Here is a 144,179-nt window from a genome sequence, read left to right as displayed (position 1 = left end):
CACAGAGCTAGCCCAAGATCTGAGCGGGTAGATTGTTCTGAAACACTCAAAGACTAGTCTGACCGAAGATCCCTACTTTACTGACCCTGGGCTAAAAAGTAACATCCGCCTCAGGCCCTCTCCGCATTTGCCTGGCCCCCTGCCGCCGCCGCCGCCGCCGCCGCCGCCGCCGCAGGGGCACCCTACTCGCAGCCGGCCCAGAGAAATCGTGGGCGGCTGGGTTCAGAGGAGCCCCGCCTGCCTGAGACCTAAACCTGAGCTGGGGACAGAGGCCATGCAGACAAAGGCCTAGGCAGGGAGGGCAGGTGGGGAGAGGGAGGCCAGAATGACTGGCGGGCCCTGAGCTAGGACTCCCTAGCAGACGGCTCTACTCCGAGTCGCCGAGTTGGCCTGCTGGGATGCTGGCCTCGCTTCGTTATTAAGAGGAGGGCCGTCTCTCTGGGGGGAGACTGGCGCCCCCTGCAGTTGTGTTTGTGTAACTTGCACTGTCAGCGGTGCTCCCCCATCCCGCAACCACCCACCTCGCACTCCAGCTTGACTCATTCCAGGAGTTCCCAGGGCCTGGCCTCTTGGAGAAAGGCCACCACTCGGCCTGTGAGCCAGCTACACAGAATCCCAAGTTCTCCAGAACGCCTCCCTCTGGCCGTCACCCCAGAGCAAACTCTTTCCCCAATGCGTCTCTTCCTATTCAGACTCTTCTACCATACCATCAGTAATAAATAAACGCCTGGAAATAACTCCATCCCCGAAGCCCCACCCACCCAGTCCTTCACTTTCCTATTCTGTTTCAGGTGCTGAGCAACATTTCCCCAAATCCCAGATCCACCCAACCCGGCCTAAAGGTCGGATTCGGAGAATAATCGCGTTCTTTCCTATGCTTGCATCCTGGTAGGATTTTCAGGCTAACGCTAAAGGCTGCAGGAGCGAAAGGAGTCTTCCAAATGTGTCGCGGCCCCTTTAAAAAGCTCAGAGGGATTTTTTTTTTTTTTTTTTTTGAGCCGTATGACTATATTAGGTGACACGAAAGTGCTCATCGCTCTTGTCAACGAGGCCCCCGGCCCAATGGCAGGCTGAGTCCCCCTCCTCCGGCCTGGTCCCGCCTCTCCTGCCCCTTGCGCCCCGCACTACCTGCCGCCTGGCCACATCCCGAGTTGGAAGGCGGGTGCGCGGGCGCGCGGCGGGCACCATGCAGGAGGCTGCCAGGGGCCGTGGGCAGCGCCGCTCTCTGCCGCCCACCTGGCGCTGTGATTCGCGCGCTGCCACCATGTTCCCCAGCCCCGCGCTCACGCCCACACCGTTCTCGGTCAAAGACATCCTGAACCTGGAGCAGCAGCAGCGCAGCCTGGCCGCCGGGGAGCTCTCGGCGCGCCTGGAGGCCACTCTGGCGCCTGCCTCCTGCATGCTGGCCGCCTTCAAGCCCGAGGCCTACGCGGGGCCGGAGGCCGCGGCGCCCGGCTTCCCTGAGCTGCGCGCAGAGCTGGGCCCCGCGCCCTCGCCCGCCAAGTGCGCGCCTGCCTTCTCAGCCGCCCCCGCCTTCTATCCGCGTGCCTATGGCGACCCCGACCCTGCCAAGGACCATCGAGCCGATAAGAAAGGTGAGGAGAAAACCCAAGCTCCTTCACTTCTCTGGGATAGCTTTCGTCCCCAAACCTCGCGGCCCAGAAACTCTGGCGTGAGTATAGAAGAGGCGAGTGCCTGGGCGGATGGTGGAGCAAAGGGGTCTCCGAATGTGAGAAGTGAGGTTGTTGCCAGGGCCCCTGGGCGTCCAGTCGGAGGTTTAGAGGAAATGCTGGATCGTGGTTATCAGAAACAGGAGAGGAAAGAAAGGGAAAATATTTATATATTTTTTCCGGCCTAACAAAGCCCCAGGCGCCGCAGCCCTGCTCCTGGATCTGTTATGAAGTTGAAGTTGAGCGATCTGTTTGTGGTGGACACAGCAAGAAAGATTCTATTTTTTTAAAGGTCTTCTTGAGGATCTGACCAAAACCGCTGCAATTAAATTGCTGCACACCAGAAGTACTTTTACGCACAATTGGAGGAGGTCCAAGACCTTCTCTAGCCCACCCGTTTACCCGGGGTTTCTGGGGTCTTTCCTCCTTTGTGCCAGGAGAGTGGCGTCATTGAAAACAAGGATCTTGAATTTAAAAAAATGGGATACCTCGGACTCAAGAATGATTTTAGCAGCTTTCTTTTTCCATAACAATTTCCTCACGCGGCCAGAGCCTAGGGGGTCTTTCCCGGAAATAGAAAGTGTCTCGAGACGAAAGGCTTGTAGCAATGGAAGAGATGACTGAGGGAGGTGGTCGTATCCCCGCGCACACCCCGAGGTCGGGGGGAAGGCTGGCCGGGCAGTAGAGAATGCGCGGCGGGAAAACCGTAGCCCAACGCGGGGTTGGCAAGAACCCGGGGAGGCCGGGGGCGCGGGTGTAGGGCCGCTGTGAGCCCAGGAAGGGTCTTGTGAGCCTAGAAAGATTTGTCTAGTAGCAGAGGGAAAGTCCCGGAACAGCTGCCGGCGGGCACTGCGGCTTCAATTGGTCCATTCGGATTCGAATCCAATTCGATTTCAAGGCAGGTTCCAAGGCCGCCTGCCCACCCTCTGCTTTTTGGGCGCTGCACAGTTCTCACAGCATTTGAACGGGAGCCTTCGATAGATCACCGAACCAACTGCCTATTGACGTTCTATTTCTTCGGTTGCCCTAATTTTGAGACAGTGTGACCAATCCTAGGGTGAGGCCTAGGTCTCCTTCCTTTAACTTCGCAAACCAAAGTCTTCCTAATCTCATTCACTCCAGCGCATCACTGAGCTTTATTTTCTTTGCTGCCTATCTTAAGTCACTGTCCATCTGTCTCACCAGAATGTGACCTACCCGAGAACAGAGACCTCTCTTGTTCTCCAGTGCCAACAGCCGTGCCTGGCACATAGTAGGCAATCAACAAAAGCTGGCTGTCGAGCGGAAGCCCAGTGTACCGTACAGTCTGCCGCAGCCAAGCTAGGGGCTTCAGGCTGGACAGGGGTGGCACCCACTGGAGCCCATCAGCCGGCTAGAGCTCCGGGGGGTTGGGTGGCCGTGACACAGCGTCTCTCTGCTTTTCTGTTCCCCACTCAGAGCTGTGCGCACTGCAGAAGGCGGTGGAACTGGAGAAGCCAGAGTCGGACAGCGCCGAGCGACCCCGCGCACGACGGCGGAGGAAGCCGCGCGTGCTCTTCTCGCAGGCGCAGGTCTACGAGCTGGAGCGGCGCTTCAAGCAGCAGCGGTACCTGTCGGCTCCCGAGCGCGACCAGCTGGCCAGCGTGCTGAAGCTCACGTCCACGCAGGTCAAGATCTGGTTCCAGAACCGGCGCTACAAGTGCAAGCGACAACGACAAGACCAGACTCTGGAGCTGGTGGGGCTGCCCCCGCCGCCGCCGCCGCCGGCCCGCAGGATCGCGGTGCCAGTGCTGGTGCGCGATGGCAAGCCTTGCCTGGGGGACTCGGCGCCCTACGCGCCAGCCTACGGCGTGGGCCTCAACGCCTACGGCTACAACGCCTACCCTGCCTACCCCGGGTACGGGGGCGCGGCTTGCAGCCCCGGCTACAGCTGTACCGCTGCTTACCCGGCCGGGCCGCCACCGACGCAGACGGCCACGGCCGCCGCCAACAACAACTTCGTGAACTTCGGCGTCGGGGACTTGAACGCGGTACAGAGCCCCGGGATTCCGCAGGGCAACTCGGGAGTGTCCACGCTGCACGGCATCCGAGCCTGGTAGAGAAGGGACCGGTCTGGGAGGCCTCCGACCGATCCCACCTCTCAAGAGAGACACTGACTAAAGAGGGGAGAGGGAGGGCTCCGGACACGATCCTGCGATCCCTCGGATGTCACATGCACTCCCACGGAGGCTTCGGAGCTTTTCCCGCCCCGTGCGCCTTTGTTCCCCGAGAGGGAGAGTTTGTGGCCAGGTTTACGAAGCTTGTGGTGAGTGAAAAGGCAGCCTGGTGCCTAGCGGTGGCCCCAGGAGTGCCCTCCGAGCGCCCAGGAGCATCCCTAACCGGCCGAACACCAGCCCATTGGGACTGGGAGCCCGGGCGCAGCAGCCTCGTAACGGCCGCCTTTCCCCAAGCCTGGGCCGGGCGCCCGGGCCCTTGCTGCCTTGCGGCTGCCCCCGCCCCCACCCGTATTTATGTTTTTACCTGTTTCTGTAAGAAATGAGAATCTCCTTTCCATTAAAGAGAGTGCGCTGATCCGGCCGTGTGCTTCTTTCAGCTTGCCCATTTTTCAGAAACTGAATTTGGAGGGCAGAGAGCCGACCTTGAGTTGTAGGAATAGGTATTCACTGAGCACATTGATGTTGATATAAATAAAGGCTCTCCTGTGCTGGGTCCCATGTTAGGTACTTTCTGGGGTTGTTCATGTCATCCTCAGTAACTCGGGAGAGGGAAGTTCTGTTTTAAAGGTTAGCAGACAGGACTGGAGAGATTTAGTGACTTGTCTGGGAACAAATAGCCAGTGCTGGGAGAACTGAGGTTTGATTCTGGGTCTCACTGCAAAGACTGAGGACACAGCCCAGAGGTTCCAACCTCACTTCCTTAAACTCTACTGTTCCTGGCACTGTTTCAGGTAGGGGGCATTAAATGGAGAGTAAAAGTACCTGAGTCCCGCGAAATTGCAGGGCACGCGAACTCATCCTTCTTAGAATAACGCTGCCTGCGGCCCATTTTATAGATGGAAAAACCCAGAACCAAAACCCTTGTGAAGGTTCTCAGAATGCCCCAGCCCAGCGATACTCAGATACGCCAAATGCAAGTGCAGCATGGGTCCTGTGGCCTGGCCTCTCCGCTGCTCTGCTGGGGAGAGAGCGGAGCCTGGACCACGAAGAGGTAACTGAAGGACCGCAACTGCCTCCTTCTGCGGCCAGGCCCCATAAGTTCACGTGGTCAGGGAACCCTTCTCCCCCATTTGACAGTTTTTTCAGCATTTAACGAATTTTGTCCTAACCCTGACCAACGACCGCTACTGTACAGATTTTACAGATGAGAAAATTGAGGCTCAGTGAAATCAAGCTAAAAACCTGCTCACTATGGGAGTTTCTGGCTGTATGCCCATTTTTCCCCCATCAGTAAAATAAGAATAACAAAAATACTTGCTCTGAGTCCTGAACCACCAGTCCGAAAGGGCTGACTGCAGCTCCTTTACCTCCAGTTCCACTCAATTCTCTAAAAGGGAGGAAAGTGGGAGAGCGTCAAAGGTTTTGCGTTCCTATGGAATATGGGTTTTTTTCTGGATTTTGCCTGGAAAGTACCAGCCCGGTTGTCTGGCCCCAGAGTTCTTGGTGGAAGACAAAACATTACTCCTGGCATATCTTAACCTCCTGTGCTGGGAAGAGCCCCCAAGCCAGGCCTGGGGCCATCCTGCTGTCAAGCTGAGGACCAAGCAGCTCTGCCAATGCCGGTGGTGCCGTCTGTCCCTCAGGCTCACCCCACCACCTTTGGGGAGAGGGGAAGATGCCAGGAGACTCTAAGTGCTAAGAGCCAAGCTGGATGCCGCTTGTGATACAGGGATGCGGGGTGTACGGGGTGAGCTCTGTAAGGAGAGGGGGACATGCTGCCTCAGAGCTGGGCTCTAGGCCCTCAGACTTGAATCCCTCTGCTGTGAGGCACATGCCGAGGGCTGCGGGAGGGGGATGTGTTCAGCCTAGTGCTTGCGTTCTGCCTCCTGTGCCTACAACCCTACTTCATGCCTTCAGCACTCTCTGAGATGCACGTGGCAGTCCCATCTCCTGGAAGGGCACCAGACCAGTTCTTAATTCAGATAACCCTTTCCTACCGGGCTAGCCACAGCAGGTGGCCTAACTCACACAACCAGGGAGATCCTTCTACCTGGAGCTCACCCACATTCTTGCCCTTCGTCAGTGTCCACTACCTCCTGGGGGTCCTGCACACCTCTGGGCCTTTTTCACCTTACACTCATCTACAGTAACACCGTGTGTGTGTGGTCAGTCACTCAGTCGTTTCCGACTCTTTGTGACCCCATGGACTGGGGCCCGCCAGGCTCCTCTGTCCCTGGAATTCTCCAAGCAAGAATACTGGAGCAGGGTGCCATTCGTTACTCCAGGGGACACCACCCAGGGATCGAACCCATGTCTCCTGCATCTCCTATATTGGCAGGTGGATTCTTTTTGACTGCACCACCTGGGAAACAGTAACATTAGAGAGAAAAAAATCTTTCTCATATTATCCTGCAAGGTTTTTCTATGATGCCTCCCTCTCCTTTGTCATCCTTCGGGGACCAGCAGAGTGACTCCAGGGTCTCTCACAAAGGGATAAGAATGGCTGGCTGACTCTGGCTGCACAGGCTAAATGCTTGGGGGAGTTTGCTGATCTAATCCATCTTAATTTGCAAACCGGGAAGCTGAGGACCAGAGGTTAAGGCAGTGGTCAAGGTCATACATTCCCTAAGCACAGAGCTGGGAAACCCACCAGGCAGCTACCGAAAGGCAGGGTGGGACAGCGTTTAAGAACGGAGAGTCAGTCTCCTGAAGATGCAGGGGACCCTGCTCTCCACCCTGGGCCAGGCCACGCTCTCACTAGTGGGTGGGAATCTCAGGCTTGGTATCCAGGCTCATTATGGAACAAACTGTAGTTCGCGGAGCCCTGGGAAGCAGCACACAGCTCTTGCCGGCTAAGGGTGTGGGGTCCAGGAGCCAGAGGGCTGAGGGTCAAGGGGTCGTTACTATCTTAAACTAACGACGCCTGCCTTCCCGTAGCGATCCCTTCCCAAGGCAAATCGGCAGATTTGTTTTCCAAGTATATCCTATAAACGACGCATGCTGAGTGAGAAATTTCAACCAGGACAGAAAAGTGAGAAACCCCGGGCGCCTCCAAAGTGGCATAGTGCGCGGAGATAAGGATGGTGTGGCGGGCTCCCTATGTCCAGGGCTCTGAGGGTGCACGTAGAGAAGTAGTTATATCTAATATTTAAAAAAAGAAATTAAACAAGTACCAGCCTCACCGACCCAATGGACATGAGTTTGAGCAAGCTCAGGGAGATGGTGAAGGACAGAGAAGCCTGGCGTGCTGCAGTCCACGGGTCGCAAAGAGTCGGACAGGACTGAGCGACTGAACAACAGCAACCCCCTGTGGTTAAAAATTGAGAGATAAGCGTGACATTTAAAAGAAAAAAGCTGGCTCCACAGGCTAGGATGCGGTTCCCTCAGCCCAGCGCCGCCCTGCACAAGCCGGCAGAGGAGAGCCCCAATTGGGGGTCCCCAGAACGAGAGACCGGGCCCACAAGCCTCTCCCCTTTCCACCGCGCTGGAGGCCCAGACCTCCTCTCGCTTCCTCACGTTGCTCCCAGCCAGCAGACATAGGTTTTGCCTAATCAGAATAGCCCCCATCTTATTTTGTATGGCTTTCCCCTTAAATCGATGCCATGCAGCCCATTTCAATACTTGTATTTAAACAAATTTGCAACAGACCTGCCAGCTTGACGCCTTAACATCAGCCGGAAAACCTGTGCAGCTACCGGGCAGGCTCCCCCGTCCTGGGTCCTGGCCGGGCAGGCCCTTGCCTCCTCTGGGAGGTGTTCCCAGCTCAGGCTGCTGGCCCCTGGGGAGCCAACAGACCCACCTAGCCCCGGGTCTTGCTGACTTGCTGCTAGACGGGGCTCCTGGAAAAAGGGACCGCAGCTTAGATTTCACTTGTTTATCATCTGTGGAGCTTACTGTGGTACAAGCATTGTCCTAACTCTTTAAAATAAACCCATCTAACGGTCTTTTACATTTCTGAGTTCTGCTGAGGAATCCATCTTAGGCCCAGAGAGGAGGAATAACTTGCCCAAGATCACACAGCCAGAGCTTGATTTCAAACCGAGGCAGTCTGACTCCAGAGCCCAAGAGCAAGGAAACATTTCATCCTCAGTTCAAAGAGTAGGCACAAAAATGTCTGTTGATTGATTGAAGGGTAGATACAGCAGTAAAATTAGCTGACAACTCTGCAAACATTTCTGTGTGCCAGACTTATCAAGCACACAAGGTAAGCATGATTCTTCCTCACTTGGGGCGGGAGAGGAGACTGAGGCACGTGGAAGCGGCCCACCCAAGCTCTCACAGTGGGGAAGGCAGGGCAGCTTGGATGCGGGGAGGGGGCGGCTGCCCTGCACCACTCAGATGCTTCTCAGGAGAGCTTACTGCAGAGGGGCGTGGGCGGTGAGCAGTCCTGGCAGGCTGGTTCCCCGGAGCCACGTGCTCCCCACCCCGCTCCCACCCACAGCTGCCGAGGATAACAGCGGGGATTAGTGCCTAACATCTGTTCTTGCTTCCTTTGTGCCAGGCCCAAGGCTAAGTGCTGAACCTGCGAATCTCATTCTGTCATTTCCCAAGGAGGAAACTGAAACTCAGAGAAGTTAAGGACATTGACTACCTAACGCCACTCTGGCAGTGTGGCCTGGGGAATCCTGGGGAATCCAGATGGTTCCAATAGAGGCCTGGCTCTTCGAACCACTCTCAGGGATTCCCAAAGTTGCCTAAAGACACAAACTGCTGGAGTCTGGGACAACCTCAACCCCCTCCCTGCCCCAGCTCCCTTGAGTTGGACTCCTTGGGGAAGGCGCCTGCAAAACCACATTTGTAACCAGGTGATTCTCATCATCTGGCAAGTTGGAGAACTGCATCTTTTCCCAGAGGCCTCTGATTCTGCAGGCTCCTCTCTTGATGGCCTGGGAGAAGCTGGAGTCAGATTTCCCCTCTCCAGGGCCTGCTTTTCCATCTCAGGGTCTCTGTGTGCTTGCTGGGATGCAGTGGCTGAGCACAAGCCTGGTAGCCTAGGGACCCTGGGAGCGGGGAGGAGGGCAAAGGGAGGGAAAGAGGAGGAGAAGGTGGGAGAGTTACTGGGGACACAAGTGGCAGAGCTCAGACGGAGAGGAGCCACCCTGTGACTTACACAGCCAGCTCCTGCCAGTGCTGCCTGCACAGACGGCAAGGGGAGTCGAGGGGGGGACGCTTCAGGGACAGTCCACCTGTTCTGCCCAAATCCTAAGCTCCAGCTGGAGCCGCAGAGGGGAGTAGGGTTGAACCAGACTCCATAGGCGTTTCAGTTCAGTTCAGTCGCTCAGTCGTGTCCGAGTCTGCAACCCCATGAATCGCAGCACGCCAGGACTCCCTGTCCATCACCAACTCCCGGAGTTCACTCAAACTCATGTCCATCGAGTCAGTGATGCCATCCAGCCATTTCATCCTCTGTTGTCCCCTCTTCCTCCTGCCCCCAATCCCTCCCAGCATCAGAGTCTTTTCCAATGAGTCAACTCTTTGCATGAGGTGGCCAAAGTATTGGAGTTTCAGCTTCAGCATCAGTCCTTCCAATGAACACCCAGGGCTGATCTCCTTTAGAATGGACTGGTTGGATATCCTTGCAGTCCAAGGGACTCTCAAGAGTCTTCTCCAACACCACAGTTCAAAAGCATCAATTCTTTGGCGCTCAGCTTTCTTCACAGTCCAACTCTCGAATCCGTACATGACGGCTGGAAAAACCATAGCCTTGACTAGACGGACCTTTGTTGGCAAAGTAATGTCTCTGCTTTTCAATATGCTATCTAGGTTGGTCATAACTTTCCTTCCAAGGAGTAAGCATCTTTTAATTTCATGGCTGCAATCACCATCTGCAGTGATTTTGGAGCCCCAAAACACAAAGTCTGACACTGTTTCTACTGTTTCCCCATCTATTTCCCATGAAATGATGGAACCAGATGCCATGATCTTCGTTTTCTGAATGTTGAGCTTTAAGCCAACGTTTTCACTTTCCTCTTTCACTTTCATCAAGGGGCTTTTTAGTTCCTCTTCACTTTCTGCCATAAGGGTGGTGTCATCTGCATATCTGAGGTTATTGATATTTCTCCCGGCAATCTTGATTCCAGCTTGTGCTTCTTCCAGCCCAGTGTTTCTCATGATGTACTCTGCATAGAAGTTAAATAAGCAGGGTGACAATATACAGCCTTGACGTACTCCTTTTCCTATTTGGAACCGGTCTGTTGTTCCATGTCCAGTTCTAACTGTTGCTTCCTGACCTGCATATAGGTTTCTCAAGAGGCAGGTCAGGTGGTCTGGTATTCCCATCTCTTTCAGAATTTTCCACAGTTTATTGTGATCCACACAGTCAAAGGCTTTGGCATAGTCAATAAAGCAGAAATAGATGTTTTTCTGGAACTCTCTTGCTTTTTTGATGATCCAGCAGATGTTGGCAATTTGATGTCTGGTTCCTCTGCCTTTTCTAAAACAAGCTTGAACATCTGGAAGTTCATGGTTCATGTATTGCTGAAGCCTGGCTTGGAGAATTTTGAGCATTACTTTACTAGCGTGTGAGATGAGTGCAATTGTGCATAGGAGTTTACAGGGTGCCAAAGTTTCATCCGGCCCTCTGTCCACTGGAGGCTATAAAAGGTTTTGTCATTTGCCCTGTTGAAGAAGTTAAGAAGCAGCCTAGCTGAATTCTAACACCAAACCCTCTTCTTTCCAGCACACCACCAACGAACCCCACCCCACCCAAATTCCAGCCTACAGAAATCTCAGTTGCCGCACTGACTCACTTTAATTCTGCCTCTCACCCCAAAGTAGTTTCCTTTGCCTTCGGCTTCTTAGGGTAGGTTTACCACACAAGGCTGGCACATTCCTGCCTCTGGGCCTTTGCACTGACTGTTCCTTTTACTTGGAATGACCTTCCCCAGATATCTGCCTGGCTGATGCTTCATCTGTTTCAAGTCTTTACTGAGATGTTGCCTTATGAAACACATCCAACTATCGTATTTAAAATTGCATCCTCTGTGGGAAAAATAGAACCTTTCTCTACACTGTTGTAGGAACGTAAATTGGTGCAGCCACTATGGAGAGCAGCATGGAGGTCCCTCAGAAATTAAAAATTTAAATAAATTTAAATTTATTATTATAATTAAAAATAAATTTGCCATATGATCCTACAATCCCACTCCTGGGCATATATCCAGAAAATCTGAAAAGTCAAAAACATGTGCACCCCAATGCTCACAGCAGCACTGTTTATAATAGCCAGCACTTGGAGACAACCTGGATACCTACCAGCAGATAAATGGACACACACACACAACCTAAGATTATCCAGCCAAAAAGAAGAATGAAACAATGCCGGCTGCAGTGATATGGATGGACCTAGGCATTATTATACTATTATTCACTTCTAATACTTATAAGTGAAGTAAGTCAAAGACAATGCCATGTGATATTACTTATATGTGGAATATTTTTAAATGATACGGATTTACAAAACAGAAATAGACTTACAGACACAAAAAAGAAATCTTTGGTCACCAAAGGGAATAGATGGGGAGTGGGGAGGGAGAGATAAGTTAGGAATTTGAAATTAAGATATACATAATACTGTATATAAAATACACAAACAAGGACCACTGTATAACACAGGAAACTATATTCACATCCTATAATGAACTGTAATGGAAAAGAATATGAACAGATATATATGTGTGTGTGTGTGTGTATATAACTGAATCACTTTGCTGTATACCAGAAACTAACACAACATTGTGAACCAACTGTATTTCCATTTTTAAAATAGAACTAAAACAACTATAAATATATTTATTGACTATAAATAAATTTATTCTCCTAATTTTTCATTTCATTTTTAAGACAATGTTCCAAACTTATCTTTCTGTTTTTTTCCTAGAATTTTTCTTTTTTTTTACATTTTTGGAGTCTGTTTATTTTAAATGCTTTTTTTCTGGTATGTGTTTTCTTTAGAAAATGATGACCCCCTGATCTAACTGTCTTAGAACAGAACTTTCTGTTATACACTCACAAATATATAGTCTTGTATTTGAAGTTCCTTCTTTCTACCTCCTGATCCTACCCATCCATCAAGGTCCATGTCATATGGCCCTCCTTTCTGAGAGTGTCCACCGTTGTTAGAGAATTGACTTTGTAACTTAGCAGTCACCATAGTGTCTGACTCATCTCTACGCCCACAGTGCTCAACAAGGAACAGGCTACGGAGTAGGTGCTCTCATCTGATGAATGAATAGGTGAATGAATAAAGCCTGCGTGTGGGAAGCAGTACACCTACAGATCCATAATCTCCTGTACTTCTTCTCACACTCATGGCATTTGTAAGTCCCGTTGTAATGCTCTCTCTGCTGCTAAAGTGTGGGTTCCATGTAGGAAAGAAGTGTGTGCCCACCCTGCCCAGAGCCTGCTGGTAGCAGGCATGTGATAAATACGCAGTGCCTGAGGGACTTCCCTGCTGGTCCGATGGTTAAGAATCTGCCTTGCAATGCAGGGGACATGGATTCAGTCCTGGTGGGGGAACCATGATCCCATATGCCAAGGAGCAACTAAGTCTGTGAGCTGCAGCTATTGAGCCTACGCCACAAGTAGAGTCTGCCATGAAAGGTCCCACATGCTACAAAGAACCAGCGCAACCAAATGAAGATATAAATAGATATTTCTTTAAAAATATGCACTGCCTGAATGAAGGAACTGATTTGTTTACTCTGACTTGCAAGGTTAAAAGTTGCATTTCTGGAAAAATAATATTTTAAGAGTTTATTTGAGCAAAGATTAATTCAGATAAGGCAGCACCAAACTGGAAGTGGCTAGAAGCAAAGGAACCAGGGCAAAGACTTCTACTGAGAAATTGCAGAAGCAACACAGAGAAACCATCTGACTGGCTGTACTTTAAAGTCTACTCGGTTGGCTATTTGTGATTGGTTGTCCCTACTGTTGTGGGTTTTTTTTTTTTTTTTAATTGGAGTGTAGTTTATGTATAATGTTAGTATAGTGTTAGTTTCTACTGTACCGCAAGGTGAATCAGTTATACATATATATATATCTCCACTCTTTTTTAGATTCTTTTCCTATATAGTCCATTACAGAGTATTGAGTAGAGTCCCCTGTGCTATACATGCATGCGGGCTGAGTTGCTTCAGTCGTGTCCAACTCAGTGTGACCCTCTGGACTGTAGCCTGCCAGGCTCCTCTGTCCATGGGATTCTCCAGGCAAGAATACTGGAGAGGGGTGCAATTCCTTCTCTGATGCTGTATGGTAGGTCCTTGTTAGTTATCTATATTGTATATAGTAGTGCTTATATGTCAATCACAATCTACCAATTTATCCCTCTCCCCTTCCCTCCTGGTAACCATAGTTTATTTTTTACATCTGTGACACTATTCCTGTTCTGTAAATAAGTTTATTTATAACATTTTTTTTTTTAGATTCCACATATAAGCAGTATCATATTTGTCTTTTTCTGTCTGACTTAATTCATTTAGTATGATAATCTCTAGGCCAATCCATACTGCTGCAAATAGCATTATTTCTTTCTTTTGAGTAATATTCCGTCATATACATGCACCACATCTTCTTTGTCCGTTCATCTGTCGATGGGCATTTAGGGGTCTTCCTGAAACAGTGCCACAGTGAACACTGGGGTGCATGTACGCTTTTGGATTATGGTTTTCTCCAGATAAGTGCCCAGGAGTGGATTATTGGATCATATAGGAGTTCTGTTTTTAGTTTTTTGAGGAACTTCCCTACCCTTCTCCATAGTGGTTGCATCAACCTACATTTCCACCAACACTGTAGGAGGGCTCCGTTGCTCCACACTCTCTCCAGAATTTGTTGTTCATGGACTTTTTGATGATGGCCATTCTGACTGGCGTGAGGTGATACCTCATTGTAGTTTTTTTTTTTTTTTTTTAATATTTATTTGTTTATTTGGCTGTACCGGGCCTTAGAACCATGTTGGAACATGCAGGGATCTTCAGTCTTGCACTGCAGCACTTGGTATCTCTAGCTGCAGAATATGAAGTCTTAGTTGCTACATGTGGTATCTTGTTCCATGACCAGGATTGTACCTGGGCCCTCTGCTTTGGGAGCTCGAAGTCTTAGCCACTGGACTGCCAGGGAAGTCTCTCATTGTAGTTTTAATTTGCATTTCTCTGATAATTAGTGAAGTTGAGCATCTTCAAGTGGTTTTTGGCTATCTATATGTCTTCTTTGGAGAAATATCTATTTAGATTTTCTGCCCATTTTGGAAAAAGAATTTTAAATATGCCTATTTGCAACTTACTCATCACCTTTTCAAACTTCCCTCCTCTGCTCCTCCTTGGCAGCCCTGAAATTGGTTCAATACATATTTAGTAAATATTGTGCAAGGCACAGGGGAGCCCACCAAAGAGTAAGATCCCTGCCATCATGAGTCTTTGGTTCTGATGGGGAGACAGACAGTAAACAGATAAATATTTAAGATTTATTTAAGACAATTATCTTGCTGAGAAGCAAATTTGGCTAGATGATATGACAGTGGCTGCTGGGAGCGGGTAGGTGGTGGGGGTAGGGGGAAAGTGAAAGTCCCTCAGTCGTGTCTGACTCTTTGCGACCCCATTGACCATACAGTCCATGGAATTCTCCAGGCCAGAATATTGGAGTGGGTAGCCTTTCCCTTCTCCAGGGGATCTTCCCAACCCAGGGATCAAACCCAGGTCTCCCACACTGCAGGCAGATCCCACATTGTGGCAGCTGAGCCACAAAGGAAGCCCGGGGGTAGGGAGAGAGGTATTTTCCTTCATTTTTATTGATCGATTGATGCCCTGGTCCTCACTGCTGCGTGGACTTTCTCTAGCTGTGGTGAGCAGGGCTGCTCTGTTGCAGTGCGTGGGCTTCTCACTGCAGTGGTTCTCCTGCAGAACACGGGCTCTAGGCGCTCCGCCTCAGTAGTTGCGCCGTGCGGGCCCAGCCGCTCTGTGGCATGTGGGATCTTGCCAGATCAGGGATCAAACTAGAACAAATAATTTCAAAATTTGTATGGAAACGCAAAAGATCTTGAATAGTCAAAGCAATCTTGAGAAAGAATGGAGCCGGAGGAATCAGTCTGCCTGACTTCAGACTTTACTATAAAACTACAGTCATCAAGACAGTATGGTACTGGCGCAAAAATAGAAATATAGACCAATGGAACAAGATAGAAAGCCTGGAGATAAATCCACGTCCCTGTGGGCACCTTATGTTCAACAAAGAAGGCAGAAATATACAATGGAGAAAGAACAGTCTCTGCAATAAATAGTACCAGCAAAACTGGGCAGCTAGGTGTGAAAGAATTGAATTAGGACACTTCCTAACACCATACACAAAAATAAACTCAAAATGGATAAAAGACCTAAACAATAAGACTAAAAACTACAAAACTCTTAGAGGAAAACATAGGCAGAACACTCTTGACATAAACCACAGCAAGATCCTCTATGACCCACCCCCCTAGAGTAATGGAAATGAAAACAAAAATAAACAGGACCTGATTGAACTTAAAAGCTTTTGCACAATGAAGGAAACTATAAGCAAAGTGAAAAGACAACCCTCAGCATGGGAGAAAATAATAGCAAATGAAACACCTGACAAAGAACTAATCCCCAAAATATACAAGCAGCTCACAAAGCTCAATATCAGAAAAACAAACAACCCAATTAAAAAGCGAGCAGAAGACTTAAAGAGACATTCTCCAAAGAAGACATAGAGATGCCTCCTACATACAGATGTCTATGTCTTCTATCTACACATGAAAAGATACTCAGCATCGCTTGTTATTGGAGAAATGCAAATCAAAACTACATTGAGGTATCACCTCACACTGGTCAGAATAGCCATCATAAAAAAATCTACAAACAATAAATGCTGGAGAGCGTGTAGAGAAAAGGAAATCTTCTTGCACTGTTGGTGGGAATGCAAATTGATATAGCCCCTGTACAGAACAGTATGGAGATTCCTTAAAAACCTAGAAATAAAACTACCATGCATGTGTGCTCAGCCGCTTCAGTCATGTCGAACTCTGTTACTCTATGGACTGTAGCCCGCCGGGCTCCTCTGGCCATGGGATTCTCCAGGCAACAATACTGGAGTGGGTTGCCATGCCTTCCTCCAGGGGGTCTTCCCTGCCCAGGGATTGAACCTGTGCCTCCTGTGTCTCCTGCATCTCCTGCATTGCAGGTGGATTCTTTACTGCTGAGCCACCCAGGAAGCCCATAAAACTACCATGCTGCTGCTAAGTCGCTTCAGTCGTGTCCGACTCTGTGCGACCCCATAGACGGCAGCCCACCAGGCTCCCCCGTCCCTGGGATTCTGCAGGCAAGAATTCTGGAGTGGGTTGCCATTTCCTCCTCCAATGCATGAAAGTGAAGTCGCTCAGTTGTGTCCAACTCTGTGCGACCCCATGGACTGCAGCCCACCAGGCTTCTCCGTCCATGGGATTTTCCAGGCAAGAGTACTGGAGTGGGGTGCCATTGCCTTCTCCATTTAAAAGCCTACAGCACCCGGTATTCCCAGGTGGTCTCCCATCCAAGTACTAACCAGGCCCGACCCTGCTTAGCTTCCGAGATCAGACGAGATCGGGCGCCTTCAGGCTGATATGGCTGGAGACAAACTACCATATAACCCAGCAATTCCACTACTGGGCATATACCCTGAGAAAACCATAACTGAAAAACATCCTTGAGTTTCATTGTAACCTTTATTTATAATAGCTAGGACATGGAAGCAACCTAGATGTCCATTGACAGATGAATGGATAAAGAAGTTGTGGTACATATTCACAATGGAATATTACTCAGCTATAAAAAGGAATGCATTTGAGTCAGTTCTAATGAGGTAGATGAACTTAGTCAAATATTATAAATTAATACATATATATGAAATCTAGAAAAAGAATACTGATGATCCTACTTGCAGGGCAGCAACAGAGAAGCAGATATAAAGAACAGACTTTTGGACACAGTGGGAGGAGAGGGTGGGATGATTTGAGAGAATAGCATTGAATCATATATACTACCATATGTAAAATAGATAGCCAGTGGGAATTTGTTGTATGAGGTGGGATAGGGGTTCAAGAGGAAAGGGACATATATATATATATATATATATATATATATATATATATATATGTATACTGATTGATTCATGTTGATGAATGGCAGAAACCATCACAATATTGTAAAGTAATTATCCTCCAGTTAAAAATAAAATTACATTAAAAAAAAAAAACCCACCCAGTGCCCTGCATTGGCAGGAAGATTCTTAACTACTGGATCAGCAGGGAAGAGTCTAGGGGAGGCATTTTAGACTTTGTGGTCTGGCAAAGTCACACACTGAAGGTGACCTTGAAGCCCTGAAAGTTTAGCTGCAGCAACCGTGGGAAGATCTGGGGAAGAGAGTTCAAGGCGGAGGCAGCAGCTTGTGCAAAGGCCCTGGGGTAGGAATGACCTTGACATGCTCCAGAAGCAGCAGGCGTGGTCAGAGGTTAGGTGGTTAGGTAGGGGGTGGAGGAATATGATGTGGGCTTGAAGAGGTCAGTCTCATAGGCATAAGGCAGATTGACTTGGTGGTTACAAGTCTCCATTCCCCTGTGCAGTATTTCTACCCAGACTCAAATTTCTCTGACTCTTGACTTTGGACTTTGATAAACAGATGTTAGCAGATATGACACAAGCTGAGGCTTGACATGTGCTTTCCAGGAGGGGCTTACTCCTCTATGTTTCTGCCATTGCCATGGGAAGAAACAGCTCTGCCAGCCCACGGGACTAAGGAGGAAGAGAGACTCTTGGACCTGACCTATGGACCAAGCCTCTGCCAAACTCCATCCAACCTCCTTAACCAAACTCCAGCCAACCCAAAGATGTGTGAACAAGAAAAGCTAATGTTTTCAAGCCATTGGATTGGTGAGGAGGTTTGTTTCATAGCATTATTGTGGATACAGTTAACTAGTAGATGGTCATTGCAGGAAGGAGGATATGTAGTTAAAGGGTAATGAGGAGCAAGCTGGGAATCCTTTCTTTCATGGCCCTTAGATGGTGGCAGGGGGGTGGTCATGGGGGCGGGGCAGTTGAGTTATACTCTATTTGTCCTTTCGTGGGGCACAGAACATGACTTCATTTTTTCCCATCACATTAAATTTAGCGTGGCCTTGTGACTTGTGAGCAGAAACGGTATCAACATGCCACTTCCGGATGAAAGCTTTAGGAGCCAGAACGCTGTTCTGTCTGTCATTCTTCCTCTGTCAGGACAATCAGTAAATCTCACTTCATCTCACAGATTTTGCTCCACTTCCCCTGCTCCCAGCTCGGTCCAGGCTACCATATCTCTGGCCTGGTTGACCACAGTGGCCTCTAGCTGATCCCGACTTTTTCACACTGCTTCCCTGTGTTAAAGGGAATAATGACCCCCACTGACGCCCATGCCCTCATCCCCAGAACCTGTGAATGTGCCAAAACAAAAACAAACACAAAAAACCAAACCAACAACAGGAAGCAAATGCCCATGCGGATGATTCATAAAGGTTTTGAGATGGCGAGATTGTCCTAAATTCTCTGGGTGGGCCCCATGTCACCACGAGGGTCCTTACAAGAGGCCAGACAGTGAGAGTCAGAGGGGATGTGAGGACAGCAGGCAGAGGTTGCCGCGATGCAGCCAGGGGCCAACAAATGCAAGCAACCTCATGAAAGTAGAAAAGCTAAGGAACAGACTCTCCCTGGAGTCCCCGGAGGAAGGCATCTGTGCCAACACCTCAATTCTAGGACTTCCGACTTCGTTGCTGTAAGACGATAAATCTCTACTATTTTAAGCTGCTGTTCACGGTAACAGAAGATGAATCTACTTCCCTACACTCTGTTCTCCACTCAGTAGTCAGAGTGACCTGTCAGAAACTGTAAATTGGATGCTATCACTTACCTGCACAAGGTCCTCCAGGTATCCCCCTTGCTTGTAGGGGATTCTGAACTCCTTGCCTGGGCAGCTGGCCCTGCCCAATTCTCTAGACCTATTGCTCACTCCTGATCACCAGTTCCTGCCTCGTTGGCTTTTCCTCAGCCTCTTCCTGCAGATCTCTTCTGCCCATGACGTTCCTTGCCTCACTTGTAGCCTGTGTCTTCTTCCCTCAGGACTCAGCTTGAATGCAGCTTTCCCAGAGAAGAACTTTCTGAGCCCTGGTCTAAACTGGGTGCTCCCATGTCCTCTATTTCAGCAACTTTATTAGAGTCTGTGGTTACACGTTTGCAGGTGCATTGATATATCGCCTTCCCTTCCAGACTATAAGCACCAGGAGGGAAAGGACTTGGCAATCAGAGCCAATACTTACTGAGTGACTACGAAGTGTCAGGTTGCACTTGCAGCGTTCTATTGAATCCTCACGATAATTCTGTAGTTGGACATCATCCTTATTCTTTTCATAGGTAAGGTCCAGAGTCTCAGCTCACAGGACACCAAGAGTAAGGGGCAGAGCCAGGACTGAACTCAGAACCCAGGCATGCTGGTCCAGAGCCCATTCTTTAATTCACTGGACTCTATTGCTTCTGTCTGAGTCATCACTACCTGGTACACAGTTGGTGCTCAATAAATATGTGGCAAATGAATGGTTGTTATCTAGAGGTACATCACAGGGCTGAGGATATGTGTGCCCTTAAAAGAGTGGGAATGCTGGACAGAGCACAGCTGCATTGGTTAACACATAATACACAGATGAAAAGCAAAAGATGACAACACCAAACTGGAGGTGTCCATGACCCGACTGCCCACCTGTCTCCCGTGGTGCCCTGTCCCTGGTATATCAGGTCCATGAATCAAAGCAAATTGGAAGTAGTCAAACAGGAGATGGCAAGAGTGAACGTCGACAATTTAGGACTCAGTGAACTAAAATGGACTGGAATGGGTGAATTTAGCTCAGATGACCATTATCTACTACTGTGGGCAAGAATCCATTAGAAGAAATGGAGTAGCCATCATAGTCAACAAAAGAGTCCGAAATGCAGTACTTGGATGCAATATCAAAAATGACAGAATGATCTCTGTTCGTTTCCAAGCAAACCATTCAATATCATGGTAATCCAAGTCTATGTCTCAACCAGCAATGCCAAAGAAGCTGAAGTTGAACGGTTCTATGAAGACCTGCAACACGTTTCAGAACTAACACCCAAAAAAGATGTCCTTTTCATTATAGGGAACTGGAAAGCAAAAGTAGGAAGTCAAGAAACACCTGGAGTAACAGGCAAATTTGGCCTTGGAATTAGAAATGAAGCAGGGCAAAGGCTACTAGAGTTTTGCCAAGAGAATGCACTGGTCATAGCGAACACCCTCTTCCAACAACACAAGAGAAGACTCTACACATGGACATTACCAAATGGTCGACACCGAAATCAGATTGATTATATTCTTTGCAGCCAAAGATGGAGAAGCTCTATACAATCAACAAAAACAAGACCAGGAGCTGACTGTGGCTCAGACCATGAACTCCTTATTGCCAAATTCAGACTTAAGTTGAAGAAAGTAGGGGAAACCACTAGACCATTCAGGTATGACCTAAATCAAATCCCTAACCATTATACAGTGGAAGTGAGAAATAGATTTAAGGGACTAGATCTGATAGACAGAGTGCCTAATGAACAGAGGTTCGTGACATTGTACAGGAGACAGGGATTAAGACCATCCCCATGAAAAAGAAATGCAAAAAGGCAAAATGGCTGTCTGAGGAGGCCTTACAAATAGCTGTGAAAAGAAGAGAAGCAAAAAGCAAAGGAGAAAAGGAAAGATACACCCATTTGAATGCGGAGTTCCAGAGAATAGTAAGGAGAGATAAAAAAACCTTCCTCAGTTATCAGTGCAAAGAAATAGAGGAAAACAATAGAATGGGAAAGACTAGAGATCTCTTCAAGAAAAGCAGAGATACCAAGGGAACATTTCACGCAAACATGGGCTCGATAAAGGACAGAAATGGCATGGACCTAACAGAGGCAGAAGATATTATGAAGAGGTAGCCAGAATACACAGAAAAACTGTGCAAAAAAAGATCTTCACAACCCAGATAATCACGATGGTATGATTACTCACCTAGAGCCAGACATCCTGGCATGCAAAATCAAGTGGGCCTTAGGAAGCATCACTATGAACAAAGCTAGTGGAGGTGATGAAATTCCAGTTGAGCTATTTCAAATCCTAAAAGATTTGTGTAAGTGCTGTGAAAGTGCTGTACTCGATATGCCAGCAAATTTGGAAAACTCAGCAGTGGCCACAGGACTGGAAAAGGTCAGTTTTCATTCCAATCTCAAAGAAAGGCAATGCCAAAGAATGCTCAAACTACTACACAATTGCACTCATCCTCACACGCTAGCAAAGTAATGCTCAAAATTCTCCAAGCCAGGCTTCAGCAATACATGAACCATGAACTTCCAGATGTTCAAGATAGTTTTAGAAAAGGCAGAGGAACCAGAGATCAAGTTGCCAACATCTGCTGGATCATCAAAAAAGCAAGAGAGTTCCAGAAAAACATCTATTTCTGCTTTATTGACTATGCCAAAGCCTTTGACTGTGTGGATCACAATAAACTGTGGAAAACTCTGAAAGAGATGGGAATACCAGACCACCTGACCTGCCTCTTGAGAAATCTGTAGGCAGGCCAGGAGGCAACAGTTAGAACTGGACATGGAACAACAGACTGCTTCCAAATAGGAAAAGGAATACATTACAGCTGTGTATTGTCACTGTGCTTATTTAACTTACATGCAGAGTACATCATGAGAAAGCTGGGCTGGAGGAAGCACAAGCTGGAATCAAGATTGCCAGAAGAAATACCAATAACCTCAGATATGCAGACGACACCACCCTTATGGCAGAGAGTGAAGAACTAAAGAGCCTCTTGATAAAAGTGAAAGAGGAGAGTGAAAAAGTTGGCTTAAAGCTCAACATTCAGAAAACAAAGATCATGGCATCCAGTCCCATCACTTAATGGCAAATAGATGGGGAAACAGTGGAAACAGCACAGACTTTATTTTATGGGGCTCCAAAATCACTGCAGATGGTGACTGCAGCCATGAAATTAAAAGATGCTTGCTCCTTGGAAGAAAAGTTATGAACAACCTAGACAGAGTATTAAAAAGCAGAGACATTACTTTGTCAACAATGGTCCATCTAGTCAAGGCTATGGCTTTTCCTGTGGTCATGTATGGATGTGAGAGTTAGACTATAAAGAAAGCTGAGCTCCAAAGATTGATGCTTTTGAACTGTGGTGTTGGAGAAGACTCTTGAGAGTCCCTTGGACTGCAAGGAGATCCAACCAGTCCATTCTGAAGGAGATCAGTCCTGGGTGTTCATTGGATGTTGAAGCTGAAACTCCAGTCCTTTGGCCTGATGGGAAGAACTGACTCATTTGAAAAGACCCTGATGCTGGGAAAGATTGAGGGTAGGAGAAGAAGGGGATGACAGAGGATGAGATAGTTGGATGGTATCAGTGACTTAGTGGGCATGAGTTTGAGTAAACTCCTGACAGGGAGGCCTGGCGTGCTGCAGTCCATGGGGTTGCAAAGCGTTGGACACGACTGAGTGACTGAACTGAAATGAACTGTCCCGTCCCTGTTAAGTGTATGGCTTGCAAATATCAAATCACTATGTAGCATACCTAAAGCTAATGTAATGTGGCATGTCATATATATTTTGATTTTTTTAAGTATGTAATCTGGGGATAAATAATAATGGAAAACTATATTTTAAAAAAGATATGTGTATATGTATAAAACGGGAAAGTTTTAGTTACTCAATAGTGTCTGACTCTGTGACTCCCTGGACTCTAGTCTGCCAGGCTCCTCTGTCCAAGGGATTCTCCAGGCAAGAATATTCGAGTGGGTTGCCATGCCGTCCTCCAGGGGATCTTCCCTACGCAGGGATCAAACCCAGGTCTTGCGCATTATAGGCAGATTGTTTACTGTCTGACCCAACAGAGAAGCCCATGTACATGTGTGTGTATATATATATATGTATAGAGTGTGTTAGTAGCTCAATTGTGTCTGACTCTTTGTGACCCCCAGGGAATAGCCCACCAGGCTCCTCTGTCCATGGGATTCTCCAGGCAAGAATGCTGAAGTGGGTTTCCATTTCCTCTCCAGGAGATCTTCCTGACCCAGGGATTGAACCTGGGTCTCCTGCATTGCAGACAGATTCCTTACTGTCTGAGCCACCAGGGAAGCCCATATGTAAATATGCTCATATATATCACTGTACAGACCATACTGAATCAGTTTGATATACAGCAGAAATTAACACATTGTGAATCAATAAAAATTTCAATTAAAAATTATTTTCTGGTGTATAGCGCATAGAGTTTCATCTTATTAGAACTGAAACCAAGCTCTACCTTAACAGTGTTTACAGACAAGGAGAGAGCCATCCAGCCTCACTGGAGAATGATGGGTTTAAACCCTGACAGCATCTCCTGTCAAGGAAATGCACTCTTTGGTCCTGCAGGAATCATCTTCAAAGCCAGAGAACCTGGTTTAAGCATGGCCTTTATAAGATGCTAATCATGGCCTGACTCCTACCAACCAGATGGCTAGGCCGCCTTCCCCTGGTGGAATGAGGGGCCTGCTCCATGCAGCTGTCCAAGCTGGGAGCTGACATGAAGATGCTGGAATCCGTCTGCTCCGCTCTTTCATCCGCAGCCTCTGGGACCTGCAGTCCAGAGTCAAGAGTGGGGTGAGCTTCAGGGGCTGCAGCAGGTGAGGCCTCGCCAGCAATTAGCTTCCATGCCCAGATATTTGCTCCTTTTCATGTTCCTAATCTTTTTACCAGAAATACCCTGGATTTTGTTCCAAGCTGTACTGGAAGCATCACCCTCTTCAGAGGGCATTGGGAAGTCAGGTGTTTTCAACACTGAGGTCCCTTTGGAGAATGGCCCTCACACTGAATTTTGAAGTTCCAAAAGCATCACCAAGCTACTAGGGAGAACGTCAGCATTAATGGAGCACTCCTAGACAACAGGTTAAGAGAGAATTGTGTATCAAAAGAAAAATTAGGTAAATTGGACTTTATCCCAATTAAAAACATTTGTGCATCAAAGGGCACCGTCAATAGTATAAAAAGGCCAACCCACAGAATGGGAGTATGTATTTGCAAATCATATATTTAATGAGGAATTGATATGCAGAATATACAGAAAACGCCTACAACTCAACAAAAAGCAAACAACTAGAGACTTCCCTGGTGGCCCAGTGCCTAAGAATCCACCTGTCCATGCAGGGCACACAGGTTCAATCCCTGGTCTGGGGCCCGTGGGCCCAGCTAACGACACTCGCGTGCCCAGAGTCTGTGCTCCGCAACAAGAGGAGCCGCCGCTTGCTCCACAACTGGAGAAGGCCTGTGCACAGCAAGACTTAGCCAGAAATAAATAAACTAACTTTTCAAAAATATATATATATATAAACTGGATTTTAAAATGGGCAAAGGAACTTAAATAGACATTTCTCCAATGAAGATATACAAATAAGCCAATAAGCACATGAAAAGACAGTCAATATTATTAATCATTGTGTGTGTGTGTGTTCAGTGGCTCAGCCGTGTACAATTCTTTGTGATCCCATGGATTGCAGCCCTCCAAGCTCCTCTGTACATGAAAATTTTCAGGCAAGAATACTAGCGCGGGTTGCCATTTCCTACTCTGGAGCATCTTCCCAACCTAGGGATCGAACCTGTGTTTCCTGCGTCTCCTGTCTTGGCAATAAGATTCTTTACCATTGAGCCATCATTAATCATTAGTGAAATGCAAATCAAAACCACATATCCATTAGGATGGCTACCATCTAAAAAAAAGAAGGAGGTGGAGGTTGATGAGAATGTAGAGAAGCTGAAACACTTGTGCACAGCTGGTTGGGATGTAAAATGATGCAGCCTTTGTGGAAAACAGTATGGCAGCCTCTCAAAAAATGAAACATAGAATAATCATATGAATCAGCAATTTCACATCTGCATACATATTGGAAAGAAGAGCAAATAGGAGTCAAAAATATCTGTGCACCAGTGTTCATAGCAGTGTTATTCATGATGGCCAAAAGGTAGGAACAATCTACGTGTCCAATGTTAGATAAGGGAGTAAATGAAATGTGGAATATATGCACAATGAAATATTATTCAGCCTTAGAATGGAAGGAAATTCTGACATATACTACAAGATGAATGAACCTTGAAGACTTTATGCTTAAATAAGCCAGTCACAGAAGGACAAATACTGTACGATCCCATTCATATGAGCCCCCTAGAGTAGTCAAATTAATGGAGACAGAAAGTAGAACCCTGGTTTCCAGCAACTGGGGGCAGTAGACATGGGGAGTTAGTACTTGATGGATAAAGCATTTTAGTTGGAGAGGATGAAAAACTTCTGGAGAAAGATGACGCTGACAGTAGCATAACAATGTGGATGTACTTGGGGCCACTGAACTACACACTTTAAAAAAATGGTTAAACAGTAAATTTTATGGTGTATCTTACCACAGTGAAGCAGAAAAGATGGTCAGCCAAGTAACTGAACCACAGACTCACCCTTGACCTTGTCCCCCTCCTCAGCTCCATTCGTAAAGACATAGCGATTACAGAGCTCTCGGGATTTACATTCTAAATATCTGCGGCAGGTTGATTGCAAATTAGCGCCAGTTATCCTTCTCTCCATAAGCCTCTTATCCTTCTTCATCAGAGGGCAGACAGACTGAAAACCACAATCACAGAAAACTAGCCAATCTGATCACATGGACCACAGCCTTGTCTAACTCAGTGAAACTATGAGCAATGCCATGTAGGGCCACCCAAGACGGACAGGTCATGGTGGAGAGTCCTGACAAAACGTGGTCCACTGGAGAAGGGAATGGCAAACCACTTCAGTATTCTTGCCTTGAGAGTCCCATGAACAGTATGAAAAGGCAAAAAGATAGGATACTGAAAGATGAACTCCTCAGGTCGATAGGTGCCCAATATGCTACTCAGTGGGGAAATAACTCCAGAAAGAATGAAGAGACAGAGCCAAAGCAAAAACAACGTCCAGCTGTGGATGTGACTGGTGATGAAAGCAAGGTCCGATGCTGTAAAGAGCAATATTACAGAGGAACCTGGAATGTTAGATCCATGAATCAAGGCAAATTGGAAGCGGTCAACCAGGAGATGGCAAGAGTGAACATTGACACTTTAGGAATAAGTGAACTAAAATGGACTGGAATGGGTGAATTTAACTCAGATGACCATTATATCTACTACTGTGGGCAAGAATCTGTTAGAAGAAATGGAGTAGCCATCATTGTCAACAAAAGAGTCTGAAATGCAGTACTTGGATGCATTCTCAAAAATTACAGAATGATCTCTGTTCGTTTCCAAGTCAAACCATTCAATATCATGGTAATCCAAGTCTATGCCCTGACCAATAATGCCAAAGAAGCTAAAGTTGAATGGTTCTATGAAGACCTCCAAAACCTTCTAGAATTAACACCCAAAAAAGATGTCCTTTTCATTAGAGGGGTGGTGGTTCAGTTGCTCAGTCGTGTCTGACTCTTGAGACCCCATGGACTGTAGCCCACCAGGGTCTTCTGTCCATGGGATTCTCTAAGCAAGAACACTGGAGTGGGTTGCCATTTCCTTCTCCTCATTATAGGGGACTGGAATGCAAAAGTAGGAAGTCAAGAAACACCTTGGAGTACAGAATGAAGCAGAGCAAAGGCTAATAGAGTTTTGCCAATAGAACACACTGGTCTTAGCAAACACCCTCTTCCAACAACACAAGAGAAGACTCTAAACATGGACATCACCAGATGGTCAACACCAAAATCAGATTGATTACATTCTTTGCAGCCAAAGATGGAGAAGCTCTATACAGTCAGCAAAAACAAGACCGGGAGCTGACTGTGACTCAGATCATGAACTCCTTATTGCCAAATTCAGACTTAAATTGAAGAGTGTAGGGGAAACCACTAGACCATTCAGGTATGACCTAAATCAAATCCCTAATGATTATACAGTGGAAGTGAGAAATAGGTTTAAGGGACTAGATCTGATAGACAGAGTGCCTAATGAACAGAGGTCCGTGACATTGTACAGGAGACAGGGATCAAGACCATCCCCATGAAAAAGAAATGCAAAAAGCAAAATGGTTGTCTGAGGAGGCCTTACAAATAGCTGTGAAAAGAAGAGAAGCAAAAAGCAAAGGAGAAAAGGAAAGATACACCCATTTGAATGCAGAGTTCCAGAGAATAGCAAGGAGAGATAAGAAAACCTTCCTCAGTGATCAGTGCAAAGAAATAGAGGAAAACAACAGAATGGGAAAGACTAGAGATCTCTTCAAGAAAAGCAGAGATACCAAGGGAACATTTCATGCAAAGATGGGCACAATAAAGGACAGAAATGGTATGGACTTAACAGAAGCAGAAGATATTATGAAGAAGTGGCAAGAATACACAGAAGAACTGTACAAAAAAAAATCTTCATGACCCAGATAATCACGATGTTGTGAGCACTCACCTAGAGCCAGACATCCTGGCATGCGAAATCAAATGAGCCTTAGGAAGCATCACTATGAACAAAGCTAGTGGAGGTGATGGAATTCCAGTTGAGCTATTTCAAATTCTAAAAGATGATGCTGTGAAAGTGCTGCACTCAATATGCAAGCAAATTTGGAAAACTCAGCAGTGGCCATGGGACTGGAAAAGGTCAGTTTTCATTCCAATCCCAGAGAAAGGCAATGCCAAAGAATGCTCAAACTACCACACAATTGCACTCATCTCACACGCTAGTAAAGTAATGCTCAAAATTCTCCAAGCCAGGCTTCAGCAATACGTGAACCGTGAACTTCCAGATGTTCAAGCTAGTTTTAGAAAAGGCAAAGGAACCAGAGATCAAGTTGCCAACATCTGCTGGATCATGGAAAAAGCAAGAGAGTTCCAGAAAAACATCTATTTCTGCTTTATTGACTATGCCAAAGCCTTTGACTGTGTGGATCACAATAAACTGTGGAAAATTCTGAAAGAGATGGGAATACCAGACCACCTGACCTGCCTCTTGAGAAATGTGTATGCAGGCCAGGAAGCAACAGTTAGAACTGGACATGGAACAATAGGCTGCTTCCAAATAGGATAAAGAATACATCAAGGCTGTATATTGTCACCCTGCTTATTTAACTTACATGCAGAATACATCATGAGAAATGCTGGGCTGGATGAAGCACAAACTGGAATCAAGATTTCCAGAAGAAATATCAATAATCTCAGATATATAGATGACACCACCCTTATGGCAGAAAGTGAAGAGGAACTAAAAGCCTCTTGATGAAAGTGAAAGAGGAAAGTGAAAAAGTTGGCTTAAAGCTTAACATTCAGAAAACAAAGATTATAGCATCTGGTCCCATCACTTCATGGCAAATAGATGGAGAAACAGTGGAAACAGTGGCAGACATTATTTTTTGGGGCTCCAAAATCACTGCAGATGGTGACTGCAGCCATGAAATTAAAAGACGCTTGCTCCTTGGAAGAAAAGTTATCACCAACCTAGGCAGCATATTCAAAAGCAGAGACATTACTTTGCCAACAAAGGTCCATCTAGTCAAGGCTATGGGTTTTCCAGTAGTCATGTATGGATATGAGAGTTGGACTGCGAAGAAAGCTGAGCTCTGAAGAATTGATGCTTTTGAACTGTGGTGTTGGAGAAGACTCTTGAGAGTCCCTTGGACAGCAAGGAGATCCAACCAGTCCATCCTAAAGGAAGTCAGTCCTGATATTCATTGGAAGGACTGATGTTCATTGGATGTTGAAGCTGAAACTCCATTACTTCGGCCACCTGATGCAAAGAGCTGACTCATTTGAAAAGACCCTCATGCTGGGAAAGATTGAGGGCAGGAGGAGAAGGGGATGACAGAGGATGAAATAGTTGGATGGCATCACTGACTCAATGGGCATGAGTTTGAGTAAACTCTGGGAATTGCTGATGGACAGGGAGGCCTCGAGTGCTGCAGTCCATGGGGTTGCAAAGAGTTGGACACAACTGAGCGACCGAACTGAACTGATCCATCTCTCCCTGAATCCATGTCCTTTACAATGTGACTTTGCTGCTCCTCTCATCAAGAAGTAGAGTCTATTTCTTTAGCCCTAGAATCTGGGCTGGGCTTGCAGCTTGCTTACTCCAGTAGGATCTCATAAAGTGGTGTGCCAGTTTTGATCTTGTCCTCAGGAGATCTTGACTGCTTCTGCTTGCTCTGTTGGAACCCTATCACTGTCATCAGGGTGAGCCAGAGGTAGCCAGCTGGAGGATGAGAGACTATAAGAGAGCCAGTTACCGGCTCAGGTCATCCCAAACTGTCCCACAGCCAGGGGGCCCCAAACACATAGTGAGGCCAGCCATGATCACAGAGCTGATAACATTCAGTTGACATGAGTAGGCCCTGCCAAGACCAGAAAACTGGCCAGTTGACTAGTAAACTCAAGAGCAATAATACATGTTTATTGTTTGCAACCATTCTTGGGGTTGGGAGGAGGGCTGTTATGCAGAAACAGCTGGCTGACGCAGTACCGCCACCAGCACTGTCTTCTACTCTAAGGAAGCGGATTGACATTAACCTTAGTTTTTCATCCTTCTGAGAACCAATTTTTTCAATGGCTAATGGGAAGGAAACTTTAAATTTAAAAACTTCAGCAGAATATTTGATTGACAAACACTGATTGATTTGTTCTAATTTTTCAAGGTTTTTTATCTTTGATGAGTGAAGCGTTTTTCAGGTGAGAAATGGCCTTCTGCTAGCTCTCTGATTCTTGTTCTGTTCCGAGTTTTCTTTTGTGCTTGTTTCTCTTTCCAGTGCACACAAGCTGTGTCATGACGGGTCTGTGGGGCTTTTCACCATGTTTCCTACCCTCCCCTTCATGGCCTTGCTTCAGTCTTTTTCTCTGTGTTTTGAGAGAATTCCTCTTTAATTCATAAATTTAGTATTTTGTAGTATTCAAATTCCTGTCGCTTCCTCCATGACATTTAAAATTTCTGATCATCATCATTTTCACCCTCTAGAATATTTTTCTGATTCTCAGATTATTTTCTTTTCATTACTGCTCAACCTTGTTTTCCAAAGGCTGTGTCCTTTCAGATCTTACTGAGAAGATAAATGACAACTTGTTACATATATCCCTGTATGAATGTAAAGATGTTACATACATCTTTCTGCTGCTGCTGCTAAGTCGCTTCAGTCGTGTCCGACTCTGTGCGACCCCATAGGTGGCAGCCCACCAGGCTCCCCCGTCCCTGGGATTCTCCAGGCAAGAACACTGGAGTGGGCTGCCATTTCCTTCTCCAACGCATGAAAGTGAAAAGTGAAAGTGAAGTCGCTCAGTTGTGTCTGACTCTTAGCGACCCCACGGACGGCAGCCCACCAGGCTCCTCCGTCCATGGGATTTTCCAGGCAGGAGTACTGGAGTGGGTTGCCATTGCCTTCTTCGTACATCTTTCTGACCTTTCAGTGATTACATTTTAAGGGAGATTATTCCTTTTGGACTATAAAGAAAGCTGAGTGCCAAAGAATTGATGATTTTGAACTGTGGTTTTGGAGAAGACTCTTGAGAGTCCCTTGGACTGCAAGGAGATCCAAGCAGTCCATCCTAAAGGAAATCAGTCCTGAATATGCATTGGAAGGACCGATGCTGAAGCTAAAACTCCATTACTTTGGCCACCTGATGTGAAGAACTGATTCACTAGAAAAGACCTGATGCTGGGAAAGATTGAAGGCAGAGGAGAAGGGGACGACAGAGGGTGAGATGGTTGGATGGCATCACTGACTCAATGGACATGAGTTTGAGCAAACTCTGGGAGCTTGTGATGGACAGAGAGGCCTGGCATGCTGCAGTCCATGGAGTTGCAAAGAGTCGAACATAACAGAACGACTGGACTGAACTGATTGCTTTTGGGGTTTTTTTTTTGGCTGCATTGTGTACCTTGTGGGATGATCTTGTTCAGTCCTTACCAGGGATCGAACACGGTCCCCAGCAGTGAAAGCACCATGTTCTAACCATTGAACCAATAGAGAACTCCCAGGTGACTTTAACTTTAATTCCTCCAGGTAGACACTTTCTTTTGATCTGCTGAATCCTTTCCATATTCTAGGTAATTCTGCTGTTTGTTCATTCTTATAGGAATGGTGGTTTTCTTAACCAGTGGAGTGGTGGTGATGATGCTGGTGGTGGTTGTAGTGGTGGTGGTGGTGATGGTGGTGGTGGTGGTGGTGATGGTGGTGGTGGTGATGGTGGTGGTGTTGTTGGTGGTGGTGGTGGTGATGGTGGTCATGGTGGTGGTCATGGTTGTGGTCATGGTGGTGGTAGTGGTGATGGTGGTGATGGTTGTGGTGGTGGTCGTGGTGGTGATGGGAGTGATGGTGGTGGTGGTGGTGATGGGGGTTATGGTGGTGGTAGTGATGGTGGTGATGGTGGCGGTGGTGGTGGTGGTGATGGTGGTGTTGGTGGTGATGGTTGTGGTGGTGGTGGTGATGGTGGTGTTGATGGTGGTGGTGGTGATGGTGGTGGTGGTGGTGGTGATGCTGGTGGTGATGGTGGTGGTCGTGGTGGTAGTGGTGGTGGTGATGGTGGTGGTGGTGGTGGTGGTGATGGTTGTGGTGGTGGTGGTGTTGGTGGTGATGGTTGTGGTGGTGGTGGTGATGCTGGTGGTGATGGTGTGATGGTGGTGGTGATGGTGGTGGTGGTGGTGATGGTGGTGTTGATGGTGGTGATGGTGGTGTTGATGGTGGTGGTGGGTGGTGGTGGTGGTGGTGGTGATGGTCGTGGTGGCGGTGATGGTGGTGGTCATGGTGGTGGTCATGGTGGTGGTGGTGGTGGTGGTGGTGGTGATGGTGTGATGGTGGTGGTAGTGGTGATGCTGGTGGTGGTGGTGGTTATGATAGGGGTGGTGACCTCATCCCAGGGCCTTGTCAATCCTCATTGGTTATATGCAGAGCAGCTTCACCCTGAGTCTATAGGAGAGGTTCCTGAGGGCTGTGGTCACCTGGAATCCGTCTCTAGCTGGTCTTGACCAGGGTGGGAGGACCAGCCACATCCTATGCCACAGGCAAGCAGAGCCTGTAACTGACCAGCCCTTAAGGAGTCCCTGTGGGACAGACAAGGACTTGGCTGGGAGAGCAGAGGGCATTGGAGCAGGGAGGGTAGGGAGGCCTTCCATGGGAGGGCTGTGGGGTAATGGATCAAGCTCTGCGTTTAGCACCCACTGCCTTATATTATTATCCCAGCTCTGCCACCGTGAGAGCTTGGGGGGTTTACTCCACCTCACTGAGCCTTGATTTTCTTGACTGTAAAATGGAGTTAATAGTGTACTATTAGTACACTAATAGTAACTCAACAAATGTTACTTCCCTTTCCCATTTTCCATGAGTCTCAGTTCAGGCAAGAGGCTAGGCCTAGATCCATCTGAGATCCCAAAGCTGAGATTCCCCACAGACAATCTCAGGCTGGTGGAATTGGAGGTGGGGTGTCATGGTTAGAGCGCAAACTTTAGCCCCAGACAGCCCTGAGCGCTGCTTCCCAGCTGCGTGACCTTGGCTAATACATGTGCCCCCGGCTGCACCTTGGGTCCTTAGGCATTGTGGGGTTGATGTTGTACCGCCTCACGGAGCCGCTGTGAGAGGATGCTGGGACACGAGAGCACTCTGTGAACGGTGTTTGTGAAAGGATTTGGCAATCCCTGATGTGGGTTTGTATAATGTAGTTTGAAGAGAAATATTACAGTGTTGCTGTGTGTGCTCACTGGCCAGGAACCAGCTGGTCTGAATGTTTCTTGCGAGAGAGATTGACAAGGGCACACGTCCACTCTGCTGTCACTGTCCCAGGTCACCGTGGCTTCATTCAGAGCGGGCACGACTGGCCTGGAGAGGGACGAGTCAACAGCCCTCCCCTGGTCATATTTGACCGTCACACAGTCAGAAAGGAGGGCTCAGCAGGCGCTGCTCCCATGCTGTTCTATATTTACCCCTCCCTGGTCTATCCATGGGACCGGGTGTGTGCTGATCCCTGCCCAGCGCCTCCCTGGCTCCCAGGGGCTCGTTATCATGGGACACAGACCCCTTATCTACGTTGAAGGCTCAGGCAGCAATTTGCTTTCAGGTTGAAACCTCCTCAAATCAATTTCGGATGCTTTCTGTGTGACAGCCTGTGGCTGTGGGCACCTCCCTGGTCCCCTTGACTGGTCTCTGCCTCTCGGCAGTGGTTCAAAGGAGCTTTTGGAAACCTTTTACCCTGCCAACAAGTCATCATTCATTCATGCACTCAGTCAATGCTTATTGAGACCTTGTGCTGGGGGCTGGGGATATAAGGGCTCATAAGATATATATGAAGACACGACCCTTCCTGCAGCTCATAGTGAATAAAATAATCATGTGGTAATGAGTGCTGTCTTATGAAGAGCCAGCAGAAAGATAATAAAAAGATTGCCTTTGGATCGTGTGGTAAGCTCCCAATGCTGCTGCGTTGGGTCCCCAAGAGGCACCCCCCCAGGGGAATATCATAGGTGTTCCCCCAAACCTCCACATCCTGCTGGTTCAGAACTTTTAAAAATTATTTCTTTATTGAAGTATAGTTGATTTACCATGTTGTGTTAATTTCTGTTGTGTAACAAAAGGACTCAGTTAATTCATATATACATTCTTTTAAAAATTCTTTTCCAGTATGGTTTATCCCAAGATGGATTGGAAAGATCCCTTGGAGGAGGAAATAGCTACCCAGAATACTCCAGTATTCTTGCCTGGAGAATCCCATGGACAGAGGAGCATTGTGGGCTACAGATATAGGGTCACAAAGAGTCGGACACAACTGAGCCGTGCACTGTGCAGTGTAGTAGGACCTTGTTGTTTATCCATTCTATATGTAATAGTTTGCATCTGCTGCTGCTGCTGCTAAGTCACTTCAGTCATGTCTGACTCTGTGTGACCCCATAGACGGCAGCCCACCAGGCTCTCCCGTCCCTGGGATTCTCCAGGCAAGAACACTGGAGTGGGTTGTCATTTCCTCTCCAATGCATGAAAGTGAAAAGTGAAAGGAAAGTCACTCAGTTGTGTCCAACTCTTCGCAACCCCATGGACTGCAGCCCACCAGGCTCCTCCGTCCATGGGATTCTCCAGGCAAAAGTACTGGAGTGGAGTACCATTGCCTTCTCCCCCCAAGCTCCCAGTCCATCCCTCCCACACTGCCCTCCCCTTGGCAACCAAGAGTTTGTTCTCTATGTCTGTGAGTCTTCCTGTTTCGTAGGTAAGTTCATCTGTGCCGTATTCTAGATCCCACGTATGAGTGATACCACATGGTGTTTGTCTTTCTGTCTTGTTTAGTATGGTAATGTATGGTGTCGTCTATGTTGCTGTGAATGGCATCATTTTGTTCTTTCTTATGGCTGAGTAGTTTTTCATCGTGTATCTGCACCACATCCTCTTTCTCCATTCATCTGTTGATGAACATTTCGGTTGTCTCCATGTCTTGGCTATTGTGAATAGTGTTGCTATGAACATAGAATATGTGTGTCTTTCTGAATTAGAGTTTTGTCCAGATACATGCCCAGGAGTGGGATTGATGGATCATATAACAACTTTATTTTTAATTTTCTGAGGAACCTCCGTACTGTTTTCCATAGTGGTTGTGCCAACTGACATTTCCACCAACAGTGTAGGAGGATTCCCTTTTCTCCATACTCTCTCCAGCATTTGTTTGTAGACTTCTTAATGATGGCCATTCTGGCTCAGAAGTCTTATCAACATCCTGGGATCATATCCTTAATTCAAAGGTTGCCCACGCTATAATGGGCTGAACTGTGTCCCTATACAGATATGTTGAGGGTCTCAGCATGTGACCTTATTTGGAAATAGGGTCGTTCCTGATATAATTAGTTGATATGGGGTCATTAGGGTGGGCTCTATGGTATCCTTACAAGAAGAAGAAATTGGACACAGAGACAGATGTGCACCAGGGAAGATGATAGAAAGAAGCAGGCCGAGAACAGCCAAGAGACAACATAGACAAGACTGGAGCGAGGCAGCCGGGAGGCAAGGAGTGCCAAAGACCACTGGCTACCACCAGCAGCTAGGGGGCAAGGAAGGCTTCTCCCCTAGAGCCACCAGACGGAAATGGTCCTGCGACCCCTTGATTTCAGACTTCCAGCCTCCAGAGCTCCGAGAATATAGTTCTCTGTTGTTTTACGCCACCTACTCATGTACCAAGTCCTCAGTGAGCAGTTACTCTGTGCAGACACTGTGCTAGATCTAGGGACACAGCTGGGGCCTGGGCCCGGCCGAGGGGTAAGCTGGTGTAGGGCCTGGGGCAGAGGTGCCAGGTCCAGGGCACCATCACGGAAAGGCATCTACGGCTGAGACTGGAACCAGAGCCAGAGGAGGTGTGAAACCACCCTCCTTGGTGAACAGAGCTGGGAGGGGGACTGTGAAATGGGACTTCCGGGGCGACCCCTCCCATCCTCTGGGCTGTGGTCATCACCAGGTTGTGCTCTTGATGGGCCCAACACAGCAGATGAGGCTTCTACTTCAAAAACTCCAGTCTCATCCAATAGTTAGGCCTCCCTGAGACTGCCCCAGACGACACTGGATGGAGTTTGGGGGCATCCCCAAAACTCTCCATTCACATGTACCAGGGTGTTACCAGTCTAACCCACATGTCACTCAGGGCTCACTCAGGGCTGTTGTATCAGCATTCTGTCTGCAAGGCCCCGTGTGTTTGCCCCACGCCACGCCCTCCCCAGACCTGTTCTCGTGTGTTGACCGCATGCCTTGTCCAAGACAGAGCAACCAAGGTTAAGATCCCTGACTTCCTCGGACTATTGATAATGTTCCAGGTATCTGTTGCTGTGGAAGATAGCCAACCTATGCTTAGTGGCATCAAACAACCACCATTTAACTCTTCCATGGGTCAAGAATTCAGACAAGACACAGTGTGGGTCCAGACTGCATTCCACCCGCCTCCTCTGGCCCTCTGGGCTCTCCCTGAACTGGCCAAATGTGTGCCAGTTCACACAAGTGTGCCACCCCCTGGCCAGCATGGGCCCGAGGACCCGTGACCCTCAAAGGGTGTCACTGAGGCCACAGCTCCTGGGATTATCCCTCCAGAGGCCCTGAGTCCCCAAGGGGACACAGAAACTCACCTGGAGCTCTGGATCCTCAGCCTAGAGGTGATGCCCCTCATTCCCCACTAACGACTCAGCCACCTGTCTTCCCTCCTTGAACTCTGCTCCACTTGAAGCGGCACAGATCCCCAGCTGGGGCTTCAAAGGCATGGGGGACGGGGGGATTGAGTGGCCCTAAACACAGGAATCGGAGCTGCTTGCGATTCTCTAGAGTTCCCGCCCAAACTCATAACTATTTGCAGGCACAGACAGCTGAGCTCTGTCTGTGCTCTTGAAAGGGCTGCCTTTGAAGCTGACAGTGGAGTGCTGAATGGCTCCCCTGAGTGGGCACCACACCCAGAGAGGAGGAGACGGGGCCACCCCTGGAAGGGCCACTCTGTTAAAAGGACCCATGGCCACTTCCAGGAGGCGAGAAGAGCAACAGGAGGAATACACGTCCCTGCCAGTGACCTCTGGTCCCCAGTGATGACCATGGGATCGAAGGGGACTGAGAGTCCGGGGACAAAGCCACTTCTCTTTTCAGCTGACAAGCTCCAGCCCAGCCTTTTCCTGATGGACAGTGAAACTAGAAGAAAAAGCCCTTGCTCTTTGGAAGTGGGGGTTCTTTCCTTCCTTACTCCCTTCATTCATTCATTTGTTCTTTCATTCAGAGTGATTGAGAGCCCACTGTTTACATGGTCCTGCTGGGCTCAGCACTGGAGGCTGCCAGGTGACCAGGCCAACTCCCCCCGCCCCCAGACTAGATGCTCAGACCAGCATAAGTTTACATCCTAGTCCAGTTTCTTGCTAGCTGAGTCTCCCTGCATGGCGGCCCCTCAAAGATACATCCACCTCAAATCTCTAAACCTGTGAATGTGACCTTATTTGGGAAAGGGGCACGCAGCTGGAGCTCAGGAAATGTTGGCCATTTTTCAATTGTTCTAAGTCCCCCACCCCACTGCCTGGCTGTAAACGGAGTCTTAGTCTCCAGTGAATTTCTAAGTCGGACCCTGAGAAAGATGCAAAACTTGATTTTGATACCATGTAGACCACCCTGAATTGCCTGCATTCCCTGGCATTTTGTGTGAAGGTCCTTGGGCTCCTGGACAAGAATGAACTCTAAGGGGATTAGACAGATCAAATTCACAAGTGTACAAGCTAAATACACTCTGCACTTGAACTCCTGCCCTTGAACACCACTGTGTGATGAAGCATGAGTGAAATGAACCCCAGCAGCCAGGGTGAAGCCTTCTTTATTTATATTCATCTTCAATAACTCCTAATGTTTAGAGGCTTTTTAAACTTTTTGTTTGGAAATCACTACAGATTCACAGGAAGTCACAATAGTGCAAACGATTCAGGGTTCTGTGGCCCCTTCGCCCAGCCTCCCCTAGTGGTGACCACTGCTTATAGAGCAGGAGTCCACTGTCAAAAGGAGACTGACCCGGGTATAATACTGTCAACTATTATTCTGTTCTTGCCAATTTTTTCCATATGTGTTCATTTTTGTGTGTGCGTCTATGTAATTTTATCCCAGGAACAGACTGGTGTCACCACCACTGAAATCAAGACCCAGACCAGATGCATCCCCACACAGGATGCTCCTCATGCTTCCCTTCACAATCACAGGTGTGCATACCTCGTACCCTGGCAACCTCTAATCTGTTCTCCATCTCACTAGCTTTGTCATTTTGAGAGTGTTATATACGTGGACTCGCAGAGTAGGCAACCTTTGAGACCAGCATCATTCTCCTGAGATCCATCCAGGGGGTTGCATCTATGAACAGTTTGATTTCTTTTACCGCTTTTCATTCTATTGTAAGGATGAACCCGATTTTGTTTAGCCATTCATTGGTTAGTCTCATAACCAATTTAAAAAGTAGAGAAGAGACAGCCACTGTACCGCCATTCCACTTACGGTGACGTTGAAACCGGTGGCTGACGTGGTTTTGGTTTCCATTCTGCCAGGCCTGAACTGTCCTAATGGACCTCCCAGGGCTTAGAGGTAGCACTGCCCCAAAAGGGGACACGTTCGCCACAGTGGTAGCAGTGTCTGTGTAGAGACGCAGCCTGGCCTGGGCCTGTCCAGACGCCCGCCTCCATCCTTCCCTCGCACCTCTGTGGGCCCCACTGTGGCCACACCCACTGTACCTGAGCACCCAGAACACAGCACCTCCAGACTCACGGCCCTTCTCACCTCATGCAGCTGGCCCTCTGCCACTGACTACAGTCCAGCATCCCAGGAGACAGCACCTCCTCGGCTGCACCCAACATCCAGCTCAGACCAGGATGTCCCATTGAGGCCTGGCCACCAGGGGCCACTATCCAGCCCACACACTCAGCTGGGCTCCCTATGTTGACTCACAGACCAGGGCCTCCTGGGGCCCAGGAAGAAAGTCAGCCAGAGAAAAAGAACCAACAAGACGAAAGCCATGGTCTTTTGCAACCGTCACTTTTGCTGTATTTCATTCATATTTGAAGAAGCAACAGAACAGAATGTATAAGAGGACCTTGCTTTGTTTAAAAAAGAAAGTAACTTGCCGTATCTCATCAAACCTAAGATGCTCTGGTTTGTAAGACAACCACTGCTTTATGTACCACAAAGAAAGAAAATGTGCTTCCATTTAAACCACAACACATGACTGCAAGATGTCTTGAGTTCAGAGATGCTCACAGTAAAGCCATGCGCATCTTGGAATCAGATGAAATTCAGGATACAAAAGTTAAGAAGCACCTCCTGGAATGGTAACAGCTCTTCTCTCTGCGTGGAGCACCCCATGCCCACCCGGGTGACTGCTATTTACTCTAAGAGTTCAGCTCAGATGTCTCCTCCCAGGGAGGATGCCCAGGACATTTGGACTCTATTCTGCGAGCACAGGAGTTGCAAAATGATGGCCTGTGTGTGTCAGTCTGGTGCAGAGATGTGTTTTTTTGGCCTGAGCAGGGTTTTGTTCTTGTTTTGCCCGTCATCAAAACTTTTTTGAAAATCTGACATCAAAATAGGAGAGAGCTGTTGTATGCCTTAAAATCTAAATATAGCTAAATTAACTACAAAATTAATCAAATACATACTTACGTTATCTTGGTAGAGTAACAAGAATTACTGAACCGATAAGGCTTTCTGTGATGGAATATAAATTCGGGAAGTTGTGTGGATCATCAGTGTTGCTTTCTTCTAAACGAACAACCTACTGTGAATCTGGCCTTTCTTCCTGTCGGCAAGCAAAACAATGTATCAGATCAGATCAGTCACTCAGTCGGTCCAACTCTTTGCGACCCCATGAATCACAGCACACCAGGCCTCCCTGTCCATCACCAACTCCCGGAGTTCACCCAGACTCACGTCCATCAAGTCAGTGATGCCATCCAGCCATCTCATCCTCTGTCGTCCCCTTCTCCTCCTGCCCACAATCCCTCCCAGCATCAGAGCCTTTTCCAATGAGTCAACTCTTCGCATGAGGTGGCCAAAGTACTGGAGTTTCAGCTTTAGCATCATTCCTTCCAAAGAAATCCCAGGGCTGATCTCCTTCAGAATGGACTGGTTGGATCTCCTTGCAGTCCAAGGGACTCTCAAGAGTCTTCTCCAACACCACAGTTCAAAAGCATCAATTCTTTGGCACTCAGCCTTCTTCACAGTCCAACTCTCACATCCATATATGACCACAGGAAAAACCATAGCCTTGACTAGACGGACCTTTGTTGGCAAAGTAATGTCTCTGCTTTTCAATATGCTATCTAGGTTGGTCATAACTTTCCTTCCAAGGAGTAAGCGTCTTTTAATTTCATGGCTGCAGTCACCATCTGTAGTGATTTTGGAGCCCAAAAAATAAAGTCTGACACTGTTTCCACTATTTCCCCATCTATTTCCCATGAAGTGGTGGGACCGGATGCCATGATCTTTGTTTTCTGAATGTTGAGCTTTAAGCCAACTTTTTCACTCTCCACTTTCACTTTCATCAAGAGGCTTTTGAGTCCCTCTTCACTTTCTGCCATAAGGGTGGTGTCATCTGCATATCTGACAACTGAAAATACTGAGCATGGCTGAAAACCATGGTGATCTTGCAGGAATCTGGACATTTTACATCCATAAGGTAAGCATTTGGAATTTGAACCAGCCATTTCTTTTTATGTTTTTTTTTCTTTTCCTTTTCCAAAGAAGGATGCAGTAAATCTCTAGCCAAATGCATGTTGATCCTTTCACAAGCCTCCCCTGTCTGGATCACTAAGGTGACACCCCTAGCGAGCAGCATGTGACCCAGAGTATGGCATCAATTTCCAGGATCCATGCAGGGTGTTTTTGTTTATCTTTTGGTTTTTTGCTTGTTTGTTTTCTTCTCAATTAGTGGCTAACATTTAAGAATCAAGAGTTTCAAAAAATCCAACTATCTGGCTTTTCTAGGAAAACCTGAACATGTGACATTCCTGAGCCGGGGTCCCTGCTTGGCCTAAAGACGTTTGTGTTATGACCCCTGCCATAGGCAGTAGGAGCACAGAGGGATTCAAGGAGGGTATGGCATGAGCTTCTGAAAGAGGGGCTGATGCCTAGCACTGATTTAATGAGGAAAGACTGATTGGGATCAATCAGAAGCTGCTGGAGTGATTCAGGCAGGAGAAGGGGAGGCCTGAGCTGGCATGAGGCTGCATGTAGAAGTGGGGGCCTCTGTGACTGACCAGGGAGAAGAGCTGAAGACACGAGAAAGGGACTTCCCTGGTGGTCCAGTGGTTAAGACTCCATGCTTCCACTTCATGGGCTTGATCACTGGTCTGGGAGATAAGATTCCACATGCTACATGGCTGAAAAAAAAGGATATAGGAAACGGGTTTGGTTTCTGGCTTTGGCACTAGAGGCCAGGGAGGGTGGAGAGGCTTCCAGGTGGGGATAAAGTTGCAACCAAAATTGGCAACCCTGGGGTTGATAAAGGCTTTGACACCCAGCTTCTGCATCCTCTGTGACTGTCTTATTTAAGCAGGCATCCCTCACCTACCTTCCGCAACCTTCTGGTTTGGTCTTGGGCCAGAGCCCTGTGATGAAGCTGAGGATTGTGCTGAATTTCAAGAAGAGCCAAATCGCAGGCTTTGGGGTAATGCTAATCCCAGCTCTGGGTTAGACCAGTTCATGGTCAATGGAACAACTGGTGATAAAAGGGAAAGTAAGCTGCAAAGGCCATCGAGGGGCTGCAATGGGACCTGGGGCGTTTGCAGGAATTTTTGCTCTACGGCCACACTGCTCTTCTCTGAAAGCCCTGCTGGGAAGGGCACTGGCCTGCCAATGTGTGTGCATGTGTGTGGGCTCAGTCATGTCCTACTGTCTGTGACCCCATGGACTGTAGCCCACCAGGCGCCTCTGTCCATGGAATTTTCCAGGACAAGGTACCATTTCCTTCTCCAGGGTGGCCTGCCAATCTCATCCTCTTAATTTCACCCACTTCCAATGCCTAGGGGCTGTATCATTAAGGACACTTGGAGTGCAAGTAACAGAAACCCAAAGTAGAAGAAGCTAATTTTTGGCTGACCTACCTAGGGAAGCCAGAGATACAGCTGGTTTCAGGATTGTCTGGATCCAGGGACTCAAATGATACCAACAGGATGCTATCCCTCTGTCCTTCAGCTCTCCTTTTGAATAGACTGCCCACAAAGACAGTCAGCCTATAGCTTCAAAATCCCCTCCTTCAAGTTTATTGATCCCAGATGAAGGGAATGCTTCTATCTAGAGAATTCCAGCAAACATCCCAGGGCTGATGCTTGGTGGCCTGGCTTTGTTTATGTGAGCCAATCACTATGACCCCAATTGTCCAACTCTGGCATAGGGGGTTAGGTGAGTGCCACCCTGACCAAGACTGAGAGTGGGAAAGAGTGGTTCCACAGAGGAAAATCCCAGAAGAAGGGGACTGGACGCAGGGCAGGCCCACACACAGGATATCACCACAGAGCATTTGCCTTTCAACCCTGAGGTCAGAGGGAGGAGGACCTCCTCCCCTGCCCAAGGGGAAAGGGAATTCTCCCAGACCATCTCCTACCGCAACCAAATAACCTCCTCTGTGCTCAGCTAGACCCACTCCCCCTACCCCTAAAGAAAGGGGGGAAGGACCTCTGGATAGCCAGGGACCCCCCCTCCCCCACCATGACTCTGCTCACACCTGTTTTACATCACAGCAAAAAAACTAGGGAAGGAAACAATTTTGAGTATGTTAAAGTACATAAGGAAAAACATTAACCATGTCAGTAAAGACTTTCAAATCAGAAGGGACTGGATGTATTTGGGTCAGAGGATTGAGAAAATTCTGGATCACTAACGTTATCCACTCAAAAGTATCTCTGCTATTGCTTTCCAGGATTTTGGTTTGGAAAATGGTTAATAATTTGGTTTCAGCTGCTGCCACATTCCACACAGGCCTTGGGATTACACAACCCACTTTTGTTCCTGAGAAGAGCTGAGGGTGACGCCTATAACTTGCTGGATAGAAATGTTTGAAGTCAGCATGGTGTGGAGTAACATGAGCAGCAGGGCTGAAAGATGGATGTAAATATTAGCCTTGAAAGCTCACCTTCCCGAGTAAATCCATTTTCCAGAAAGATGATGTCTGAGATGTCTTTTCTGACCTGCGGTGAGTGGGCGCCCCAGGTGGGAGGGAGCTGAGGAGCCCATGAAACGCTCTGCTACCTGGGAAAGATACATGTGGAGGAGCAGCCCTTAGAATGGCTTGCCCCCATACATCACAGCAGGATCCTCTATGACCCACCTCCCAGTATATTGGAAATAAAAGCAAAAATAAACAAATGGGGCCTAATTAAACTTAAAAGCTTCTCCACAACAAAGGAAACTATAAGCAAGGTGAAAAGACAGCCTTCAGAATGGGAGAAGATAATAGCAAATGAAGTAACTGACAAACAACTATTCTCAAAAATATACAAGCAACTCCTACAGCTCAGTTCCAGAAAAATAAACGACCCAATCAAAAAATGGGCCAAAGAACTAAATAGACATTTCTCCAAAGAAGACATACAGATGGCTAACAAACACATGAAAAGATGCTCAACATCACTCATTATCAGAGAAATGCAAATCAAAACCACTATGAGGTACTATTTCACGCCAGTCAGATTGGCTGCGATCCAAAAGTCTACAAGCAATAAATGCTGGAGAGGGTGTGGAGAAAAGGGAACCCTCTTACACTGTTGGTGGGAATGCAAACTAGTACAGCCACTATGGAGAACAGTGTGGAGATTCCTTAAAAAACTGGAAATAGAACTGCCTTATGATCCAGCAATCCCACTGCTGGGCATACACACCGAGGAAACCAGAATTGAAAGAGACACGTGTACCCCAATGTTCATCACAGCACTGTTTATAATAGCCAGGACATGGAAGCAACCTAGATGTCCATCGGCAGTCGAATGGATAAGAAAGCTGTGGTACATATACACAATGGAGTATTTACTCAGCCATTAAAAAGAATACATTTGAATCAGTCCTAATGAGGTGGATGAAACTGGAGCCTATTATACAGAGTGAAGTAAGCCAGAAAGAAAAATGCCAATACAGTATATTAATGCATATATATGGAATTTAGAAAGATGGTAACAATAACCCTGTATATGAGACAGCAAAAGAGACTCTGATGTATAGAACAGTCTTTTGGACTCTGTGGGAGAGGGAGAGGGTGGGATGATTTGGGAGAATGGCATTGAAACATGTATAAGATCATATATGAAACGAGTCGCCCATCCAGGTTCGATGCACAATACTGGATGCTTTGGGCTGGTGCGTTGGGACGACCCAGAGGGATGGTATGGGGAGGGAGGAGGGAGGAGGGTTCAGGATGGGGAACACATGTATACCTGTGGTGGATTCATTTTGATATATGGCAAAACCAATACAATATTTTAAAGTTAAAAAATAAAAAAAAAAATGAATGAAAAAAAAAAAAGAATGGCTTGCCCTGATCCCAGTTTGCTCAGCATGAGAACTTTAGAAGTCCAGACCCTACCACTCGAAAAACCTGAAAACCACCTAAATGCCCCCAAAAGAATGGAGGTGGGTGAAACCATCAGGTTCATTCACTTACTCAGCAAATATTCATTGAGTGCCTTTTATGTGCCAGCGATTATCTCTGGGTAAGAGGTTTCCCAATAATTTTTTTTTTCCTTCTGTAGAATTTGTCAGTGTTTTCCCAATTTTCTCAATAAGCCTGTATCACTTTTATCATCAGAAAAAAAAAATCAATGATCTCATTCAGTAAGCACAAAATCAACAAAAGGAACTCATGCTCGGAGACCACGCTGGCAGCAGGCACCAGTTACCTATTGCCGTGTAACAAATGTGCCAAACGTAGTGGCAAAAACTAACAACACTCATTCATTCGTCGTTATTTTCTCTCATGGTCCTGGGGTTGTCCAGGCTCAGCTATACACTTCTCAGTTTCTCACGTACATTTGACATCAGATGATGGCTGATGCTGGAATCATTTTGAAAGTTTCCCCGCTCGCACGTCTGGCATTTAAGGCTGGCTGTTGCTGGGACCTCAGCTGGGCTGGAGCACCAGCAAGTGGGCTCCTCGTGTGGCCTGGCCTTCTTTACAGCATGGTGGCTGTGTTCCAAGGGGGAGTGTTCCAAGAGAGAGCCAGAAGGATGCGATGTTGCCTGATGACCTTGTCTCAGATGTCACACAAAAACACTTCCACTGCAGTCACAGAAGCAAAAGTCACGGAAGTCAGCCTATATTCAAGGGGAGACGACTTAGACTCCACCTTATGACGGGAGGCTTGTCAGGAAATTTGCAAATATCTTTAACAGGGATTACACCGTGTTTTCCTGAATCAAAGCTCCCAAGCACCTCTGTGATCTTTCAACACCAGCAGTCATCCTTCCCACCACTCTGTGAGTTCCTGTCTTATCTGTCTTCTCAGAATCCCTGGCCCCCACTTCAGACCCTCTACTCTCAGCAGGAGACCTGGTCCCCTCAAGAAAGGGAAACCAGACACAGCAGATGTCCCCACGCATACGTACTCTTAGGGCTGAATCTGAACCCCCTTTCCAAGGTGCCCTCTCTCCGCTCAACTCCTCCATGACCTCACCCAACCCACTGGTCCATCCTTTCTCTCCCTTTTCCTTCACATTCTTGGAATGTGCTCTGTTTCTTGACCCTAAATAAGCCAGTTCCTCAGAGCCTGGGGGAGGGAACCGTTCAGAAAGTTATTGCAATCAGGCGGCCCAGGTCAGATCAGGGCAGTGGGAAAAGGCAGGAAAGGGTCGGCCGAAAGCAAGCCCCTTTGAACACAGCTTTGAGGTTTCCAGTTTTTTGTCTCATGCATCATGGTATCTTTCTTACTAAATATGTCAGACAGAGTTCCCTCTGTCCTCTTAAGTCCCAGAGCAGCGAGTAGTCATGGATCCTGCTGTGAAGAGGCTGAAAGACAAAGCCTTTCCAGAGAAGCAGAGTCAGGAGGCAGCAGGAGCAGGGTCCTGGGGCTGAGAGTGCCTTTCTCAGAGGCTGAATCAGTTAATCCTAGCCTAGAGAAGGAGGGTGGCCGCTGTCACTCCCTGTCTGCAGATTCCCTATGGTGGTGTGCAAAAATGCTCTCCCCAAGCTTACTAGTTAAGTGGAAACTGGCTGTGATGAACCTGCACACAGCACCAGAGCGACATCAACGCTGCACAGGGACCCAGGGAGAGGACGGAGAGCCTGGCAGTGGTGTTGTAAGGCTGCGGGGTCACAGTTCACACTCATCAGCATATCCAACACCCCATCCAACTGTGTGGAAACGACTTCTGAAAAAGCAGAACAGCTTTGGAAGAAACAATATCACCTAAGAAACCTAGAAGAGAAGTCATAAGTGACAAAGAAAAACAAATCAGGAAGCAGCATTTGTACTGGATACCTTATGGCATTATTTTGCATTGAACACAAACACACTCACTGTATGTGTGAAACAGTTGTTTAAATGCTGGATATTATGCTGGAATGTCTAACAATCCCAAAATATCTGATAAGCTGTGAGGATAGGAGTCTAAGAGTGTATATTTGCCATGATGTTTGGGGAAATCGGTGGGGATTTCTGGATGGACTGGATATCAGGATGGTTCTTCTCCTTCAAATCAAGGATGGCGCAGCCTTTTGCCTTCTGAAGTCCACAGCTCAGGATAGGGGTTCAGGACTGGGGTGATGAGCAGTGCTTGTCCCCAGTTCCCCACCCGATGCCAGACCTGGTCATCATAGGTCTCCACGGCTGCCACTCTGCTGGGCAAGACATCATATATGTCTCATTTCAGTTGTGGATCATGGATTTCCAGTTGAGGGAGAGCATTTTTTCATCCTTTATTGGTTGGTTGTATCTCTTGACTCCCATTAACTTCCTGGGCACAGAGAGACCATCTCTGGCTGGTGCCCTGAACTCCCTCCAGTCTAACCTTTAGAAATCCCCAGGGTCTCTGACAGGCTCTCCCACAAGCAGCTTTCTGAACAGGGCAGACAAGCACATTCCAAGAAGCAGGGCTGTCCGAGCTCCGCTGGGAAGGAGTGTGACTCCGGCACCTACTTCCTCTCTGGGTTCCTCTGCCTTCCTCCCAGAAGGGGAGGTTGGGGGCCTTCTAGGCTTTCCTGAGGAAGTGCCCAATTAAACACCAGCTGGTATGGCCAGAGAGTAGACACAGTGTGGGGCACGTGACCAAGGGTGTGTGCCACTCGCTGGGGCTTTGGGAGAGCCTTCCACACCATAGAGCCACTTGTCATTTGGAAATGCCGAAAGGAGCCGGGAGGCACGTTCAGCCAGATGGTCCGACTGTCCTCCATGTGCTCTAAGGCCACGCGGCTCCACACGGCCACAGGCTCCACGACCTGCAGAGTGACCTTCATTACCCAAGGGCACTGATCACCTGCATCTGTACCCTCGGGGGTCCCTGTGGGTTGGCCCTGAGCAGAGGGCTGGGGAAGGGGCCCTGAGTTTTAAACACTGCTGGCCTTCTGACTTGATCGGTAGTGGGTTAGAGAAGATAATGACATTTCAGTGTGTCTTGCTCATTAATTGTTTTTGCGTGAGAGCAAGCCCCCCAGACCACAGAACCAATCATACATAGACACGAATGACTGAGCAAAAATTTTTAAAAAACAAAACAACTGGCCCCTAGATTTACTTCTAATTTACAACATGCCCTCTTATTATTTTTTTTTTTCAATTTATCCGCCCTCAAAGCCTGAGTTTTTAGTCTCTTATGGCTGAAAGAAGTTGAGCCTCAGAGAAGTCTAGGAACTTGTTCAGTATCAGAAACAGTAGAGCCAGGGAATGTAAAAACTGTCTGGAAAGCAGTCTGGCAGTTCTTTTAAAGAGTTAAATCTAGAGTTACCCCATGACTCAGCAATTCCACTTTCAGGTACATTTCCAAGAACAATGAAAACATGTGTCCATGCAAATACTGTTACAAAAAATTTTTTTTTAATTTTGAGATGATATATATATATAAAAAAGACCCATGATAACCAATGTTTGTTCAATACATTTTTAAAATGAGAAGGGAAAAAACTCTTTCATGAATGTTCATAACATACTCATGATAGCCAAAAAGTGGAGACAACCCTAATGTCCATCAACAGACAAAAAGATAAACAAGACTTCCGTGGTGGCCCAGTGGCTAAGATTCCATGTGTCCCGTGCAGGGGGCATGAGTCTGTTTTCTGGTTGGGGAACTAAGATCCCACATGCCATGCAATACGGCCAAAAAACTTACGTTTTTTTAAAGAAACATCAACAAAATGTGGTCAGTCTATACACTGGAAGATTATTCTGCCACGGAAGGAATGAAGCTCTGATAAAACCTACTGTAACAACACAGATGGGCCAAAACCATTATGCTCTGTGGAGGAAGCCAGTCCCCAGAGACCACGTTTTATATGATTCCAACCACATAAAAGTCTAGAATAGGAAAATCTATAGAGATGGAAGTAGATTAGTGGCTATTTAGGGCTGGGGGTGGGATTGGGGAATGGAGGAGTAATTGCCAACAGGTACCGAGTTTCTCGTTGAGGTGATGAAATGTTCTAAAATTGTGGTGATGTTTGCACATACCTGTGAATATATTGGTACTAAAACCATTGGATTGTTCACTTTAAGTGATAAATTGTACAATATGTGAATTAAATCTAAATAAAGCTGTAAAAAAAACCCAAAAACTGTCAAAGCCAAGGCTTGCCATATGAGCTTTTGAGTAATAACTTCATCTCCTCTTTCCACACATCAGGCTGAAGGTCAGTGCATGAAGTGCCTGATTGAGCCCCAGAGGCATCTGCTGGATGGTGAGTGCTGGCAAACAGCCCGATTACACAGCCTAGCCAGGAAGAAAGGATGCATGCTAATAAAAATGGAGGATTTTAACAAAGGACGTATGTTAATACAAATATTAACCAAACTCTATTGCAGGGGGAAAGTAACTGAGACACCCTTTGAACTATGGGATGGATTAACTGTGTCACGGAGTACAATGCAATCACAAAAAATGATGTACCAAATAAAATCTCCAAGTCCATTAACAGAGAACAGAGTAAATCATTTACAGGGTGTCCCACAGTGGTGTGCCACAGAGCCGTTTGAAAGAATGCGGCAGCTCTATGAAAACTGAAATGCAAGGATCCTAAGAGATACTGATGTAGGTGCAAAACTGCACATAGGATTCTCCCACTTGTATAATTTTATATACACACGTGTACATATATACACACACAGACACACACATATACTTGAGTACAGGGACAATATTTAAAATATTTAGCAATTGATAGAGCAGATGAAATTGTGGTGCTGGAGAAGACTCTTGAGAGTTCCTTGGGCTGCAAGGAGATCAAACCAGTCAATCCTAAAGGAAATCAATCCTGAATAGTCATCAGAAGGACTGTTGCTGAGGCTGACGTTCCAATACTTGGACCACTTGATGTGAACAGTCAACTCATTGGAAAAGACCCTGATGCTCGGAAGGATTAGAGCAAAAGGAGAAGAGGGTGGCAGAAGATGAGCTAGTTAGATAGGATCACCTACTTAATGGACATGAATTTGAGCAAACTCCAGGAGACAGTGGAGGACAGAGGAGCCTGGCATGCTGCAATCCATGGGGTCAGAAAGAGTCAGACATGACTGAGCAACTGAACTGAGGGTACCATCCAGTTAGCACGGATGCTGGCAGATATTGCTGCATCCACACTGAATATTAAACCCGAATTTGTGAATGATACATTAGAACATTTCTGGAAGGAGATATAAGAAGCTGATGTCAGTGATTGTGTATTAACTAAGGAGCTTTTGACTGAATGTAAGATTATACCCAATAAATACTCAACTTTTACAACTCAACAATAAGAAAACAAACAACCTAATTAAAAACTTGCCAAAATATTTGAATAAACACTTCACCAAAGAAGATTTTCAGACAGCAAATAAGCATAAAACATCATTAGTCATTGCTGGTAAGTCACCTCAGTCGTGTCTGACTCTGTGCGACCCCATAGACAGCAGCCCACCAGGCTCCCCCGTCCCTGGGATTCTCCAGGCAAGAACACTGGAGTGGGTTGCCATTTCCTTCTCCAACGCATGAAAGTGAAAAGTGAAAGTGAAGTTGATCAGTCGTGTCTGACTCTGTGCGATCCCATGGACTGCCGCCTATCAGGCTCCTCCGTCCATGGGATTTTCCAGGCAAGAGTACTGGAGTGGGGTGCCATTGCCTTCTCCGTCATTAGTCATTAGGGAAATACAAATTAAAACCACAATACAAATTAAAACCACAATACAAATTAAAACCACAATACAAATTAAAACCACTACCAGAATGGCTCACATTTAAAAGGTTGACCATACAAAGTGCGGGTGATGACATAGAATAACTGGAATTTACTCACACAGCTGGTAGGAATTTAAAATGGGGCAAACACTTTGAAAACACCTTGACAATTCCTTAAAAATGTAAACATACACTTATATGATTCCAACCACATAAAAGTCTAGAATAGGGAAATCTATAGAGATAGAAGTAGACTAGTGGCTATTTAGGGCTATTTAGTGGCTATATAGACTAGTGGCTATATGATCCAACCAGTGCTTTCCTAGGTATTTCACCACCTACAAATGAAAGCCTAAGTTTATACAGAGATTCTACACGAAAGTTTATATCAACTTTACTTTACAGCAAAAACTGGAAATGACTCTAATGCTCATTATTCAGTTTGGACAAACAGTGATATATTCACATGATGAAATACTACTCAGCAACAAAAAGGGATGGACAATTGATACATTCAACAAATGAATCTCAAAATACTTATCCTGAGTGAAGGAACCCTATAGTTACACTAAGTGCAAGGAGCCACACTCCCAAAATAGTGTGATAGTGACCGGAAGCAGGTCAGTGGTTACCTGGAGAACACGTAGGGGCGGTGGAGGAACAGGGAGGGCCCATTGGCCACAAAGGGCCGCCCCGCTTCCGGGGGTAACGGGTATGCTTGTCATCGTGGTTGCGACTGTATGCATATGTCAAAGCTCAGTTGTGCAGTTTAATTATGTGCAGTTCATTAATCATCAATTTCATCTCAGTAAAATCATTTTTAAAGTAAAAAAAACACAACAGTTCTTGCAATCTGAATTAATATATTTTTGAGAAAATAGAAAAGAAAAAATACACAATAATGTACTCCCAAATGTTAATGGCAATTCTCTCTAGACGGGATTATGACTTCTTCCTATCTTTGAGGGGAGTTTTGTTCTGATTAAATATGTGCTCAGTTACTCTTGTTGTCCAACTCTTTGTGACCCCATGGACTGTAGCCCACCAGGCTTCTCTGTCCATGGGATTTTCCAGGCAAGAATACTGGAGTGGGTTACCATTTCCTCCTGGAGGGGATCTTCCCAACCCAGGGATCGAACCCATGTCTCCTGCATCGCAGGCAGTTTCTTTACCTGCTGAGCCATCAGGGAGGCTCCCCTGATTAAATATACTTACTAGTTGTCCTGCAAGTGGCACATCTGGCATTGCTTTCACTCTGACAAAAGCATGCCTCCACCGACAAGAAACTTCCCACAGACAGCCTTCATTAATTGGGGTGAAACTCCTAGCTAAGGGAATCTGGACAGGGCTGGCCCTTGGGTGGTTGAACACTCAGCTGCACCCCATCACTACATCCCAAGGTTTGGAATCCGCCCTGCACTAGCTACCCCTTCTTAAGCATCCCCATGATTTCATGGTGGGAACCGACCCCTTCTGCCTTCCATTCTGTGGTTGGTGGAAGCAGGGTTGTCTCCACCCCCGTGCTGGGCCTGACCAGTCAGGACATCTGCCCAGTCAGGACATCTGGCCCCCTCGGCTGCAAGAATGAGGGCAGGGACCAACGCAGGGATTTTCGGGAACTCTTAGAGAAAAGGCCTTCTCTTCTGGGGTTCCAAGCTAAGAGGATGTAAGTCTGAAGCTGCCTGTGGAGGAAGAGGGAGACTTGCCACCTCAGGCAAGTCCCCTTGAGAATAAAGCCAACATGGAGAGAAACAGGGAGATGAGTTCCTAACATTGTAATTAGAGCACCTGAATCCAGGTGTGATTAAAGCCACTCTCCATGTTTTATGAGCCAGTGAGTTCCCACCTAAGCAAAAGGTTAGGTGACTGCCCTGCTCCTAAACGCCCCTCGCCAGCCCCAGGTCAGCAGGGATCCTCACCCCTCAACCCCTCCCTTTAGATCTCTGTGGTTGCTGGGTGGGGTCCGCATCAAGACAGAGCGGCAAGACCCTCTACCCATGTTGTTTGGCCTCCCTTATTCTTGCTGTTGAGAGAATTCCAGAGGCCCTGGAGCCCAACTGCCTGATTTGAACCCTAGATCCATCAGTTCCTAGCTGTGTGATCTGGGGTATGTTTCTGGTCCTTTCTGGGTCTTAATCGCCTCTGCTATGATAACACTACCTACCTTATAGAATTCCTGGATTAAGTGAAAAAATAAGTAAGCAGTCAGTAAGTTTATTAACATCATCACCACTGCAGAACATAAAAGTAAAAGTCAAGTCACTCAGTCGTGTCCGACTCTTTGCGGTAGCCTACCAGGCTTCTCCGTCCATGGGATTTTCCAGGCAAGAATACTGGAGTGGGTTGCCATTTCCTTCTCCAGGAGATCTTCCCAACCCAGGGATTGAACCTGGGTCTCCCGCATTGTAGGCAGACGCTTTACCGTCTAAGCCACCAGGGAATTACAGAACATAAACATAAACACCTGACCAAATATTGTTTTTGGATCTCTTTATAATTGCTTATCATTAATTTTATTTTGACTGCCATTTGCTGTTTCTAAGCAGTCTAAGAGAGTTGTCACTTTGCTCCCAGGGTTTCGGGGGCCCCTTCTAGGACACTCACCACCTGCTACTCTGTCTGGCTCCAGGTCTGTCTCCGACAGGCTGCAGGCTCTGCAAGGCAGGTGGAATCCTACCCTTTAGTCCTCGGCACCCAGAAGAGTGTAGCCAGCATTCACATGCAGGAAGGTTCTGGAATCAACTGGGCAGATGAGGTCATTCAGGAAGGCAGTCAGAGCTTGCAGAGTCTAATGAGACACCTCCTTAGTCCTCTGATCCCCTAGTTTCGAAACCTGTTTGGATGGAGGCAGAGAATGCCCGGAAGTGCTGTGGACTGCTAACCAGGAATACCCTTCTGAGAAGTGCTAACACTTCTGTCAGGAGCACTCTGTTTTTCATACCAGTCAAGCTGTCAGATTAAAACTGATGGGCCATTTCCTCAATTTTCAACCCATATTCATTGGCTATTCTATGGATTCATTTCATCCAGGGCAAAAAAAAAAAACACCTCTTGGGGGAGGAGGTGAAGAGCAAAGACTTAATAATAAAAAAGAGAACATTTTACACTGAGTTAATTCTACCCATTGACTTTTGTTTTCTAGATGGATTAGGAAAGATGACGAATTTGCCCTGGTCTGCTCTGTCCCACTCTCAGCCCTTGCCCATTTGAGAAAATCTGCTCCATCCCTGGTCCTGAGTCCCTGTCAATCCCGGCATTCACTTCTTGGCCTAAGCGCCATTTCCCCCAAAATAAAGTCCCAAAGAGAAAAGGGAGTGGATGCAGTGGCCATTGAGGTTATGGTGTGAGCTCTTGGCTTGAGTTCTGTCTTTTAATCCTCCCAGTGCCCCTAAGAGAGGTCTGCGCTGTTGGCTGTCCCTGTGCTCCAGAGGAGGGAACCACAGAGGGGCAACCGCTGCCAGGGAGAGGGCAGCTCACCTTCTGACCACCCCCGCTGTGGTGCACTGACACCGCAGGCCCTGGGGCTTTGCTGCTGGGTACTGAGAAGAGGGTGACAACACCCGCCTCCCCTCACCCCAGCCTGCAGCCCTTCATTCCCGACAGCATGGCTGAGACTCCCGCCTGGTATCTCTTAGATTAGCCCCCAGCTATTTTTATTCTGCCCCTTGCTGAGGGAAGAAACACAAGTTTGGACAAACCCTCAGGCCGGGCCCCAGGGGAGACCACCACTGCCAAGGAAGAAAATGGAGCTGATTTTACATGTTACCATCTTTTTAAAAACATCTCTTTTCCTTAGAAGCATCGCCAAATTGAGCCACCCTGCCAGACTGCCTCCAGCAGGGCCTTTTTGACCCCCTAAACTCACTCACACAATGGATGGAGGCCGACTTTCAGAGTCATGGGGACTTGTGCCTGTTGAATTAAAGTCCCATCTCCTGGGCTAGTGGGAAGAGGTGTTCTGGAGAGGCGCTTGCTGATGGGAAAAGGAACTGGAAGGGTGTCAGAAACACAGGGAAGCCTAGAGAGAGCCAGGCTGTGCTGGGAGGGTGAGGTCAGGGCTGGGCCAAGGTGGGGACCTCAGGGACGTCTGAATGAAGGTGACGGGGTCCAGAGCTCACCTGAGTGGAGATAAAGCTTTGAAAACCTTTTTCTACTTTTGAATCTTATTTATTAAAAGTTTAACAAATGTATTTTATTGAGGTGTAGTTGATTTACAATGTGTTCATTTCTGCTGTACAGCCAAGTGACTCGGTTACACATATATTCTTCTTCATATTCCTTTCTGTTATGGTTTAATCACAGGATACTGAGCATAGTGCCCTGTGCTACACTATTTTTAAAGGTTTATTTTGTTGGGGTTGGTTGCAGTGCTGCTTCAGTTCCTGCTGTATACACGACATGTTCTTTTTCATAGTCTGTTTCCGGAATCCTTGATGATGCCCTCTAGACGACAGTGACAGCTCCGAGGATATGGGTGGATGGCCTTGCCTTTGAGAAGAGGTAGCGAACGAGCGTGAGGAAGACCCAAGCCAGCACTTTAGGCTGAATAGAAGATAAAGCAAGAGGAGGCAGGAGTGGCCAAGGAGGGACGAGGAAAACGGAGAGGGGTGTGTCACAGAGGCGGGAGGTCTCTGGGAAGATGCAAGGAGTGCTGGCCAATGCTGAGGAGGTAGGCGGGGCAACGCCTTCAGACCAGCAGCCTGGAGATAACTGATGACCTTAGCAGAGTTTGTTCTGGGGAGAATGATGGCAATCAGTTCAGTTCAGTTCAGTTGCTCAGTGAAGTCTGACTCTTTGAGACCCCATGGACTGCAGCACACCAGGCCTCCCTGTCCATCACCAATTCCCAGCACTTACTCAAACCCATGTCCATTGAGTCGGTGATGGCATCCAACCATCTCATCCTCTGTCATCCCTGTCTCCTCCTGCCCTCAATCTTTCCCAGCATCAGGGTCTTTTCAAATGAGTCAGTTCTTCATATCAGGTGGCCAAAGTATTGGAGTTTCAGCTTCTGCATCAGTTCTTCCAATGAACACCCAGGACTGATCTCTTTTAGGATGGACTGGTTGGATCTCCTTGCACTCCAAGGGACTCTGAAGAGTCTTCTCCAACACCACAGTTCAAAAGCATCAATTCTTCATAATAGAAGACAGATCGAAGGAGCCTGGGGAGTGGGAGCTGAGGAGACGTGTCACAGAAGTCTGCAGAAAAGAGAAAGACAAAGCAATGGCTCAAGAGGGAAACCAACTCTTCCATGTCTTTTCCAGAGGGATGCCCTCTGCCTGCACAGGTCCCCCCAACCAGCACCCAGGACACCGGCCTCATTGCCATTCTGTGCTGTCCTGAAGGGCAGGGCCTCCACTCCTGTGCAGTCCTCGGGGCCCTAACACATGCGGGGAGCTCAACAAACAGTAGGTGCTTTGGATGATGCTGACCACAACAGTGACAACAGCAACGGAGACAGTGATGAAAATACAGATTCCCGAAGGTCGGAAGATCTCCTGTTTGGAGGATTAAAGGAATAGGTAGACTCCGAGAAATCTAGCTGGTCAGAGCACCTCCGCTGTCGCTGGTCATCTCTGTCAGTCCCTGTCTGCTGATTCCTCCTTTCTCTTCATCCTGATTTCTTCTCTGTCTGTACTTAGGTCTCTGGGTGATTTCATCCACCCTCATGGCTTTAAATTCTGTGTGCCAGAGATTTCCAAATGGAAGATTTCCAAACCTGCCATCTGTCACTTTGACCTGGGTGTCTTTATGTAGGGCACAACTTTTGAAAGAATGACCTAGTCCAAGGACACAACATGAACTGATTAGAATCAAATGGGACCACGATGGCAGAGAAGCCAAACCTTGATCCGGAATCAGCAAGTGAAATGGCACATCCAGAGGTGCCGTGACAGTTCCAAGGCACTGTCAAAAGACTAAGGAGTGGGTGGTGGCCCAAATCCCGGACATCTCCACCCCTTCCCCAAAATAGTTGGAATAACCCTCCCACTCATTACCATATGAAATTACCCAGCCTATAAGAACTAACCACCCCACATTTTCTGCCGCTCTCACCCGCTGCGATGGAGCGTGCTGTGGAGTGTGCTTCTCTCCCAATCTGAATAACTACACTTCTTACCTATCACTTTGTCCCTCACTGAATTCTTTCTATGATGAGACGTCAAGAACATGAGTTTATTAGGCCCTGAAACCAGGTACCATGGATTTTGGCTGGGTTCAAGTCCCAGAACATGTGTTCAAGTCCCAGTCTGAGACAAACGGTTTCATTGACACATCTCAACGTGTCCATCTCCTGACTGCCTTCCTCTTTTGGTTACTCAGGGCCAAAATCTCAGAGTTCTTTGCTCTCCTTCCTTCAAAAATGATATCCATTCCTTCAGGAAACCCTGTCCAGCTGGGTTGGTTCTCCTTTCAAAATACATGCAGAATGTGACTACCTCTCACCACCTCCATGCTGTTGGCCAGGTGCAAGCCACTATCACCTGCCCCCAGGGTAGCCGCCATTGGCCACCGAACTGGTCTTCCTGCCCTGCCCGTGTCCCCTTCACTTTTGTTTTTTCAAACAAACATTTAAGATTTATTTGGTTGCAAGGTCCTAGCCGCAGCACACGGATCTTCACTCTTCATTGTAGCATGCGGGATCTTTAGTTGCGGCATGTGGACTGTTATTTGCAGCCTGTGGGATCTAGTTCCCTCATCTGGGATCCAAGGGCCCCTTGCATGGGGATCTGAATCTTAGCCACTGGACCACCAGGGAAGCCCTCAGTATCCCTTTCATTTTGTTATCAACACATAAGTCCTATGAAGCCACTCCTCTGCTCCAAGCCCCATGATGACTCCCCATGTCTCTTCGAGTACAAGGCCAATCCTTCCAGTGACCTACAGAGCAGTCACGATTGTCTCCCCCTGTCTCTTTGACCACCTTTCACTCCGGTCCCTCTCACTCTCTGTTGTAGCCATGCTGACTTCCTTGCTAGTCACCACATTTGCCAGTCATGGTCCAATTCCGCCCCCCCCCCCGCCCACCCAGATCAAGCAATTCTCCATCAGCTACCCACTCCAGTATTCTTGCCTGGAGAATCTCATGGGCAGAGGAGCCTGGAGGGCTACAGTTCATAGACTTACAAAGAGTCGGACACAACTGAGCGCTAACAGTTGCACTTCTTTTTCACCTGGAGATAGCCTCAGATCTCCCGTATTAAGCCCTCTGGGACTCCTCCCGGCCCCATCCCACCACCCCCACCTTGACTGCAACCACAAGCCCAGTCCGTCACCTCTGCTTCTGACCAACAGGCTACAGATGGGAGGTTCCCAGGAACCCCTCCTCCTTGGGTCTGATTAGTTTGTTAGTGTGGCTCACAGAACTCAGAGAAATACTTAATTTACAAGAGCAGCACCAGTTATTATAAAAGGATGTGGCTCAGGAGCTTCCAGATGGAAGAGACGCAAGGCCTGGGTGCACCCGAGCTGGAGCGTCCCTGCTCTCCCAAAGCGCACCTCTCCCCTCAGCCTCCAGATGCTCACCAACCTGCAAGCTCTCTGAATCCCATCCTCTGGGTTTATGGAGGCTTCGTTACATAGTCACGGTTGATTAAATCACTGGCAATGGGTGACTGAACTCAATCCCTGGCTCCTTTCCCATCCTTGAAGGTCAGGGGTGGGGCTGAGAGTTCCAACCCTCTGATCATGTGATTGGGTTCCCTTGGTCACCAACTCCATCCTTAGTGCTTTCCCAAGTCACTTTATGAACATAACAAGACAATTTTATCACTTTCCTTCAGAACACATTCCTATGGTTTTAGGAGTTCTGTGCCAGGAACATGATGAAGATATTCAATATATTGAATATATTCAAATATATTCTGTATCTTATTAAAAATCACAATGTCACAGATGCTCTTACTGTAGTCCTTTGCTCTAGATGGTCCCTGAGTGGTGCCTTCTTCCCCCAGCTGTTCACTCTGCTCAAACCTTGCCTCCTCAGTGAGGCCAACTGTGACCCCCTTGCGTAACATTCCAAACCTTCCCTCCCTCCCCGCTTTCCAAATCTCCATTAGCTAGTGCCACATTTCCCAAAACACTTATTTTCTAACACAATGAATAACTTATCTAGTATGTTTTTTATTGAAGTATGTTCAGATATTAATAATACTAATTTCAGGTATACAGAATAGTGATTCAGTATTTTTGCAGATTATACTCCATCTTATTACAAGGTAACGGCTGTAATTCTCTGTGCTATACACGATATCCTTGTTTATCTACTTCATACACAGCAGTTTGCATGTTAATCCTATACCCCTCCTTTGTGCCCCTCCCTTACCTCTCCTCTTTGGCAACCCCATGCTACAAGTTCCAAGACGGCAGGGAACCTTTGTTTTGTTCACTGAATATCCCTAACACAGTGCCAGGGACAAAGGAGGTGTTCAGTAAATACCTGAATAAACAATCCCTTGAAGATTGTTCTAATACTTTTAATACCATGAGTATCGGCTCAGCAGAGTAAATATAAGCTTGCCTTATATTAAGGACTTTGGGATAGTTAAGGACTTTGGGAACATCATGTACACACTGCTGTTAAAAATGGATAACCAACAAAGACCTACTGTATAGCACATGGAACCACTCAACACGTGCCAGCCTGGATGGAGGTGGGTTTGGGAGAATGGGTACAGGTATATGTGTGGCTGAGTCCCTTCGCGCTTCACCTGACACTATCACAACACTGCTAATCAGCTACACCCCAATACAAAATGTTTTTGGTGTTGAAAGTTTTTTAATTAAAAAAAAAATTAAAAATTAAAAAGTGAATTAAGGTAATGCGTGAAATGTCCTCCAAAGACTATACAGGTGAACTTTGTTCATCTGCATGTTTGTTTAAAAATATATATACAATAACATTTCATTTGGATGAATGGAAATAGTCTACAGCAAGACCGTAAGCATGAAATGTGAGCACTGCCCCCTCCTGGTTGAACATGGAGACGCGGCCTCCGGCACCGCCAGCCCCACTGGGGACAAGTTAGGCTGGCTGATGGGGGTTGCAAGACATGCTGTCGAAGGCGTTTCAAACTGGGTCAAATTCAACCCTATTTTCAGGAGGCAAGAAGAGGAATAACGTATCAAAGGCAGAATTTTAGGGAGTACACAGCCCACACATTTACATATCGTGAAGAGGATGTTGACAATTAGTGGGAAGGAGTAAAGAAAAACGTTAAGACAAGACAATCCTAAAATGATCACATCCATCTGCTGCACTTACAGCTGGAATCTGAGTGGGAATTTCCCATCTGTGCTTTAGTCTCAGCTTTAATTTGACTATAAATAAGACACACGCGTGCACAACTTACAATGAGCAGCTTCTGGGCCGGGAGCTGTTTAAGGATGATATATATAAACTGTGCACACACTGTAACTCAGAACCCACTCAGTACACTAGTCAGTCTGGGGCGTGCAGCCCATCTCTCATAACTTGGTCCCAGGATGATCTGACACTTCATAACGGAGGCCTTAACGTTGACACCCTCTGCTCAAACAGATGCAAACAGAACTTCTGACGCCCAAGCCAGCCTCCCCTGGAGAACCTAGCTGTTTGCTTCAGGAGGCTGGATCTGGGAAGCCTGTGGCTCAGTCAGACAGAAGCGGCACTTGCTACTTTGCATTCTTGTGTGATTCTCAAATGGACTCCACAAGCATCTATATGTGGACCATCACCCCCACCGCCCAGGTAGGGAGGTTGAGGCTGAGTGGCCTAAGGCAACTTGCCATGGTCATGTGGTTTCTTAGCAGCATAACCAAGACTCAAAAGGTTCAAATGCACACGTTCTTTCCACTTTCTCCTCTGCCCCCACATTACCCTCCCAGGGCCTCTGGGGCTATAAATAGTGGGGAGGCTGGGATCTTGTGGGTGAGGTCAGCCAGGCCTTTAGCACAAGGAGACACTAACGTCTCCCAGCCGGGCCTAGCTTGGGCCCTGCTACCCGCCAGGTCTCAACAGAACTCAGGCCCAGACAGGCCCCAGCTTATCACTGGCTTCACTCTCTGGGTTATATTTAGCCCTCGCCCTCACAGAGAAAGGTGTGGGCCAGCCCCTGAGACGGTGCGCACCCCCAGCCACTGTGCGCAGAGGGGGCGTCCGCCTTGGCCTCTTCAGATGCTGCCGCGAGCCGCCGCCAGCGGACGTGCACCCTCCTTGCTGAGGGCCTGCGCGATCTTGTCTGTCTTGCTCGTTGAGGGACCATGGCAGCCTCTAGAACACTCTGTCTCTGTGTGGCTGTTGCTTAAAAATTCTTTGCTGAGCAAAGAAGTGAATGATCTGAGTTCAAGTTCTAGATAGCTGGACTTCAAGAACAGGCACATGAATTCCCAGAGGAATGCCTTAGAAAACCAAGTGCATTTCATGCTATTAAATACAGTCAACTTTATTCAAGGAATGGATGTTTTCATCCTCCTTCTCCCCCTCTTCTCTTCCCTCCTCCAGATCTGGCATTAAGGCTGCGGGGGAGGGGCATGGAAGGGACACCAAATCCTGGGGGCCGCCTGGGTGTCCCACGTGGCCGCACCCACAGTGCGTGAGGGCTCCTGGTGTCCCTCAGGGTCCCGATGACAGGCTCCCTCCTCGTCCTCTGCTCAGCCCGTCCACCAGCCACCTGCAGAAACTCTCGGGGCTGTGTCTCCATCTCACCTGCTGAGCACCTGAAGCAGGCTGGGGCCAGAGTTCAGGAGTGCGGCCAGACCCTGACAGCAGAGTTCAGAGGGCAGAAGCCGGCAGCTCTCAGATCTCACAAAAACGGAAAGAGCCGTTTTTTCAAAATATAGAGGACTGTAGCAAGAAAGAGCGCCAGTGCAAGGAAAATGAGAAGCTTGTCTGTCAGCTCTCGGCGATTATATTTTGTGATGAGCTTCCGTCCCAACTGGATGGTCCCTGACATGGATTTGAATTCTTCATTTGCATCCAGGATAGTCCGTGAAGAATTAACTGAAACAAGAGGGAGGGAGCATGACTCAGAAACTGTATGGCACCAAACCCAGAGACTTTGCTGGCTGGGTTCCCAGTGTAACACTGCGCTTGGGAGCAAGTTCCCGAGCCAGAGCAAAAGATGTGAAGACAGGCAGTGCAGAGGAGCACAGAACAAGGACAGGGCAAGGAGAGGCAGCTCCCTGGGTTCCATCCAGCTCAGAGAGGGATGAGGTTTGCTGACACACATTGTCACAGGGCCCTAACTAGGGAGGACTCCTAACCTGACACCTTAAACCTCCTCCCAACGTGGACACCAACAGGGAAAACGGCAGACACCGGTTCCTTTTCTCACCACCAACCTCCACTTTCTGGAGGAGGCAGGCACTGCTGAGAAGAAATGGTGGTCACAAAACTAACCCAGGGGACTGTGGATAGCACTGTGAGGTCTCTGTGGGGACAGGACTTTGCACCTGCGAGGTGCACCCTGCCAGGACGCCTGCTGGTCAGATCTGCTCTTCACAGGATCGTGAAAGAGCTGGGGTGTCCTGGGCCCTGCCACTTGCCCTCATACAAGCCAGTCCTTTAGCCCAGGGACGCTGGCTGTAGTGTTAAACACATGATGCCCGTGCTCCAGCCCCCTGGGAAACCTGCGAAGAGGCCACAGGATGCCCATGTTCCAGCCCCTGGGAAACCTGCGAAGAGGCCACATGATGCCTGTGCTCCAGCCCCCTGGGAAACCTGCGAAGAGGCATGCACCCCTTAAGGTTCATTGTGCCCATGTGACAAACGAACCGGAGTGCCGGTTACTAGGCCTGACACCTGGGGAAGGCTTACCTGGCAAGACTGCTCTATTAAGCCTAACAGGGCATCATCAGGATATCCCCGGAGTGAAACGCTGTCAAGTGAGAAGGCTGGGTGTGAAGGACAGCATGTGAGATGTTTCCATTTATGTGACAAAGGAGGGGATAACTAACACCTGCTTGTGCTATGCACGCTGGAGAGTCTCAGAGGCTACGAGACAAACCGGGAGCAGTGGGCGCCTCTGGGGAGCAGGCCGGGAGGTCTGAAGGCAGAGCTGTTCCCGCCTGTGCCGTCCAGAGCTGTGCAGCCGGTGCTGACTGCAACAAGTCACGAGGCCCCTGAGGGAGTCAAATGTGCCCCATCCAAACCGTGATGTCCCTATAGGCAAATACCCACACGATTTCAGAGATTCAGTGTGAAAAAAGAAGAATGTAAAATCTCTCTCAATAACTTCCACTATGAATTGCATATTGAAATAAATATATTACAATCAATATATTTGTAATATATTGCAATCATATACATTTGTAATATATTGCAATATATTACAATCATATATTTGTTTTTACTTTTTTTAATGTGCCTAATGAAAATTTTAAGTATGTGGCTCCCATGATGTTTCTATGGGACAGTGCTGACCTGGAGGGTTTTTCCCTTAACTACATCATTCATATTACCTTTTACAAAATTACAAGCCAGTAAGCAAATAAATTGGAGAAGGCAATGGCACCCAACTCCAGTACTCCTGCCTGGAAAATCCCATGGATGGAAGAGCCTGGTGGGCTGCAGTCCATGGGGTCGCTGAGGGTCGGACACGACTGAGCGACTTCACTTTCACTTTTCACTTTCATGCACTGGAGAAGGCAATGGCACCCAACTCCAGTACTCCTGCCTGGAGAATCCCAGGGACGGGAGAGCCTGGTGGGCTGCCATCTATGGGGTCACACAGAGTCGGACACGACTGAAGCGACTTAGCAGCAGCAGCAAGCAAATAAATTACGAGAGGAAAGAGAGCAGTAGCTTGACAAGCACAGGGGTACAAACAAACACTCATGCAACAGAAGTCCCCTCATCCTCTTTCTCCATGCCTGCTGCCACGCTGAAAGCCCAAGACTCTCTGAAGTAAAAATCTAACTGGCTTTTCCATTTAAACTTTCTTTACAGAAAACTTTAACCATCACAAAAGCAGACAGAATAGAATCATGAATTGCCATGTGCCACTGCCCATACCCAAGAACCATCAACTCCCTGGTAATCCTGTCCCTGCAAGACCCCCAAACAATTGTGGCCCCCCTACAATTGTGCAGCAAATTCCAGACATCATATCCTTAATGGGCTTAAAAAAAAAAAAAAACTGCAGTCCTAATAGATTTCTAAATCAAGCTGAATTTATGCGTCACAAGGCAAGGATTAATAACCGTTCTTCGATGGCCATCTCGCCTATAACGTGTGCCCCAAAAACAACCCTCAACACCCCAGAAACCACCAGGATCTGTACCCCCTTCTCAGCACGTAACTCTACGGCCAGTTTCTGATCCGCCTGCTGGGCTGGGTGCCTGTTACTCACATGAGAGCAGAAAAGCCCTGCACTCCAAGGCCAGGCGGGCTCCTCCCTCTCACATTCTCCTCGGGCCGTGGCCCCAGTGCACTCTCAGAGGTGCCCAGCTGGTTCCGAGCCCAAATGCCCAGAGAAGTTTCAAACACAGGCAGTGACCTCAGGGACAAGCGCCTTGATTTTCTTTTTGCTTCCGCCTGTTAGGATAGTGCACGGAAACAAACAAAAGAGTGGTTCAAAATGCAGATAATTTCTAGGGGTGATGGTGGTATTGTTTTTTTGTTTCTTGTTTCAAAAGTCTCTTATCTTTTAGAAAGATATGGAAGCATTTATATGGATGGCGTCTGAGATTTGCTTCAAAGTAATCGAAACGGGGGCAGGGTGAGGACAGAGTTGAGGCTGGCCAGGAGCTGGCCACGGCCACAGCTGGGTGGTGGCTCCTGGGACTCGTGTCCCCGGCTCTCTACCTTCATCTCTGTGCGACTCCTCCAAAGGCGTCTCAGAGTAAACCCTCTGCCTCTGTTTTCCTATAGGGAGGATGCTGGGAAAGCTGCTGGGGAGAACCAGATGGTCTCAAGAAGCTCAGCTTCTGACTGTATCTTTCAAAAGGAGCTCACAGGACTTCCCTGGTTGTCCAGTGGGTAAGATTCCACGCTTCCACTGCAAAGGGCGTGAGTATGATCCCCAGTAGGGAAATTAGGATCCCGCATGCTACACAGCACAGCCAAAAAGTAAAAAATATATACAGATATATAAATAAAAGGAGCTCACAGGAAAAATAACACTGGGGAGTACAATTGTAAGTGGGTGTCCTAGTAGACCAGCAGGCAGCCAATAACTGATCATCTCTCTGCCTCGCCAGAAGGGTCCCCAGAGCCTGAAATGAAAAACAGACTGCCAAGCCCTTCCTCCAGGCCTGTTGGCACCCACTCTCCAGGAGAGCGCCTGGGAGTTCTTCCGACCATTTTGATGGGGTGTGTGGATCTTTCAGTACAACTATAAAAACCAAAAAGGGAAATGAGAGCAGTGCATCCCAAATGGGTAAGACCAAGCTGTCACAGAAGAGAGAAGCCACACAGATCAGTGAAGGCGGGGCAGATGAGGGCAGAGGTGGAGGAGCCCAGGGGTGAGGGCCATGGAGCCCGGCGGCAGCCTCCCACTGCAGGCCTGGCCTGACTTTACCCAGCGTCTGCATGGCTTCCTCGCTCTGCTGGACCTGCTGGGACATCATCCTGCTGATCCCCATGAGGCTCTCTGTGATGGCGCTGGACGTCTGGGCCAGGCTCTCTTTGGCAGTTTTCCTAGAAGTACAGAGTAGGAGGAGGAATGTCAACAAAAGCCCGGCTCAAGAAAGCCCTGGATTCAAACAAGATCCCACTTTTTAATCTATCGAATCAGCACATGTTTTTTAAATGGTCATACTTAATGGTGGCAAAGGACTTCCCCTGATGGCTCAGTGGTGAAGAACCCACTTGCAACGCAGGAGACTCAGGAGAAGCGGGTTCGATCCCTGGGTTGAGAAGGCCCCCTCAAGGAGGAAATGGCAACCCACTCTAGTATTCTTGCCTGGGAGAGTCCATGGACAGAGGAGTCTGGCAGGCTATAGTGCATGGGGTCACAAAGAGCCTGATATGACTGACTCAGCACATACGCAAAATGGTGGCAAGGGCATGGCGAGAGCACGCACTTGAAGACTGCTGGTAGGAACGTCCACTGGTGCTCCTTCTGAGAGCCAACTGGCGATATGTATTAGGAGCCTTAGCGATGTTCATGCCTTTGACCCAATAATCTCATCCCTGGGAATCTCTCCAAAGGAAACATACAGAATGTGGACAAAGCTTTACGTACTGACATGTGCCCTTGTGTGTTATTCACAGTACTGACATAACAAGAAATATAAACACACACAAGCAGAGGATTAGTTATAAAGAGCTTTTTAAAAAAAACAGGCAAGTCTTTGTGAAGATAATAATACTAAGTGAAGACTAGGAGACTATATTTAATGTTCGGTTCAGTTCAGTTGCTCAGTTGTGTCCGACTCTTTGCGACCCCATGGACTGCAGCACACCAGGCAAGCTCAACATGAGTTTGAGCTCATGTCCACTGAGTCGGTGATGCCATCCAATCACCTCATTCTCTGTCATCCCTTTCTCCTCCTGCCTTCAATCTTTGCCAGCATCAGGGTCTTTCCAAATGAGTCAATTCTTTGCATCAGGTGGCCAAAGTATTGGAGCTTCAGCTTCAGCGTTAGTCCTTCCAATGAACATTCAGGACTGATTTCCTTTAGGATGGACTGGCTGGATCTCCTTGCAGTCCAAGGGACTCTCAAGAGTTCTCCAACACCACAGTTCAAAAGCATCAGTTCTTCAGCGCTCAGCCTTCTTTATGGCCCAGCTCTCACATCCATACATGACTATTGGAAGAACCATAGCTTTGACTATGCACACCTTTTGACAAAGTAACGTCTCTGCTTTTTACTATGGTGTCTAGGTTGGTCACAGGTTTTCTTCCAAGCATCTTTAACTTCATGGCTGCAGTCACCTTCTACAGTGATTTTGGAGCCCAAGAAAATAAAGTCCGTCACAGTTTCTGTTGTTTTCCCATCTATTTGCCATGAAGTGATGGGACCAGATAATGTATGGTACCATACTGACTTTATAAAAAATATGGAAGAAAAAATAATGAAAGGAGGCAATATATCAAAATAGTTGTGAACAACACAATTCGTGCTTTCACTTTGTGATTCACATTTTACCAATTTACTAAAAATAAGAATGTATTTCTTTTATAGTTAAAAAAAATTACTTATAAAATATCAATTTTATGCTGAAAACAAGAGAGGGCTCCCCACAGTAGCTTTTGCACCTTGCCAACTGCTGTCTATTCTGTCATCAAAACCCAGAAAGACAAGACACATACCTTTGCCGGAACAGGTCTCCTCCCTGGAGGAGTTCTGCCTTCTCTAGGTTGTCGATCGCAATTTTGCAAGTGAGGTTAGCCTTCCTCCATGAGGTCTGATTGCTGGAATTATAAAAGCCATGTGTGAGTTTCTCTTGATGCCAACAGGCTGTCAGTCAGTTCAAGTCACAGCAGTCTTCCAGCCGGGGAGTGATGGGGAGGCCACCTGTGTGTAGCCCAGAGTCCATCAGCCCTCCCACCACTTCCTCTTCTTGGTTGCCCCAGAAGCTGTTTCCATTCTCCTACCGCCCATAACAGCCCCTTTCCCCCAGGGCAGCCAGAGTGAGAAGCCTGGTCATAGCATCCCTGTGTTTACAGCCTGCAACGGCTCCACTAAAGGTAACATCCAAACTGCCCAGCTGGGCGCACGCGGCCCTGTTCGGTCATCTCCTACACGTTACTGCTCTGCCCGTGCTGCGGCTTGGTTCTGCTCCTGGGGAACCATGCCTCGTTCATCTTTGTATCACCAATACCCAGGACAATAGTTATTGACCCATTAGCTGCTTGATCAATATAGGCAGTAGGAAGTAGAAAAATCAGTATAAGACAGTTTTCTTCAATATTTCTTCAAGGTTTGCTGTTCTTTACACCAGTGGTCCCCCATCTTTTTGGCACCAGGGCCTGGTTTCGTGGGACGACGATTTTCCCATGGGTCAGTGGGGATGGAGGGTACCTTTGGGATGATTCAAGTGCATTACACTAGGGTGCACCTTGCTTCTATTTTGGGGCAATCTCAGGGTACTCCACCTTGACTTTAGGGTTAAGGTTCGTGCTCTTCTAAGAAGCTAATGCTGCCACTTCTGGGACAGGAAGCAGAGCTCAGGTGGTAATGCGAGTGCTGGAGAGCGGCTGTAAATAAAGATGAAACTTTGTTCAATTGCCCACCACTCAGTGCTGTGTGGCCTGGTTCCTAACAGGTCATGCACTGGTGCTGGCCTGTGGCCTAAGGGCTGGGGACGCCTGCTTAAGAAACCACAGGCCAACAGTGGACAACACAAACACGTTGTACTAGCAGGGCCTGGTCTGACGTGATTTATTCACATTCTTTACCTGATCTTTGTGATGACTCAAATTAGTAAACAGTTTCCTGAAGTTAGAGTGGAGGGGGGTCTTTGTTTTTTGTGTGTGTAAAATATTTTATTGACATATAGTTGATATATAATGCTGTGTTAATTTCTGCTGAAAAGCAAAGTGCCTCAGTTATACATATATTCTTTTTCATATTTTTTCCATATGTATGGTTTATCACAGGATATCGAATATAGTTCCCTGTGCTAGACAGCAGGACCTTATTGCTTATCCATCTTATATACAGTCGTTTGCATCTGCTAACCCCAAACTTTCAGTCCTTCTCTCCCCCACTTGCCCTCCTCCTTGGCCACCACAGATCTTTCTGTGAGTAAGTGTGTATCTGTTTCATAGCTATGTTCACTGGGCCGTAGCTTAGATTCCACGTATCAGATGGTGTTTGTCTTTCTCCTTCTGACTTGTCTGCTAGCGTGCTAACCTCTGGGTCCGTCCGTGTCGCTGCACATGGCATCAGCTCAGACTTTCTCATGGCTGTGTGGTGCTCTGTTACACATACGCGCCACCTCTTCTTCCTCCCTCCTCTCTTGACGGACATGTCGGGTGTTTCCATGCCTTGGCTGCTGCGAACAGTGTTGTTATTTACCTGAATGCAGCGTACGTGCATCTTTTTGAATTACAGCTTTGTCTGGGTATATCCCCAAGAGTGGGACTGCTGGATCATATGGTAACTCTGTGTTTAGTTTTCTGGGAAGCCTCCATACTGTTGTCCATAGTGGCTGCACCAACTTACACTACAGTGAGACCCTTGTTGATGGACTAGAGTTAACTGGGCTCCTCAGAGAAGCAAACTCATGTGCTAGAGCTCTTACACAGCTGGCTCAAATCAACTGTGCTAACCTCCAGAATATTTAGAAAGGCAAACGAGAGTCCACGAACTGATAGGCTGGAGTTTTGAATAGCACCTCTGAGCTGAGAATGTTCAAATGAGCTCTCTGATGCCTGGCCAGCATCTACGATGCTGGCTCACACGTGAATTAACTACATTTTTAACTGTTTACAAGGGCGTTCTGCTGAGCCCTGCAATGCAGAGATGAGTGAGCCTGTCCTCAGGGACTCATATTTACTGGGGAGAAAGACAAACAAAGTATTTACTGTACAGTGTGACGAGCACCATAATCCAGGTAAGCACAAGTACTGTTTCGACATGCAACTGCCCAAGTATTAATTTACTGCTTTCTCTCTTCCACCCTGGAATTAGACATCCTGAATGGCCACACTCAACTTTAAACCCATGCTGAGGTGGTTTTGCTGGTGTAACTTGATAGATATTACACAAGGAGTCCTCTTTACTCAGTCTTTATAATTGAGCCCCCATGGTGGCAAGGGAAACAAAAGCCATCATGACCCAAAGTATCACTGGTCGCCACCCACACATCTCTGCCTCCTCACAAGAGCCTCCACCGTGCCCGTGTCTTCGTCAGTCTCTGTCCTCCTGACAGCTGGGCGTTATAAACAGAGCTGCTGTCAGCAAGGATGATGCTGGAGCATCACTCAAATCAGACACAAAGTGCAAGTGAAGCTGCTCAGTCATGTCTGACTCTTTGCGACCCCATGGACTGCAGCCTACCAGGCTCCTCTGTCCGTGGGATTTTCCAGGCAAGAGTACTGGAGTGGGGTGCCATTTCCTTCTCCAGGGGGTCTTCCCCACCCAGGGATCGGACCCGGGTCTCCCGCATTGTAGACAGATGCTTTACCGTCTGAGCCACCAGGGAAGTCCCAAAGCTGTAGACAAATACAGACGTGACAAAGTTAAGACCAGGTAACAAGATGAAGAGAAAACCTATGAGGACGAGGACAGGACAGGGACTTCAAGAGAGAAGGATCTAGAAACGCTGATGGGGACCTCTAACACTTCTGCAGTAACAACCCTCTTTCTGACTGTCGTGGGAACAGCAACTGTGAAGGGTCAGGTACTGTTTCATGCTGTCAGACGGCTTTGCTGGAAAAGTCCCCTAATTCAACACCAAGAAATAGCATACACTTCAATTATATAATCAAGGATTAGCATGCAGCTGCAATGAAAACTTCAATTCTATTTAACATAAGCTTATTTAATTTTTCGTAACTTCCTACGTTTTGGTCTGTCTTAAGTAGGTTCATCTTTGGTGGACTTTTTCTGCTACCAATTCTCTTTAGATTAAAAAGGACCTTATATTACAAAAGCAACCAATTTTTTGCTTTTTTAAAAATATAAAACACGGCCTAATGTTGAATACGCTTTTGCACACTATGCACAGTCCCACCTACCCAAGAGCCCTGGCTCACCCCCCAGCTTCGGCAGGTTTATTAGGCAAACTGAGGCACAAGCCTCACTGGGAGCAGGCGGCCCAGCAGCGGCCACTGGCAGGAGGCCAGGCCCCACCCACCTGAGCATCTGCTTTTTGTGATTCTCCACTTCTTGGAGCAGAACTTGCTTCTCTGACTCTTTGTCTTGCTCTTTAGCCGACTGCTCGAGCTCCTTTGGGAGGAAATCAGCTCTAAGTTAAAACGATTGTGAAAGGTAACGAGACACTGGACAGCACTTCTGTTTCTGCCAGTTATGCAGCAGCACTCGAAAGCCCGCCTAGAACAGGAGACTCATACCAACAGGAGACTGGTTCATACACAACAAACACCCTTTTACATGGATAGCTGTGTAAAAGGAAAGAAAAGACCATCCTCAAGACCTCAAAATGAGAAAGGAACTACGAGTCAGAGCAGTCTTCCTATGAGGGGTGTGAGGCTGCCCTGGAGCAGGAGATGTGTTCCTGCAATCCAGGACATGCCTGAAAGGAAAAGGGAAAAAACTACAATAACATAGGAGCCTTCTGATCCCACTCTGAGATACGATGGAAGTAACACACTGCTATCTGTTTCTACATGCTCTCAACCTTGGTACATATTTCATTTTAGACTGAGGGGCAAACACGGTTTTCAAGTCCATGTGGGGACAGAAAACGAAGCCTTGGCCACCTGAGGTTGGGAATTGGAACTAAGACCATTGCAAAGCCAGGAGCACAAAGGGATGCAAATACCCTCAGTGAAAAGGTGAGCTAGGAAAATGTCTGTCAACCAGCACAGAGAAATTGTGGAGTTTTTTGTTGTGGGATCTGGCTAGAGGGATATAAATGTCTCTCCCGATTATAACCATGGCACTCCCCTCACACGGGGCAAGGGAAGTTCATCCTCCCTGAGTGGTTCAAGAATCTCCACAAGGAGAAACAAACATAAAAAGTGCTCCCAGACCTGTGGTAATCCCAGGAGACCTGGCAAAAGCAAATGCAAAAACCTCTGAAGAGACTTACATTCAACCCAGGTCGCACAAAAGCCCCATAGGTAAGGCCTTCTGAAAAGAAAGACTCAGAGCCCAAAATAACCAAACACCAGGACACAGCTATCTGCCACAGTGAGGGACAGCAGACCTCACTTTCTTTTCATCCAGAACTCTCTCTAGTTCTCTGTGACAGAACTTCCATTTCCCCCACCTTGCCTCCCTCGCTCCCTTCTTCCCACATGCCCATTCTTCCACTCAGCGATGGTGCTCTATCTGTACATCATGAGGGATATGCAGCAAACACCAGGAGCAGTCCTGCTGTCATCGAGTTTACACTCCATTAAAGAATCTAGATTTTAAACAAATCATTAACTTAACACATTTGCAAAACCTCTCCAGTGCACACTCTCTTCTTTCCCCAGGCGCAGCATCCCAGCTCCGCACTCACTCACCTGTATTCTGTGCCGCAGTTGCTGAAACTTCTCTTTCACTTTAGTGTTCAGTTCAGTAAGTGCACTTAATGGTCCTGAACAATCTCGAATATCCTAGGAGACATTGAAGAGATGAACGGGCCTTTCTCAAGGCAATGAGAGGAAATGACACCGGCTGTACAATGTGAGAGTTGGCTTAGACCACAACTCAGTTGGACCTACTGGCTGTAATTCACCCTAATCTTTGGTGTTTACCTCTGTAACACAAGCAGAAGCATTATAATTTACATTTTTTTCATCCCTTTTTGGAGTTAAGTCAGAGCGAGTAACATTGAAGCATAAGCAGAAAGACAACAGTGCAACTTCCCTGGTGGTACAGCGGATAGCAAATCCGATGCTGTGGAGCAACTAAGCCCGCACACCCCAACTGCGGAGCCTGCCTGCTGCAACTGCCGAAGCCCTGTGGGTCCTAGAGCCCATGCTCCGGAACAAGAGAAGCCACAGCAACGAGAAGCCCAGGCACTGCAACAAAGAGCAGCCCCTACTTGTACAATCAGGGAAAGCCCATGTGCAGCACCGAAGACTCCATGCAACCAGAAATTAATAAGTTTTTAAAAACAGAAACGAACTAAGGAACTAATAAGTCTTGACGTTTAACGGAACACCACCCAGCCATTATGAAAGACTTAAAGCAGCTTGCATATCTGACAAGGATGAACACCTGAGAGAGTACTATAACTTTAGGTCTTTCCAACTTAAAAATGAGCGATGCTATATTCTTGGCACATGACAAGACGAACCTCTTTAAGATTAACTGCTTGATCTAATTTTACAAACCATCTATTAATATTATAAATCAGTTTACAGACATGTTCAAATGTAGATTTAGAATTTGTTTCTGGACATTCAGAATTACCAGGGCCAGGTAAGGCAGGCCCTAGAGCCAGACCACGTGGATCCAAATTCTAGTTGCAGCAATTTATCAGATGTATAATCCTGAAAAAGTTACTGAGGCTTCTGTGTCTGTTTCCCCATCATTACCCACTTCATGACCAGGTACCCACATAAAGGGCTTAGCAGGAGTTGCCACTGTAAGGATGTGCTAAATCTAGCTATAATCAATTGTTCTCTTCAGGAGAGAGTGAATCTTAGAGAGTGCAAAATGGGGCTGAAGCAATTTAGATCACCTGAAAAGCCAATTTCATTTTTATGAATCCTAAATTAATTTTTCTAGAATTGGCCCAGATGTTTTGTAGTTTATACATGGGAAACGTGAAGTTCAAAAAGTTTAAATGTTTGTATCAAGTTGTTCTTGTTCTCTAGATTACTCATTAAATCACAGTTCCATGCAACACTTAATGGCTATTAATTTGGTTTATTTTGCACCTGATTTCCGTGCGGAGCTTACTTTCCTTCACCTTTTACCACAGCTAGATGAAGACTCTTACTTACCACCTAAGGTTGAGTAACATTGCTGGAAATGGAAACCATTTGCCCAAAAGCAAAATTTAAAACTTTCGGTTTCTTTTTGATAAACTAAAGGAACTATTTTTACATTCCCAACTCTTGCCTATGCCAATTGGTTTATTGAACTATTACCTTCAACCCTTAACTGGCTTACGCAAAGGATCTCAATCCCCCATCAGTTAAACGAAGTAGACGCCAAGAGTTTTCTCTAGGATGACTTTCATTGTCCGTGTCCCAGTTTTGCCATTATCTACTTTCTGCTCAGACAGACTCCTTCCTCATTTACAACATCACAACTCCGGTCTAGGTCACGTTCATTTCACCCAGTACCTCCTGGGCCGCGGGGCATCAGACCAGCAGGGGGCGAGGCTGATGGCCTACAGGACGCTACTAGAGGACGGGGAGGACGGGGTCAGAAGGCGGGGCCAGGCAGGATGACAGGTATGTTTTGAGGCCGGCTGGGGGTGGCGAGGTGACGGCCAGGGGTGTGTAGGGAAGCGGCCACATAGGGGAAGCCCAGTTAGGAGTGGAGGTAGAGGAGGGGGTGTCCTGGAAGAGGGCGAGCTAACGGCAGTCGTACGGAATGCCAAGGCCAAGGATCAAGGGGATGGAGGGGACGGGGCCAAGGGGCGAGACAGTTGAGGGGTAGTGGGCAGGGAGCTGGGCCAGTGGCCTCGGAGACATGACCAAGTGGGGAAAGCTGGGGAGTGAGACCGCTGAGCTCACAGAAGGCCAGCTGAGCTTGGATTTAGGGCTACTGGACCCTGGCGGGGATCCTGGGCATTAGTACCTGAATAAGCGCCTTCACCTCCAGATCGAATTTGACAATCTCTTGGTTACAGATACGGACGTGGACATCTTGGGCAGCCGCCATGTTGGAAATGCCGGCTACGGGAAGCCGCGGAGCCCAAGTTCCAACGCGTTTTCGTACCGACTTCCTTTTTAGCCTCCGGGTCTTGCGGCAGCGCCCCCTAGAGACCGGGCCTGAGGGGAGAGAGGGTGGCGGCGCCAAGTCCTGTGGCCTTTGGCTGACACGTGGGAAAAATCAGCCGGCCTCTTGTCGTGGACCTAGAAGACGTAGAGAAAGAAAGGAGGGAATTGTCAGGACGCTTTAACAGGGGCGTCTCCCCATATTCTGCCCATCAGCCATTCTAATGACTGCATATTTTTTGCACAGGGAGGGGAAAGATTGGAAGAAAATTATCCATTGGTATGTCTCTGGAAGGTGGAATTAAACAATTTTTTATATTCCTTTTAACTTTCTTGTATTTTTCGTATTTTCTACAATGAATATAAGTTGTGGCGTGAAAGAAAAAAATGACAAATGTTATCATTACTTTTTAAAATGTATGAAATTCAAGGCAGTTTGCTAGGGTTAACAACTCCTGTCAGTTCAGCCCACGGTTGGAGGGATCGTTCTAAAATGTGCAACTGATCAAGTCACATTCCAACTTACACCCCTTCTCTGACTCCAGGCGTTTCCCTTTTGTGTGCAATTGGTTTTAATAAATGGACTTTGCTGGAGTAGCTTTGATGGATTAATGTAGTTTTTAATGGAAATAAAAGTGAGTCGCTTAGTCCTGTGACTCCATGGACTGACTGTAACCTGCCAGGCTCCTCTGCCCATGGGATTTTCCAGGCAAGAATACTGGAGTGGTAGCCATTTCCTTTTCCAGGTAGATCTTCCCGACCCAGGGATTGAACCTGGGTCTCCCACGTTGCAGATTCTTTACCGTCTTTAGAGCCACCAGGGAAGCTTAAATTACTTAATGGAAATAATTAAGAACAAACCTTCAACAGATGGAGGCTCATTGCATTTTTTATTATTAACTTGTCCAAGATTCTTAGCTGGACCTCAAGGGCATCAATCACCCCACCAGCCCTGTCTCCTTCCTGGATTCTTCAAGCTCTTTTTGGAAGTCTAGTCCTGGAGAGAACACCCTCCCTTGAAGTGTTCATCACACCACCGCATCCAATAGACTGGCTGTGCATCGCATCTTGGGCGTCTGCCCTGGCTTGAATCCTGCTTGACCACCCGCTTCATCTCTCTGTGCTTCAGTCTCCTCAGAGGCTAACTGCCGGCGATCACAGCATTGACTGGAGGACTAAATGAGGTAATACATGAAAAGCACCAAGCACAGTGTAGTAATGTGGTACGTGATAAGAATGCAATGCACATGACTGCTTTTACTGTACTGATACTTTTGAAGCACTTCCCTTGTGCCAGCCACTTTGAACTAAGTGTTGTATGTGTTATCATTCTAATGTAACTCTCATAACCACCCTGTGAGGTAGAATTATCCACTTCTTACAGATAAGGAGACAGGCACAGAGAGACTAATGACTTGCCCAGCCCAAATGGAATTGGTAGGTCAAAGGATAGATGCATTTTAAAATTTGGATACATGCTACCGAATTGCTTTTCAGAGGTTCTATCAATTTACACTCCCACGAGCAATGCGGTACTAATGCCTGGTTTCTCACAGCCTTGCACACATGGTGTCTTTACAAACACGAGGATTTTTGCCAATTTGATCAAGTGAAAAGTGCCATCTTTTAATTTTCATTTCTCTTATCATGAACTGAAAACTGTTTTTATTTTACTATCTGCTCATTTTTCTATTAGGTTGTTGGTATTTTTTTGTATCAGCTCCCAGAGCTATAGCTTTATCTTAGTCAATAGAATTTTGACTTGGCTTACGGTATTTTGGGCTTAAAATTTTATTTGAATTTTTTTGCATTTAGATCTTTACCCATTTTGAAGTATGTGTTGGCTTATGGTGTGAAATATAGAGCCAAGTTTACTTCCTCCAGAGGATTATCCAGTTGTTCCATCACTATTTTCTGAACAATCCATCTTTTTCTCACTGGTTTCAGATGCTGTATTTATCATATAAATTCTTACGTCTGAATTTACTTCTGTACTTTCCATTATATTCTCTTGACCTATTCATTCATGCACCATAATAACAGCTCTAATAATACAGTTTAATGTGCTTTAATGTTAGGATCAGGCACCCCATTTTTTTCTCCATGTGAACTTTAGTTTTAATTGTATTGGTATGTCTCACTGGGACGGCACTAAATTGTTACTTTAACTTAGGAAGACTGACAGCTGTATGCCATTGACTGCTCCTGTTTAACAGCTTCGTCTATCTTTCCATTTGTTCAAGTCTTCTTCTGTGTCGTTCGTAGTACTTTAATGTTTTCCATAGAGCTTGAACATTTTCTGTTAGGTTCATTCTTGGCAACATCTTAGATTAAAACCCTTAAAAGAAACTGAGGTTGATGTTTTTCAAGTCACTCAAACGTTCTGGATTCTCAAGTAGAAGTTCCCTATTTAAGACAGTGAAGAAACCCAAACTCTGCATGTAGTAGATGGGCCCACGTGATCTTGGGCCCTTTCCCATCGTGCTTCTTGAGGGAAATTCCTCTGCAACCAACGGTGGCCAACTGCATCTCCATGAGGCAGTTACAGAAGAAAACACAGCTCTTTTCTCCATGCTCCCACACACTCCCTTCTAATAAAAAAGACTCAATTCTAAGCCCTTTAGCTAGAGACCACCTTTGCAGGATAGGTATACAATTTGGTGACCTGCACTCCCCATCACCGACTACTGCCAATGCTGTTTTGCGCTCATCACCTTTACCTAATCCTGAGACTAGCTTTTGGCTACTACATCTACTAGGTTTTGGCTTTAATTCTTTCTGGTTTTCAAATCCTAAGCCCACGGTCTCCCTCCTACATAGAAAACCATCCAAATACTGCCTGTGACTTGGCCTGGTCGCTTACAGGAGAGTATGCATGGCCTCTTGAGTGCTGCAAGCAGACTGCCATTTGAATTAAGAGTTCTGTACCATGTAAGTTGGGTCTGGGGTGACTCCACACCAGCCTAGTCTAGGTCTAGTCGGACTTTTCTGTAAAATGGACATGATCATCTACCTGACTGGTCACAGAAAGCAGCAGGTGACTTCCCTGATGTAAAAGCACCTAGCAGCGGCTTAACAAATGCTGCCCTAGCCTTCCAGAGCTTTCTACTGCTTTCTTCCTATTCTGAACCTTTCAGCTGGGACATGAAAGTAATTCCGAACTAATGTTTTTCTCTCTGGCTAAGGTGTTCTCCTGGTTCTGAAATCAGTGTCGGCAAGGAGGGACAACTGAACCACCCACCTCACTGCACGCTACCCACAGAAGGTTCAGTTTCCTAAGAGCTCTACTTGAAGGGCTCACCTCACCCAGCTCCTTCAAATGCCCAGACCTCGACAGAGGCTCCTGTGAGGTTAAGCCTGCAAGCAGAACCAGCCCATGAGAGGCATGTCCACTCTGCTTCCTGACTGCCTATCACTATCACTCAAATGAAGCAAAAAGGGCTTCTTCCAGGGACCAGGGATATCCTGAGCACAGCCTGTCAATCCTCTCAACACCCCCCACTGGATGTGGTACCAGTGTCCTTGAGGTAATGTCCTCCGTACTGATGTGCCTAGAACCCTTTGCGTGTGTAAAGCTCTGGTGGTGTTCTGTGGTCCTGTTCAGACCATGTGGCCTCCCTCAGCAAACTGAATATTCCTGGAGGTCTCTTAATTTCTTTCCAGCCAGTACCTAGCACAAGTCTTCACAGAGTAACTGCTAAACGAATGTTTGTCGGCTGAAGGCACATTGCTGCAGTGAGGTTCACTCAGGTCCACCGATTTAAGGGTTCTGTGTACACGCTCAGCCAAGCTTGGGATTTACTGAGAATTATGAAACACACATACAAAAGCTTAAGTCAGGCAAGCCTCAAAATACTTTATTTCCCTCAGAGAACTCACGTGGCCAGAGAATCAAGAAGAAATAAGGATAAACTATGTTCTAAACTATAAAGAATGTGTTTCTGTCAATAAATACTACTACGTAGTAACAAAATTTAACTAGCAAGTTGAAAAATCAGCTCTAAGTGTTAAAAAATGTTAGCTCTTTGTGCACTACACCAAGAGAGGGGCAGTGCTACCGAGAGTTCACTGCCGTCTCCAGCTCAGAATTTCGTTGCAGTGGCTTACTTTGAAGGGTAGATGGTCACCTCAGACAGCAACAGAAAAGCAATGGGAAAAGGAAGGACGAAAACACGAGGCAAACAATTGAAAACCTTTTCTTTTCAGCTTTTTTTATTTTAAATTACAAAGGATGTTGCATACACTGATGAATCTGTATCTGACTAGAAGTGCTGAGGGGCTGGAAGGTGACAGAAAACAAAGGCAACGATTGTATTGCCTTTTCTTCTGAAAAGAAAAACTGCACAACTATTAACCAACATTTAATAGAATAATTTTTAAACAGCTCATGCGTCAACAAGATAAAATTCTTTCTAGACAACAGACAAGACTGAATCCAATAAAAAGTTTCATAGCTCCAGTTGGCGGGGAGGGAAACAAAACTACAGAATATTCATGATAGCATTACAAACAGGATCCTACGCGCTATGCCAAAGAGGTCGCCACATTGTATGAACAAATGCTCTGAATTCTTGCCCTTCCGCTCTTCTCTTGTGACTTCTTATGTGCGGTCAGCCCTAGTATCACTGTTAACCACAAATGCTAAGTTATAGGACAAATCCTAGGGAAAGAAGGTTTAAAAAAAAAAAAAAGCAGGCAGTGGAATACAATGTCATAAAAATGTGGCGAAAAGGCAGATACAGTACACACATATACATTTCTGTTATTTGGTTCTGAAAAAAACAAAGGGCGAAGGGCAAGACACAGTAATCAGTCCCGCTCACATCCACCCAGGATTTAGTCAACTACACAATTGTGTTTACACTGTGATGAAAGAGGCAAACCCGGTTCACCCAAACTTGGCACATTGAAATACCCAACTCTGATGCTCCTCACCAGTCACCAAGTCGTCAGTTCCAAAGTACCATTCAGAAGTAGTCTTAAGGTTTTGTTCCCTTACCACTATCCCCAAACCTCTCTCTTCTAAAGGAAGATGGCAATTTGGCATAATTCAGTCCCTAGGTGTAATTTCTAGATTTCAGTCAGTTTGCTCAGCACGAGGATTATGCTTCAACACATAACCCCACTCGCCCCGGAAGGGTAAAACTGTCAGTAGTACTGTCGTCATCCTCCCCAACACGCTTATTCCTTAAAACGAAACCACCATTCCTACGGCTGACACTCATGGTTACACCCCAATGTGTTTGAAATATTAAAAAAAACATGGAGTCATCTTCTCATAATGCCCTTATTAAGATTACAAAGATTACAAAAGAATCCACAAGTATTACGGCACTGTGTGAGACTTATTTGTCATGATCTGAGGGAAGAACAAGACTGCAGTTCTGTGCAAAGTTGTGGAAATGGCCTCAGTTCCATGGGAAATGGTATTCCACAACAGACTTCACTAGAAGGAGAATTGAAACCTTTAACACTGAAAGCATAATTCAATGCATTCTCAAAATTCAAGTTTCAAGATTTGGAGAGATGCTAACATTCTGTTACATAATTAACTAGAAAATACTTGAACAGCATTTTAGGAAGACTATATAAAGAAAGGGAACATAAGTTTGTGTTAATTCCTGCTGAAGGCAACTTGAATTCGTTTCTTAGAAAGTTAACTAAATCTTAGCAGCTAAAATATTTTTAAATGTATGGAATAAAGAAAAGCACATCCATTCTTGACATTTTGGTGAATAAACTAACAGCTTTATTAATGAAGGCAAACATCAGATAATTGTATGAATATTATATATAAAAAAAGAAATCCAAACTAACAGCATTGTATTTCAAAAGTACTGTACTTCTGTTTCTTTTAAAGAGACTTGTCATCTGTTTTATAAAACAAACAAAATGAGTACTCTTTTCCTAAAAAATTCTGGAAAAATGAAATGGTCAATTTCAAGCTGATGAACTGAACACACCTTTCTTTAAATGCAGACTATTGCTAAGGAGCAAATAAAGTCAAGCATCAGAAAGAAGATGTATGACAAATTCATGAAAGTTAGGAAAAAGGGATGTAGTGAAATTACTGCTAATCTTTCCCTCTCATATTCAAAGACCATTCAAAACTGGTCTTTCATACAAATATAAAATAACAATAAAGAGAGGGAATTTAAAACCATACTCATCTGAAATCCTTCATGATGTTTTTATAATAGCTCTGATTCTCTTACCAAAAAGTTCAAAGTGAAAGAGTTAGGAAGTAAAAGGGAATGAAGACGTTTTGTTTTAAATGTACAAGTAAGGCACAATATAAAGCCACATCATAATCTGTCATGAAGGATATAGGAAAGGACAAGAGTCGTACATGGTACAGTAGAACAAGCAATCATACTGACTGAAAAAGTGTGGCACCCAATTCAAAACTCAGACAAGATCTTAACAAGGACAACCGGACAGCATGCTTTCACATGGAGACAAACTCTATAAAGAATCCAGTGTATCTGAAACGAGGAAGAACATTTTTTGTTTTTTTAAATCATAGTAGTACTAGAGTCAAAGTTTGTAATTGCTTTGGGAACAATGGGTTTATTTGAGGTGAATTCACAATGCTTTCACTTAACGTAAGATTCTGGACTTCATTATGAGCTATCTGTATACCATGAATGAACACAGAAAACCTTTAGAGAGCTCTTCTCTAATGATCTTCACCCAAAAATACATGCCACAATTTTCAAAAACAGAACATGTACAATTGTTGGGGTTTTTACGTTACCCTTATAAGATTTGTTTGTGTGATACACTAAACGTATATATTTTAATGACAATAGAGGAAGCAGATTATTACTGGCATTAAAGTACAACCATTTCTAGACGGTTTTAAATGCCACAGAGTCCCCTGGTTAAAATGTAAAGCTGCACAGCTTGCCTATGTCATCTTTATGATAAAGTTAAAACAGCAAGAGGATTTAACTTTCACTCTACATTTTACTGCCAGGTTTTTATTTAGATCAAGTATCGCTGCAGCATTCTGACCAGCCCAGATTTAGCAGCAAATGGCAGGAATCATATAAAATGCAATTTTTTTTTAACAAAGTGCTTTTTCTAAGATATACATACATATATAAATAGGTAGGTACAAAATAAAGTGTCAACATTAAAAAGCTCAACTATTTAAAAGCTTTTAACTATTTAACTTAAGTAGTACATATAAAACACTGAAATGCAAGGATATGGAATCTACTAAACAGATTCAAAGTCTTTTTTTTTGAAATGCAAGACCAAAAAATCAAATTCTGGTTCGCAGACAAGAAAAAGGTATAAAAAACCAGAATTCCTAACAGAGCAGCTAGAAAGGGGCAATTTTATAAACCTCATCAGCGGAGTCTCTACCAATGAAGTGATTTTCACCTGATTGCAAAACTGCCGTATTCTGGAACATATTTCAGTTTCCCAGACACACTCTGTCAAAACTTCATATACCTCCAAGATACAAACCTGTGCTTTGCCTTCTCCCACCTAAAAATGAAAACCATTGACCAATAAACTTACATTCTATTAAACCATTAAATCTGAGCTTATCTGTTTAGTGTGAATGCACTAACCATGTACATTTCCACCAAGCACACAGGGTAATCTTGTGCATCACAGTTCAGCTAAGGTGTTAAGACAATCCTTCTTGGAGATTCTTCTTCATAATGTCAAAGAAGCATGAAAGCAACATTGCTCTGTTGTTACTGTGCGTATTAGAACCAAACCTTTATAAGCTATAGCTTCACGTGCTATCACTTACAAATGGGAGAGGGTGGTGGGCAGGAAGAAAATAAAAGGAAACACGCTGTAGAGACAAAATATAATTAAAAATAAACTCTCCAAGGGGTATGGAGAAGTAGTTGGAGAAATAGATATCTTCCCAGCAGCTAGGTCTGAAATTTTTGGTATTTTTTTTTCTGGCTAAAGAGAATTTTTTTTAAAAAGATAGAATTTTTAAGTTATCAGTTTTCAGAGTTCAAAACACAAAATCTGAAAATAAAACAGTGAGAGAGACAGGATGGAAAGATTTGTAGGGAAGGTTTATAACGCTGCCTTGACATAAGAAATTTCTCATCAAGAGGTAAAGCTTTAACATAGTTAAAACACTGACTAATGAAGCTGTTTTGTGTGAACAAAAAGAGCACCTAAAAACTAAATGTGTTAATATTTCTCAGTTCTAGAAACTATAGAAGAAGAATAAGTCACATGTTAAGTTTGAAGAAGCTAGTTTGAAAATACCTGTACAAAAATATAAAAATCTATAAATTTTTTTTTGTTTTAAGCTTGTGTTGATCTTTGAAAATATTACATGCACAATAATACATCAATTGGAAAAGTGGCAACTAAAGAATTAGATATTTTTAGCTTTTTTCTTTCTTTACATATATATACATAATACAATAAAAATAATCTGTATTTTGGTTGTTTGGTGGAAGTATACTACAACAAGCTAAATAAACTTTTTAATTTTCAAGGTCAAAAACTATTTTACCAATAGCTTACTAAAATGAAATATATTAAAATTTCCTACAATAAGTGCAGAAATAAAAAGACTTACAGACACCTAAATGGCCACCAACTTATCTACTATGGAAGCGAACTAGAGGAACAGCAAAATAATATCTGTGTGTGTGGATGCTCCTTCTGTAGATAATTGGACCCAAACAGAAATAAAATTCACAGTTCAGTAAGATCCCTAACCCTGACCTTTTCGTTTTTCTTTTTTTTCTCCTTTTTTTTCATACATTCATACAGTATCATGTAAGCTGTGCAAAACTTTACTTAGACTGGCAGTTTGCCATATCAGTTGCATTTGTCTTTGGTACAAAAAATAAAACAATCGCAATAATGTGCAAGTATTTGTCTTCTTCCGGTCAAGTACCGAAATATGAGTTTTCTAGAGCCATCTTTTTTTTTGTTTGTTTTTTGTTTTGTTTTTTATACAATACACAGACTCTGTGGCATATATCTACATTTCAACATAGTCCTATATACATTCAAAAATTTTGAAAAAGAGTTGGAACAAAAAAACATTTAAACCCCATAATTTTTCCACCTATATATCTTGTTTTTTTTCCTCATTAGGGTTTTCATCATACAAAATATTACCAGTTTTATAGTTTCCCCAAAATACAAGGCACAAAGAATATGCTTTTTTTTCTTACTTGCACAGACATTATATATATATATTTATATATATATTTATATATACCATATAGAGCTCGGAAAATGAACATCTAATATGGCACATGGGCATGAGTGCTGGGTTGTGCCATGTACAAGTGAGAGTAACAGTTGTGGAAAATTAGAACAAAAAGCAATAATTCTAAAAACAATCAAAACTGACTGTTTAAAAAAATGCTTCCTCAATTTTTTTGTGTGTGGTTCAGAGCATAAACCTGCCACAATATTTGGCATTTACTATTATCTTCACTCTTTCTAAGTGTCTTGCTTTAACAGATTTTGTAATCTGTATCTAAACATCTATTTAAATGTATGATTTTCAACTCTGATGCCTGTAGCAGTTTTAACCATGGTTTATGCTCTGAAAAATGCAATAATCAAGTATTTTGGATCATGCTTCACTTATGCTACTTAGTTCTTAAAACAATGTAACCTAATTGTAAATGTTTACATAATGCTAAACTGACATGCAAAACAGAATGAAAATTTACAATGAATAACGTGACACACACAGACATTTCTGACCAGTGGTCCAATGAAGCTGATTACACTTTTGATGTTGGTATCCTTAGTCCTACAAGGCCTCCAGTGGGATTGCCTTCTGCAGTCTTCTCTAACACTTGGTTAACAAATTCTGAGGTTTGCCCAGCAACTGGGAGACCTGAAGAAAAGAGTAAAAGGCACACTTAGATATATAAGGAACAGGAAAATCTGAGGGTCAGGGGTGGCCCTCAGCTTGATACGACTCCTAGATGAGTGCTTGCTGCTTGCTACTACAGCCCAGAAAATAATTCTACCCACAGTAACTAGTGCCCACAAGACTAGCAGGGTCCAACCAAGAACAGTCCAAACCCAAACCCCAAACCTGCCAACAGACACTGTTTCCTAAAACCTGCCAACGTGTCTTTTTCCTGTTCTCTCACAGCCAGTCTCTTCCAATTGCTTTAACTCCACTGTATCTCATGGATGGGCTTCACCCATGTGACCAAAAATACATATCTACAGGATGTTTTGAGTCATTTTTTCAATAAGGATTCGATCAATCTTATGTGCATTTTTCTTCATTTTAAAGGTAAGTGGATAAATAAGCAAACTTGGAAGAGGAAAGAAAGATGGGAGATACTACAAGTATGTTTATTTTTTTTGTCTTCCTCATCCTCTATGACTGAGATTGAAAATATCTGATTTATTGATTTTCAATAACAGAGGTATATATGTTTTAAAATATAATAAAAAATAAGCAATTAAAAGGAGATGGAAGCAGAAAAATCTATTTAGTAACTGCTTATAAGGAGTCAATATACCGTAAGAGAGTAATGACACCACCCTAACCATGTGATCAAGTTCACTGGGACCAATAAGTGGACAGACTGATACTGTGTGTTTCTTCTTTTCAAGACTTTTTTTTTGATGTGGACCATTTTTAGCTCCCTAACCAGGGATGGAACCCACACCACCTGCATTGGAAGGCCAAGTCTTAACCACAGGACCATGTATGTTTCTTGATTGACATAATGAGAAGGATATAACCTACAATGTATTCTTGCCAAGAAAATATAACTGTATCTGATTATGGGGAAACATGAATTCAGATGCTGGGACATTTTACAAGATCAACTACCTGGATTTTTTTATGGAAAGAAAAAAGACTAGGAGACTGATTTAGATTAAAGAAGAAGAACAAAAAACTAAATGCAACACATGATACTTAATTGGATCAAAAACAAACAAGTTTTTGATACAAATTGGATCAAAATTTGATACAAATTGGATCAAAAAAAAGTTATAAAGGACATTACTGAGACAACTAGGGAAATTTAAATATGAACTCCACATAGATGTTATGGCGATGTTGAACCAGGAAGTGCCGATAGTATCGTGTATAGGTAAGAAAGTGTCCCTGTTCTTGAGGAACACATGTTGAAGTAGTAGGGGATGAAAAATCATGTTGTAAGTTACTGTCAAATATTTATAGGGAAAAATGTAGATGGAAGCAGAACTAAAGCAAATGCAACAAAAATATTAACACTGGTTAATCTAGTTGAATGACATGCAAATGTTCACTGGACTATTTATTTCTACTTTTCTTGTAGGACTGATATTTTAAATGAAAAGTTGAGAAAAAATTAAGTACACATTATAATTAAAAAGTGAGCCTGCAAGACAAAAATGCAGAAGTAGAAAATAATCAGAGAACACATACAAAATGAAACTACAATAATATGGATGACAACAGAATATGAATAGAATGACAACAGAAACCAAGAAAGTCATATGAACAATCCTAACAGAGCTTTCGATGACAGAAGTTAAAACCAAACATGTATCAATAAATAAAAATGAGTGAAACACATCCATTAAACAAAAACTCCTGGGGACTCCCTTGGCAGTCAAGTGGTTAAGAATCCACCTTGTAATGCAGGGGACACGGGTTTGAGCCCTCATCCAGAAAGTAGGAGCCCACATGCCATGGGGCATGCGCGTGTCCCACAGCTGCTGAGCCTGTGCTCCAGAGCCGACACCTGCAGTTACTGAAGCCACGCCCAGAACCCACGCTCTGCAAGAAGAGAAGTCACCACAGTGAGAAGCCCACGCACAACCTGAGAGCAGCCCCCGCCTGCCGCAACTAGGGAAAGCCCAGGCCCGACAATGAAGAGCTTATGCACGGCAATGCCGCCAAAAGTAAACTTTTAAAAAAGAAAGAAAAACTCCTAGACTGATTAACAAAGAAAAGCCAAACTATAAGTTATATATAAAAATCCAGGAGTGAATTTATGGTATTAAAATCAAAATGAAGTCTACATTTTAATCTAAGACCTTTTAAAAAGAGATCTCATATAAAGCAATACAGAAAGACTGAAAATTAAAGGGTAGGCAAAAAAGACAATTCTCAAAATGAGAGAAAATAATTACAAATCAAGTAACTGACAAAGGATTAATCTCCAAAATATATAAGCAGCTGATGTAGCTCAAGATCAGAAAAACAAACAAACCAATCAAAAAATGGGCAGAAGACCTAAATAGACATTTCTCCAAAGAAGACTAGATGGCTAATAAACACAGGAAAAAATCCTCAATCTCACTTGTTTGTTAGAGAGATACAAATCAAAACTACAATGGGTATCACCTCACACCAACCAGAATGGTCATCATCAAAAAATCTACAAACAATAAATGCTGGAAAGGATGTGGAGAAAAAGGAATTTTCTTGCACTGCTGGTGGGAATGTAAATTGATACAGCGATTTCTTGAAAAACTAGGAATAAAACTGCCATATGACCCAGCAATCTCACTACTGAGCATATACCTTGAGAAAACCACAATTCTAAAAGACACCTAGATGTCCACCAACAGATGAATAGATAAAGAAATAATCGTACATATATACAATGGAATATTACTCAACCATAAAAAATTTGAGTCAGTTCTGGGGAGGACCTGTTATACAGAGTGAAGTCAAAAAGAGAAAGACAACATCATATATTAATGCATATATTAATATATGGAATCCAGAAAAACGGTACTGATAAACCTATTTGCAGGGCAGTAATAAAGATGCAGATATAAAGAACAGACTTGGGACACAGCAGGGGAAGGAGAGGATGGGATGAACTGCGAAAGCAGCATGGAAACATATATATTACCATATGTAAAACAGACAGCCAGTGCGAGTGTGATGCAGCTGCAGGGAGCTTAACCCAGCTCTGTGACAACCTACAACGGTGGGGTGGGATGGGGGATGGAAGGGAGGTTCAGAAAGTAGTGGACATACGTACACCTATTGCTGATTCACGATGATATATGGCAGAAACCAACACAACATTGTAAAGCAATTCTCTTCCAATTAAAAAAAAAAAAAAAAACTAATGTGGAGGTTTAAAAACTCTTTTCTATACATGTAAATTTCTGGATATCCTGATATGTTTATGTCATTGTTCCATCTGAAATTCTGTTTTTCCTTTATCTTGTCCTAATCAAAGAACAAATTATAAGTTGATTTCCTCAATAAAATCTTACCAAAAAGAAAAAAAGGGTAGGCAAAGAGTTACCAAGCAAATATAAATAATAAGAAAGTTGTATTCATGACTGTAATATCAGACAAGATTGAATTCAGGAAAAAAAGCTGTAAACAAAACCAAAAAATATATGTTCTTAAAGATAAAGTCATCTATAATGAAGGGGATGTAACATACAGCATGGTGACCATAGTTAGTTAATAATACTGTGCTGCATATTTGAAAGTAGGTAGGAGAAAGGATCTTAAAAGGTCTCATCACAAGAAAAAAATATGTTGTTAACTATGCATACTGATGGACGTTAACTGGACTTATTGTGGTGATCATTTTGTAATATATACTAATATCAAACCAGTACATTATACACTTGAAACATAAAATGTCAATCACACCTCAAAAAATTAGAAAATGAAAAAATTAATTCCTGAAGTTAAAACTAAAAGGAATGTAAGAGCTGCAAATAAACACAACAGATAATGCATCTGAGAGAACAGCAGTGAAAAAGGAAAGAATTTTAAAATTAGAAATGAAGAGATCTTCTTAAATTTGAGAAAAAGTGAATATACCTCAGAAAATACTGAAGATAGGCAAAGAAGATTCAATCCACAAATAGTAAGTATCCCCAAAGAAGAAAACCATAGCAAGGCAACAAATTAAATACTAAAAGATCTGAAGTTATTTATTGAAAGAGCACAGAGTGTATATGAGACTACGGACCTAAAATGACCAACTCCAAGACATAGTCTAGTAAAGTTACTAAGATTTAAATAAAAAGAAAAAAAAATCCTGCTGACATCTGGGCAAAAATAGCAAATGACATAAGGGGAAAAAAATCAGACAATTATTAGCTTTTCAAAAGTAATATTTTATGCCAGAATAAAAATGGACAAACATATTTAAAATACTCAAGGCAGGAGAATGTGAGTAAAGGACTGTATCTGGTAAAACTGATAATCAGGTATAAAGGGAAAAGCACAAAATTATCAATATGCTATGCTATGCTAAGTCGCTTCAGTCGTGTCCGACTCTGTGCAACCCCATAGACAGCAGCCCAACAGGCTCCCCCGTCCCTGGGATTCTCCAGGCAAGAACACTGGAGTGGGTTGCCATCTCCTTCTCCAATGCATGAAAGTGAAAAGTGAAAGTGAAAGTGAAGTCGCTCAGTCGTGTCTGACTCCTAGCGACCCCACGGACTGCAGCCTACCAGGCTCCTCCGTCAATGGGATTTTCCAGGCAAGAGTACTGGAGTGGGGTGCCATTGCCTTCTCTGACTTATCAATATATAAACCTTTAAATTAAAAAATAAAAAGGCAGGAAGAATTTTTTTCTTACAAAACATTAGATTCCTCTCTCTACCTAACATAGGAAGACTATGTAGAAATAAAAGTCTTTTAGGGAAACAAACTCAAATGTTTACAATGTAATGTGGTAATATCAACAACTAATACTTACTGAGCATTGAGAATCTGTGTTCAGCAGTATGCTAAGTTCTTTATACGTACTCTTTCCATTTAATCAACACAACTGTCCACATTTTATAGATGAATAAAATTAGGTTGAGGGAAGTGAAGTTACTTCCCCACGGTCCTCAGGTAATAAGTGGCAGGGTCAGGACTTGAATCTAGAACTGATTTCAAATACTCTCTTTTTAACCATTATGCTAAATGAGCTTTTGTGTTTTTAAAACATATCTTAATTTCTGCATATGACCAGTGGATATTGCTAGAGCCAAAGAGAAACCACCAGCATTTTTGTGTGTGTGTAAAAAGATAGGGAATAAGGCATGCAGAACCTGAAGCATCTTAAAATAATAAAAATGTTTCAAGAATGAAGATAAGTGTTCAGTGGAATCAAATGTTACATAGAATATCAAGAAAAATAAATCCTCAAGTAAGTCTATTGGACAAGGCACTTAGTGGGCCACCTGTGAGTTATACAGTTATGTATTAAACTATCTAGAGATGAGTGTCAGATGACAAGGCCAAGTGATGCTACATGGGTACAGTGCAAGCACTTGCAAGTAGCAGAACTTATTTCTATTCCTAGTCCCCCTACTTGTTGGCTATAGGACTCGTGGCAAGTTACTTACTACCTTGTTGGGCTTCCAATTCCTTATCTGTAAAACCAGGATAATAATACCTCCTTCACAGAACTGTGGAAGTAAATGACTAAACAACCTTAACAGTCAGATCCTGGATCACAGTAAGTTCTATACAAATGCAAGCTGTTTACCCCTTTCTAGACTAACAAACTCTTTTTTCTTGTTTCTTAAATATCTCTTTCATATCTTCTCCGTTGGCCTGCAAACATGAAAGTTGTCAAATTTCATGAAACCTTTGGGTTAAAATCTATATGCAGTGCTACTTTTACTAATGATTCCCAATTGCCATTCAGAAACACTAGTATATTTTACATTCATTATGAACACAATGCTGACAAGAGAAACTAATAGTCATTTCAAAAACCATGATAAACTTACTAAGTACATGGAAGCATTCAACGTGCATTTATTTTCAATGAAATAAAATGCAATTATTTTAGCAGCAGATTTGGTATACAGGAATATTTCTGTATAAACAGGAATAAAATAGTCTTGCTCACTCCACTCCATCTAAGAATCTTAATTTCTTCATAGCAATTACCACAATATTATTATTTCTGGTTTTCTGTTTATTCTTTATGCTCCATTTTTAGACTGCAAGCTTCTTAAGAAGAGTAGCAACAAAATCTTTGCTTAATCCCTGTGTTCCCCAACATCTGGCACATAGTAAGGCATTGAAAAAATTTTGTGGAATGAGTGAATTTATAATAACTGGGTATCAGAAAAGCTGTCTTAAATTCTAAAATATTTACAATTGAATTTTTTTTAATAATAGTGTTTGGCACTCTAAATTCAGGTAACGAATTAATGATTGAAAAGTAAGCTCTAATTCTTTTAAGTGAACTGATTCAGTATACAGTCAGCATTCTGGGTGAAAATGAACTGGAAGAAAATTTCCAGGTAAGTGAAATTTACTACTATACAGAATGACGATGTAAGAACCAGTTTTTAAGAGACAATCTTAGAAAAAACAGTTAAACAAAGAACCAATTTTACGATGCTTCAGGGTTTTCACAGATTGTGTTATGCTGTAATGCCCTTGGGATGCTACTGATCACAGGCTGATCTGACTTGCTCCTATGGCAGCTAAGCTCTTGGTTCTCTAGGGTTCGAACGTCTATGTCTCCATTAGCTACCTCTACCCTCCCTGTCAGGTATCACTCTGCCTGACTTCTGTTTGGCCGCCTCTCTGTTCCTCCCTATGTGGCACAATCTGTTCAGGGATGGAAAACCAGGTAAGCAAGTTTGTTAGAAACCTGTGAAAGAGTAAAACAAGTAGGTAAGAATCTCTACAAGTATATACTGCAGGCTTGGCAAGGTCAAGGACCTTTATTTTCCCCAAAGAAGGTTAAAGTTGCTAGAAGTTTATCTCTCGCAAGTGTTAAAATAGTTCAGTGATGAAGTCTAAATAATAAGCTGTGGTTACCAGCAGGATATGTTTATGAATGCTAAATCTTCTTGTAAAGGAAAGTAACTACAATGAGAGCACTTGAGTTTTTCCTTAAAAGAATTTTTACTATTCCCTTGAGTCACATGCCTTACACTGAATGTTGTTATTTGTTATTAGTTTATCCAGTATTCTTCTTACCAAGAGTATCTTTAATGAGGATTTCAAGCTTCTGTCCCATGTTGGGTCCTCTCTCCTCTCTTGGACTCTGTACTCGGTTTACAATCTCTTGCTTGATGGAGTTGATTACAAACAATAAATTATCTGTAAGACAGAACAGGACACTTGGAACATGTCACTAACATGGAAAAATTTACTTTTAATTGTGTAATAACAGATAATTAAAAATGAAGAACATATAAGAAAACATTAGGCAGTGATGGCTTCAAGCTTTCTTATCCAAAGTGATTAATTTCAAATGATGTGCCACTTTTGTAACAGACTGCACACATGTATCAGTCTTCACTATTCTGCAAGCAATTTGTCCTACTTGTCTTCACAGCTTTAAGACCTATGACAGTGTCTGATACTGACTCAGAGTTTTAGTAAATGTTTATTAAATAAATCAAAGCTCTTTAAAGACAAAGCTTTAAAAACAAAATTCTCTGCCTTTAAGAAGCTTTAAAAAAAGAGCAAATTTAACCAAAAGTAAATAAGGAGGAAAATAATAAAGATAAGAGAAATCAATAAAACAGAACACACACAACAGAGAAAGTTAACAAAGTCTAAAGCTGGTTCTTTGAAAATATCAACAAAATTGGTACTCACTCCCACTCTAATCCCCATCCCCAGCTAGACTGCTCCAACACCTATAGCTAGAATGAAAAAGGGGTTATCGCTTTAAAACAAAGCCATTAAAAGGATAATAAGAAAATACTATGGTAACAAACTAAAAAACTTGGGTGAAATGGACAAATTTATTGAAAATGTCACTTAACATGAAGAAAAGGAATATCTGAACAGCCCATTTCTAACAAAGGAGTTGAATTTATCCAAAAATACTCCCAAAAGAAAACTCAGAGAGTTTTAATGTAAAATTATATCAAATATACAATGAAGAAATAAAAGCAATCTTATCAGACTTTTTCAAAAAAGAAGATCATGACTGAATTCATTCTATAAGGTAGTGTCCTTAAATACCAAAGCCTGACAAAGACATTACAAAAAAAGAAAATTAACAGACCAATATCCCTTTTGAATATAGACCTAAAAATCCTTGACAAAGTATTAGCAACAGACTCCAACTTAAAATATCAGACTGCTGCTGCTAAGTCGCTTCAGTCGTGTCTGACTCTGTGCGACCCCATAGACGGCAGCCCACCAGGCTCCCCCGTCCCTGGGATTCTCCAGGCAAGAACACTGGAGTGGGTTGCCATTTTCTTCTCCGATGCATGAAAGTGAAAAGTGAAAGTGAAGTCGCTCAGTCGTGTCCGACTCTTAGTGACCCCAAGGACTGCAGCCCACTAGGCTCCTCTGTCCATGGGACTCTCCAGGCAAGAGTACTGGAGTGGGGTGCCATTGCCTTCTCCAAATATCAGATTAGAATCCTGCAAAATATTTGACTAGAATCCTGCAAAATATGTGCAATAGACTCTAAGTAAAAAGTAAAATACATCATAACCAAATACAGTTTATTCTAAGAATGCAAGGTTGGTTTAATAAAAAATTAGTTAATATCATTCACCATATTAACAGGGGAATATGTGATATATTACCAGAATAAAGGAGAACAATGATTGCTCCAATAAATGCAATTTAAAAATAAAAGAAATGACAGTATTCCCTATCTATTCATGAAAAACAAAACTAGGAAAACAAGGAAACTTAAAACAATTGAGGGCATCTCAACTACCAAAAAACCTACAGCCAACATCAACTTAAAAGTCAAAGTTTCCCCTGCAAACAAGGTGGTCACCACTTCTATTCAAATGTCCTAAACATTGCAATAAGGCAAAGAACAGAATTAAAAGGCACAGAAATCAAAAGGAGTAAATAAAGCCATTTCTATTTGCAGGTGACAACTACTTACATAGAAAATTCCAGGGCATCTACACACCTACTATTGGAACTAATAAATTTAGCAAGAAAATACGGCAGGAGTAATACACGGAATTCTTTGGTGGCCCAGTGGTTAAGAATCTGCCTGTCAATGCAGGGTACATGCGTTTGATCCCTGGTCCAGGATGACCCCATATGCCTCAGAGCAACTAAGCACAAGGGCCACGACTACTGAGCCACATGCTGCAACTACTGAAACCCGAGTGGCCGGAACCGTGGTCTCCAAGAGGGGCCAGTGCAGTGAGAAGCCCGAGCACGGGACCAAGAGCAGCCCCCGCTCACAACTAGAGAAAAGCCAGGCACAGCAATGAAGACCCGGCGCAGCCAAAAAATAAATGTTAAAAAGGGTATAAAACAAAGTTCCATTTTACATATTAGTAACAAAGAATTTGAAATTTCAATAATGAGTCCATTTACAATAACATCAAAAATATAAAATATTCAGGAATAAATCTAACAAAAGATGTTCAAGCACTGTACATTAAAAACTATAAAACAAGTCAGAGAGAAATTAAAGAAGACAACCAGATGAAAAGAGATCCTAAGTTCATGGATTGGAAGCCTCCATTTTGTTAAGATGATAATTCCCTCCAAATTGATCTACAGATTAAAGCAATTCCAATCAAACTTTCAGAAGACTTCTTTTATAAAAAGTGATAAACTGGCTCCAAGATTGATAATGGTCAGGCAAAGGACCTAGAAGAGCCAAAACAACTTTGAAAGAAGAGACCAAAACTGGAAGACCAACAAGGACGAACACTACCAAGACTTTTGTGACCTACTATAAAACCACATTAAGGCACTGCATATCCACATAAAGACAGAAAACAGCTCAACGGGATAGAATACAGAGTCCAGAGGTAGATCCATACATACAGGATTAACTGATTTCATAAAGGTGAAAAAAAATCAATGGAAAAAGGAAGTCCTTTCAAAGAATGGTGCTTGATCAACTGGGTATTTGTTTGTGGGGATAAAAAAAACTGTAAAATCTAAAACTATACAAATCCTAGGAGAAAATATACACAAAAATACAGTTTTGAAGTTGGCAAACTTTCTAATTAGAACACACAAAAATATAAAATCAAAGACTAACACATCAGACTTCATCAAAATTAAAAATTTCTGCTCTTTGGAAGATGTCAGTGAGAAAACAAAAAGGCAATCCAAAGATTAATATAAAATATTTTCAATATATATGTCAGGTAAAGAACCTGTATCTACAATAAAGAACTTTTAGAAGACAAAATTTTTAAATGGCAAAATATTTTAAAAGACACTTCACCCACATACACACAAACAAAATATATAAACAGCCAATAAGCAAAGATGTTCAACATCATAAATTAATGAAATACAAATTAAATGATATACTGCCACATATCTATCAGGTTGGTTAAAAGTAAGAAGACTGACCTTACCAAGTGTTAGCAAGAATATGGACCAACTAGAACCCACCTATACTGTTTCTGAGAATGTAAAATGGTACAGCCACTTTGGAAAACAGCTTGGCAGTTTTTTATAAAGTTACTCACAGATATTTAACCAAGAGAGATTAAAACATATGTCCACCCAAACACCTCCACAGGAATATTCATAGCAGCTCTATAGACATATGTCTATAGCAGTTATAGCAATAGCAAACAATTTTCACCAACACATGAATGGATAAACAAACTGCAGTATATCTAATACAATGGAATACTACTCAGCAAAGAAAACCATTTAACTATTGATATAGATGGAGAAATGTTTAAATAAATATGCAGAATGAAAGTAGCCAGGCAAAAGAGAAGAATGTATGGTAGGATTCCATTAATATAAAATTTTAGAAAAAGTACACTAATTTATAGTGACAGAAAGCAGATTGTGGTTACTCAAGAGATAGGAAGAGAGAGAGGACTAGCTTACCAAGTGGCACTAGGAAACTTTTGGAGGTGATCAAAATGTTCACTATCCTGACTGATTTCATACATATGTACATATGTCCAAAGTAACCATATAATCCTCTTTAAATACGTGGAGTTATTTAACTTTAGTTATACCTCAATAAAGTTGCGGGGTGTTTGGGGGGAACACACCTCCAGTTTCAACACATGAAAGTCCTATGGTCTGAAGTAAATCTCTACTACTTCAGACACTGCTTTGAAATCAATGATTTGTTATTCCTTATCTTGTAAAACTTAGAAGAAACCAATCTAGACTAATACTGAAGAGGGAAATCAGAAATAACTGGCAGGGGGACGGGAAGTAATTTAAAACTACATGCAGGGACAATATATTAAAAAATGTGTCACTAAACAAGGAAAGCACAGCTGACTCCCTAAACCACATGAAATAAGAAATTTATGCTTGTTTCTCAAATAAACAAGAGAGAAAACCATTCACTCAAATATAAATAACGACATTTACATGCAGGCTGGACTGATGAGAAGCAAAAAGCTTCTCCATCCTCAATAGGTAAAGCAAATCACCTCACTGTTTAAAAGTGAGAAGAGCACTAAAAACTGAAACAGCAGAACAGCTCTTCCCAACCTGGGCAGTGTCCATTCCAGAACATTGGGGACAGGCGGGGCAGAGGTGAAGGGCTCTACCGTCAAAAACTTCTAGGTGAGGAGATAAAAGCATCTGGCTCAGAAAGTGAGGACCAACCTTAAATTTCTAAGTCAGTCAGTCGCTCAGTTGTGTCAGAGTGTTTCATGACTCCATGAACTTTGGCCCGCCAGGCTGCTCTGTCCATGGAATTCTCCAGGCAAGAATACTGAAGAGGGTAGCCATTCCCTTCTCCAGGGGGTCTTCCCAACCCAGAGATAGAACCTGGGTTTCCTGCCTGCAGGCGGATTCTTTACTGTCTGAGCCACCAGGGAAGCCCGAAGTCTCTTAAGAGATCCCTCCTGTTCTGAGTTCATGATCATCCAAGAATCTTCCAAAATTGTAACCTTACATAGCTTGTCTGGGGATAAACTATGTTAATCAGGATGAAGGTCCTGTCCTCTTCGTAGCTTTACGTCTCATTCTGAGTCAACAAATCTACATTTGACTCACAGAGCTCACAGAGTTCCTGTGAGCCTTGGTAGAAGGAATCAAGAGGAGGAGGAGGTTTGGCAGCATAGGACAGGATGAGGACCACAGTTGTGGGCCCTGAAGCCAGTCCTTGGAACAGTGCTAGTTGATGACAAATTAAAATAGGCAAGGACAATACAGTACATTTTTCATAAACCTAACTTTAGTCTGAGAGTATGCCTGTCTTAATTTTCTAACACTAAAATATTCTTCCCTGTATGAAATGACAGTAATTGTAGATATTCTTTTTAATGTCCTCATGTGGCAAAATATAAAGTTTGCAGCCCTATGGTTCCCAAGTCCCAAAATTTGTTCCCAATGTCACTGATTTTAGAAACCATTGGGTCAATAGGTAATGGATAAAAGTGTTCCACAAAGCAGTAACAGTGACTCGCAGATATTTAGAGGAATCAAGGGCACCATTCCCTTGAGAGATATAGGCATGTTCCATGGGAAAAACTTGCAAACCCCATGCAATCTGGCAGAAACCAACACAGTATTGTAAAGCAATTATCCTTCAATTAGAAATAAGTAAATTTAATTATAAAAAATATATACATGTGGCAAAATACACAGAAGTAGCAACTACTACATTGCTTCTAACATGTCTTCTAAACCATGTCAAGGTTGCGCTTCTCAACACTGGAAAAGAAAAGCTTGTAAGACAGATGTGGAAGAGAGAAATGAATGAGAAGGTCCTTTTCCTCTGTTCTGACTAATTGAGAAGAAAATACACCTAGAGATAAGTTTTTTTTCCTACATGAAAATATCTACAGGCTTTAAGTTAGCTTTGGGAATAATAAAAATTAAAGGCCATCAAAAACTCAATTTGAAACAGAGGAATACATTCAGAAATATACATATTCCTGGCTCTTAACCAATTTCCCAATTGTTCCCCACCCCAGAACACAGAAAATATGTGCTTGTGGGCTTACACATACATATATACAAGCACAAAAATATATGGCCATACAGATGTGTATGATTATGGATAAATTTATTAACTGAACAACACACAGTTATATGCCTACATGCATCCAGAGAAAAAGAGACCCAGGAAGGTTCCAGTAACCAACCACATCTCCCTGCATTATGAGTCAGCTGGGTTCTATTATAAAATGAAATAAGAATGCCCGTGACATTGCAATCATTATACATATACTTCAGTTAAGTTCAGTTGCTCAGTCATGTCTGACTCTTTGTGACCCCATGGACTGCAGCACGCCAGGCCTCCCTGTCCATCACCAACTCCCGGAGCTTTACTCAAACTCATGTCCATTGAGTTGGTGATGTCATCCAACCATCTCATCCTCTGGTCCCCTTCCCCTCCTGCCTTCAATCTTCCCCAGCATCAGGGTCTTTTCCAATGAGTTAGTTCTTCACATCAGGTGGCCAAAGTATTGAAGTTTCAGCTTCAGCATCAGTTCTTCCAATGAACATTCAGGGCTGATTTCCTTTAGGATGGACTGGTTGGATCTCCTTGCAGTCCAAGGGACTCTCAAGAGTCTTCTCCAACACTACAGTTCAAAAGCATCAATTCTTTGGTGCTCAGCTTTCTTTATAGTTCAACTCTCACATCCATACATGACCACTGGAAAAACCATAGCCTTGACTAGATGGACCTTTGTTGGCAAAGTAACGTTTCTGCTTTTTCACATGCTGTCTAAGTTGGTCTAACTTTTCTTCCAAGGAGTAAGCATCTTTTAATTTCATGGCTGCACTCACCAGCTGTAGTGATTTTGCTGCTGCTGCTGCTAAGTCGCTTCAGTCATGTCCGACTCTGTGCGACCCCACAGACGGAAGCCCACCAGGCTCCCCCGTCCCTGGGATTCTCCAGGCAAGAACAGTGCAGTGGGTTGCCATTTCTGCCGGGAGCCGGCATATTGCATATTGAGTGCATATTGCATATTGAGTGCAGCACTTTCCACAGCATCATCTTTCAGGATCTGGAATAGCTCAACTGGAATTCTATCACTGCCGGGAGCCAGCGTGAGGAACTCTGCCCGTGGCAAACGTCATGAGGAAGGAGGCTCGGGATACACAAAGGTGGGATCGAGCCTCAGGAGTCCCCGTGGAAATTCTCGAGCATCTACCCCCAAAACTAGAGTCTGCCTACTTTCTGCTTTGTGCCTTCACCTACACCTCTGACTTTATGGGGGACTATCCCCCACTACCTCTCTCTGAAAAAAAGAGTTAGCTTACAGCTCCAGTTAATAATTCCTGGGTGTGACAGTGTTTCAACCTACAAACTCCTTTGGAAATCCTCTAGCCTGCTTGAATAGGTTTCTCCGGCCACATGTGATTGTTCAGAGCCTCCCAACTGTGAGAGGCAGGAGATGTTCTAAACCGTCTAAACACAGATTCCTTTGAGTAGTTAAAAGATTGATTAGAAATTGTATTGGTGAAGGGTTTTTCACTTGTTGGGCCAATGTTTGCTGCTAAGTTTCCATATCCCTTACCTGCTGTGTCCCTGGCAGTGTAATGATTAATATAATTGGTGTAAGTAGTAGCTTTAATGTTTGTAACCTTGGACCCTTGAGTTAATTCTTTTTTGTTGTAGCCCACCACACCTTTGCCCTATAGGAATGCAACTTTAATGCTTTTTGGAGGGTGGCGCCTGCCTAATCACCTTTAGAGAAAAATAAGTTTTCTGAAGAAAGGGTCTTAAAATGTTAACAGGCCTCCGGGCCAGAAGATGATGCAAATCACCTAAACTTTTGCATAAGATTAAGTTTGCAGGAAGAAAGCCTGGCTTAGTGCAGGACTCTACCCCTTCCCCCATTATCCTCTATGCATAACTTAAGGTATAAAAACTACTTTGGAAAATAAAGTGCAGGCCTTGTTCACCGAAACTTGGTCTCCCCATGTAGTTCTTTCTCTCACCTTCTGGCTGAATTATTCAGCCTCTTTTCTCCACTGAATTTCCTCACTGAGCTATCCTCATTCTATTACTCTTTATATCTTTGATGAATATTTAAATAAATAGGTCGCCGATGCTGTCTCTCCTTCGAATAGCCTGGATCAGCCGGGGCTGGACCCCGGCACATTTCCTTCTCCAATGCATGAAAGTGAAAAATGAAAGTGAAGTCGCTCAGTCGTGTCCAACCCTCAGCGACCCCATGGATTGCAGCCTTCCAGGCTCCTCCATCCATGGGATTTTCCAGGCAAGAGTACTAGAGTGGGGTGCCACTGCCTTCTCCACCAAGGCAGGAGACTCAGGTTCAACCCCTCGGTCAGGAAGGTCTCCCAGAGAAGGAAATGGCAACCCACTCCAGTATTCTTGCCTGGAGAATCCCAAGGACAGAGGAGCCTGAGGGGTTACAGTCTGTGGGGTCACAAAGAGCTGGGCACGACTTAGTGACTGAGCACACACGCATGCACAACACTTACTGAACACTTATGTGCCAGACATCAAATTATGCTGGAGTTAAGAAAATCTCTGGAAACAAATAATAATCAATCATTTAGCCACTGTTCCACTTTCAGATACAGCTTAGCCCAACAGCTAACTGACAGTGAAGAGGACAATTTTAGAGGCAAAGGAACATATGAGCTCTTATGACACGAGGCATAAGGAAGAGTAACCAGGAAAGGGGGAGGAAGGGGCGGTCCTTATTATGGAAGATCAAAAGCAGAGCTTCCCCACCCTCTAGTTCACTATAAAAGGGTTCCAAGTGTGTGAGATAATGATTTGCTTTCCCTGGTGGCTCAGCTGGTAAACAATCCGCCTGCAATGCAGGAGACCTGGGTTCGATCCCTGGGTCAGGAAGATCCCCTGGAGAAAGGAACAGCTACCCACTCCAGTATTCTGGCCTGGAGAATTCCATGGACTATATAGTCCATGGGGTTGCAAAGAGTTGGACACAACTGAACGATTTTCACTTTCATTTTCAACCCACAGGGACCTCCTCCCATGAGCAGCCTACTCCGTTATACTCCAGGATACCTTAGAGATGACACCTTTCTGCATGTGCCAGGATGTGCAATATCAGGAAGCACTGATCTAAACCAACGGATCCCAAGTAAGTACTAGAATGGCTGTGTAAGAGTAATCTGGGGTAACATTAAAAATATGGATTTGGGGGTTCTACTTGCATAGATTATAGTTCAGAGAACCTGGGGAGAAGTCTAGAAATCTGTAGTTTAATATGTACACACAGATGATTCTAATGAGCAATCACATTTGTAAAACACATTTCCAAACTATCCATTCAAAGGTTAAAATATACATTAGTCAATAAAACTGGCTAACTTCACACATAACTGTAAAATTGAAGTCAGAGTTTACCATGGTCACAAGAGGAGATCTGGCTTGGGGAGCCACAGATAGACACTAAGAGAAGAACATGAATAAATAAGAGTATAGCTTACTGAATGGATGAACGAAAAACAGAGGCTGGCCTGGACTTCCCTGGAAGTACAGTAGACAAGAATCTATCTGCTAGTACGGGCAGTACAGGTTTGATCTCTGGTCCAGGGAGATTCCATATGCCACAGGGCAACTAAAGGCCGTGCAAAAGTACTGAGCCCAAGATCTGGAGGCTCCGAGTCTCAACTACGGAGCCCACAGGCTGCAAGAACAGAAGCCCGTGCACCTAGAGCCTGAGCTCCGTAACAAAAGAAAGCCCGAGGCGGCGACCAACACCCAGTGCTACCAAAGACAAAGCTTAAATCAAAGCGGCTGGCAGAAAGCTGGGCAGAATACAGGGAAAGCAAGAAACAAAACCAAAAATAATAAAAAGAGAGCAGTCAGCAAGGTAGATGGAAATTAATCAAATTCGTGTAAGTGTAGGCTTACCATATTCTGTGTTGAGGCCCCATAATTTCACTTTATTAGCTTCATACTGCGCTTTTTTCTTTAACCGACAAGCCCTGGGAAAGGAAGGAGCAATTACTTCATTTGTTTTTTTAAAGTGAACATTCAGAATATGCTTTTTGCTACTGTCATTTTCTAATAGCAACCAAAAAAATCACTGTCTACTGATGTTTACATCAAGGGCCTCAATTACCCAAAACATACAATATAATCGTTTATCTAAACTTATTTCTTAAAATTTCACCATTCAAAAAATAAAGCTATGGCTAATATACCAAAATAAACAGAAAGTGACAATCAAGTGTTGTAAAAAATGTGAAGTAAGTGAACCCTCATATGTTGCTTGAGAGAATGTAGAACAGTACATACAGCTACTTTGGAAAATAGTAAATATTTTTTTAATTTACTTCATTACTTTGGAAACAGCTACTTTGGCATTTTCTTATAAAGTTAAACACACTAGGTATTTACCCAAGAGAAATGAAAACTTATGTTCACATAAACACCTGTAAGTGTGTGTGTGTGTGTGTGCTCAGCTGCTCTGTTGTGTCCAACTCTTTGAGACCCCATGGACTGCAGCCTGCCAGGCTCCTCTGTCCATGGGATTTTTCAGGCAAGAATACCAGAGTAGGTTGTCATTTCCTCCTCCTGGGGATCTTGCCAACCTAGGGAATGAACCCGCATCTCCCACACTAGCAGACAGATTCTTCACCACTAAGCCCCCTGAGAAACTCAAGGAAACGTTTATGGTGACTTTATTTGTAACCGCCAATAATTAGAAACTACTCAACTATCCTTCACCTGGTGAACAGATACACTGAAGTATTAATATATCACTTCAAAGGACTAGTACCATCAATAAAGAGTATCAAACTGTTAGTCCACACAACATGGATGAATCTCAAATTCATCCTGTGTGAAATCAAAGCCAGACTCAAAGGATGCACAGAATGATTTCATCTGTATTCTAGAAAAGGCACAACTGTAGGAACAGAAAACAGATCGGTGGTTGGGAGGAGTCAGGGTGAGAGAAGGAGTTCACTTTTACAAAGAGGCAAAGGAAAATTTTTAAGGTGATAACAACATTCAGTATCTTGATTATGGTTGTGGTTACATAATTGTAACCACAAAACTCACAGAAGAATACACTATAAGGGAAGACAAGTAAATTATACTCAATTAAAAAAAACCCTGACTTGTTGCAAAACAAACAAAAAATAAAGCTATGATAAAATTTTTCATTTTTATACTACAATATAAGGCCCTTGAGTTCATTCACTTCTCCCCCTTAAAAACTTATTCCATGAAGCCTAAGTACCATCATTTATTTTCAAAGGAAAAATTATAATACTCTCATTGTTCTATTTATAAAAGGATATTTCTGAAAAAAATGGCTGAAGGCCATCTCCTCTATGAAAGCTCACTGAAGTCTAACCTCACCTCCCTTCAACTACATGAGTGAACATGATTACCATTTACCTGGAAGCCAGCTTATTTTTCTCCTTCCTTGACCTTGGCCGGGCTGTTAGGGGAAGCTCACTGACTGGAGTCAGATCACTAATCACTTTATTCAGCTTCCGCAGTTCGTTGCCTATCTGGAGCAGTTTTTTAGGGTTTGGAGTCAGGTCTTCCACATCTGTTCTCCGAGACTTCTTGACTGCATATTTTCCTACAGATGATTTAAAAGAAGTTTAAGTGAGATCATTTTATTTAACAAGAGATACATTTTCTATAGACATTTAAAAATCCATCTCTCTCTTCCCTTTTCTTTTTCAGCATATGAACAATCTACGGAAGGAGGGCTGCACTCCTCTTCTTCCCACCTTGTGACAGCAAGAAATGGAGGTAATATGGCACAACTCTATCCTTTTCCCAGCCCTTCTCCATCTTAAGGTTTGCAGCCCCACTATGACAGATTCTTAATTATCTGCTGCTCCTGCTGCATCTCTTCAGTCGTGTCCGACTCTGTGCGACCCCATAGACGGCAGCCCACCAGGCTTCCCGTCCCTGCATGGAAGTAATAATCAAATCTCAGGACTATAGTGCAAGCTCATCTGCACATAAAAATCAGGGCTCGGATATAGTATATGGTCAGGAACAAATTTGGAAATTTTACCCAAACCAAGATGTTTATACTGCTATGACTGAAAATATGTCAGACCTATATATTCCTGTGTTGAACTCAAAAGTCCAGCAAATAAGGATTGCCTTTTCAGAAACTCTGTCTTCAGTCAGTTTGATACACAACAGTACCCAAGACTCAGAAAGACCTTCCCTACCACTGCAGGCAAGAGGGATGGCTCTGTCCTCTGACGGCAATACCCTGAACAACTTTCCTAGAACTCATTACATGCTACCTGGACCTGTTTATTGGACCTGTCTTTTCATTTCTGGCAGAAAACTGATCCCAAGTCAAAAACCAGGTCTTCCATTCACTGAAAGGTAGTAGAATACAGACCTGAGTGCTATGGAAAGGGAAAATGAGGTACAAATATACTTCTGATACACCATCTGTGTCACAAACGCTTAGCAACTTAAATCTGTAGCAGGAGCAACTAATAAACTGTTTATTGAGCTTCAGACCTACTAGTGCCCTCTACCTTCTCAGTACGGACTTTGGATTAAGGTAAAAATAAAATTTGTGCAGAAGAAATTCTACTCAATTACATCCTCTTGGGTTCATAGTCGAAATCTGGCCTAAGACTATAAGCTTCTCCTGATTCCTACTGTTTAGTTTTTCCTACTCCATTCCTTCTCTCCACAATTATTCTTTCTTTTCCTTTCCATTCTCTCTTCTCCCACCACAATTTTGATTCCTATCTCCCTGTTTACATTTAGGCCTGGAGACTGGATAAGAATGAAAGACAGAGGTGCCGGAGCCCATTCTCTTCCTCCTCAATCCTTTCTTGCTAACAGCAGCTGCAACAGGTCAGCAATCAGCAGGCTCCCGGTCATTTCCTGGGTAGGACAGGTAGACTAAGAAGTGACTAGAAATCATTTTTACGCAAGCTTTCCTCCTTGTTTAGGTGATGGCTGTTAAAACTGAAAAAAGCTATTCACTAATGAAGAGCAATCACAGCAAATACAGAAGCTCTATTGCTCTGCTCTCCCATTTGTTAGGAGGGGTTGAACCTATATATAATGTTTAATGATTAAGTATTGTGATTTACTATCTCTATTTGAAAGTGACTTAAAATATTAGGGACAGATGGTTACTAAGACTTACCATGGTGATCATGAAATGAACTGAAAGCGACTCAGTCGTGTCTGACTCTCTGCAACCCCATGGACTATACAATCCATGGAATTCTCCAGGCCAGAATACTGGAGTGGGTAGCCTTTCTGTTCTCCAGGGGATCTTCCCAACCCAGGGACCTAACCCTGATCTCCCACATCACAGGCAGATTCTCCACCAGCTGAGACACAAGGGGACCCCTTGCGGTGTGCATGGTGCACGCAAACGTCACTACGTAATATACCTGAAACTACGATAACGTAATATTGAATGTCCACTATATTTTAAAAATAAGAAGAAGAAATAAAGAAAAAAGAAGGAAAGGAAGGAAGGAAGGGAGGGACACACACAACACGTATGATCAAAATCCCCTCTCACCATGGTGTAAGCCGTTTTTCTGATACATGTTACTTGGCAAGGTCTCTCGGTTCCATTCAGATGGCCTCAGCATCCTCTCTTGCTGTGATGGTGTGAGTTGCTCACTGTACTCCCAGAAGTACCTTCTTTTACCTCTCTTCCGAGAGGTAACTGAAGTCATCTCCTTCAAGTCTTCCACAGAATCATTTTCATAGCCTTAAAAAAAGAAAATGCCCACCCCCCAATACTTCTTAAGTTTCACAAATTTTAATAAACTAAGCAAGAAAAACAAAAAGATTCCTTCTATTTACTACTTGACACATTTCACCTGAAAACATCATTAGCATGTCAGAGAATAAACAAAATCTGTAAAAATGACATTTAATATAGATATTTCTAACTCATAAAATATTCAGAGATTAATAAACAGAAATAACTACACTGTGTATCTTCCTTAGGTTTCTCTTTGGTTAGTACACAACACTTTTTTTGTATCATCACATAAGATTGAGAGAATAATGAAATCCAGCTACAGGAAGACAATCCAATCTAAAAATGGGCAGAGACCTAAGTGTACATTTCCCCAAAGAAGACATACAGATAGCCAATAGGCACACGAAAAAGATGCTCAATGTCGCTACTTGTCAAAGAAACACAGATCAAAACCACAATGCGTAACACCTCTCACCAGTCAGAATGGCCGTCATTAAAAAGTCCACAAGCAATAAATGCTGGAGAGGATGTGCATGTTGACGGAAATGTAAGTTGGTAGAGGCACTATGGAAAACAGTATGAAGGATCCTTCAAAAACTAAAAAGAGAGTTGCCACAGGATTCAGCAATTCCACTCCCGGGCATATATCCAAAGAAAACTCTAGTTCAAAAAGATACACGCACCACAATGTTCACAGCAGCACTATTTATAATAGCCAAGACTTGGAAGCAACCTAAATGCCCATCGACCGTTGAATGGGTAAAGAAGATAGAATACTACTCAGCCACAAAAAAGAACAAAACCATGCCATTTGCAACAACATGGACAGAAGTACAGATTATCATATTAAGTGAAGTCATACAAAGAAAAATAAATATCATATGATATCACTTATATGTAGAATCTAAAATATGATACAAATGAACTTATTTTACAAGAGACTCAGTTCAGTTCAGTGCAGTTCAGTCGCTCAATTGTGTCCGACTCTTTGCGACCCCATGAATCGCAGCACACCAGGCCTCCCTGTCCATCACCAACTCCCGGAGTTCACTGAGACTCGCATCCATTGAGTCAGTGATGCCATCCAGCCATCTCATCCTCTGTCGTCCCCTTCTCCTCCTGCCCCCAATCCCTCCCAGCATCAGAGTCTTTTCCAATGAGTCAACTCTTCACATGAGGTGGCCAAAGTACTGGAGTTTCAGCTTAAAACAGACTCATGGACATAGAAAATAAACCTGATTACCAAAGAGGAAAGTGGGGGGAGGAATAAATTAAGAGTTTGGGATCTGTGGACAGAAACTACTATATATAAACAAAAGATACTACTGCATAGTAGGGGACTATCTACAATATCTTATAATAGCCTATAGAGAAAAGAATATGAAAAAGATTTTATGTGTGCATAACTCAGGCACTTAGCTGCATACTAGAGACTAACGCAACACTGCATGAATCAACTATGTTTCAACTTTTAGAAAAGGAAATGCAGTCTCTACCATTAGTTAATGATGGTACTTAGAGACTATACAATTTCTTTGATGTCTTTATGTATTTGAAACATTTCCAGACAGAAAGCTGTTGCATTTCTCGGATGGTAACCTACCAGGCAGAATTCTGTCAGGCAGCAGTGCAGTGGTTTTCTTCCTACTTCCCACCCTATCCTTTTTGTAAAAGTACAAGAATGACAGGTCTCACAGAGGCTATTCAAATAAAAACATATGCCTATTCTAACTAATATTTTATCAGAAGCAATTTGAATTTACTTCACTTTTTAAGAACCTATCTTCCCTACTAAAAGGAAGTTTCAAAAAAAATTCTGGGCCACTGGAACTACTGGTTTGACCCAATACAGGATGATCTGTAAAACTAAAATACCCTCAGAGCACATCCATCTTAAAAGTACAAATGGGCTGTGCACAGAATATGTTGTTGTTCGCTAAGTCACATCTGACTCTGTGACCTCATGGACTGTATGTAGCACACCACGCTCCTCTGTCCTCCACTATCTCCCGGAGTTAGTTCAAATCCATGTCCACTGAGTCGGTGATGCTATCTAACCATCTCATCCTCTGCTACCCTCTTCTCCTTTTGTCTCCAATCTTTCTCAGCATCAGGGTCTTTTTCAACAAGTCGACTCACTCTTCACCATCAGGTGGCCAAAGTATTAGAGCTGCAGCAACAGTCCTTCCAATGAATATTCAGGGTTAGTTCCCTCTGGGATTGACTGGTTTGATCTCCTTGCAGTTCAAGGGACTCTCAAGTCTTCTGTAGCACCACAATTTGAAAACATCAATTCTTTGGCACTCAGCCTTCTTTCTGGTACAGCTCTCACATCCATACATGACTACTGGAAAAACCATAGCTTTGACTATACCTCAACACAGACAGGTGCACCAACTGAAACACTCCCATCAGTGTCAAGAACTGGCGTCCCACATTTAAGTGTTCTTGCCCGGAGAATCCCAGGGACGGGGAAGCCTGGTGGGCTGTCGTCTATGGGGTCGCACAGAGTCAGACATGACTGAAGTGACTTAGCAGTAGCAGCAGCCCAAAGTATAAAGGAAACACTTTCACATGTAACTTTCTCAGGCAACCCATCCCCCCGACACTTTATTTGATATGTTCCTCAGGTGGCCTAGATTTCTGGGAAAACACTGTCTCTCTCATTTAAGGAATGTACTCACATATTTTGTGAGTACTCACAGGTATTTCATCTGAGGCTTCTAAGAACCTGGTAGGAAGAGGTTATTAACCCTATTTACACAAACATGCTCATGGAGGTTTAAGTGATTTGGCAAAGCTGGGACTGGCTCAGGCCCCACGACTCCAGCTCCAATTTGGCTTCCTACTTTTCCTGTATCTATCCAGTTGAGTGGTCTGAATAGAATTTTTTTCCCGTATATATTCCATGTTAAATCCAAACCGTCATTAGGATTTGGACTTCTCCTCTCCTATCCAAATTAGTTATCAGTTTTGCTTAATTCATATGTCCAGCCTTTTTCCAAAACAGTGTTTAAGGGTATCCATTTTCTTTAACCTAAAATTTTCTAAAGTATATACCATAAATTCACAATAACATGTGTGCACACATAAATACACACACAAAGGATTTGTTAAAGTCTTTCAATTAAAAGACTACTGTGATCAAGTAGCATGCAGAAAAGTTATTCAATATATTCCAAGATCACTGGTCTTGCATTTAAGATGATTAAATATTTCTCCAAGTGTGTTCATAGGAACACTATTGCTGTAAACTATGCCCTCAATCCCAAGTGAGCTCTGTGGTCAAAGAAATTTTAAGAAGCGCTCATCTCGCCTCTCTCGCAAGTCACAGCGCACAGAAGAGCAGCAGACCAAGAGACCCCAGCTGCACACAGGCCCACTAAACCTCAAGCTACATGAAGACAAGAGTCGTGCCAATTCTGCTGACCTCTGCACAGCCAACAATTAGTACACATAGCCTCCAACACAAGACAGATACACCCCCCACTGTTTTTTTAAACAAATCAGTGATTTGTTTAATGTACAAATGTACATTTCCCATGGAGACTTTTCTGTTTTCTTTTCATTTGATGGATCACCATATTGATCTAATTCATTCCTTCCTGACACAATTACCAAAAGGTAGTCAAAAAGGTGACACAGACGCCTAAAAGTCTGATCACACACCTTTGATTAGTGCAGGTTACTGCCATTAAGCTGGTAAAGCCTATCATGAAAATGTTTAGTAGGAATTACAAACTAAACTCTCATTCTGGGGACCTAAATCTTAGTCTTACAACCATGTAATTCCATGACCCCAAACAGTTGTTGCCTGTCCTCAGAACAGGCTCTATTAAAACTTGGGAGCAAGTCCAGAGCAGGGACTGAAACTCCATTTTACACCTTTCCTGGGGCTTTGTAGACTCAGGCACTGTTGTAGCCAACTGCCAAGAAACAGCATCAAGGGAGCTAGTCATCACAAAAGGGCCTTTGTACACTGTCTGCTGCAAATTAAACCAATCAACCCACTCTAAAACTAGCACTCTCAAGAAACTATAACCATCCCACTTTTCTGCTTCAAAGAATTTCTTCTTGCCTCTCACCAATTCACATTTGTATTCTTAAAGTAGCCTGTTTAGCTCTTTTTTCCAAGAAGGGAAATTTTCATTAGCAAATGTGAATAAATCCCCAAAATACCACAAAATATCATTGATTTGAGGTTAAAGCATTTCATTTGTTGACATTTGTGAGACGCGTCCAAGTAATCCTAACCAAAGAGGTTTTACTTCAAGTCAACTGGAAATGAGTGAATTAAATGCCATCCAAACATTTAGCATTGTTAAACAGCACCAAGAGGAAGGCTTCACCTTGCCAAGTGCCAGCTAATGCATCTCTGTTTTAAAGCGGTGTTGGCTGCTTAACACCAACAAACTCAAGAATCAGGGTTCTCCTACCAGGACAGGGCAAGAGAATGTGGCAGGACAGAAAAGCACCAGCTGTAACAAGGCTTGCCCTTCCCTACGAGAGTCAAAAGACAGAGAAAACGGAAATGCGAGTCAAGTTATGAAGTGGTTTCTCTTCATAGGCCTACTCATCTCTCAACACATTTATCCAGGTGAAACCAAGTCAAAAGATCAAGGATGAACTTAAACTGCAGTTAAAAGTCAAAGAAAAGTGGGAATTCCCTAGTGGTCCGGTGGTTAGGACTCCACGCTCTCAATGTCAAGGGCCCAGGTTCCATCCCTGGTCAGGGAACTAAGATCTCATCCAAAAAAAAAAGTCAAAGCAAAGCAAACCTAAAACCAGAAGCAGAATAAACAGTATAGTCCTTGCCCGCCTTGACTGGTGATGGCAGAATTTACTCCCTCAGGAATATTTAAAAGGAATATTTACATACTCCTTTTAGTGTCAACTGGTAAAGAAATTTTTCTTCTCTACACTTTCCATTTCCTAGTTATTACTCCTTGTCTTGATCCTTCCCCTCCCTTCTACCCTAATTCTAAATACGGGATTCAGAACAGTAGGGCTGACCTGTCAGGCTGTAAGGACCACCAACAGCACTCTGGTCTCCCCATGGGAGGGAGCTACGTAACTACCACTAACTGCAAAGACAACTCTCCTTCAAACACCTCAAAGCAGATTCATTAACTGGCTGAGAGAAAAGTTTTCTTGCTAAGTAGAAATGACAACTGGTTCTATCGAGACTATACTGAGTACTAAAGTAAACCAAAGAAAATGCATAAACCCTGTTCCTCCACAGCAAAGTACCTTTTCCTTACTTGAAACTCCACCCAAGTCAAACAATTTAGTTGTATCAAATGCATAAATCTAAGCATTTATGCAACAGAAAAAGTTCACTAAGACGAAAGTCTCTCAGCAATAATACGCTTCACTGGCCACAATACAGCTACTGCTGCACCTGCTATGGCTCAAAAACCTTTCTGGAGATTAAATATCAATGTTTATATTGCCCCAAATTCCAACAACAAAAGGGTTCTCTTTGACAATTCATGAAGTTTTTAATAACTTGGTCTTTTATGTAGAAGTTATAGTATTAACATTATTTTTGAAGAATAACTTTCATTTAAATGTGAAGATCTTCACCTCTTTGTGAATTTTTAACTCTATGCCACTTGGAAATACCATTTTCATAAATAAAAACTGCATGAGCCAACCGTGACAAGAGCCCAGCCATGTACATGCTGAAGTGAACCAGTTCCCCACAGATTTCATTTTCTTTTTCCCTTTTATTTATAATGTGCTGTATACAAACAGAGCAGAGACTCCTTCATGCTCATTAAATTAAAGCATGTATTTTTCGTCAATGGAAAAATACTGTGCAAATGAAAGATGCAGCAGACACAAAGAAAAAGCTGTCTTTTACATTATTCATTAAACAGGCTTCGTTGGTTATTAGGCATGAGTAATACAAACCATCATCACTTGATTCACTATTCTTGGGATTCCAAACTTACCTTAAGTCTAACAGAGGGACAAAGGCAGAAATAGGAATATTTTTAAACCAATCAAGTTTGGCATCTTGGCACAGCTGCTAAAAGAGTGACAAATCAGGTCACTTAACATAAGATAAATTAAGAAGCAGCCCTCAAGGAACCAGCATATGAACCACACATGAGCAAGAATGATTATTTTAAAACTGTTTAAATAGATAAGAACAAGTATATATCCAAGCCAAGATACTAAGTCATTTAATCTCCAAACTCAGACAAAGAAAGTCCACAGCAAAACTATTTCAAGAGAGTAGGAAACAGTTTGGTAAGCCTCCAAATAATGTAATACCTGGTTCAGAGAAAGTGTCACTAATGTCATCATCCTTGTCATCTTCATAATCCTCTTCCTCTTCTTCCTCTTCCTCGTTTTCAGAAAGTTCGTGCTCGCTGCCAAATCCTTCATCGTGGTCCTCGTCATCAACATCCTCCTCATCCTCCTCATCCTCTTCAGGACTGCATTTGGTTGGCTGTTCACCCAAGTTGTCAGAGACAAAAAGGGAATAATTGTGCTCTTCTTTTTTCTGGGATGAATCTGAGACCGATGTGCTGGCAGAAAGGCTGCTACTCTCTCCTGCTGCAACTGACCCAGGCCCCTCCTGAGGCAGGGGACTGAGTAATAGTTCCTGGGTTTCTTTAAAAGGCAAGGCGGGAGTGGCATGACCCTGCAGAGGCTCTGTCCCTTTTTTCTCTGGTCTCTTGGCTACTGCACCACAGTAGCAGGTGTTTTCCTTTGCTGCATCTGCATGAACCTGGCTCAAGAGAGGCCGGCTCTGCTGCACTGGGTTGATCTTTACCTTTGCCTTTTTCACATAGTCTTTACATTCAACATGAAAGTTCACTTTCTCATTATGATACATGTTGGTCTTCACCATGATTTGTGTGCTTGAAGTGGGTTTACTTGCTTTTTGGACACAGTCTGACAAAGGGACCTCAGCTTGAAGAGTCTTAGAAGAACACACAGGGGCAGCTGCTCTGCTTGTGATCTTTTTACCAGGGAATGAAGAGGCCAAGGGATTTTGTTTGACACTGAAAAGTGAGTCAGGGTAATAAAGGGAATCAGAAACAGACTGTGAGTCCTCGCTATTGAGCTGGGCCAGAGTTGGAGTTTTACTTATGACCTCTTCATCTTGGTAAGGGCTGGAAAAGTCATCAAGACCCAAGTAATCCACTTCTTTTGTTCCCCAGATGTCACAGCTGGTTAGTTTGGTGTACTTCGTTAAGTCTTCACAGTATGTATCCCACTGTTCCCAGTTTGAGGTTAAAGTACCCTCATTATCTAGGACATCTGTGAAAGACTCCAGATTTTCAATGTCTTTGCAGTCCTCCAAAGAAAGGAAGTTGTCTCTAGGATTCTGTTGGTAGTTCATCTCTCTATCCTGAGAAAGGTTAAAAAAAAAATTACATACCATATTTAAGGAAAACATTAATAACCTATATCCTCACTTTCATGTATCAGGTAAACAGTACTCAACCTTTGGTCTGTTTTAAGATAAAGACTACTTACATGTCACTCTACCATTCCATATAGTATCATTTCCTTGGGCAAGGAAAAAAAAAAAGAGGGAAACTATGTCCCCTGAGAAACTTAGGCATGGTCAAGGGCTCTTGAACTTCACTATAAACACTCTTCCTGAAAAAGTTTACATTTCCTGATCTTTAACTCAGAAAGGATTTGGAGATCTTCTTAGAAACAAGCTTCATTTATAAAGCAAATAATAAAGGCCTTTCCTTCATCATAGAAGAATCTGTCCTCCTAAGTCAGAACTTATACACAGAGTGAAGAGCAATCCACAGAGAGCTGAAACTCAGCCACAGAAAGATGAAATCTTTGGAAAGAACCTGTACCAACTCTTGGGCTTGGGGAATAAAATACTTCTCTCATTAGTACTGTACTTCTCATGAGTAGAGATATAATTTTTAAAATGTCAGTATGACTATGCAGCCATTAACAAGAATACATGTAAGCTCTAATGTATTAAGATGAAAGGCCACTTACCATGTTATGTTAGGAGTTAAGCTACAGAATACTGTATTAATATGTCATACAATTTAAAATATTCATATATTAATTTATTATTAATTTTACATGCATAGAAAAACTCTGTTGGTCTTAATTACCTTTAGGGAGAAGGTTTGGTGGGTGGAGGCTCAGTAAGAAAATGAGGAAATTTTCTGTTTTCCAGTCTGTTTTTGTTCTGTATCAATTTTTCCATTGGTCTGTTTGCTTTGTTTTGTTTTTCCTTTTGCTTGCATATGTGTCTTTGTGTGTTTTACCAGTTTTACTGAAGTAGAGTTTACATACAACAAAATTCACCTCTACAAAGTGTACAACTCGATAATTTTTTAGTAAATTAACAGACTTGTGTCAGCTTTCCAGTTTTCATATACCTATGCTGCTTAAATTGCATGTAATTTAAATTATTCTTAAGTGTCTATTTACCTCAAGAATAAATGATAAGTATATTCAGATATTGCTTGGAATTGCTATTTTTGCCTCACATTCTCTGTAGTACATGCCTTGCTCAATGTTATCATTCCTAAATATCCTAGCTGAAAAGTCTTTTAACTGTTGGGCTAAAAGATGCCTTCTCATCCTCATTGTCAAAAACTAGATCTAAGGATGTTTAGATCTTTCCTCCTACTATTTTCAATGGCTTCATACATCCTGCCAAAATACTATGACTGATACTAATATGCATTAAGTTTGGCCTAATCACATTCTTTTTTATAAAGAAGGCTTAAAAAGGCCTTTATAAATAAAATAACTATACCTTTACCCCAAATTGATTAAAGCAGAATCCAAGAAAATGTTACTTACCAGTTCATACATGAAATCTGGATCTGAACTGTTTGCTAAGAGATCTGTGCTCATCAGAGTCTGTTCTGAAAAGGTGTGGCTTCGAAAGGCATCCCCAAAAGGCGGATCCATTCCGCTTACACTAGGCTACAACAGAGTGATTTTAATTTTGCAAAGTTAATGACTGCTTCAAGGCCAATTACATACAAGACCCACCACCATACCTACCAAGTAATTATTTTCAGAACAATTTTGTATTTTTTTTCCGCTTAACATTAAAACAACACTAAGATGCATTAAACATGGGAAAAGGAACAGAGTGGCAATGGTTAATAGTACCTAATTTCTAAAAACTAAAGCTTATTTAGGCACCGGAGTCAGCACATCGTGCCCTAATGAGTACTTTTATTTATTAGCTATATAACGTGTCTTCAAACCCATCTCTAACAACACCAGCTGTTCTAACTCCACAAAGTAGAGGATCCCCTGCCATTTCCTGGAGTCAGCAGAGGTAGCAAGACAGTCTCACTCTACACTCCTCAATGAATTCAATATCTTACTTCCCCAAACAACTGAAAGACCATTTGGGCATCTCTAGTCCAAAAATGCCTCCAGGAATGTGATGGAGATAGGATGAGCCAAATATCAAAAAATCTGCTGAGTGAGGCCAGTAACTGGAATATGAACTTAGTAGCCTTAATCTTGATCCCTAAGAAGGGTACAATTTCTAGGACAAAATAAGAAAGGGAGAAAATAAAAAGACTCGGCACCCAGAGTTAATGCTCCTTCTTTTTTCTTTGTCCCCCCTTTCCCATTTCAGTATCTATACAAAACACTCCAGGGTGAAGTTCAGGCTAACACTCCTAAAAAGTGGCCCACACAAGTCAAACTCCTCACTTTGAAATCTAACTTGGATAAAGAAAGAAGATGGGAAAGAATAAAAATTCCCTCTTTACCTTTTTGTTATTTTCCAAGTTACTGTCAAAACTTAAAAAATTTATATTATACTCTACTTGCTTATATTTCTCTATTCATATACATATACTTTCTACCTAACAGTGACTGACCCATTTTTATGCACTTTTTCATCATGTTTTTCTTTATGAGTATGTCCCATCCCAGGGATGGGTGGCTCAGTTGTAAAGAATCCACCTACCAATGAAGGAGATGTGGATTCGATCCCGGGGTCGCTAAGATCCCCTGGAGAAGGAAATGGCAACCCACTCCAGTATCCTTGCCTGAGAAACCCCATGGATGGAGGAGCCTGGAGGGCTACAATGTACGGCGTCGCAAACAGTCAGACACAGCTTAGTGACTAAACAACTTCCCATCCCATTCTTTTGTTCCTAATCTTCTGCAACCTGTAGGCTGCAAGTTCAAAGTGTTTTATGGACATAACTTCAAGTATTCAATAAACAGCAAATGAAACTGTGAATGGGAAAGAACTGGAAACAGGTATCTGTAGTCCACTTGCTCTAGTGGTTGGGGTGGAGAGAGGCCACTGGTCCACAAACCCCTTTCTTCCTTCACTGCCTGCTGGACCATCTCAGCAAGTTGTTGATTTCCTGTGCTCAAGGCACAGTTCTGCCTGGCCCCACATAAAGCTACCTTATAGTCCCTGGCCTCTCATTATTTCTAGGTTTTTCACTAGCACAAAACAGGAAAGGATAAGAGCTAACCATTGGAGGGGGAAGGGAGGACGTTTGGACATGCAGAGCAGGGAATAGGAGGGTTCATTTATTCTTTCAGTGATTGCCTCAAACCAGTAATTACCATAGCATAAATAGTCATTCTTAGATATGTTTTGTGGGAGGTGTGTGTGTGTGTGTGTGTGTGTGTGTATCTGGGAGATATATATAGGGGTGGGTGGGTGTGTGTGTGTGAAAGAGACATTGCAGTCCCTCACCATTTCCTCCTAATTGAATCCGATGGGCATGAAGGGAGAGGAACAATGGGAAAAAGAAGATACAGGGGAATGAAATGGGCTTTCTGTGGCAGATTAATTTTCTAGGGATTTGGTTTAGCCCCCATAAAAGTCAGCACTTCTGTCACCTTTTAACCAATCTTTCGTTCACATTGCTCCATGTGTCAAGCTCAATGAATTTCAAAGCTGTGGCAAAGGAAGGATATCTATTCAAAGCCAGCTGACAGCAGCAGCAGAATGTCTTTACATACAGCACAGAGTCGCACTAAGACCCGGAAAACCTACAGACCTGGCCGCAGCAGGACTAGAAAACCCTGCCCCTGCCCTGTGTGGTTTACCTGAGGCATTTCCAAGCCCGGATCCTGAGAGTCTGAGCCCACACTTCTCTTTGTTCTTGTTTGTAGATTCCTTTCCAGCTTTACTTTTATTTCAAGACCAAAGATGATTTTCACAACAAACAGCAGGTTTTCCAGGATGCCTTCAATTCAACTGCTTGGATCACTTGTTTTTTTTCTTAATAATTCTGTGCGAATCTGTCAAACAACACAAAGTAACTTCACTGAAAATGCCACTAAAAACAAGTTGACCTTTCAAAAAAGACATTAACAAAGAACACTTACCAGCATTGTGATTTTAATATTAAGAATGTGGCTGTTTTTAGTACCAACTATACTGAAATTCAACATCTGTCCCTTTGTTTCTATAACAGGATTGGTCAATAACCAATTGGCACCGTTAAAAAAGAAAAAACAAACATCAACGAAATTAACATAGGCCCATTTTTCCTGTGATCTAAAAATGCATTTTACTTAATGTTAAAATAAAGCTCCCATTCACTTTATGCTTTATATGAGAAAACAATGTATCAACAATTCCATCTACTGTATAATCAATACTACTAAGTGAATCTACATTTTATATCCCTCATAAATCTACTAGAACAATGAATACATAATTTAGAATTTAACATATCCTTTACATTAAATGGGCTTCCCTGGTAGCTCAGATGGTAAAGCGTCTGCCTACAATGCTGGAGACCCGGGTTCAATCCCTGGGTCGGGAAGATCCCCTGGAGAAGGAAATGGCAACCCACTCCAGTATTCATGCCTAGAAAATCCCACGGACCAAAGAGCCTGGTGGGCTACAGTCCATGGAGTCACAAAGACTCGGACACGACAGCGACTTCATTTCACTTCACTTCTACGTTAAATAGGGTTTCCCACGTGGCTCAGTGGCAAAGAATCCGCCTGCCACAGGAGACACAGGTTCAATCCCTGGGTGGGGAAGATCCCCTGGAGTAGGAAACTGCAACCACTCCAGTATTCTTGTCTGGAAAATCCCGTGGATGGGGGAGCCTGGAGGGCTGTGTCCATGGGGTCGCAGAGTTGGGCATAACAGAGCACGCGTATCACATTCATAAAGGCATATGCAAATTACTCTTTGAGTTATAAGTGAAAGCTGTCCTTGAAGTGAGAATTATTCAAGTTTTGAATATGTGTATGTTGAGAGGGGAAACAGGAATAAGTACTACTTTGCAGAGTGGTTTCAAGGGTTAAACTAAATGACTTCAAATCACCTGGCAAAGGGTCTTGAATGTGGTAGAATCTGACAGGTTAGTTCCCTCTTCACTCCTCTGTGAAGGCTTTAATCAAGAAACAAACAGCTATACCTACTTCATCATCTCTTTCTGGATAAGTGGTCCTCAAACTGTGACCCCAGAACCAGTAGCATCAATATCAACCTGGAAATTTGTTAGAAGTGCAATTCTTGGGCTCTAGCCCAGATCCACTAAGGCAGAAACTGTGCAAGTAGAGCCCAGGAAAGTGTTTTAACAAGCCCTCAGGATGATTCTGCTCCTCCCTAAAATGTGAGAACCTCTGTTTTAAACTGAATTCCTTACTCTCTTCAGTCTAGATGCAGTGTTATTTCTTAGATTGAAGCAGAGTGCCAATTTAAGCTATGCTGCCCTCTGTAGTTAATACATTCTCTGGCCTAGAGCTTTACAGTGGTAAATACCAACTTCAGAGACCTCTTGCTGAACAAATAAGTGAGAGTCAACAAGGACTCGATAACTATTCTACTCAGTTGGATTAGTACTTAAATTGAATTATCATCTGCATTTCCGAGATCTTTGTTGGGCTCTTCTCTCTAGCTGGCTGTCATTCCCAGGGCACTGTTCTAGCCTAGGAAATACCTTCAAGTGCTCAACCTGGGCCTAGAAACAGCATGAACTATGCATCTCAATCCAGTGCTACAGTTTAAATGGACCGATGCCTGCTCGTGCCAAAGGCTAGTTCTGGCCCAAATGCCCTTTAAGTGGCTTCATGCCTTGAACCTACTGCTGATATGCAATCTCAGTCCTAACTCTTCCCCTGACTCCTGTGTGAAACAAGGTCAGCTGTCTCTTCCAGATCTATTACTTAGATCCCCCTCCCCCCAAAACACAAAGCACTCAAGCGATGCATTCAACAAAGTGGACTGGTTAGTGTGTGTGTGTTAGCTGCTCAGCCGTGTCCAACTCTTTTGTGACCCCATGAACTGCAGCCCGCCAGACTCCTCTGTCCATGGAATTTTCCAGGCAAGAATACTGGAGTGGGTTGCCACCCCTTCTCGAGGAATCTTCCTGATCCAGGGATCAAACCTAGGTCTCCTGCATTGCAGGCAAATTCTTTACCATCTAATCCTGGTCTGGGAGAAAAGTTTGATACTCTTCTAAAACCTGGAAGTTACCCTTTCTAGCAACAGGGTTAAAGGCTCAAGAAGATGTTCAGTTCTCATCAAGATATATTTACTGGCATCTACTATAAACACTATGTACCAACAGCGTGGTTTGGCATTTACTACAGACACCATGTACCAACAGCGTGGTTTATCAGGGAAACACTGGACAAAAAAGGCTAAGTTCCAGTCACAGTTCTCACTTGAAAACTCTACAACATTGGGTAGGTCAATCTTTCTAAATTTCATTTTCTTCATCTCTAGAAAGTAAGTAATATTATTCCTGCTACCAAATTTTCTAAGCCATAAAAATCCCCCCCTTTTTTTTAACCATCTGAGCCACCATTTGTTGGGCTCTTTTACCATCTGAGCCACCAGGGAAGCTATAAAACTTCCATACGAATACAAATATTCATTTAAAATGTTATTTTAAACACATGGCAGTAGAACAAACTTGTCCATGCATTAGCAAAAAGAGCACTTGTTTGGGAGACAAGAGGCTTGGATTCCAGTTTTGATTCCATAATTAAATAGGAGAGTAACCAAGATGTCAGAGTAGAAGGAACCTAAATTCACCATCTCTCATAGGCACACCAAAATCACAACAATCTGCAGAACAAACACTGTTGAAAAAGACTGAAACCTACCAGAAAAGATCAACAGCTAAAGACATAAAGACAGAAAACCACAATGAGATCAGTACAAGGAGCATACTTGCAATATAATCAAATTCCATATCCCTGAGATTGGCCAACCACACACTGGAGAATGATTACATTACAGAGATTCCCCCACAGAGTGAGAGTTCTAAGCCCCACATCAGAGACCCCAGCCTTGGGATCTGGCACCAGGTAGAGCTTCTAGAGCATTTAGCTTTGAAGGCCAGCAGAGCTTAATTGTAGACGCTTCCCAGGGAAATAGCGATTTCACTCTTAAAGGATGCACTGCTGTTATTGTTCAGTCGCTCAGCTGTATCCAACTCTTTGCCACCCCATAGACTGTAGCACGCCAGGCTTCCCTGTCCATCACCAATCCCAGAGCTTGCTCAAACTCATGTCCGTTGAGTCAGTGATGCCATCCAACCATCTCATCCTCTGTTGTCCCCTTCTCCTCCTGCCTTCCATCTTCCCCAGCATCAGGGTCTTTTCCAATGAGTCAGTTCTTCGCATCAGGTGGCCAAAGTATTGGATCTTCAGCATCAGTCCTTCCAATGAATATTCAGGACTGATTTCTTTTAGGATTGACTGGTTTGCTTTCCTTGCTGTCCAAGGGACTCTTCTCTAACTCCATAGTTCAAAAGCATCAATCCTTCAGTGCTTAGCCTTCTTTCCGGTCCACCTCTCACATCCATACATGACTACTGGAAAAACCATAGCTTTGACTAGATGGACTTTTGTCAGCAGAGTAATGTCTCTAGTTTTATTATGCTGTATAGGTTTGTAATAGCTTTTCTTCCAAGGAGCAAGTTTCTTTTAATTTCATGGCTGCAGTCACCATCTGCAGTGATTTTAGAGCCCAAGAAAATAAAATCTGTCCATTGTTTCCCCATCTACTATTTGCCATGAAGTGATGGGACCAGATACCATGATCTTAGTTGTCTGAATGCTGAGTTTTAAGCCAGCTTTTTCACTCTCCTCTTTCACCTTCATCAAGAGGCTCTTTAGTTCCTCCTCACTTTCTGCCATAAGGGCGGTATCATCTGCCTATCTGAGGCTGTTGATATTTCTCCCAGCAATCTAGTAGTAGAAAACTACTAGAGCTCATCCATGAATTTGGTAAAGTTGCTGAATATAAAATTAATATACAGAAATCTGTTCCATTTCTGAATACTAACAAAGAAATATCAGAAAGAGAAATTAAGGAAACAATCCCATTTACAATCATGTCAAAAAGAATTAAATACCTAGGAATAAGCCTACCTAAGGAGACAAAACACCAGTACTCCAAAAACTATAGAATGTTAATGAAAGAAACTGAAGATGACACAGATGAAAAAGATATACCATGTTCTTGGACTAGAAAAATCAATATTATTTAAACAACCATACTACCAAAGGCAATCTACAGAATTCAAAGAAATCCCTATCAAATTCACAGAACTGGAACAAAAAAAATTTTTTTAATCTGTAAGATTAAAAGACCCTGAGTAGCCAAAATAATCTTGAGAAAGAAGAATGGAGCTGGAGGAACCAAACTCTTCAGACTACTTTAAAGTCACAGTAATCAGAACAGGATGGCACTGACACAAAAACAGACACACGGATCAATGGACCAGGACAGAAGGCCCAGAAACAGACCCACACACTTACGGTCAGTCACTCTGTGACCAAGGAGGCGAGGCCATACGATGGAGAAAAGACAGTCTCTGCGTGGTGCTGTGAAAACTGTACACTTCATGCAAAAGAATGAAATTAGCACATTCTCTAACACCATATACAAAATAAAATAATCCACTCAAAATGGATTAAAGACCTAAATGTTAAGGCCAGATATTATAAACTCCCTAGAGAAAACATAGGCAGAACACTCTGAAATAAATCACAGTGATTTTTGGGGCGATTCATCTCCTAGAGTAATGGAAATAAAAACAAAAATAGAATCTGCCTATTGATGGAGGAGCTGAGGAAGAGCCTCTGGTTCGATACTTGGATTGGGAAGATCCCCTGGAAAAGGAAATGGCAACCCACTCCAGTATTCCTGTCTGGGAAATCCCATGGACAGAGGAGCCTGGCAGGCTACAGTCCATGGGGTCACAAAGACTCGAACACAACTGAACAACTGAGGGCACACACACAGCTAAATTTAAAAGCTTTTGCACAGCAAAGGGAACCATAAACAAAAAAAGACAACCGAGGAACTGGGAGAAAACATTTGGAAACAACACTATCAACAAAGGATTAATTTCCAAAATATACAAACAGCTCATACAGCTTAATATCAAAAAACAAACAACCCAATCAAAAAGTAGGCAGAAGATCTAAATGGACACTTCTCCATAGAAAACATACAGCTAGCCAAGACGCACATGAAAGATGCTCAATGTTACTAATTATTAAAGAAATGCATATCAAAACTACAATTAAGTATCACTATATGCCAGTCAGAATGAGCATCATTAAAAAAATCTACAAACAATAAATACCAAAGAGGTTATGGGGAAAAAGGAACTCTCATATATTGCTGGTGGGAATGTAAACTGGTGTAAACACTATGGTGAATAGCATGGAGATTCCTTAAAAAACTAAAAACGGAGTAATCATATGATCCTATAATCCCATTCTTGGGCACGTATCTGGAGAAAACTCTAATTTGAAATATACATGTACCACAACATTCACTGCTTCACTATTACAGTAGTCAAGACATGAAGGCAACCTAAACGTCCACTGACAAAGAGGAAGGGATAAAGATGTGGTATACAATGGAATACTACTCAGCCATAAAAAATAATGAAATGATGACATCTGCAGCAGCATCAATAGACTTAGAGATTATCATATTAAGTGAAGTATCCCAGATAGAGAAAGAAAAACTGTATAATATAGCTTATTTCTGGAATCTAAAGAAATTATACAAATGTAAATGAGCTTATTTACAAAACAGAAATGAACTCACAGACATAGAAAGCAGACTTTTGGTCACCAAAGGGAGGTGGGGGAAATGAATCAGGTGTCTGGGATTAACATATACACTATTACATATAAAGTATATAACCAACAAGGACCTACTGAAGAGCATGGGGAACCATGCTCAGTATTCATAATAACCTATAAGGGAAACGAACCTGAAAAAGAATACATATATATGTGTGTATGTGTATATACATACATATGTGTGTATAACTGAATCTCTTTGCTGTACACTTGAAACTAATATAGTACTACACATTAACTATATTTGAATTAAAAAAAAAAATAAACAGCCTTATGAATTAGAATAAGTTGCTATTTCTTATCTCCCAGACTGAGGAATTACAACTATTCTCTCTTAACTATGTAATAGAGATGTTATGAGATTTAAATGATATATTAAATTAAGATGTAGTAATGAAATAGATCTGAAAGGTGATTATTATCAATAGGTATATTTTGCCAATGCATTATTTTCTCCCACAGCTAGTCCAGCTCAGAAACTCAACATCTGTGACAGCTGTTAGCAACAAGGCTGTATATTTTCAAGACACCAACTCCCAAAGACAGGGTATCCACTATGCAGAGAATGGAGCTTGTTCTCCTGGGGAAAAGGTCTTCAGTTGCTCCTCCTAGTCTCTTAAGCTAAGTTAAGTCGCTTCAGTCATGTCTGACTCTGTGCGACCCCATAGACGGCAGCCCACCAGGCTCCCCCGTCCCTGGGATTCTCCAAGCAAGAACACTGGAGTGGGTTGCCATTGCCTTCTCCAATACATGAAAGTGAAAAGTGAAAGTGAAGTCGCTCAGTTGTGTCCGACTCAGCGACCCCAAGGACTACAGCCTACCAGGCTCCTCCATCCATGGGATTTTCCAGGCAAGAGTACTGGAGTGGGGTGCCATTAGGTGGCAGCAAAAAGGATGAGACGTGGGTCAATTCTACCCCAGGCAGCAGGGCCTTTATAGTGACAATAAACTCACCCAATCTCTAAAACTGATGACTCAAGCTCACAATACCAACTATCCTCATCCCCAGCATTTTGCACCCATTTCACAGAAATACTTGGTACTGTTCCAAACATCTACTGTGAAACAGCCAAGAAGAGACAAACTCCCTGACCAAAGCTGCAAGAGAAAAAAAAAAAAGAATAAGGGCTTCTACAGCAGTTACCATTAAACAGAATCTTCCATAATGACAACTGCTCCAAAACTATCTCCTACACAGAAGGCACATTAGATGGCCAAGTAACACTAGGAGGAAGGTGTAGTAACATGCTTCTGGGGGAAGCCTTCACACTTCTGTGGGCTCAAGAATATCCATATTCTACTCAAAGTTTTTGATATTAAAGCATGTAAAAAGTTAATGATCATTTCCACATGTCTGACCTAAGGAATATTCGTTCCTAAGAATTTTAAACGGTTACCCAACAGAAGTGTTGTAAGGTTAGGAAAATATCATGTTAAAGCTGTTACACTGCCTTTATGCAGAATCTCTTGGAAACTTTAAGATACTAGCTTCTAATGTGCATTATAAATCACCAATAGATGAACAGAGCAGATCTCATTTCTCAAACTTATTTGATCATAAAATCCTCCACCCTGCCCTCAAGCTGACCTCAAGGACTGGTGGTTACGCCAGGAAGAAACAAAAACCCAACAATGACAGCTAGGGGAAAGGCTAAATTAATTCCCCTAGTTATTACTTCCTCATTCACAGCTCTAGCTCACTAGTCCCCAGTACAGTTTTATGAGTCTTTCAAGAAAGAGGACTGTGGTCCATCAGAAATAATATTTACCAATAGATTTTCTGTACTTGGGCTCATTCAAGACTACTCAACAAGAGCTCCTAGGTGCAGGAAGATACTTCAGTAACAGAGAACTACTTTTCTAAAGCATCATCCTAAAAGATGATGCTGTGAAAGTGCTGCACTCAGTATATCAGCAAATTTGGAAAACTCAGCAGTGGCCACAGGACTGGAAAAGGTCAGCTTTCATTCCAATCCCAAAGAAAACAATGCCAAAGAATGTTCAATTACCACACCATTGCACTCATCTCACATGCTAGCAAAGTAATGCTCAAAATTCTCCAAACAAGGCTTCCAACAGTATGTGAATGGAGAACTTCCAGATGTTCAAGCTGGATTTAGAAAACGCAGAGGAACCAGAGATCAAATTGCCAACATCTGCTGGATCATCGAAACAGCAAGAAAGTTCCAGAAAAACATCTACTTCTGTTTTATTGACTACACCAAAGCCTTTGACTGTGTGGATCACAACCAACTGTGGGAAATTCTTAAAGAGATGGGACTACCAGACCACCTGACCTGCCTCCTGAGAAATCTGCATGCAGGTCAAGAAGCAACAGTTAGAACCTGACATGGAACAACGGACTGGTTCCAGATTGGGAAAGAAGTACATCAAGGCTACATTGTCACTCTGCTTATTTAACTTCTATGCAGAGTACATCATGCAAAATACCAGGCTGGATGAATACAAGCTAGAATCAAGATTGCCAAGAGAAATATCAATAACCTCAGATATGCAGATGACACCACCCTTATGGCAGAAAGCGAAGAGGAAGTGAAGATCCTCTTGGTGAAAGTGAAAGAGGAGAGTGAAAAAACTGGCTTAAAACTCAATATTTAAAACACTAAGATCATGGCATCTGATCCCATCACTTCATGGCAAATAGATGGGGAAACAATGGAAACAGTGACAGACTTTATTTTCTTGGGCTCCAAAATCACTGCAGATGTTGACTGCAGCCATGAAATTAAAAGACACTTGCTCCTTGGAAGAAAAGCTATGACCAACATAAACAGCATATTAAAAAGCAGAGACATTACTTTGCCGACAAAGGTCCATCTAGTCAAAGCTATGATTTTTTTCCAGTAATCATGTATGGATGTGAGTTGGACCAAAAAGAAAGCTGAGCACCAAAGAATTGATGGTTTTGAACTGTAGTGTTGGAGAAGACTCTTGAGAGTCCCTTGGACTGCAAGGAGATCGAACCAGTAAATCCTAAAAGAAATGAGTCCTGAAAATTCATTGGAAGGACTGATGCTGAAGCTGAAGCTCCAATATTTTGGCCACCTGATGCGAAGAACTGACTCATTGGAAAAGACTCTGATGCTGGGAAAGACTGAAGGCAGGAGAAGGGGACAACAGAGGATGAGATGGTTGGATGGCATCACTGACTCAATGGACATAAGTTTGAGCAAGCTCTGGGAGTCGGTGATGGACAGGGAAGCCTGGTGTGCTGCAGTCCGCGGGGTCGCAAAGAATCAGACATGACTGGACAACTGAGTTGACTTCTCTAAAGCAATGAAATGGGCTGAATGATTTATTTATAAGCAGCAACAGTACCACTTGAAGACAGTCACAGCTTCAGTCGCTTTCACAGCCCTCCCCACCAGACCCTACCCTAAGTTTTTCTAGTTTTCCATTTGAATACACATTGAGGCTTACTATGTTCATTAGGCAAAGTGAAAGGTCAAGCAGGATGACAGGAAAGGTCAGAAGACTTTTAGTAAAGGTTCATTCTCGAGACTGCTCACAACACTAATCCAAACTTTAAAACCCAAACCCCAAGAGCTGACTAGTGTGACCCAGGCAGCTCACACATATCCAAGAGCTCCTAAATTGTGCCCCTTCCCAATCTGAGGGTTCCAGCTAATTCCTAAGAGTCCATATATTAAAAAAAAGTTGACATCGAGAAAAATATTGTTGTTTAGTCACTAAGTTGCATCCGGCTCTTTGTGACCCCATAGACAGTAGCCCACCAGGCTCCTCTGTTCACGGGATTTCCCAGGCAAGAATAATGGGAGAGGGTTGCCATTTCCTTCTCCAGGCAAGAGACATAAAAATTGCTTTCTAAATGAAAATCCTTATCAATAGGCCAATACTGTATATATGATGGTTAGAGTCCCTAGAGGTCCCCTTCTATGTGGCAACAACTTAGGCCACGGCTCTTTTTTATTATCTTGTAGAAACCAGTTCCTCACAATGGTAAGCAGCACGCCTGAATCATCAGAATACATGTTAAAAAATCTGACACACCCATCCAGGATGGTTAACAGCCAAATAATGGAAAATAACAAGTGTTGGTGAGGATATGGAAAAATCAGAAACGTTGTGCACTGCTGATGGGAATGTGAAACAGTACAGCTGAGAAACAGTTCAGTGATTCCTTAAAAAGCTAAACACAGAATTACTGTCTGATCTGGAAATTCCACGTCTGGATACATACCCAAAGAAATCGAAAGCAGGAACTCAAACAAATACATGTACACCCATATTCACAGCAGCATTATTCACAAGAGCCAAAAGGAAGAACAATCCCAGTGGTCATTAACAGATGCACACAGTGGAGCATTATTCAGTCATAACAGGAACGCCTTCTGATACATGCTACAACATGGATGAGCTTTGCAAACAGCATGCTAAGTGAGACAAATCAGACACACGAGACAAATACTATACGATTCCACTTAAATGAAGTACCAGAAAAGGCAAATTCATGGAGACAGAAAGAAGAGAGGCTACCAGAGGCTGGGAGAGTTATTGTTTACTGGGTAAAGAATTTCTGTTTGGGGTGATGAAAATATTCTAGATATTTCAGAACAGTGGTGATGGTTACCCAAAACTGTCAATGCACTTAATGCCACTGAATTATACACAATGTGGTTTAAATGGTAAAATTAATGTTTACCACAAGCCAAAATTTTATGATTATCATTATTCTGACTTGCCACACACAGCTTACAGGATCTTTGCTCCCTGACCAGGGATTGAACCTGTGCTTCCTGCAGTGGAAGCACAGAGTCTTAATGACTGCCAGCGAATTCCCCACTAGGAAAATCTTTTTAAACAACATTTGTGGTAAGAAAGGCCATCACATTTATAGTTATATAATTTATATATCATGGTTTCTTTTGATCGTTTCTAAACGCTGCTAGCTTATGTTCATCATTCCTTTCATGTGGCAGAGTTCTTGGGTTCTCTCTCTGTAGGTGGTAACCATCCTGACCCCTCATTTAAATAAATCGTTTCCCCTGCGATTTAATCCCCAAGATGAAAGAAAGGGAAGGGGGAGAGGGAGGAAGGAAAGACCGCCACACATTCCATCCAAACTGCTACACTTCAAATGCCCCACTCAATAATTCTTTTCCTTTAGAAAACTACTTACCACGAGTTGAACAGAACAGACCTGCAGAGGCTTACTAAATCAAGCTGTTTTACCAGTCACCAAACCACTGAGGACGCAGAGGCTGACTATGCAAGGGATTCATTATAGAAAACGTGGGGGCTGTGTTCTCCCTTCATCACATCGTGTAAACCCTATGAACCTGTCACTCCTTTCTACCCTTCAACAGAAGCTCTCTAGAGTCCAACATATGGGAAACAAGCAAGCAAATTTCAAACTAGATGGTTATCCTAAACAGATGTTAATCCAGTTGGGATGTGATCCTCCAGTCGTAACACCTTGTGAACTCCTCAACCCTGGGCAGCCCAATAGTCTCCTTTTATCCTCACACTCAGGATTCTAAAAATAAGGAGGTAAATCGGGTTGGTGGCAACACTTAATTAAAACAGTTAAAACCACGTTTTCCTGAAAATCCTGAAGAGCTGAGAAAATATACTAAATCTCAAAAGTGATCTCTCCTTGGAATGCTGTCTTAGAGAAAGACACGAGCCCTCTCAGAGAATTCCTTTCCAAAATCTTTGTTGTTCAGTTGCTAAGCCATGTCTGACTCTTTGCAACCCCAGGAACTGCAGCACCCCAGGCTTCCTGGGCCTTTCCTATCTCCCAGAGCTTGCTTAGACTCATGGCCACTGAGTCAGTGACACCATCCAATCATCTCATCCTGTCACTCCCCAAACTCTGGCTCAACGATAACCAGAGACAAGACACGAGAGCTTATTTAAACCACTTTCGGAACCAATAAGAAAGACTATGAAGGCAGGTTTCTTTCAGTGTGAGTCGAATGGGAAGAGTTTTTATTTCTGAAAACCATCAGCTATTAAATACTAGGGTCTTTCTGCAGTCTTAATACCTGCCAATTAAGTTGTTTGAACCATAAGAATAAAAGACAGAACCAAAGAATGCATTTCTAACCACAGCCGCCCTTGACAGCTCATGACAAATGCTCAGTTTCTATTTGGTGCTACTGTTCACAGATTAGAAGCACACTACCATACCCTGCCACTGAATACAGCCCGGTGGAGTGATTAGGGTTAGTATCAGCATCATCAGCACCCTCACCCTCTGTCCAACCGCCGGACTCTAATTCGAAAAGTTCACCAACGATGGGTTGTCCAAGGTCATTCAGTAAATGGATGCCTCTGTGCAAACTATCAGACTGTCTCTATCGTCAACGTCTCAAAGGTCATCTCCAAAGGCCTCCCAAATCTGTGTCTTCATCCTAAACACACCAGTGAACCGTCTCTACTGAGACCCAGGTACAGGTATTTTCCTAGATCACTTACAGCCCATGACCTCAGACACAACACGCCACCTCCCCACTCAAAGGTTTATTCTGTCAACAGTACCACCATCATCAGACATTCAGGTGTGTGACACTGATCTCAGCCTTGACTCTCTTCCTCCTCCCCACTTGCTGTGTTTTAAATGACATCAGCCTCTTTATTAAAAATATACCGACAATTTAACCTTGTACAGAGGATGCATGTACCTGTCTGACTTTGCCTTTCCCACTTTCTCAACCCCTGTTGGAACCTTATCATTTTCTATTTACTGTCCCAGTAATTGCCCTACAGATCTCTTTGCTTCCAACCTTTCCCTCTCTCCACTTCTTATGCTCCATTATCAAATTATTCTCCCTAAACTACCACATCATATTAGCAACGTGCTGGTAAGTTTTCAGCAACTAACATTATCTCCTGGATAATGTTCAAAATACTCAGACACAAGGAAACTATCTTTCAATACCCTAACTTCCACCCCTCTCTAATAAATATAACAGTATCAGCTTAATCTTACAATCTCCCCCAAGTCCTCAGTTACAATCCCACTTCACTAAGGATCTCCAGCAGTGAGACTCCGGCTTTTCATGCCTTTGCTTATGTTTTTCCTCTTTCTCCTCCCAAACGCTTGCCTTTTCTATCAGAGATTGTAAAATCTTTAAGAATGACTATTATATCTCATGTCTATTACTGCAGTGTCAAGAGTAATGCTTTGCTCAGCACGAGCATCCAGACAAGAGTTCCATGAATAGGAAACCTCCTAAGACCACGGGTCATTCTAGATAAGGAGTCAGAAGCGTGTCATTCTTCATACAGAAAGAGGACATTACAAAGAAGTCATTCAATATATATTTATTAAGCATCTTTCATGCGCTCCGAAGTATCTTGTACAAGCTTCTACAAGCTTGTTAATTTGAGTCTTGAACCACTTCTGAATTTATTTTTTTAATTTCCAGGAAGAGTACTGTTCAAATTTCAGTCAATTTTAAAGATAGTAAATAATTTTTGTCTAGGGAGGAGAGAATAAAGGAAAGAATAGGATTAAAACTTATTTAAACCAACTGAATCCAGGCACTAGACTAATGCATGTTACACTATTCTCTCTCCTTTGCTTTCTCTATTTCACACACACACATTTGTAACTAAGACAAATATTTTATTCAGGTTCAACACTGGAGTTTTAAAGAATCATTTCACTTTCTGAACTGTTCTACAAAAATCTACAAAACATAAAAAGGAACAATACAATTAAAGGTAGCAGCACAAAAACAGCAGTGCATGTGAGAGCACACCTGAGCCACGCAGCAGCGGGTCAGGGAGACACCCACTCGGGCCGACCCTAACAGCGCCAGTGCTCTGGCAATCAGAGATCTGGGCCCTTCCTCAAAATTTACTGTCTCCTGACTCCTTTCTCAGAGTTGATGCTTTTCAAAAGTAGCATGAATGTATATACGCTAGAGGCAATTTTTAAATTCCCTTCAAATTCCTTCCTAGTGTGAAATGGGCTATTATATGCCACTGGCTCAGGACTATACAGGTACAGAGGTTATGGCCCAAGGGCTACAGAGGTTGTGAATACAGTTGAATACACTGAGAAATGGTGGCTGCCTCTTTGGCTCTACTACTCCTGAAAGGGCTTCTCTGGTAGCTCAGCAGTGAAGAATCTACTGGCCAAGCAAGAGATATGGGTTCAATCCCTGGGAAGATTCCCTGGAGAAGGAAATGGCAACCCATTCCAGTATTCTTGTCTGGAAAATCCCTTGGACACAGGAGCCTGGCAAGATACAGTTCATGGAATTACAAGAGTCCAACATGACTGAGTGACTAAATAATCACAACAAAATGAGAAGCAAACTCTAGATTCAAGATATAAAGTTCTGCTGAGTATCTGGGATTTTGTTCCACATTCTCACCTGTTTTATCTGTAAATACAAGAATTCCCCAGGGATACTGTGATTCATGATAATATGTAAAGAATCTAGCCCTGGCACAAAACAGACACTCAATAAATGGTGGCTATTTTTTGTTTTCTGATTCCTTCCTCAGTATAAGATGTTCCTCAGATATGGCTGCTACTGAATATACAAACCTAAATTCAACATGGAATCCTAACTTGAATTCCAAACTTAATTATCACAAACCCAGCTGCCTGAATCTAGGGTGAATAGAGGATATGCAGGCAGCACAGGCCATGTGACACCCTCACTCCCGCTGTGTGAGGGTGAGATGTCCATTATGCCGGTTTAATCAGCAAAACAATCTTTGGGTTCACAAAGTAGTTCATAAAGTTGCAAACTAGTCATCTCTGTACACAATAAAGAACTGGAGAAAAAGTTACAAGGAAAAGGGCTTCTTCTGAGAGATTATTGCTCTTTTCTTCAAAAAAATCACATACATTTTACCTCTTTTTATAGTCATTTACACTGGCTTCACCAAAGAGTCTGAGTAACTGGAGGGAACAGATTTATACAAAACTTATCTTTGTACTTAAAAGACCTTACACAGTTTCTGAAGAACACACACACATACACATACAGTTTAATCTACACTATACTTGTCTCAACAAGGTTCACAATACATCAAAACAAAGGAGGTAGACTATCCCAACTGCTGAGAAAACAGAGCTTTGAATAGAATCGGCGCTAACAGCAGAGAAATTCAAGGAGTGACCAGAACCTAGTCCCATTCTTCCATTAGACACTCCTAATTCTTACGTCCCCCCAAGGAGAGTAAAGAAGAAAATTCATTTACAGTAACTTAATAGTTTTTAACTTGGGAGTTTGGGAAACCAGCAAGTTATTGTGCTAAGGTATAAAACAAGGTAACAAGAGCCTAATAAGGTCAATCTACTAAGAGTATGTACAATTTAAAACAAGAGACAAAAACTGCAGCTGTTTCTTTCTTCGTTCATTTTTGTTTGGCTGTGTGGCTTGTAGGTTCTTAGTTCCCCAACCAGGGACTGAACCTGGGTGTTGACAGTGAAAGTACCGAGACCTAACCATTGGACCACTGGGGAATTCTCAAAAAAACGGAAAATTTAAAGCAAAGTTCTCAAACTGAATCACAGCCATAAATCAATAAATAAATAAATCAATGCCTACCTATGGATTTTGTTCAGCCGACACAGTAGTGTCTGTAAAAAGTTAAATTTTAACTGTCAGAACTTGAATTGGAAATCTCATAAAATTTCTGTATCCTGTTATCAAATACCTCTCTCTTGAGGGGGAAAAACACACCTGACAACACTGGGGACGTACTCCCAGCACAATCACCTGAACTGGAGTTGAGAGCCATCACCTGACATTGGCCTGTGCTTTCCAGCTTGCTCCAGTCACAACTCTACCTCCAGGTGAAATGTAAAGTGAAAACAGGTATTTAAAAGAACTATACAGGAATGTCTATAGCATCTTTATTCACAATAACCTAAAAGCTGAAAGCAGCCCAAATAGCCATCGACTGGTAAATGGATAGACTGTGGTACATCCATATGATAACAAGTACTCAGCTGATACTTGAAACAACATGAATAAATCTCAAAAGCATTATGTTAAGTAAAAGCAGTCAGACTCATAAGACAACAGATTCTATGACTGTACTTATATGAAATTACAAAAAAGAAAAAACTGTGGTGACAGCAAGTAAACAGTAATTGCAGCCGGAGTGAAGAGGGGCATGAGGGAACTTTCTGTGGTGATGGAAATATTCCACATCATGACTGTAGAGGAGGTTAAATAACTGCACACATTTGTCAAAACTAAAAGTTGAGTGAATTTATAAAACCTGTTCCTCAATAAAGCTAGTTCTAAAAAGAGGCATTCAAAAAATACTATAAAACTACAGAGAAGAGTACTACTATCTCTACCTGGGAAAGTTTGGGAAAATTTCAGGAAAAGGTGAGATTTGAATTGGGTCTCGTCACACAACAAGTTTAAGGCACATAAGAAGTAAAAAACACAAAATATAAGTAGTAATATTCTGCACTGTAGCCTATGAGAAGAGGCATCTCTGAACACAAAGGAAAAATTCGTCAAAAAAGGAAATTCACAGAAATGAATAATTAGTACCTGGATAAGTATCAAAGGCAGGTTGATCACATAAGATGTCCCAAGAGGGAATCAACTCAGACATTTACTGCTGTTTATATGCAAAATTAACAGTACTGTGAAAGAATTTTTGTTTTCTTTTCAAACAAAGCAAAAGGAAAAGGAAGAAAAGGAAAAGGAACCTAAAGAGAGTAAAGGAAGGGATGGAGGCGAGGAGATGAAGGTAAGGGACACACTGCGTCAGAATCAAGGGCACCTGGTGCCCACAGATGAGAAAACAGAAAAAGGGAGGCATGTCAGGCCGTGATGAGGGGCTAAAAGGAGAACTAAAAACCAGGGGAAAAGAGCCCAAAGTCAGAGCGCAAGAGAACAGAGAACAGAGGCCTGGGAGTGCAAAGCAGCCCCGTGGAATCAGAGGGAAGGGAGAGCAGGAGAGTTCTTCCCCCACCCCCTCCAGTCGCACAAAGCAGCCCCTTCCCTTCCTGTCTCTGCCTCTGCCTCTGCTGAAGTCTTCCCATACCCAACCCCACTCCATACATCTTGTACACCCTTCAGACTTCTCTGATTTCTTTCACTAGTCTTCAAATCCCAGTTTAAATGCCATCTTGTCTGGGAAGCTTTTCCAGGCAGAATCCACGTTGTTCTAAATACCATAATGTTGAACTGTAATATCTGTCTCCTCTACTAGTCTATGGGCAACTCCAGCAGAGGAGTCAGTAGCGAGGATGAAACCTTTACTAAAGAGCAATTTGAAAAACTATAAAGTTCACCTAGTCTTCTACAACGATTCCCAGGTGACTCAGTGGTAAAGAATCTGCCTGCCAAGCAGGAGATGCAGGCATGATCCCTGGGTCGGGAAGATCCCCTGGAGAAGAAAATGGCAACCCACTCCAGTATTCTTGCCTAGAGAATTCCATGGACAGAGGAGCCTGGCAGGCTACAGTCCACTGGGTCGCAAAGAGTAGGACACGACTTTGAGATTAAACTAATAAGTCTTCCACAACAAGTCTTAAAGCGGGCTCCTTGAAGCTTTTCTGTTTAAAGGGTACAGTGAGGGAATCCCCTGATGTTCCAGGAGTTAGGACTTGGTGCTTTCACTGCCAAGGGCCCCGGTATAATCTGTGTGTGGTCAGGGAACTAAGATCCTACAAGCCACACAGTACAGCCAAAGAAAGGAGTACAGTGTATCTTTCAAACAAGAGTACATCTACCTTACCGCCAGTGTCTCCCTACACGGTCAAAGAGCATTTTAAGTTTTGTTTTCATTTCTCAGTGAATGGCACATATAAAACAGAAGGAAAATTGCACCAGGAATAGCGTATAGCAGTCAAAGTAGGAAATTTATCTACAAAATAAAAGGGGGAGCTTCAATTTGCCAAAGCAAAACATTACTTGGAAGAAAGCGTTAAGTGTTTCACAAGGAAACTGAAGGACAAAAAACAGCAAGCTCATGATGCTCTCACGAGAAACTTGTCAACGTCAACAATATCGAAAGATAAGTAAGTGAAAACATGACTTTGTAACAAAACATGTAAATATGGTTTGGGTGTTGTCCAAAGGACAGAATGACAGGATGATCAGAGTTGCTGGAAATTAGTGAGGAAATGAATAGCTCAGAAGGCTGCTGGGGGTGAAGACTTCCAACACGAATTTTGGAAGAAATGTCATGAACAGCTGAAAAGGCTTACAAGGCTCAGCTAGCAACGGAATGAGATAGTACTGCATTCACAAAGTACCACTGCGTGTGTGCTAAGTCACTTTAGTTCTGACTCTCTGTGACCCTATGAACTATATAGTCCACCAGGCTGCTTTGTCTATGGGACTCTCTAGGCAAGACTACTGGAGTGAACTTCCATGCCCTCCTCCAAGGGATCTTCCCAACCAGGGATCAAACCCTTGTCTCTTGTGTCTCCTGCACTGGCAGGCAGGTTCCTTGCCACTGTGCCATCTGGGAAGCCCACTGCAGTCCCCTGCATCAAACTCTCTCCACATCTAACCCAAGTTATTGGGATACAACAGACTTATTAGCAAGAATGATTTTACATATTTCTCCGTAAAGGGACCCTTGCTATGTAGATGAATAATTATCCCAAACATCTAAGAAGAAATTTTGCTCACATTTGTCAAACATCTAGAGACCAAGTGTGCCAAGAGCTAATGACAAATTCACAGGACAAAGAACAAGGTTTTTGGTTGCTGTTTTCCTGGAAGGAGTACTTGAGTCTAACTAATGGAATGTACCTAACAACAGCAACAACAAAAAATAAAGGGATTTTTAAGAAATCATCGAAAAAAAAAAAAAGAAATCATCAAAATAGTTTTTCTTACAAAAAAAGGGTCAATTTTAACATGTAGACTTTTTGTTTGAGGAGCAGATGGGGACTAATTACTCCCTTCCAACCCCAAGGTCTCTACTAATAGTAGACTGAATTCACTGCCTTCTATCTAGAAGTTTTTAGCAATCTACTCACATGGATGGAGGAGCCTGATGGGCTGCAGTCCATGGGGTCACTAGAGTCGGACATGACTGAGTGACTTCACTTTCACTTTTCACTTTCATGCACTGGAGAAGGAAATGGTAACCCACTCCAGTGTTCTTGCCTGGAGAATCCCAGGGATGGGGGAGCCTGGTGGGCTGCCGTCTCTGGGGTCACACAGAGTTGGACACGACTGAAGTGACTTAGCAGCAGCAGCAGCATTTATTTAAGCAGTTCAAAAACACTAAAAGGTGTTAGGCACTGGGGATACAGAAATAAGAGGAAGACTCTGACCTCAGGTTGCTCGCTGTTAAGTAGGTAGGGAAACACTGTAGAGTGCAGAAAGTCCTAATAAAAGAGAAACTGAGAGGCAATCACTAACAGAAAGAAAATTAAATACGTATTTGCTAGGTGGTTTCAAGCAAACCCGAAGTATTAGCATATTCAAAGTACAAGAGTTTGAGAATAATTAACAATTTCCCAATAGTCCTGTGAAATAGAAAAAAAATCACTAATCCTTACCATTAACAAACTAATAAACTGAATCACTCATAGTCACCCCGGCAAACATAGGTTAACCAGAACTAGAAACGAGACTGAAGGCCACAGGATGCGTTTTGGTTTTAAGAGGTCAATATATTCTCTTTTCTAAATTTTCATGCTCACCCTGAAATCCAGTTCGAATCAACAAGACTGGTGAAATACTACATAAAAACAAAATAGAAAGCTACACATGAAAAAAGTACTTGCCTGTGTAACATTTTTAGTTATGGCATCTCCACTTCAGTGGGCACTTAGCACTGATATTTTCCAAGGAAGGGGAGGGGGGCAACCTACATTTTGGCGGTCTGGTTTGAAAAAGCACCCTATCCTATTTAGGGAATTCTACAAAGAGCTCAGGCAAAAACAAACAATGTGGCTCCCAAATTACATGTATGATATATATAAGATCTATGTGTGGTATCTGTTCACTCGACCAACTTCTCTCCAAATAGTTAACACACTAAGGTTCTTAGATACATTTTAAAGTCAAATTTTTTCAAACAGAATGCATCTCTAAAATAAATAAGACTTGACATTCCCACATTTGGTTTAAACAGGTTTTCAGGAAGACATCTATTCGCAAATAAAAATGCAGAATAAAATGTAGACATGTGGTCTTAATCTAAAAGTTCTTCAAGGCATGAGATACATACATTCTGCAAGTGCTCAAATATTACCCAAAGTTCATGTTTATATACGATGCAATAACTTAACATCCAAGTACTTAAAACCCAGAGACTGATGTCTTGGAACATGGGTCGACAGACAAACTACAGCCTTCAAATATAGCCTGTTCTTATAAATAAAGTTTTATTGGATTATAGCCCCAAACATACTGTCTATGGCTGCTTTCATGCTACAATCTGCAGACCCGAGTAGGTGTGACAGACACTACATGGCCGACAAAGCATAAATATTTACTACTCCATCCTATACACAAAGTCTGCACAGGTTACTCTATCTTAGAATCATTAGAATCAATGATCTGACAAATTTATGTCCAGTCCAAGAGTTCATCTACTCTGAAAGCTGAACTACTGAATATGGTAAAAGAGGATTTGTCCCCAAAACATCCAAGTACAAACCTACACGGAAAGAAACCTCTGCTGAATCACTGAAAGTCATGTAGTTGTCAATCTACACCAAAAATTAAATTTTAAAAGCAAACGGTGAAAAAAATAAAAGCAAACGGTGAATTTAGTTCACAATCTTTTAAAACTTTGCTACAGTAACAGAATCAACATGCACACTCACTGTGCTTTCATTGTCACTTGTACTTAGCTCACCACCACCAGGAGACATACTAATTATTCCTTTATTACTTACACTTGCATCCAAGAACCTACGCACATTAAACTAGTAAACCAAGACATCGTTTCTGGAAAAGTTTGTTTCCCTGTCATGACAGAGAATGGGATGGTAAGTGGAGGTAATCTCTTCTTCTAGATATATTTAGCCCTTCTATGCTTATTAGTCTAAAAATTCCAAAGATGCTTTATTAATCACATAAAAAAGTTACATCCAAATAAGTCTTGTTGAATCTATTTGTCATTCTTAGAATAAGACAAAATAGGCGAGCAAATACTTTCATTTGCCATAAAAATTATATTTAACAACTCGAAGTCTATCAAATAAACAGGATTTATATTTTTATATATCCTTAACAGAACCGTGAGTCAATCATATCAAATACAGAAATCGATAAACCATTTATTTACCAATTATTTTTCTCTAGTTAACAAAATAGGAGATAATTGCAAATTCCTAAATACATACAGTCAACTCTTGAATAGCCCCTCACGATATACCTAAGGCATGTTCCTGAGGATAAGTGTTTAACCAAAGATGCATCAACAGCCTGGTACCCTTGAGAATACCAAGAGAGTCACAGGTTGTAAGGTGATGTTAACAAAGAACTAAATTAAGCATCTAATACGGCCGACGTGATGCCAAAATAATGATAAAACAAAGTAAAATAAGTGATTTTCTAATTACTCATACCATTCCTCTTTCATCTTTGGTGTTTCTCCTAGCTATTTTGGATTACAAGAAAATGGGAAAAAAATATTTAAAAGTACAACCAAGTGACAATCAGTTTACCATAAATCACAAGATTTATACAGACGACTCATTTTTTGCTTTTTTAAAAGCAGTCAGATCTTGATCCTATTTCTCACCTGCAGGGTATTCCCAAGACAAGAGTCCTAAAGAACCTTCAAACCTAAATAATTTTCTCAAGACTAAGTTTTCTCATGAAAGTATATTTAAGGGTTATCAATTTATGTAAGCAGGAGGGGCAAATTACTACCAGGACCAGGGCAAGCACGAAGGGCCTGATCTTTAGAAGGTATCCTGATGAAAAAAATGGAGACCCCGCCCAGCCCTTAACTTTCTCGGCTTTTCTAGTCCTGGTCTCCTCCGTGTAAAATCCAAAAAAAACAGAACTTCCTCCTCACTGCCTCCTTCTATCCGGGGCCTGGTGCACAAATTCAGACCGCTAGTTATCCAAGTACCTTCTTAAGGCACTCTTAAGGCTCCAGCTCGCTCAGAAACAGCAAAAAGGTTTGCCTTCTTGGGTTAAAGGAGGGCAATTACAGGGTTTGGCGGCCGGGTTTGTCAGGAAGCTTAAAGCCGAGAAAGAGGGAGAACCCAGAAACTGAGCTCCATCTACTCCCAGGAACCATCCCCAAGGGGCGGCTAGACTGCCCTCGGTACTTCCCTGCCTCCTCTGCTCGGGTGGGGAGAGCGGTGGGTCAGGGTGAGGCTCCCCTGAGCTACTTCATCGTCCCCTCGGACTCGCCTTCGGACACCCGAAACGCCCCCGGCCCGGTTCCCTTGCCCTTTGCCCTGTCTCCTCCCCTCTCAGTGACCCACCGCCACCGGTCCCCTCCCATCTAACATGGCCGCCCCACCCGGCCCACCCCCGACACAGCCTAACAAATGGGGGGGTCCCATCACACCGCCTCCCCCAAGCCCATTGGCGCGTCAGCCTCCGTCTGCCTGCTCCATTGGATGGCAGCGTCTGCCACTCTGCGCCGAAAGCTCCGCCTCCAAGCCGCTTCAAGCTGCTTTGAGAAGACATATAAACAAATCCCGGGAGGGAGGCCCCTCTCGGCAGTCACTGGGGCGGGGACGAGAAGGGGGAGCGGCTACCCCCGAGACACCCCTGCCTGGACCCCCCCAACCGCAGCCCGCGCCTCCTCGTCTCCTGCCAGCCTGGTTCCAACCTTCGTGGCCCCGGCCCTTCCTCACACGCCCCTCTCTCTCCTCCTCCCCCGCCAGCCTCGCCTCCCCTCCCTTCCCCGGCCCCTCCCACCCGCTCGCTTCTCTGACAGGCCGGTTGCCGGCTGCCACGGCCCCGGGCTCCGAGGTAGCGGTAAAGGGCCAGGAGGCCTGGCAGGGCGGACGCTCAGTACTGCCCACCCCTGGCCTAGCCTGCCGTCCGCCCGTAGGTCCCTCTACCGCTGCCCCGCGCTTTTATATAACCGTCCCGGGCCGGGGGTGGGGGAGGGGAGCCGGAGTCCCCGTGACCGGCAGGCGGCAGCCTGCAGCCCGCGCGCCCCCAGACTCGGTCCTAGTCCCGGCCCCCGCCCCGTGCCGACCCGGCCCGGAGTCCCGGCGCTGCCGCCTCTTAGGCCAGCGGCCCTCCTCCGCCCCCCGCCCGGCTCGTCCCCTAGCCCAGGCACCTGCGGGCTCCGGGCGGAGGGCAGCGGACCTCACCTGTGGGTGTGGGGGCGGCTCAGGCGCTGGGTCTGGTTCCACTGCAGGGGCCGCGGCCCCTCTCCATGCTGCCTCGGGTTTGTTTTGTTTATGTCCTTCCTGACGGGTTCCCGGAAATCGCGTGACTCGCCCCCCTCACGTGGGCCGCGGCGAGGAGGAGGAGAGAGGCGGGGGCCCGCCGGCCTCGGGCCAATCGCGAGGCGCCCTGCAGCTCGGCCAATCAGGAGCTCGGGCCGGCAGAGTACCCCTATCACATGACGCGGGAGGGGCGGGTTGCCGGGAAAAACCAGGAAGAGGGGGCGGAGCGGGGGCTAAGCTTGTCGCTGCCGCGTGGGCGTGGGCCGTCTCTGATACTTAGCTACATTTGCACTTGTCCGGGATGTTTTGTTTTCAAATACTTTCACGTCCAGCATTATATCTAATATTACAACTACGCGGCGAGGCCTGAAATGCCCGTATGCCCATTTTACAGTTTAAGTTCACTGAAACTTGAGGGAAGCTACGAAAACGGCATTAATTTAGGAGGGGGATTGATTGCATCCAGTGTTTTATGAATGTCCACAACAACCCCGTCTGAACCACTGAATTCAGTGAGAAACTGACCTTGCCTGCAGCTGTTCGTTCATTCAACTTATTGCGCACATTTGCTCTAGACACTGGATTTCGTGCATCTTTAAAACGGCGTTATGTACACAATCGTACATACAGAATGCTACTAGAAGCGCCTAGACAAACAAGCCTATATAACACTTTGACCTGAGTGTTTATGTGTGTGTATGTTCCCTAAATCTGTTCATAATAACACTCAGTGGTAATACACAAATTTTTTAGACGGGGAAATTAAGGTTCAGAAAAGTTAAGTTACTTGCACAAGGTCAAGCAGCTTGTAAATGACCCAGCTGAGACTAGAACCCAGTCCTGTCATCACAGCCTGTGCTTCCAGGCTGCTCTTTATGTTTCTTAAGGGCCCAGAATTCGTCTTCTGAGCACAGTACAGAAATATGATTTTAGTAAGCAAAAGGAAAGGAGGATGTGGGAACAGAAATCCTTGGCCAGATTCCTTTAGGATGCCAGTTTTCTCTTAGGAGTAATTGTCTTTGAAAAAAAAGGTGGCTTCTCTTTGCACACATGTAGGGAAGTAATAATGTGAGTGTCAAAACCACACTTTTGAATCAGACTTTCATAGACCATAAGCTTCAAAAGGACAAGGGCCAGCCTATATTGTTCATCTTCTACCTTTCATGCCTGGCACATGGTCATTAAGTACTGGTTGAATAGCAATCTGGGTTTGAAACCTTGTTCTACTGTATGTGAGCCAGAACAAATTATTTAACCTCTGTGCGGCTCCTCTGTAAGTACCTCATGGGGTTGATATAAGAACTGAGTGAAAAAATTCATATAAAGCACTTACCATAGTGTTTCACATAAAGTGAGCACTTAATGAATGACAGTATGATTAGACTGTTTCAAGTACATCATTTAGAAGATCCATAGCAGACTAAATAGCAAGAAAAGATAGCTCTAGGCTTACTTTTAGTAGTTTGCTGCTAAGTCGCTTCAGTCATGTTCGACTCTGTGAGACCCCATAGACGGCAGCCCACCAGGCTCCCCCGTCCCTGGGATTCTCTAGGCAAGAACACTGGAGTGGGTTGCCATTTCTTTCTCCAGTGCCCGAAAGTGAAAAGTGAAAGTGAAGTCGCTCAGCAGTGTCTTGACTCTTTGCCACCCCATGGACTGCAGCCTACCAGGTTCCTCCATCCATGGGATTTTCCAGGCAAGAGTACTGGAGTGGGGTGCCTGTGTAGTTTAGCAGCTACTAAAATACTTTTGTACACAATGTTAATAGGTAAGGCTATGTAGGTACCAAAGAGGAAATTAAATCTTCCCTCTGTATCCTTCAAAATGAAGTGAGGGAATGAATACTTTCCCTATTGCACAGGAGATGCGTGCATGCATGCTAAGTCACTTCAGTTGTGTCTGACTCTGTGCAACCCTATGGGCTGTAGCCCACCAGGCTCCTCTGTCCATGGGGATTCTCCAGGCAAGAATACTGCAGTGGGTTGCCATGCCCTTCTCCAGGGCATCTTCCCCACCCAGGGATTGAACTGGTGTCTCATGTCTCCTGCAGTGGCAGGTGGATTCTTTACCACTAGCGCCACTGGTAGCAGGATTTTAATTATTTTCTTGAGGCCAACACTTTGTTAGTCACTAAGTCATGTCCAACTCTTTGCGACCCCATGGATTGTAGCCACCGGGCTCCTCTGTTTATGGGATTTCCCAGGTGAGAATAGTGGATTGGGTTGCCATTTCCTTCTCCAGGAGATCTTCCCGACACAGGGATCAAACCCGAGTCTCTTGCACTGGCAGGTAGGCTCTTTACCGAGTCCCTGGGGGAAGCTCCAGGGCTAAGATACCACCTTCTAATTTTCCATGTCAACTGGAGTTTAAAAACGAAACCCCAATAGAAAAACTAGCTTGCGAAGTATGAGCCAGGTTCCTCTCACTCATTCATGAGATTCATGCATTAAATCTCCATGGAATACATTACAGGTGACCCTCACTTGTAATACCACGTTTGGAGAAACTGCAGCAGATGGTTAGCTCTTCCACCGTTACTGCCCTTTGAATACAGGTATTGTCACCTCCTCTCCTGGGCAGCAGTTTCTTGAGCTCAAGGAGGACCCAGATTCTTTTCACAGCAGGAGGCTCTGCCCACTGAAAGCTCTTACTAGTGAATTACGTTGTATTCCCGCCTTTGCATCTTCTGTTGTCTTGGAAAGGACAGACTTTTGGCTAACAGAGACCTTTCCATCAAGGTTTATTAATGGCTGTATCCTGCTCTGAAGTGAATGAAATCACTGACTCCTAATTGATTTGTTTCTCTGAGTTTTATCCTGCCAGATTGTGCCACAGTCAAAGTTGGCAGGGAGTTAGGACTCTGGAATAGCATTGCTTTGAGTTTCAGAAGGCTCTTCTTGTTCTAGTCACAAGTGGTAACAAAAGGCCATCACCACTTCCAACATGCTTGACCTTGATACTGGCAGAATCATTTCATACTGGGATAGCTGAATCAGAAAAATATGTTTTACCAAATATGAGACAATGAGGTAAAAAAGTAATACTTAAGACTCCACTGAATTCTTAAAAATAATTTTTATTTTGTGATTAGGTAACATATATACACCATGATAAATTCAAAAGGTACAAAAAGTATTAAGTGAATGTTAAATCTCTCTCCCACCCCTGTTCCCTGGCCCCTCAGGTCTCCTTCTCAGAACCAACCAGTTACCCACATTCTCTGTATCCTTCCAGAGACACGGTGAATGCAAATGTTTCATCCACTTTACACCCTGATGTATTTGAACCACTATTCTTGGTGCCAAGACCCCAACTGGAGTTTTACCACCAACTATGAGACCCAGAGTGAGGGGCTTGACCTCTCTGGATTCTAATTTCTTCACCAGGAGAAACTGGATTAGAACCGGATGTTCTTTATGTTCCTTCTCTGAGTCCTCCTAAGGAGTTAAAATAACTGCTATAAGCCCTAACTTTCCTTTTGATCTAAAGTTTGCACTCTTAATTTTTCATTAGAGCACAGACTGAGCCCGGCCTGCTGATCACGCCGCATACATCTTCTAAATGAGTGTTATTCTTTTGAATCTGTGTTTTCTTTCCAGACCCCTCCAGACCTGTATGATATGTTAAGATTTCACAGCTTCGGAAGTGAGATTAATTAACTCAACACTGGAAGATCTTCAGGAAAAGCTGTGTCCTTCGGACACTTTTGAAAACCAATTTTCTTCCTGAGAAAGCTGGAGTGTTGCTGAGGGAGAATCTAAAAGAGATATTAATTGATGCTTGGGAATTGACACCCATTCCTCTTTCATCTCTCCTAAAAAATATTCTTTAAGGGAAGAGGAAAGATCAGTTCTTCCCATTGCCTAAGCCTCTCAATAGAATGCAGTGTTCTTTATGTGACAGTTCTGAGCTTAGGTTTCTTACACGAAAAGTTCAGTCCCAAATGCACTTCCGTACATCGACCATTTACTTGTTTCCCCTAATTCCTCGTCCTCCAAATCCCAGAACACGTCTGCCAAAGGATAGGAACTTGTGGTCAGAAGGTACAAATTAATCTCCAAATTCTAGTCAACCTCCACGGCTTAAGAGCCCGTATCTTTTATGAAGTCTGTTTCTATCATATCTCCCTTTTTTAAAAAATAAGAGGTTTTTTTTTTTTTAATGTGAACCATTTTAAGTCTTTCTTGAATTTGTGAGAATACCGCTTCTGGCATGTGGGATCATAGCTCCCTGTCAGGGAGAACTGTACTGGGAGATGAAGGCCTACCCGCTGGACAGCCAGGGAAGTCCCTACCATATCTATTCTGGCCTTCATTCATCTTCTTCCTTCTACCACCCAACTGAGAATTTAATATACTCACTGCTTTGCATTATTTGTAATATGTCTGTTGTTGTTATTCTATTAAATCAAGGGGCATAAACACTAATACATCCTTGAATTATGGAGAAAGCTTAGATAGCAGATTCAAGCTTGCTTAGTGATGGATAAAGGAAGAGAAAAAACAAAAAAACAAAAAACCTGACATTTGTTGAGTGCCTAAGGTGTACAGGAAGACACAGTCTCTACCCTGGAGGAACTCAGAAAGCGGTGAAGACTTGACTCGGGACGCTGACAATTCAGTAGAGTTTATGAGGGGAAGCCCTGACCTGCTGGTTAAGAACACGATACATAAGTGTTTCAGGGCCACTTGCTTGCTGAATGATTTGGGCAAGTTCCTAATCTATCTATGCCTTGGTTTCTGTCACCACCTGCCTCACAGGTTGATTTTGAGGATGAAATGTGGGGCCTGATGTCTCATAGGTACTCAACAGTGTTGGTCTCCCCCTCCTCCACCTTCCAGGGAGAAACATGACTGGAAGTTTCTGGGAAGAGAAGCAGCAGGAGAGAAGGGAAAGAAAGTGGCATGGCTGGAGAGGGCAGCACACAACTCAGACTGTTTGGGGACACCATTATCTTCCATGGCAGCATTTCCATCAAAATTGTTTTGTCTGTTTCACTAAGACTGAAAATTTCTAGGACATCTAATAATTCCTGTGGGGTTCTTGTTTTTTTTGCTTTGATTTTGTTTTTGTTTTTTTTTTTTGCCAGCGCTGAGCTGAACATACACTTAGTATCAGCCACTGTTACTGATAGCAAACCAGGAAGCGAGGGAATGAGAACAATCTAGCATTTGTTGTAGGAAAGACTCCCACAGGCCAGGTACAGTAAGACCTTCTTGTTGGGGAGGCCAGAAGTAGGAGGATAAAAACAAAGCGGAGGAACAGACTGATAAGAAGCAGGAACCAAGACCTGTAGCCAGATAGCAGTTTGCTGAACTACAAACAGAGGCGCATTCCAAAAGGCCCAATCGGGCATAAAACTGTGAAGCTGGATTTGAAACACAGGAAGTAAACAGTCCAGAGAGGTCGCTAAAGAAAAGTAATAAAAAGCTCAGAGAATGGACGGTGAATTTAGGGGGTCCTGTATATCCAAGGTTTTTTCCCCCTACAAATTCACAGGGCTTCCCAGGTGGCACTAGTGATAAAGAAGCCGTGTAAGAGCCCTGAGTTCGATCCCTGGGTAGGGAAGATCCCCTGGAGGAGGGCATGGCAACCCTCTCGTGTTCTTGCCTGGAGAATCCCATGGACAGAGGAGCCTGGCAGGCTACAGTCCATGGGGTCGCAAAGAGTCGGACACGACTGAACGCACACGCAGGCACAAATTCACAAGGTTGTAAATTTCCTTCATGCTACAGCGAAACCAGGGATGGTGCCATCAGTTTTTAGTTTTCAGCCTGTTTTCACAAGGTCCAGCCCAAGAGTGGGTGCACAAGATAAATGGGTGTGATGCACCTGCATTCACACTCGAGCCACACCATGCACAGAGCACATTAACAAACCTGAATGCCAGCTGTGGGCTCTATCCTGTGCCAGGAGGAAGCCTCATCAATCTACCCCCATAACTCAATGCCCTTCTAGGCTCCTGCAGGGCTGCCTGCCTTTCTATACAGACCCTCAGAGCACTGGTTCCCTGCAACCTAGGTGGTACACCCATCACTCAGGCCAGGATTCAGCCAGGATTCTGACTGCAGGAGTCCTGGTGAGCTGGCTACCACTGCTCCCCGACGCCCTGACAACCTGTCACCTCAACAAGAGGATGCC

At 43.9% G+C, this 144,179-nt stretch overlaps 3 protein-coding genes, 2 non-coding genes and 1 pseudogene across 7 annotated transcripts; 1 reads left to right on the top strand and 5 right to left on the bottom strand.

The window, feature by feature from the left end:
• The first annotated feature begins 1,264 nt into the window (after positions 1–1,264).
• On the top strand, positions 1,265–4,137 carry NKX2-5 (NK2 homeobox 5). The gene is made up of 2 exons (XM_005899778.2): positions 1,265–1,595; positions 3,108–4,137. The coding sequence occupies exons 1-2, from the start codon at positions 1,265–1,267 to the stop codon at positions 3,746–3,748; spliced, it is 972 nt and encodes a 323-aa protein (XP_005899840.1). The 3' UTR covers positions 3,749–4,137.
• A 12,168-nt stretch (positions 4,138–16,305) lies between these two features.
• On the bottom strand, positions 16,306–16,424 carry LOC138984249 (5S ribosomal RNA). The gene has a single exon (XR_011461517.1). It is a non-coding gene; the product is annotated as a 5S ribosomal RNA (ribosomal RNA).
• Positions 16,425–39,079: 22,655 nt separating this feature from the next.
• On the bottom strand, positions 39,080–40,107 carry LOC102275148 (small ribosomal subunit protein eS27-like; annotated as a pseudogene).
• An 11,940-nt stretch (positions 40,108–52,047) lies between these two features.
• Positions 52,048–52,119, bottom strand: TRNAC-ACA (transfer RNA cysteine (anticodon ACA)). The gene has a single exon. It is a non-coding gene; the product is annotated as a tRNA-Cys (tRNA).
• Positions 52,120–57,784: 5,665 nt separating this feature from the next.
• On the bottom strand, positions 57,785–73,358 carry BNIP1 (BCL2 interacting protein 1). The gene is made up of 6 exons (XM_005899776.2): positions 72,990–73,358; positions 70,754–70,846; positions 69,415–69,506; positions 65,921–66,022; positions 64,184–64,302; positions 57,785–60,663 (listed from the first exon to the last, which is right to left on the bottom strand). The coding sequence occupies exons 1-6, from the start codon at positions 73,071–73,073 to the stop codon at positions 60,467–60,469; spliced, it is 687 nt and encodes a 228-aa protein (XP_005899838.1). The 5' UTR covers positions 73,074–73,358; the 3' UTR covers positions 57,785–60,466.
• Positions 73,359–77,307: 3,949 nt separating this feature from the next.
• CREBRF (CREB3 regulatory factor) lies at positions 77,308–138,100 on the bottom strand. Of its 3 annotated transcripts, none has more exons than XM_005899775.3 (9): positions 137,961–138,100; positions 114,686–114,880; positions 112,445–112,570; positions 109,916–111,002; positions 103,442–103,636; positions 101,308–101,497; positions 99,811–99,884; positions 90,033–90,155; positions 77,309–82,988 (listed from the first exon to the last, which is right to left on the bottom strand). In XM_005899775.3, the coding sequence occupies exons 2-9, from the start codon at positions 114,692–114,694 to the stop codon at positions 82,873–82,875; spliced, it is 1,920 nt and encodes a 639-aa protein (XP_005899837.1). In that variant the 5' UTR covers positions 114,695–114,880; positions 137,961–138,100; the 3' UTR covers positions 77,309–82,872. The 3 variants fall into 3 exon arrangements, with proteins under 3 accessions (XP_070213531.1, XP_005899837.1, XP_070213529.1); XM_070357428.1 differs by lacking the exon at positions 137,961–138,100 and adding an exon at positions 136,418–137,059; XM_070357430.1 differs by lacking the exon at positions 137,961–138,100 and having other exon boundaries at positions 77,308–82,988; positions 114,686–114,832.
• Positions 138,101–144,179: the final 6,079 nt, after the last annotated feature.

The sequence above is a fragment of the Bos mutus genome, chromosome 20 (assembly GCF_027580195.1).
Source record: "Bos mutus isolate GX-2022 chromosome 20, NWIPB_WYAK_1.1, whole genome shotgun sequence".
NCBI classification, from domain to species: domain Eukaryota; kingdom Metazoa; phylum Chordata; class Mammalia; order Artiodactyla; family Bovidae; genus Bos; species Bos mutus.
This window is presented reverse-complemented; position numbering and strand designations above follow the sequence as displayed.

Bases quoted from the DNA above. Each gene is read 5' to 3' on its own strand.
- NKX2-5 (XM_005899778.2), top strand. From the start codon at position 1,265: ATGTTCCCCAGCCCCGCGCTCACGCCCACACCGTTCTCGGTCAAAGAC. The intron at 1,596-3,107 runs GTGAGGAGAAAA...TTCCCCACTCAG, and splicing joins CCATCGAGCCGATAAGAAAG to AGCTGTGCGCACTGCAGAAG.
- BNIP1 (XM_005899776.2), bottom strand. From the start codon at position 73,073: ATGGCGGCTGCCCAAGATGTCCACGTCCGTATCTGTAACCAAGAGATT. The intron at 70,847-72,989 runs GTACTAATGCCC...AATGTCTCCTAG, and splicing joins AGGTGAAGGCGCTTATTCAG to GATATTCGAGATTGTTCAGG. The intron at 60,664-64,183 runs GTAAAGTCAGGC...CTCTTGTTTCAG, and splicing joins GGAAGCCATGCAGACGCTGG to TTAATTCTTCACGGACTATC.
- CREBRF (XM_005899775.3), bottom strand. The intron at 99,885-101,307 runs GTAAATGGTAAT...TTCCTTTCCCAG, and splicing joins AAAAATAAGCTGGCTTCCAG to GGCTTGTCGGTTAAAGAAAA. The intron at 90,156-99,810 runs GTAAGCCTACAC...TCTGTCTTACAG, and splicing joins GGGCCTCAACACAGAATATG to ATAATTTATTGTTTGTAATC.